Genomic DNA, 134,789 nt, shown 5'->3' with positions numbered 1-134,789 from the left:
TAGTGAAGTCTATGCATTATTTTGAATTGTATAAGATTGTGTCTGGCATTAACCGAACAGTCATGTATATTTTTCAAACCTTCTTCCCATGTTTCATCAGATATCTGCTGCCCCAATTCATCCTCACATGCCCTTCTGATGTTAGTCGTGTCCACCAATATATTGTTGAGAGTCTTATAAAAGTATGACACCGCCCCCGGACTAATCGGATCGAATTTGTTTATTATCTCTAGGGTTTTGTGTTTGGTAAGATTTCCAAAATTTTATATGTTTTTACTAACATAGTCCCTGATCTGTAGAAAACAAAAGAAACTTGACCGAGGAACATCATATACCGAGCACAGCTGAGCAAAAGATGCAAAAATACCATCAATATATAGATCCCCTATCACACGGATACCTTTCATTCTCCACATCTGGAAAACGGCGTCGCTGAGACCCGGAACAAAGGAATGGTTTTCATAAATGGGGGCATCAAAGTAGACTTTCGGTTTTTATATAATTCTGTATCTGCTTCCAGATTCTTATAGTATTGCCAATCTAATGTAATTTTGATGCATACACTCTACAAATTTAATCTAATAAATAATTCCTGTCAAATATGAAATCATAACTCTGATTCTTTATCAAAAATATATTTCTTACTTTTGGCATATCTTGAACTGTCAGCTAGCTTAATGGCACCAGGGAAAACTTTCAATCTAATAAATCACCAATGATCCTGTATGTAAAACTAATTCTTCAAATTAGTTTAAACTATTTCATTAACCTTTTAATAGTAAAACACATAATGCTACATCCTTTATCATTATACAAAAAAAAAACCCAACATGTTTTTAAGGCAACAATCACTACAAGCCTTTTATTGTCTCATAAATAATGTTAAAACTCAGGAAGGGAAGTGCTGAGCGTTTCCATGACAGCAAAGGCATGAACCAACCTGGTAGGTGGGCGGAGTCAGGCAGAACTAACCTCTGATGGGCAGCCTATGGGCAGGACCCACAGTTTCTTCATTCCAACCCATCTTAGTGAACCTTAAACTGCAAAACTGTTAACATGCACCTACCTCAGAAACAAGCTGCATCTTAACTCTCCTGAAAACTCAAAGTTTTAATCAATCTGGGATTTAGAAACATTATTCTAAACACGGATTATTGTTTCATGCAACATATAAACAAACATTCATTCCAATAAAACAAAGACAAAACATCAAAGACAGACAAATGGCCAAATTTGAAGCTTCAAGAATTCAAAGACATTTTTAACAATCTCTTTTCAAAATATGTTTTCTCAGCCATATATTTTATTGCTGTAATTTATCAATTTTGTTATGACAATCTTCAGGATCCTTTTTAAGATGAGTGCACAAACTATTTAGAAGCACAGCAACGGTTTCCTCTTAAATGAATCCAAATTTACTGATGCTGAAACCTTTTGCCAATTCTTTGTACTGTAACTCTGTAATAATAATAACTACAACCCTGAGAGTTATTGTTATAATTCTCTTTTTGTTTTGCTCAATTTGATCGCTGCTGCATTCAAGAATTTCTCTGCTCAGGTTAAATGCAAAGAAGTATTTTAAGCTGGCGTTGACATTTTATGGTATACCCAAACAAAACAAAAACTGCAGTGTTTGACTTAATCAGAAATTAAGATAAGAAGCTCGACTCCAAACTGGACTTTTTCCCACATAGTGTTTCAAAGGGAGAACACATATAATTTTCCTTAATTTGGCTATTTAAATTTTGAGAGTTGGGGAGAAAATTATTACTAGAACCCCTCTTTAATAATCCAAATGCTGATAAATGTTCCAATATTTTATAATTTAGTAATCTGAAATTACCTTGTGTACCTTTGTACTCCCATGTGTTCTTTTAATCTTTAAACCCTAAGAAATCAAACAAGGAGACTGGAGTTTGAGCCGACCATCCTTTATTTATTTTCTTGTCCCAAAATTAAGGATTTTCTTATCTTTATTCTGTTATAAAAATCCTAACCTTGGTTCCAAAACAAAACTCTTCAACCCCAATCTGTGTTCCCCAGAATAGAAATCTTGAGTATTATTGCATTTCAAAACCACCAAATGACTGGAACCCCTCATTGGCTTAGATCTATTTTAATAGGTAATCGGTCTACCTTTAATTAAGTATTATAATTTTATGGACCCAAAATCTATGGCTTGCGGGCTTCAGGAGTCCAGGAACCACAGGTTGAGTACTGCTGCATTGAACAATGATGTTGGCTCTCTTGGAGGATTGGCTAAATATCCCCAGACCTATTAGTGTATTATTTCTGCTTGGACAATAATCAGATTTAAAAATCACTAGTTCACAGCTCCTAATTTACCTCAGATCATATTTGCTCCTAACCCAGTTCATAAGAAGCTTCAGACAAACATTATGCTAAAAAAACCAAGAACAAAACAAAAACATAGATCTGTTTTAAAATAAAGAAAAAGCATGCTTAAAAACTTGGTACTGTGGTGGAAAATAACTCCCCGGTTCTGAAGGCCTTTTCATGCAGAGTCTTTTAAGGAACATGAGATTAGTTAAATTTTTGTGTGTTACCACTGTCCAATCAGATTCTTTCTTACCTTCAAAAATAACCCAATTTTTCCCATTCTCATTTTAAAGGTTTGTTTCACCAAGGAAAATGTGTTTAACAAAACCAATTACTCTCAAAAGTCTTAAGAGTTTTAGCCAGTGATATCTTAGAAAACAACAAGTGTTTTAATAGTTCTGTGCAGCACAGATCTGATTAGGTTTATCTTTCCTTCTCCAAAGGGAGAAAAAAGAAAATGCAGAACCAAGCCTTTCATAGTTTTTGTCAGGACCTGATATAAGGTACAGTGTAAATAAACACGCTGCATGAATCAGAAGAGGGAAGAAAAAAGAACCTAATTTAACCTCTTCCCAGCAGCTGCTGTGAAAAACAATGAATTTGTACTTTCCATAAGAGTAAGTTAGCACTTGCGGACAAAACTGCACCCCAATGTAAGTACTGTGTCAGAGACTGTATGAAGACCATCTGCAGTAAAACTAAGCCTGTTTTAATGAGGTCTCTACCCATTAGATTTATGGGATACAAATTCTGACAACAGAAAATAATACCTGAAAGAGACCCATCAGGTGTTACGCATGCGCTGGGTTTTATAAAAATGCTCCTTCATGAGATCTGTCCTGAGAATGACATAGAAACACATGGTTACTGCTGAGTTTTGGAGATGTTGTAACTTCCTCTGCTTTTTAATAACTTTTAATAACTAGAATAATTGACCCTGAATATTCCACGACAAAAGAGAACTTGCTTCTCTAAAATAATTAACTGGAAAGTATCAAATGAGCTAAATTATCACCATTTTGAAGATACTTTTCTAACCCTAAAATAATATTTTAACCTGCTATATCTGTCAATGTCAGGCCAGCGTGTCACATGAGCAGCGGTTAATAAGCGTTCTTCGTTGCAGAAAATAGGGAAAAATTTATGCAATTGTGTGTGTGTTTGTACGTTACCCCCCTCAGTTTCTTAATCGCTCCAGAGTCAGACCGTCATGGCACACAGTCCTCTATCAGTCCAAAAACAACCTAAGCCTTTCAGGTCTGTCGGTGGAACATTCACTCCTTCCTTGTCCACTTTAACTTCTCCAGGAGGGAGAAAGAACTTTGCTCCGGCCTGTTTCTCTTCTGCCCGCATAAGATCTGCTTTCAATATAAATCCAGTGTATCGCTCTTCTGGCTCTGGCAAACAGCATGGATCGTTGTCCATCTCGGTGGGTTTGGGCCAGACTTCTTCTGAGTTTCGTTCTGGTAGAAACTCACACTGTGATTTGCAGCAGCAGGCAGGCAGGCAGACTCCCTCTCTTTCAGGCCATGCTGGAGAAGCATCTCTGGCGGAGTAGCCATGAGAACGGCAAGTTTCTAAAGTCCAGACTCAAAAACGCAGATGTTGCACTCAAATCCCATATATGTGTGTATGTGTGTGTGAGAGAGGCAGAAGACAAAGTTTAGTATAGGTTCAGATTTTGCACACAGAAATATTATCATTCATTCAGTCAGTTGTCCACCATAACATGCACTATACTCCTTTCTTTTGCAACTGATCGCAATATTTAAGACAAACGAAACTTCCTGCAGGAAAGTTTAACTCTTTAAAACCTTAATTGATGCACTCTGTGCTTTTTAATCTTTTTCTTATGTTTTTTCATTTTTTTCATCTCCGTCCATCAACTGTTTTACTTGAAACTATTTAACTTATTTACACTCAAACTTCCACTCTGTGAAAAACCAAACTTATCTTCCCAAGTTAAAGCACATTTAACACAATCATCCCCACATTTTCCTTTCATTTTTAAAGAGATGATGATTAATGTGTAATAAAAAAAATAATAATAATAATAATACAGAGCAACTTCTCACCCAGATATATTTGTAGAGTATGAATGTCCCAGATAAAAGGTATTTTTAATATGGGCAAAAGAAAACAGGACCAATAGAATCTTGCTAAGATTCTTCCAAAAATGTTTAGTCATCCAAACACACAACAGCATTCACACAGTTAGTATTTTAACATATTTATGTCCCTTCAGCAATATGTATGGTCGACCTAGCTTAGTTTATGAGCTCCCTTATTATTCAACATTTAATTTCATTTCCTTATGGCGAAATGTTACCAACCAAATTATCCAGTTCACTTTACTGTGACATGTAAGGAGGAAAAAGCACTTAGAGCAGACATGAGTGATAAATAATACAAAAGTTTTCAAACCCCTAACACCGTGGAACACTGGACCAGCTCTATACCCTCTTCAGGGTACTCGAGGGTTCATGGGAGTTTGCCCAACCAGTCCACATGCCCTGTGGGGGGATGCTCCAGGTGTATTGAATTGGGGTCCCTTTATTAGAGGCCATCCGATCTCTGTACAAGCGGAGCAGGAGTTTGGTCCACATTGCCGGCACTAAGTCGGACCTGTTCCTGGTGCATGTTGGACTCCGGCAGGGCTGCCCTTTGTCACCGGTCCTGTTCATAACGTTTATGGACAGGATTTCTAGGCACAGCCAAGGGCCAGAGTTCAAGTATTTCGGGGTCTTGTTCACCCGTGAGGGAAGAATGGAGTGGGAGATTGACAGACGGTTTGGTGCGGCTGCTGCACTATGCTGGTCCGTTGTGGTGAAGAGAGAGGTGAGCCGAAAAGCGAGGCTCTCGATTTACCGGTCTATGTCTCTCAGCTGGCCTGGGAACGCCTTGGGCTCCCCCCAGAGGAGCTGGAGGAGGTGTATGGGGAGAATGATGTCTGGGTGTCTCTGCTAAGTGTGCTGCCCCCGCGCCCCAATCCTGGATAAAGCGGAAGACGACGAGTACAAGTACAAGTACTTCAGAGTGATATTTTGATTTTTCTCTTTCTAAAGGAGTCTCTCCAGACTCTGCCTAAAGAGCATTGATGGGGGTGGCCTTAGTTGCTCCACTGCATTCTCGTAATGCCCTTCACTGTAATTTATCTGCTAATTGTAATGTTGTTTTTTCTGCTGCTAGATATACTATAGTACGCTGCTCAAAAAAATAAAGGGAACACTCAAATAACACATCCTAGATCTGAATGAATGAAATATTCTCATTGAATACTTTGTTCTGTACAAGGTTGAATGTGCTGACAACAAAATCACACAAAAATCATCAATGGAAATCAAATTTATTAACCAATGGAGGCCTGGATCCGGAGTCACACACAAAATTAAAGTGGAAAAACACAATACAAGCTGATCCAACTTCGATGTTATGTCCTTAAAACAAGTCAAAATGAGGCTCAGTATTGTGTGAGGCCTCCACATGCCTGTATGACCTCCCTACAACGCATGGGCGGGGGGGTTACAGGTCCTGATCTTCAAAAAGCCTGCATGGACAAAAACAGAAGTAAACTGGATTGTGTGCGCAAAGCTGAACTACACATCACGTTGTGAGCGGAAACCCACAAATGCCAACCTTAAGCTGAGTTGATCTGGTCTGCAACAATTTTTTTTTTCTTCATGTATCTGTCAGGACAGGTTTTCTACATCTGCCAGAAGTGTTTTGTCGTACAAAGGACACATCCTGATCTTATCATAATTGTGCAATTGACCTTATTAATTTTCGACTTCATCTGGCATCAAAGACCAGCCACATCAATGAAATAGGAAGCTAGTTGTATTTGCAGCCATTTTGATGATGTGTATGGGAGTGTGAATGTGAGTGGGGGAGTAGGTATTTGGGTGGGCCTTTATCTATAGAATAAGTAAATGTGTGTGTGAGCAGTACAAATGTGTTCTAATGTGTTACTTGGAGGTGAGGGGTTGTTAGAATGGTGAGAAGAGTAAAAACCGCAGATCACTTAGCACCACCAGCCGCAAAAGGCTATGGCCTTATTACCCCCTTAAGGCATAGCAGGCGGAGGTGCCAGTCCCAGGAGCAAAATAGGGCCACAAAACCCCCTCTACCACCCTAATCTCCCCCATCCCTTTTTTTTACTTGGCTACAACTAAAACGTAAGTAAAAGATATAAATAGTGAATTATAGGTTTCAGAATACTTGATTCTATGTTTTAAAAAAAAGTTGCAGGTAAAATACAGGTTTGTTCCATATTGTAATTTTTGGAACTGACACTTTACCACTGGAAAATAAGAAAGCTTAACACTCTTTCTTTCCACCCAAGCCATTTTTAAACACACCTCCAAAGACCCATTACCCCCAACAAAAAATAAACAGACAAGAAACTGGTTTGGACTAGATTTGGTTTTGCTTGGTCTTTGTTTCATAAATCACTGTCTATTGCTTTAACTGTTATTTAACATTTGAACTGTGTGAGCTTCTCCAGATGTGGCTGCTCACAGTTTTGACTTTTTTAGGATTTCTTTTTTGTTCTGGTAGATCGACGTATAGAGGTTTAAGATTAAGTTTAATTTAGGTGTTATTTATATATGTAGTACATACAGTAAAACTCAGCTGCAGTCAAAGAATCCTAAAGATAAACTGGTTCTGAGAAATGACATCTCCCATGTTGTTTGATACAAACAATTGTTATATAATTGTTATATTATTGTATATAATTGTTGCAAATGTTATGTTTTAGGTGACATAGTTGTATTATGTCACCTAAAATTCTTCTTGTTGGACTCACTTGCTCGGCCACTCCTCCTTTTCCCTTTTCTCTCTGGCTTCTATCTGGTAGTCTAACCCCAAACATCCTGTTTTATTTGGGGAAGGGCATGGTTGGAGCATGGGAACACTTGGTTCAACAAAGAGGAGCACACATAAAGTGCTAACATATTGTACTTCTAACTCATAAATGTGTTGTTTACAAAGAGTCATTCTTTGTTGTACTATTTTATAGTGGCCCTGATTATTAGTTCTTTAGGTTAGATTTTTTTAGAACTAAATATTAACATCTCTAAGAAAAGCAAAATCAGAAAAAAGGTGTGAAATGTTAACAAACTCTGTTTTTTTAACCACATATAAAGTTTTAGATTACATTTCAAATTGGTTATGCCAAGTTGCATTTTTTGCCTAGATGAAACACTGTCCCGGCCCCTGAATTTGTGAGCCAATTTATGTTTGAATGTGTTGTATGTAAAGTACTGGACTGGCAACAAGACTCAAAGCAGCTAACATCCAAAAAAAAAAAAAAAAATATTCCGAGAATGATTCCCAAAGTAATATCTTTTTCACAATACTACAACAATATATTTTTTCTATTTTGAAGACTTGGCATGGATGTGGTGTGATTGATCTTGATTACAGCTTGCACACTGATAAATCTAATTAAATTTATTTTATTTATATATGCATGGGCTGCATGCTGTCCAGAATCAGAATTTTCAGCCTCAACGTTACTAAGGAGATCTTGTTCAAAGAGACCATATCCTTACTTTTCAGGTCTTCTGGTAAATACTTGTAGGAATTAGGCACATTGTATTTTATAGCTTTTCTTCTGTATTCCATATAGACAGACGGTACTCATCCTGGAACCGAAAACTGTAACCACCTGAGTTTTTATGATTGAAATGATGAAATTAGGTATTAAGATATGAAGCAAGACGGCCCAAAGAATTGAAGATCAAAATACAGCAGTGCCTCAGTCTGTGAGTCTATAAGTCAGGCCATCCAGCACAAGCAAGCATGTGAGTCTTTTAAATTTTGTAATAAATCAAGGAGCACTGTGATAAATGGCAATGGTAGCATGTAGGCTTTCAGAAGAAGCCTGAATGCTCCTCAAGAGATCATTTAAGAATCTGTATTGAAACACAAATTATGGGTTGAAAACAGTGAGGATTTAGATAACACCACATCTCTGTTAATGCTGTTTTCGAAAAAATCCAAGTTACATTTTTTTCATTCATTTTCTAAAATGGAGTTTTGATGAAAATTCAAGCTGAAAGAATCACCTCCACCCCCGACCGTCCTATGACTGTGCATCTCTCCTCCATCCAATCAGTGTCAGATCCTCATGTGTCTTCAATCAATCATCCTCTGAGGCTTCGCTTTTAAGGACTTCCAGTCATGGATTCCCCGCTCTTCAGCTGAGCTTCGACCCTCCTCCGCCCCACTTCCACCATCTCCGTTCCGCATTCCTCCCGGCTCCCTTACCTTCTTAGGCCTTCACTCCACCACCAGTATCGGATCCCAAGGGGACTCATCTAATTCTAAGCCTAAGACATTCATTCAAGCTCCTGTCATTCTCAGCATTCATGTCTTCCTTTGATGATGTGTATGGGAGTGATGTCACGGAGGTAATTAAGGTGCAAGCATGGCTTGAGTTTTCTTTCTGAGGTCTACAGAAGCAAACTGTGTTCCAGAGAATTCCCAGCAGAAACACTGTCTCTACAATTTCGAGTGGAGCAGTTTTCCCAGTCTGAAGGAAGTACAAAGGTACTGCAACACAGCACACCGCTCTGCGTGCAGTTCAGCCCAGGCAACCAGAACTAGCCACCCACCCCACAGCTACGGAGGTCAGCTGCAAGTTAACCCTTTGTTCACCATGGATGCTTTCCTCAACTTCGTCGCCCCGGGCAACTTCTCCTCAGCACGGTTCACGTAAGAGGTAGTGTTTGGGCAGAGAAGATTAGTTTAAGCTATATAATGTTCGTTTAATGATGTTTGTTTTTGTTTGTGTTGAGAAACCCAGCTTCAGTAAGTGCTAGCAGACTAGCACTCAGCTAAGGATGTGCTCTGTGTTGTATTTTTAAAGTTAAGACAAACTTTATTTAAAGAGTGGTCTTTAAACACAGAAGATTGGCCATAACGCGCCGTCCACCATTTCGCATTTTAACCCTTTTGTTAGTGGTAATTTAAAAGTATATTTTTGATTCCGGTAACCAACGATAAGTTTCTTTTGTTAGCTCCAACCTCTAATAGCTAAGAACATGTGCTCTCCCATTTTATGAGTCAGCTGAAAATCATTTACCCAGAAAGGTTGTTAGTTTCCAATTTAGGAAAATATATTTCCCTAAATATTATTTTACTAAACTTGATAACTAGTTAAAACCATTAATATCCATTTATCTAAAAGGTTTGGTGGTTATTCAAAATAATATTTCCTTAAATATTATATTAATAAATAAAGCCAGCTAATTAACCACCGTTAACAATTAGTCATCTAGAAGCAAATCATTCTTTAAAATGTTCTTTTATCTGATCTTGCATTGTGAATGGTTGTTTGAAGGTATAAGAGTTATTGCCTAAGTTGGTTCCAAGACTAATTTAACTTAACTTTCAGATTCTTCAGGATAATCCTTGGTTCTAAAACATAAATATTGTCTGGTAATATTGCATCACTGTTTCAGTCATGGTTTTCAACCATTTTGATTCACTTGATTATATTGTACATAGCCCATTGGTCTTCCTTATTCTTTCATTTTGCTTGGTAGTTTAGTTGTGTTGTGTTAGCATAGCAAAGAGTTTGTTGATTGAAATATGTTTAACTTTGAGTTGACTTATTTTTGTTAATACATTCTTGTATTTTAAGAAATTGTGAATTAATTCTCTGTGTGTACAGAGTTTTGCATTTTGTCCTAATAACACCGTCTTATTAGGCTGGTATTCACAGGACAACCCGTCATTGTCGTTGTCTTCTGCTTTATCTGGTCGCGGGGACAGCAGACTCAGCAGAGACACCCAGAGGTCCCTGTCCCCGGACACCTCCTCCAGCTCCTCCGGGGGGAGCCCAAGGTGTTCCCAGGCCAGCCGAGAAACATGGTCCCCCCAGCGTGTCCTGGGCTGTCCCCTGGGCCTCCTCCCAGTGGGATGTGCCTGGAACACCTCCAGAAGAAGGGGTGCAGGAGACATCTGGTATAGATGTCTGTGCCACCACAACTGGCTCCTCTCAATGTGGAGGAGCAGCGGCTCTACTCCGAGTCCCTCCCAGATGGCCGAGCTCCTCACCCTATCTCTAAGGGAGTGCCCAATCACCCAACGGAGGAAGCTCATTTCAGCCGCTTGTATCCGGTATCTCGTTCTTTCGGTCATGACCCAAAGTTCATGGCCATAGGTGAGGGTAGGACCGTAGACTTTTTAAAGGCTCATTATATAATGTTATTTTTCCATTATTAATCTTTCTTTTATTTGTGAATATCATGTAGCAGGATTTACTGACCATTTTTCTAATTTATTAACTGCTCTCTTTATGTTTCCTACTACATGTGAGTCATTCCTTCCCCTCATCCATTTGGCCCCATCATCTGCATAAAATGCTGATTTAATCCATTCATCTAGATTTGTACTTTCTGTCGTCCTGAAACCTCACATTATTTAGCGGAAGTGAAGGCTTGGTGCTTCGCTGACATAAAACATTGTTTGTATTCTAGAATTAATGTTTCTTAAATGTACAAAACATATTCACCTAACTTTACAATAGAGGCTAGCATAATTATGTATGAATTTAACAACTCACCTGTCTTTGGACAGGATTGTATAAGTCAGAGCTCTCAAGTTTAATGAAAAGTTCAGAGTGAAATTATGTCTGCTGGTGTTGAAGGAACTATAAATCATAGACGTTAGAAGTTACGCTAACGCAGACAACACATTATCAGCCAGACATGCTAATGGCTAATGTTTTTGCAGCTGTAGTCTCTTACTTCACGTAACAAGTAGAACTGACATCACTGAAAAAAATTTGAAAATGTGGCTCAAAAGAAGAAAAGACTGAAGAGACAGGGAATGACATCATTGACAAGAAGGGTCTGAGCAGTTTAGTTGTGTGGCTATTTTGGCTATTTAAAGTCGGACAAAAAAAACAAAGTACGTGCACTGCAAATTACGTCAAGTGCATGTTCCGACTTTGGGTATATCACCAATCTGTTTTACCGCCTGAACGAGTGCCACACTGGAGTGTAAAACATTACAATCCCAGACAGGAGTGACAGCTAAGACCCCTTCTCCTTTCCTCTCCATCTCTCCGAAAACAATGCCTGTACACTGGCAACAACTGATCAGAGTCAGCTTTCTCATGCCTTATTGTAAAAAATTGAAGCGACGGAGAAATTTTAAATTCAATTCAATTCAGTTTTATTTCTATAGCGCCAATTCACAACACGTTGTCTATAGACACTTCACAAACTCAATTAATCCTAACCATTGAACATTGCAATTTGTTTACTTTGTTATTTTTTTTAAATAGAGACATAGGAATACACAAGACACAGGTTTAGAAAAAGTCAGGATGCCAGGAAGATAAGAGTTTTAATAAACCAGTGTTATGGCATTTCAAACTTTCAAAACCGTCAAATTGACGGCCCTGGGAGTTCTAGTGTTAAAGGCACCTCACTAATTTAGATCAGTTAACCCCCTAGGCATTGGGTAGTGGACCACCTGCAACCCATTTAGAAAAGTACAGTCAGATTCAATTATTTATTCAAATTGGATAAAAGGTTTTTCTATCTAAGGAAACCCAGCAGATTGCATCAAGTCAGAAACTTGTAGCAGTCACTCCTCCTGGATGAGTGTGTAGCGACAGTGGACACTTACTGCCATTGACTTTGCAGCAATCACTCATACTGAGCATGCATGTTGTGACAGTGGAAAGGTAAACTCGATTTAAACAGGAAGAAACCTCCAGCAGAACCAGGCTCAGTGTGAGCGGCCATCTGCCGCGACCAACTGGGGCTTTGAGAGAACAGAGCAGAAACACAAAAAGAACACAGAAGCACTGATCCAGGAGTACTTTCTATGGGAAGGAAAAGTTAATGTTAATGGATGTAGCTCCTTTAGTCATTTCACCAAGAAAGAATGAACAGATAAACTCTGAGCCAGTTTTCAAGGTTAGAGTATGAAAGAGAGCACATATAATTAGTCAGGCAGAAACTTGGACAATGCCCCACAGGTAGACACAGAGACAGGCCAGGTGTAGTTCCTAGGAAGAGAAAAGAGAGAGAACATAATGTTAAAAGCTGAAATAACAACAAATAATGCAAAATTGGAGAGTAGTATAAGAATGTAGCAAAGAGAGTCAAAGTGGTCATTATGTCCTCCAACAGCCTAAGCCTATAGCAGCATAACTACAGAGATAACTCAGGATAACCTAAGCCACTCTAACAATAAGTTTCATCAAAAAGGAATGTTTTAAGCCTAGCCTTAAAAGGAGACAGGGTGTCTGCCTCACAGACTAAAACTGGGAGCTGGTTCCACAGGAGAGGAGCCTGAGCATTTTGTGGACATCCTGATATTAAAGAATTACAGTAGTCCAGCCTTGAAGTAACAAATGCATGGACTAGTTTTTCAGCGTCACTCCTGGATAGGATATTTCTAATTTTGGCAATGTTCCAGAGGTGAAAGAAGGAAATCCTAGAAACCTACTTAATATGGGATTTAAATGACATGTCCTGGTCAAAAATAACACCAAGGTTTTCTACTTTATTACCGGAGGTCAATTTAATGCCATCCAAGTCAAGTGATTGACTAAACAGTTTCTTTTTCAAAGACTCCGGTCCAAAGACGACAACTTCTGTCTTGTCTGAATTTAGAAGCAGAAAATTTAAAGTCATCCAAGTTTTTATGCCTTTAAGACATGCTTGTAGTTTATCTAACTGGTTGGGCTCATCAGTATTCACGGATAAGTAAAGCTGAGTATCATCAGCGTAACAGTGAAAATTTAGTAAAGAGAATTGGCCCAAGTACTGCACCCTGTGGTACTCCATAATTAACCCTGGAGTTTAAAGATGATTTATCATTTACATGAACAAACTGGAAACTGTCAGACGGATAAGATTTAAGCCAGCCAAGCGCTGTTCCCCTGATCCCTACAGCATGTTCCAGCCTTTCTAAGAGAATATTGTGATCCACTGTTTCAAATGCAGCACTGAGATCTAACAGGACAAGTACAGACACAAGTCCATTATCTGAGGCCATAAGAATATCATTAGTGACTTTCAGTAGAGCTGTTTCAGTGCTATGATGAGCTCTGAAGCCTGACTGAAACTCTTCAAACAGGTCATTGCTGTGTAAATGCTCACACATTTGATTAGCAACTATTTTCTCAAGAATTTTAGATAAGAATAGAAGATTGGATATAAGTCTGTAGTTTTTCAAGTCATCTCGATCAAGCAAAGGTTTCTTATGTAAAGGTTTAATTAGAGCTACCTTAAAAGCCTGTGGTACATATACATTTACTAAAGATAGATTAATCATATCTAAAATGGGGCTGGTAATCAGAGGGAACACTACCTTAAATAATTTGGTTGGGATTGGGTCTAACATACAAGTTGAAGGTTTAGATGAAGCTAATATTTCTGATAACTCAGGAAGCCCCACAGGATCAAAGCAGTCCAAACACAGATCAGGTTCTACAGTTACTTCCAATGTTGTGTCACTTGCTGAGGATGAAGTAATCATCTTCGGGAGTATGTCAAAGATTTTATTTTTAATAGAATCAATTTTATTTAAGAAGAATCCCATAAAGTCATGACTGCTGAGAGCTAAGGGAATGGATGGCTCAACAGAGCTATCTATAACTCTGTGTGAGTTTAGCAACTGTACTAAAGAGAAATTTAGGATTATTCCTGTTCTCTTCTATTAATGATGAGAAATAAGCTGTTCTAGCTTGGTGAAGTGTATTTTTATACAACAGTAGGCTATTTTTCCAGATTAAGTAGGAATCCTCTAGGTGTGTAGAGTGCCATTTTCTCTCCAATTTTCTAACATTGTGCTTTAAAGTACGCAGCTCTGAATTAAACCATGGAGCTAGCCTCCTATGAATAATTACCTTCTTTTTCAAGGGGGCTGCAATGATGAAGTAACACTATGAACAAGAGAATCAATTTGTGAAGGGGCAGAAAGAAAATTATTGCCCTCCACTGTGCTTTTCTGTGATAATGAGGAAATCAAAAGTGGAACAGATTCTTTAAAGGTTGTTACAGTATTGTCTGATAATGATCTATTATAATGAAATTTTCCTTCAGGTGTGGAGTACTTGGTTAAATTAAACTCGAAGGTTATTAAAAAATGGTTTGTGGTGCTGTAAATGGTGCTGTAATTGTTGGGGATAAAAGAACAACAAACCTCTCCACAAACATCACACAACCCTTTTTCTTTTTTTTTTTTATTTGTAAGGATCATATCTAAAGCTATTCTAATTTGACTAGAAATAATTTCAACATCCTGTTTACATAGCCTTCAGCTGTCTCTCCTGTTTTGCCATGGTGTCATTTAAAAGATTAGAATCGGTTCTAACAGGAAGCAGTTTGTATTCTAGCAGACATATACAATTCAAAAACACATTTTCTGAAAGGTTCCCCCTGACAAAGTGGGCCAATTGGTGCCAGGCCATCCTGGATGGAGAGGGTAACCAGGGTACATCTTTCCTGTCCAGTCAATAGATAGTCACCCCCAAAGCAATTATTCCCCAAAAATCAGTTCTGTTCAGCAGCAAGTAAAAGTTCAAGGCCTTGTATCACGTTAATTTACAATCTAAGTTGCAAACAACATCATCTATAAATAACTCAGAAGCACATGGGAAGTTATAACTTCAATTCATGAAGTTATTCGAATTGATTAAATAGTTGAACACTCCTTTAACCCTTCATGCAAATTATTCCACAATTTCCCACATTCACAGAAGTAAACATTTGTTTGTTGAGTATTCACAGTTTTACTTTAGAAATCCTTCTCCCCTCTGTGATTTTTGATTTTGTGACCTTATTTCAAATTTACCAGGACAAACTCTTTCAAGCTTTAACCCAACAAATATAATTTTTATTGTTTAATTCTTTATCACGTTCCCTCTGTTGAAGTAACCCAGCCCACTCAAAATTTCTGAAACAGGTTCCACATAATTGTATTTTGTTAGTTGAAAGCAAAAAGTTAACTTGAGTTAATCTTACCTTATGGCGTTATGGTTACAGGAATAAATTAATTTAGTTTCACAAGTACATATTTGATGTGTTAGCTGGAAATGACATGTTAAGTCAAAAGATATCCTATCGAACCTTTTCGTATGTACTCCCTCAGGTGCTTTCTGATTTCTGTGAGGTTTCCTTCAGAGGATTCCTCTCCCTTCCTGCTATATGATCTGCTTATCTTAGTTTTGCGCTCATCCAGAGTTCCATTTGTTTCTCCTGTTGGTTCTTTGGTTAGAGCCTCCTGTGTGTTATGAGACAAAAACTTTACAGCAGATAAAAATCTTTGAACATGTCAGTTGCTCTCTCTGTGAATCCAGACTGGGTTCACACCCGACTGAAGAGAGGAGGTGAAAGGTCAGGGCATGGTTCTTCCTGTCAGCAGCTCATGGGGAGTTAAACCCATGAGCTCAGTGGGTGGTGATCTTATGTAAAACATTACCAAGGGCAGTGCATCCAGCCTCTTCATTTTTGTATCAGCACAAACTTTAGCCAATCGTTTTTTGATTGTGTGATTAGCTCTCTCAGCCGACCTGGTGAAAGTGTCAAGCACATCTCTACATCCTTTCACTCTGTTGTCAGTACCCATAAAATCAATAACAATTTCCTTTAGGGCTTGTTGGGAACAGGAAATGCTCCAATATCTGTTTTCATGAGAATCTTATATGTAGATAATATAACAGTCATCTTCTCACCTTTAACCCAAAAATCGTATTTATTTTATAACCCAGCTAATTGCTAATTTATTGTCCGTTAATTAGTGGCCAAAGTTAGATATGTTCAAATCATTATTTTCCATAATAATTTTTTTAATCATCCCCAGAACAAAGTATTCGCATCATTTACCATGAAGGTGTCCAATGTTTTGGAAAACCTATTTTTCAAGCACGTTGATATCTTGATTATATCTACCTAGATTAGACCTTTAGGGTCCTTCCATATAACCTCTACCCCCAATTCTAGATAAAAGTAATTTGCATATTCTGTACAACCTTAATCATACCATTATTTAGTTATTTATTCCTGTTAAACATTTGATCACTGTAAACAGTAATTTTCCCCAATATATCCATTTCCATTTTTCCATCCTATGATTATTGTTGGGAGTATGATTATTGATTGATTAATCTTGATCAATAATTATAATTACAAATCATAATCTGACAAAATCAATTTCTTAACCATAAATCCTCATTTACGAATCTAGACCAGAGATGTTTCTAGTGTTGTAATTGTGGCTCAACGCCTCTGACAATTACAACCGTTAAATACTCCGTAATAGTTCATAACTATTGCCGGGGATGTCACTGTTTAATCGACCGTTTCTACCGAAACGTGTGGAACTTGAACCTTATTTTGACTGACACATCACTTTTTGCACACAATGAAACACCAAACGCTCTCTCTTTATCTATGTGAATATTTATTAATTTCCACCTACTCAACATGCAAAATTCTACAAACACAGGGGTAACACATCTAAATAAGCAAAATCAACAAACGGTAGTGGGTATTATTGAGTCAACCAGCAGTTTATGGCACAACAGACGAAGGGAGAGGATATGAAAGGGGGTGTGGTGATGACTGGTGGGGGGTTGGAGTGCAGCTTAGAGTGTCTTTTATGATCTTCTGATCATAAAACTTTCCCCCTAACTCCTGATCACAAAGGATTGATAACTTTTGGCGGCAAGCTAGCACAGTGAGATTGAAGACAAAGGTAAAATGGAGAATTTTACCATGAGGTCGTTTTAACAGTCCAGTCTTGCAACGCACCCGCGTTCAGATAGTAAACACAAACAGCTCTGGGGGACACGGCGGATCCCGATATCAACATAACACATCAAAGTTTCAACAAGCAAGGTTACATGCACATATTATTCAGAACACATGAGATCCTAACCAGCGATTCTGATCGCTTCTACAACCTCTGACCCTGCCCAGGCCTTCTAATAAAGAAATAAAAAAAAGAAATGGGTTTTACTTGTGTCGTCTTCTTCCGAGTGAGGGAATTCGAGCGAGAAAACGTGGGGTTAAGTTAATTGTGCGTCCACAATTAACTTCAGGGGAACGGTCAGTCTTTGTCCTTTGGTCTTCTTGACAAAAAGGAAAAATATGATCTGACCATCAAAGTCGACTTGAAAATGAAACACGGTAGCAGTTTGTCTCTCCGAAGCTCCGTGTCTCCAGTTACGTGTTAACTCACGTCTTCGATCGGCAAAAGTGAAACCTCTGGCCTTCTTAGTCCACAGACTTCAGTTATGAATAGTTCGTTGTCCAACGAGAGAGAATGAATGAAACTCTTCACAGAGTTTCTCTCTTAAAGTGGTGCGCTTCAATCCCCAGATCTGGTTTCCAGCAGAAGGCGTCTTTTCAAACATGAGCGCCTCCTATATAGCATCCTGTGACGTCAGACTGGGGACGCCCAGTCATATCAGTCGCAATGCTCGATGGGATATGTAGGAGCGGGCTGTCCTGGGTACAAAATGGCCGATGCCATTGGAGGGGCACAGTGACGTCCAACAACGTGCAGATAATCCAATACTCAGCAAACAAGTGGTTCAACATTATTATTATTTCTTTTTGTTTTCTCTGAAGTCTAAAGGTTAGTCAGACAAACATTTGAGACAAACATTGAAACAGAAATTTAGACAAACACTTAAGACACACAACACATGCCAGCGTAAGCCTCCCCTTTTAAAGAAGTTTGGGCGGCCAAATCTTTTACCATCAAATTATTCAACCAGAACCCTATGGCAGAATGACAGGTTCTATTTGGTTCTGTTCCCATCCCAAAGAGAATTTAGATCCAATTTCACCTCAAGAAAATTCATAAGAAATTCAAGTTTTCACCCTCTGAAACTAAAACCCAGAAAATTGTTTCAACTTGCGAGCATCTGAACACATACAGGTCCTTCTCAAAATATTAGCATATTGTGATAAAGTTCATTATTTTCCATAATGTCATGATGAAAATTTAACATTCATTAGATTCATTGCACACTAACTGAAATATTTCAGGTCTTTTATTGTCTTAATACGGATGATTTTGGCACAGCTCATGAAAACCCAAAATTCCTATCTCACAAAATTTGCATATTTCATCCGACCAATAAAAGAAAAGTTTTTTTAATACAAAAAATGTCAACATTAAAATAATCATGTACAGTTATGCACTCAATACTTGGTCGGGAATCCTTTTGCAGAAATGACTGCTTCAATGCGGCGTGGCATGGAGGCAATCAGCCTGTGGCACTGCTGAGGTCTTATGGAGGCCCAGGATGCTTCGATAGCGGCCTTTAGCTCATCCAGAGTGTTGGGTCTTGAGTCTCTCAACGTTCTCTTCACAATATCCCACAGATTCTCTATGGGGTTCAGGTCAGGAGAGTTGGCAGGCCAATTGAGCACAGTGATACCATGGTCAGTAAACCATTTACCAGTGGTTTTGGCACTGTGAGCAGGTGCCAGGTTGTGCTGAAAAATGAAATCTTCATCTCCATAAAGCTGTTCAGCAGATGGAAGCATGAAGTGCTCCAAAATCTCCTGATAGCTAGCTGCATTGACCCTGCCCTTGATAAAACACAGTGGACCAACACCAGCAGCTGACACGGCACCCCAGACCATCACTGACTGTGGGTACTTGACACTGGACTTCTGGAATTTTGGCATTTCCTTCTCCCCAGTCTTCCTCCAGACTCTGGCACCTTGATTTCCGAATAACATGCAGAATTTGCTTTCATCCAAAAAAAGTACTTTGGACCACTGAGCAACAGTCCAGTGCTACTTCTCTGTAGCCCAGGTCAGGCGCTTCTGCCGCTGTTTCTGGTTCAAAAGTGGCTTGACCTGGGGAATGCGGCACCTGTAGCCCATTTCCTGCACACGCCCGTGCACGGTGGCTCTGGATGTTTCTACTCCAGACTCAGTCCACTGCTTCCGCAGGTCACCCAAGGTCTGGAATCGGCCCTTCTCCACAATCTTCCTCAGGGTCCGGTCACCTCTTCTCATTGTGCAGCGTTTTCTGCCACACTTTTTCCTTCCCACAGACTTCCCACTGAGGTGCCTTGATACAGCACTCTGAGAACAGCCTATTCGTTCAGAAATGTCTTTCTGTGTCTTACCCTCTTGCTTGAGGGTGTCAATAGTGGCCTTCTGGACAGCAGTCAGGTCGGCAGTCTTACCCATGATTGGGGTTTTGAGTGATGAACCAGGCTGGGAGTTTTAAAGGCCTCAGGAATCTTTTGCAGGTGTTTAGAGTTAACTTGTTGATTCAGATGATTAGGTTCATAGCTCGTTTAGAGACCCTTTTAATGATATGCTAATTTTGTGAGATAGGAATTTTGGGTTTTCATGAGCTGTATGCCAAAATCTTCCGTATTAAAACAATACCTGAAACAGACCTGAAATATTTCAGTTAGTGTGCAATGAATCTAAAATATATGAATGTTAAATTTTCATCATGACATTATGGAAAATAATGAACTTTATCACAATATGTTAATATTTTGAGAAGGACCTGTATAGGGAACACCGACATTAGAGAAAAAACTAATGAAAAACAAAACCTCGTGCACTAGTTGTCTGAACACAACTATGAATCTAAACCCAAAACAAAAAATGAGCTCACAGAAACTAAAACATACCATTCGATTCATGAACCTTTCACTCATCTGGCCCACATCATTCATCATTCATACCTTGGGCCTTCATTCATTCCTGTCACACTCTTCTCAACCACACGTTTTCAACCCTCAAACACAATCTTTCGATTCCTATTTTTCCTGAACTCCAGAGATCTTATGTCCTAAGTAATAATGTGTCAATGGACCCATTTGTCAGGCTGATCCCAGCCACCCTTTCAGGCCTTCTTCACCTAGAAGACAAATATATGTTTAGGGTTATCGCTCACATCATCAGGCAATATAGTGGAACGACTCTTTATCAACCTTCCAGAGAAATCATGAGTATTGTGACCATTTATTTTCTTATGTATCATTCTATTCTTACCTCTGTTGTTTGATTTTCCGTTCCACTGCAATGCTCCTCCTTATGTACATTGCCCCGAGGGCCTTGTTGCTGAAAAGCGCTATATAAATAAACTTGACTTGACTTAACATAAATCGGTATGTAAAATCCGCCAGGGATTTTATTGTTTGTAATTAAATTAACTATCATTTAATGCAACTATCACCTTTGGTGAAAACCAAGTTTTAAATATATGACATTCATTTTAATCTTGTCAGAAGGCAATGGTAGACTTATTCGTTTCAAATTATAGAGAGTGAACAGCATTTTTCCTCCTGCTGTAAGTCTTAAATGAGTGAAAGTTTTTCCAAGTTTAATCACTGCAATTATTTGTTGTAAAGTTTTCAAAAATCATCTTTTGGAGTCGGATAAAATCTAACTGGTCGAGCTAAAGTCCTAAATTTAATATTGTTTGAAAGCCTGTTGCCTTAAAATTGTCACATTATTGTTCTGACAATGTTTTTTCCTTCCAGCTCGTTAAAGAGTTTTCCACAACTGGTGCTGCCAATCCTAGAACACGCAGATGTTATTTATGGTCATGCCACAGAAACTAATCTTCATCCCCTCAAACTTTGAAATACTCTGTATTTAGAAATACTTAATCCAATTTAACAATGGTCTAAGAAATACTGATCAGATATCTTTTTGTGTTTTACACCAAGAATTAGGAAAATTAGATGTTTTACATTTCAGTTTAAAGGTTCATTTATTCTGGACTTAATCCTCACAGAGATTTGCGCCTGAACTCTGCATCTGTATGTGTTGTCTTATTTTGTGTCATGATGTTAAGTGTGTTCCATGCAGTTGTTATACTGGTGGTTGTGAGAGTGTGTGTGACTATGTGGTTGTGAGAGTGTGTGTTTGTGTGTCCTTGAGAATGTTGTGGGTATTTCTGTGTGATTTTTTCACATTTGTTTGATTCATATTACTGTTGTTTATCTTCTGTTCTGCAACGACCCTCTCAACAATGAGATGGTACATCTCAAGGGGTTACCCGTGAAATAATCAGTTGTCAGTGCACCCAGTTATACCTTTGATTGCTTTCCATACATAATATGTGCCATGATAGGATTAAATAAAGCCAAAATGAGGTCGAAGGACATTGGATCTTCCCTACGTTTCTGTTTGGCCATGATAAAGCTGCTCTCTTGTAATCATCTGGTTCCATAACAATTTTTATGGTATTCATCAGCAAGATTATAACGGCTCTGAATGTTATATTCTAATCTGGCTTTATTTAGATCTATCTATATTTTTAATGCAGTAAGTCCTTATTATATTTAAGAATGGGGTCACTACTTTTTATTAGTTGCTATTATTTTAATAATGCGAAGTGCTAATTTCATTAGTTCTAGTGCTTGTTTTACTGTCTTTCCATACCTCGATTGGTCTCTTCTTATGTGTAGTGTAAGCATCAAAAAGGGTCAAGAGTATTGCGTTAATTTAATTGTGAATGTAAGTATTAAATCTGAACCTTAGATACCATTTTTAAAATCTGGTTCAATTACATTTAACTGTAACTGAGTCTTGTGGAAAAACTTATCTGTTTAGAAGGCTAAATGAAATTGATGAACACAAAAATAAAGGGCATGTTGTGTCTTATACTCTTAGTTTGTCTTACCCAGTTTTATAAACACACTGTAGAGTTTCAGTCAGCTATAAATTACACTTTGTATTTATTTCAAGAAACTAAAGTTTGTTTCAGTTAACTCAAGTTTTCTACATTTCAGTCCAGTCCAGTAATTCTGTTAAGGTTCATTTCATCTTGTGTTAAATTTGAGTCTAATTTGATCATTTTAAACCTGACTGGAGTCAAACCATCTATTAAAATCATGTTTTGAGGGGAGAGATCGTCCCTTTCTGGCACTTCCTTTTGTGTTATCATAAAGAACTGACCTAATATTATTATGGTACTGTTGAGGATCAGACCTGCTCTTGTAGTCTCTAATTATTATTGTGATACCTTATTTAATAAATAACACTGACCGTCAGACAGTTTAAAATGTTTTTACCTTTCAAGCAGGCGGTCTACGGCCAGGACTGGTTCCGTAGACCTAAAAACTCAAAATTCCAATTAGTTTCATATCAGAAAACAATTTAAACTAGAAACCTGCAAGCAGCTTTGAAGGCCCTCGCACCCCTCAGCGCAACTCGGGCTGTTGAGCGACCGCAGGAGCCTGGCATCGCCTCCTACACGCCACATACGATGACACCGCGTCACTTCAACATGTCGCCAGTAGGTGGCGCTTTGAGCAACATGTCATATGATCTTCGGTCATGCAGAGTTTCAGTCTGGCAAAAAGCATTCAAAATTTCGAGTAAATCTGACCTTCCAGATGGAAGCTACACTCACTTGTTTGTTTGTGGGTGGGGCTAAAACGACATCATCAATTGACTGTGTCAAAATGTCCATCATTAACTCATGATCATGTATACTACATTTCAAGTGGATCCGATGATGTATGAGGGAGATATAGCCCTTGAAGTGTCCTAGGGGGCGCTATTGATCCAAATTTAAATGTAATCCTGGGGGCTGACAAAGATCAAGCATATTTAGTTTGGAGTGAATGGGACCATGCATGTGTAATTTAGAGGCAAACGTATGTCCGTGGCGTGACATCAGAATTCGCCACACCATCATAGCCACACTCTCCAGTTAAAGCAGTCAGTCCTGGCGACTGTCTAAGACCATCATGTTATCTGTTACTTGGGACATTTTCACATTGATTAGGTGAAGAACATCAAAAATTGACTCTCTAAAAGAAAACATGGCACTTCCTGTTCTCAGGGGGCGGGTCTTCGATGATGTCACCATCTGATCAGTGAATATTGTTCAGGCCTAGAGGCAGATCAATCCCAGAAGGTTTAATTTGTCTGTGACTTTCCTTTTAGGAGCTATATCAATTTAGTGTTTTATGGTGAGAAGTCATATTTTGTGGCGTGGCCACGCCCACACGCTTTCATGTATCAAAAAGGTTTTGATAACTTTTGATCCCCAATGTCTTAAGAGTATACTGAGTGATTTTGAAATCTCTAAGTCAAAAGCTGTAGGAGGAGTTCGCTCAGATATGCGGGCTAAAAACGCCCAAAAGATGGTCAAAATGGCAACTTCAATCCAAAATGGGCGACTTCCTTTGGGGTTTAGACCAATGCTCCAAGAGACATTTTTGTAGGTCCAAAGAAGATACATAAGTGTACCAAATTTCAGATTCCTTGGTCAAAGCATGGCTTGGGGCTTTTTTTTTTAAATTGTCTAGGGGGCGCTGTGGACGAATTAGGCCACGCCCACCAAATATGTCATCAGATCTCTGTTGGGGACTGGACAAGGATCAATCACATTGAATTTGGTGCAGATCAGATGATCTATGTGGAAATTAGAGCCAAACGTATGGCCATGGCGTGACGTCTGACTTCGCCGCGCCACCACGGCCATGCCCTTTTCTGAAAAGTTACTGTGCTTCAAACGAAGTTAGACCCACTAGTTGTCTGTCTTCTGACACACTTTCAAGTTGATTGGGTCAAGAGGGTCAGAGAGGCACCTTTCCAAGTGAAAAAAGTGACTTCCGGTTTTCAGGGGGCGTGGCTTTGATTATGTCAGAATATGACCCCATAGGATCATCGGGAACCCAAAGGTCCTCCTTCATGCCAACTTTGGTTTGATTTGTCGTTTCTTTGGGAAAGTTATTGCATCTTTTCACTTTGATCCACCATGCCTTAACTGCATATTGACCAAATATGAAGCCGATAGGTCAAAATCCCTAGGAGGAGTTCGTTAAAGTTCGAGGTGAGTAAAAGTAAAAAATGGGCAAAAATCGGCCTTTGACCCAAAATGGCCGACTTCCTGTGCATTTTAGGGCATACCCCCAAGATACTTTTTTTCTTGGTTTGAGGAGTTCTAGCATTGTGCCAAATTTCAGATCTGTACGACTTACGGTTTGGCCTATCTCACGTTTGGGGGCGTGGCTAAGTGGTTTGGCCACGCCCACTGACGACGACATTAAAGAACAAAAATTTAACGCGGGGGACAATTTTGGGTAAAATTTGGTGAGTTTTGGGATATGGCAAAGTCCCCATATCGCCCCGCCAAAAGTCCCTGGAATAATAATAATAAGAATTCGAGCGATTACAATAGGCCCTTGCAGTTTTCCTGCTCGGGCCTAATTAAATGTATCCTGCCACATATACCCTCATTTTTACATAACATGAAACAGACATTCATTTCACAAAAACAGACAGACAAAATGGACAAACATTGGCCACATGAAAGTTCGATTACCCTGTAAATACAGCATTTTAGAGTGAAACCACGTTGTGTCACTTAATGGTTAAAAATGATTCCTTACCTATTTTTGGTGACACGACAATTATTTCCGGGACCAAACAAGCTCCATCAAACTGTTGTTTTAACTTGTTAAAGCATCTTTGTGGGTGAAACTTGCTAATATGTTTCTCCTCCCTGTCTCCAAGCCTGCTCCTACAGAACAAGCAGGGAGCTCATTTTCTAGTGATGTCTGTCATTCTCTCACTTCACACACACATTCACACACTCTGGCCAACCAGGCGGTACAGCCCCGTTTTCTGGTCCAAATGAGAGCTTATTCCATTATCTCTCAGACACCAAAGCTTATTCACAATAGTTTATTCAGTGAGCTTGGGTCTGTTAACTTAGCATGTAGCAGTCAAAGTCCGTCAGTCTAATGTGTCCCCCGTCACTTCCATCAGCTCTCTGTTATCGACTCTCGCACATCCACACTGGCCAGTTGATGTTACACTTTTATCTTTATACCGCTCTTTACTCAAAAATAATAAATAGGAGAGGGTGGCTTTTAAACCTTTTTCTTTAACAAGGTTAGAGAGGCCTTTTAAACTCGTATCACAGCCCCCAGGAGTATCTTTTGACACTTCTTATGGAATGGTCGGGACCCGTCAAACCCCTAACCCGGGTATGCACATCTATATCCCTGTATGTTTACTTTCAAAGAAGTGGGCGGCTTTGAGATCTTTTAAGAAGATCAGGGAGGCCATTTAAACCCATACAGTTCCCCTCGGTAATATATTTTGACCCTTCTTATGGAACGGTGGGACCCTACAAACCCTAATCAAGTTTTAGCGTGCCTCATTCATGGAGGTGGCTTTTATATTGTGTGCAAGGGAAACCGATCTTCCCTTGCATACAATAAAGAAACTTGAAACCTACACCCCTAGAGCCTAGTTTCTTTTAGAAGACTGTGTCTTTCTTCCCGGACTGCCACCATTAGAGTTGCACCGCTTATCTACACGCCTTGCGGTTTAATGCGTTTGCAACAATTATTCTGAACCATTTCTCTGCCTACAAGAATTACAAAAACAGCTCACTCAAAACTAACAACACAGCCAGAGTGTTTTTACAGGTAAAACACTGGAGATTTTTTAATAGGAATCGCCCTACCTTTTAGTTTTGCAGACGCTGCTGTGAAGTGTTGTCCTTCCGTGGCAACCCTATCAAAAAGTGGTTTTCGTTCTGGGGCGCAGGCGGGAACACCAATTTGTCCTAGCTACCGCACCCTGTTGGTGGTCAGACGTCTCGGAGCCCCTCCGGTCCTTGGTCCCCAGAAGCAATCACACACTTTATCTAACACTGACTCTTAAACGACTCTCAACCAGTTTCTAACTTTTACCTCTTTTAACCCTCCTGTTGTCCTCATTTTCTGTATACACCCTGTGTCCTCTTGGTCAAAATGACCCATCTTCACTAAACCCCCAATATAAGCAGCTTAATTGAATTTTAAACACCAAATTTCATCTTGCATATTGTCATTGAGCTCAAAATGTGTGAATACTTGAGTTTTCCCTCTTCACTTGAATTTCTATAGCTCAAGAAAAGAAAGAAAAATGTGCAAAAAGGAGTTTTGAATACATTTTTATTCATCCCAATGACTGAGTTTCATTTTTTTCTCCAGTGAACAATTTAAGACAATGTACAATACAAAAATATGAAAAATAACATAACCCATTCAACTAATTAGCACATGTAGGGCAGTATACAAGTGTACAGCCCTTGCAGATATATTTCTTACACCTGTAGCACACAGTATGTGTTTTACAGTCCTTCTTTTGAGGGCAAAACTGACATCTCTTCCTCTTACTTGCCCTAGCTCGGGAGGTGGCTGTGGTAGATGGATCCTCAGGTTGATCAGGAGCTCTTGCACTCTGAATAACTTTCACAACTGCTGCTGAGGGTTCTGTGCAGGGGACATGCTTCCTTCTTTCAATGAGTGGAGTTACAAGTGCCTTTCCTAGCTGCTCCAGGAACAACCTCCTCTTGTTCTGCTTATGAGACATCCAGGTTGGGTTGATCTCTCTGCAAATCACAAAGGCATTGTAGGAGGAACCATCAATGATGTTGTGGAAGATGACCAGCGGGCAGTCATTCTTCTGGAGCTGTATGTTCCAATCACCTTATCCAGGTTGTCCACACCTCCTTTGTTGCGTGCGGTTGTAGTCTAGGATGATGATTGGCTTCCTGTCCTCACGATCGCTAATGTCACCGTCTGTGTGCAGTGTGCTCAGAAGAACTACATTCTTGTTTTTCTTTGGGAGGTAGGAAACTAGAGTGGTGTTGGGTGTGAAGGCAAACTTTGAGGAGAAGACCTCTCTCTCCTTTTACGCAAGCAGTGCAGGTGGGAGCTCAGGCTTATTCTTTCAAACTCTATCAACCATGGTGATCTTCCGCTTTAGGAGCTGTTGTCCGAGTTCATAAGAGATGAAGAAATTGTCACATGTCACATTGTGACCCCTTAGTCCCTCTGTCACATCAAGCACAACTCGCATCCCCTGGTTCTTCTCTGAGCATCCACTGGTCGGTTTCCCAGTATAGACTTGCATTTCCAAGCATAATTTGATTGGCATCGCGAGCCATCCATGACTTGATCCCATATTTTGCTGGCTTGCTGGGCATATACTGCCGGAAAGGACAACGACCTTTGGACAAAAGACATTAGCATCAGTGATTAGTATCAGTGTCACAGAAAACAGTCTAAGAAATCAATAGTGAAAATCACTTTTATTACAAAAATGAAAACAGATTACCTCTAAATGGAACCAGTTGCTCATCCACTGTTACATCAGGCCCTGGATTGTAGAGGTAGGGCAGCCGCACCACCCACTTGTCCCACACCTCTCTTATGGCTGCAAGTTTGTCTGTCACAAGTCTTGCTGGTCTTGACTCACGATCATCAAATCGTAGCAGTCTTGAGTAGGTGTGAAAGACTTTGAGTGGCATTGTGGCTTGGAAAATTGGCCTTCCACTCTCAGCCTCCCATAGACTAGCTGCAGCCTCACCTCGAGACCTGTATACACTTGCTAAGATTAGCAGCCCCAAGTAGGCCTGCAGGTCAATCTCATCCATCTTTTTTCAGCTGTCTCCATATTTGCGAAAACCCTCCAGATGTCTCATCCCCAGGATTATTTTTTCTATTGCTGGTGTGATAAACAGGTAGAATGTAGAGACAATATCATGGGCATGAGAAACGGCATACCTTGTGGGTCCTGGGGTCATCTTTATGATGTTTTGTTCTGCATGCCTGCCGTGTTGGTCATATGCTGCTGAGGACCATGTTATTTTGCCATTTTTTGAAAGGAAAGTCTCTCTTTCAGCTTCAGGGTTTTCTTCTTCTTCTGAAGATGATTCATCATGCTCTGGGTTGTATTCGTCCCCATCTTCTTCGGATACATCCTCCACTTCCTCTTCTGAATCAGAGTTGTCTTGCTGGACATCTGAGAAAATCAGCTCTACAGCGTCTTCAGCAGTATAATGCACACTTATGGCTTCAGTACAGACAGAATTCGGGGTCGTGTTATCTGCAGCACCTTTATAACCTCTGGAAATAAACAGGTGGTCTTCTGAAGCTTGCGAGAACACCACCTGATTTGCCTTGTTTACCACAGCTACTGATTGATCTGAGACACAACTAAAACATTGTAACATTCTGTGGTTTGTAAATAACTCTGTGACCTTGATTTCAACTCTATTTGTCTCACGGGTCATTTTGACCCAAAGACCACTTTTGTACCTCTTTTTGTACAGCTTATATGGAAATGTGAATAAAAGCAACATTTCACTTTTTCTATTGTTGGGGCCAATCTAGGAAAAGTAAAATAAAATTTCAAGTTAAAAAAATGGCATTTAGTGGATTTTTTTGGGGGGTTTTAACACAGTGGTGGGTCATTTTGACCCAAGGACAACAGGAGGGTTAATCTAAATTAAGGCAGAGGAATTATTACAGAGATAATCACTGAGGCTCCCGTCTCGGACCGTCGCCGTCTGTTAGAGGATGACGAAGAGCCTCAATAGAAGGTCACATGTAGTTTTATATCTGGCACTCCAATGCAATGGATGTTCCCTCCCTCAGTGATTATCAGTAGACTATGTGTCATCATTGTGGTGTCTATCTGTTAGATTGTGTAGTAGCGGGTGTCCATCCTTAATCTAAGTGTGCTGTGGCTTTCTAATCAAACCATTTATACTGGGTGCTCCACTATCAAACCCAGTGCCCCAGCCTCAGTTCATTCATGACAAATCTTAGGCCATTTATCCTTGTAATGTGTGTCGATAAGCATTCTTGTCCTATTCTAACAAAAGGGAAACATTAGAACTTATATTTTATATCACTATGGTATAAATGGGAAAAACAGCTATGAGTAATATGAGTAAACTGCAAGCATTGTTGTTCCAGTGTCATCACTGAGATACATTTAGGGACAAGTAAATTTTTAGGCTAAAACATGACTGATAAATTACATTTTACTGACTTAACGGTTTTAACCCAGCCCCCCCCCCCCCCCCCCTTTTTTTTTCAAAGGATTTTTTGAATAAGATTTGTTGTTTCTTTGAAAAATATGGAACAAAACATATTTTCAATATTGTAATAAAGCTTATGACTTGGAAGTTGACTGGCTACTTCAAGTTATTTTCTTATTGTTATTCAGCATCTGTGACAACAGGCAATTTCAGAATCAGAATGGGTCTTTACTGCCAAGTAAGTTTTCACACACAATGAATTTGTGTTCAGGTGTGTAAAAACATTTAATAATTGAAGATAAATTAACATAAAAACACAACAAAAAGAACAGATAGAACATAATTGGGAAAAGACAGGGCATAATCCCCACCAGTCCCATGCTGGGACAGTGTCTTTCAAACCGTCAGCAAAACTTTTTCAGTTTGTAGCATCACAGGTTCATTAATAATCTTCCAGAAGTTAGAACGTAAAGTGACTGATGATGATCTTCTATAAATGCTAAAGTTTGAAGCCTTTGGTTGCTCAATGACTTTGGAAATGTGCAAGCTGGATCTCCTCACACACAGACAAAAACACTTCCAGCATCCAGTACAGAGCCCTCTAGTGGCTGATAAAAAGTACTAGCACAGAACACATTGCATTTAGGAAAAGAAGACATTTAAACAGGGGTGGGTAGTAAATTAGTTACATTTACTCAGTTACATGTACTTGAGTAACACTATTGTTAAATGGTTTAAACAAAATGCTTAATGTGAGACTTATGTTAAAGTGAGACTGTTGGGTCCTTGATATTTAAATTCCTGAAAATGATTAAATGTATTTCTGAGCAGGACGGAAGTTGTTTGTAGGATTTATTGAAAAAAGGTTAATGTATATATTGAATACTAGGATCTATCACAGATGGGTATCCAAAAAACATGCTAAACTAGGATCTGTAATCGATGTGTATGCAGAAGGTCCACTTTACCAGATCTCTTATAAATGTGTTAGTGGAAGAGGTCCAGTACTAGGATCTATCACAGATGTGTATCCAGAGAATATCCTAAAATAGAATCTGTAATAGATGTGTATGCAGAAGATCCCCTATACCAGATCTGCCATAGATGTGTATGTGGAGGAGATCCAATAATAGGTTCTATCACAGATTTGTTTACGCCGAATATCCTACTAGGATTTGCTAGGGATGAGTATACGGAGGGTTTCCTATGCTAAGATCTGTTACAGATTTGATCATTCCCTATACCACTGGAAACATGTTTGATATGTGGCAGATACGTAAACTTGCCTATTGTGGGATCTCTCCGGATAGTCGGAATTTTTGTCCAGTGTGAATGGACGCCAATGTAAAGTCCTTGTAAAAATAGAAAGAAAAAAATATGTGTGTGTGTGTGTGTTTGTGTAAGTGGGTGAAAGAGAGAGAGAGAGAAAGATAGGGGTCACTTTCTAACTTTCCACACAAATATGTATGTGGGCCCTTATAAGGATTCAATGTTCTAACAAAGTCAGACACATCAGCCCACGTATTAAGCAGTTAAAAGTCAAAATATGGTCACAAGTACAATTTAATTCAATTCAATTAAAAATGTTATTAAGCAGGAAAGAAGACTGAATGCTGTAACTCATTATTCAAGTTTCTTTAAATAGTCATTATAGATTGAGATGTTTGCAATCAGGAATAATCTCCTGTAGCTGTCTGTCTCACAGCAGATCTGAAGAAACCATTGACTGAGGAACATATAGTTGTTCAACAGTGTCATGAAGAGGATGATCAGGGTTGTCCATTATATAAAACATCCTTCTTTGCACAGTCATCTGTAGAGGCTCCAGAGCAGTCCCCAGAACAAAGCCAACCTTCTTTATGAGCTTGTTGAGTTTTTTAAAGTCACTGGCTCTGATACTGCTACCCTAACCCAATGGTAGACAAGATTGCAAACTTCACAACAGACTTATGTATGATGCAACATCTTGATGCAAACACTGAAGGACCCAACCTTCCCCAAGAAGTATAGTCTGCTCAGTCTCTTATTTATAGCTTCATTGTAGTGTCTTTATTGGGGCCTGCCATAGAAATGCAAGGAGGCATGCATTCCATGCCCTATGCATTGCATGGAGGCACCTATTACTCTTCACCTCTAAACTGGACTCTTTATTTATTTATTCTTTATTATGGCCTGCCATAGCAACACGCTAATGTTAGCATTTAAGCTAACATTAGCATTTAGGCACATTTTCACTTGTAGGTCTAAATGAACACATTGAATGGAGCAAATGAATTCTAGTCAGCATGGTAGTGTTAGCCAACATGCTAACAGTAGTATTTAAGGTAACATTAGCATTTGGGCCTATTTTCACTTATAGGCCTAAGTCAACATATTAAATTGAGCAAGTTAATGGTCTTGTACCAATACTCACACTACAGCCTACGCCCCTCTAAGAAGTGTGCACTTTATAAAAGTGCACGTAAGGGTTGGAATGTGCAGGGTACAAGCGTGCAAATTTGCAGAAATGGGACACTACGAGTTACGTCATCAACCTCTGCGTGGTAACTGCGATATAAAAAATGGCTGGAGCCGTCACAGTTTATGCATTTTTGCTGCTAAAAATGATTTTAAAACTACAACAAGCAATTATTTTGAGGAGAAGAAAGCGCAGGAACCGAAGGAGGTTTATACAGCAGACTCTTGCCGTGGCGCCAGTGTTTGAAAGGTAATTTCAATGTTATGGGCTATATCAAAATATCTCTCTCTCTCTCTCTGTATAAGGTGAGATCTTTCCATGTAATCCATGCAACATTTAGTAACTGCTCATAGTTAACTCCATAAAAGTTACAATAAATATCCTTATATCCTTATGTGTAATCCATCCAATAATGATTAAAATACACAGTTGAAGCAGTAGAGAGTGAAACAAGCATGGTTTTGTAACTGTGTTTTAAAGTAAATGCAGAAAGCTGAGAATGGAATGTGTAAGACTGTGTAAAGTTTAACACTGAGCAGATTAGGGAGAGAACTGTAGGATGACTAGGAGTGATGAGAGCCAGCTGCATGCTGACAGCGAATCCTTTGAAGGCCAGCGCAAAGAAGGGAGGATGAGTCTACAGCCAGCTGTGTGGCTATTACCGGCATCTCCAAGGCCGAAAAAACAAGAACCAGAAAGTCACAATGACCATGACTAAATATTGAGCAATAACTAAGAAGCTGAGCAGAGTAGGTTGCGCAATAACTGAGAAGCCTAACAAGGGGCTGAATAGTGAGAGCATCAGCACTATAAAAACAATGCTGAAGGAGGGAACTGCGGTTGTTTCCTTGCAGAAGACCAGCGAACAAGTTCGGACGGAGAAAAGAAGCTCAGATGGAAAAGGGACAGAGACACAGCCCAGCTGATCGACTGCATTAGAAAAGAGGATCAACCCATTTGCCTTAGAAGGACTGTGCCTCAAGATTAAGAATCTGATTTTATCTAAAGCCTTTTTATCCAGACAACAGAAGTGAACTTGATCGGTGAACAGCTGATTTCTCTAAGTTTCAGGCTTCTGGAAGTCCTGAATCAACCTCATTTATGTCTCCGGGTTTCCTTCAACTCTTCAGCCTCTGGAAACTACTGTCTTCGGAGACATATGACAACAAAGTTTCTGTTTAACCATCGAAGCCTGGAGCATCAATGCCTGCCACTTAAAGGAAGAAAACTGAAGATTAAGTCCCTTCAAGAAACCACTCGTTGTTACCAGAAGAAACATCTCCATCAGGTGCATGGATGAGCCTCCGTCTTCAAAGCCTCTCCAAACTCACTAGTTTCAGCATCAGGGAAAGGCAGGTTGAGTTGATTGATTCAGTTCTATTATTGAAATTATTATGTGTTGCCAAATTTAAGCTGTTACTGACCCCTGCAAAAGCGTTACTAATTAAAGAAAGCATATCAAATTCTAGTTAAATCATGGACATTCAATTATTTGAGTCACCGTATTTTTGGTTTTTCATTGGTGGTAAAAAGTCTTGTTGCCTGGTTCTAAGATATTTTAGGAGGTTTTTATAAGTTGCCTTAGCCAAGATTGTTAAAACAGCACACTTGGGGCTCGTGCCCAGCCACTAAAATTAACCTAGCCCATGTACCAAGAGCCAGTTGTAAAATTAGGGAATGAGCAGCTGTGAAAAAAAGTGACTGTTGAAAGTGTGAATGACTGCGATGGGCTACTCAGTCGTCCAGATCTCCAGTTCAAGAAGAGCGAGACTTTTGTATGAAGGCTGTCAGAGGCTAGGCGAGTCATTTCCCGACACCAGCTTAAACAGAACTTTCAGTATACTTGCTTAGTAAGATCTTTCAGGTTTAGGGAAGAACGGACCCATTGGATGGAGAGCTGGATTGAGCAATCCCTTTAGACATAGGGAAGTAGGAGGGAGGGGTTAGCTCATCGGACAACGAAAGGTGGTGCCCGAACTGGGAGCCTGACTGAGCACCCCGGACCAACAGCCTGAAAGGGAGTAAGGTTGTCTGTGACTGATAAGGCTGCCGGTCACAACCCTCGCAGTAACTGCATAGAGTGCAGGTGAGGATAGGACTTTATTGAGGGTAGACTGACCAGACCCAGACAGTAAAGCTAGTAGCCAAATAGTCTTAATCCATCCCTACTCGAAGGATCCTCGAGAGGCTTTGGAGACGGACAACTCGAGACGACAAAGACATAGCGATAGACGAAGAGATTGAAACACAGGAATGGACGGAGCGGGGAGCTGAAGGACCACTCCCGTCAACAGAACAACCGACATCAACACAGTTAGAGCTACACCGCTTACCTACCGAGTTGCTGTTAGGTGGAGATGGATATTCAACATGGGCTTCATCGGTAAAGAAAATGTTCTTCAGTTTCAACCAAGAGCAATCGAAAGAAGCACTAGAGAGTCAGCTAACAAACCCCCTCCAAAGAGATAAAGCATACTGTTCTTCAGAGATAAAACATGGATCTAGACTAGTCGTGGTACCATGTCCAAGGCAGTCCAGAGGAAGGAAGACATTAGTCGATGGTTACGGTGGTGGACAGGGTTCCTTGAACTTTGGGGACTGGGGAAACTGGTGTCACTGTACAGTCCATCCAAAAAATATGACCGGATCGTAAAGATGGTTTCCAGTGAGTCTGGACTGAACGGGTACCTCACAAACCCCACCATCAGAGCCACGGCAAGGTTGAAAGAGTATGAAATAGAGACCAGAAAGATGACCCAGTTCAAAGAAAAGCTCCGAGGCATCCAAGATGACGACAAAGTGTCTTGGGTCGGACCAAAGTGCAGACAAGAGCTCTGTAGCATCATAGTTTATTCCTCAAAGGCAAAAACGTAACAAAAACACTGCAGATATGAATCAGAGTCCAAAATACAAAACTTACAAAACTCTGCAGGTACTAATGGCAAAACGTAGCATAAGATCAAAGCGAAGCATAAACAAAGCATAGATGTGGTAGGGAACGGGGTAGGAACAGAAGGAACCAGCGAGGAACTAAGCAAACAGAACAACTAATATACACAGAGCACAGAGAGGGGAACAAAAGGCAGGTAATCAAAGAAACAGGGAACAGGTGTGACAAGGAACAGGTGAAACAAATACAAAGGCTGAGGATGGGTGAAAGGACTAAACAAACAACAGAAAACACAAACTAAGCAAGAGAATAAATCAGAGGAGGAAATAAAGAACTAGAATAACTATGAACTAAAGTAAACAGAGAAACTAGAGGGGAACATAGAAACAATAACCTAAGAAATAAACAAAGAGCCATAAGGAGAATCTAAATTACAAAATAAACCATACAAGAACCCACAAAGTCCAAAATGTCACTCCATGACACAAAGAGAGTTTGCTTGAGTAGTGTAGTGAGTATGGCAGACCGGATCAAAGAAAAGACCACAGAGCTGACCCAGAGATACCAACTTACGATTTAACGAAAGAAACAGAGAGTGAAGAAGAGGGCAACGAGTCAGAACAAGAGCAAGACCAAAGAAAAGCTGAACCCAGCCAAGGACCAACTATTACCCCATACATCACAAGGCCGATGGGTGACATCCTTCAATGGATTGCTCAGGCCAGACAGGAACTGCGAGAGACTGCCAGGCAGGGAGCCCTCTTATCAGCAGCCCTCGAGCGCCATAAGGGAAACCTCCAACATATGGCCAACACCTCAAGCCACAAGGAGCATGACCCCACACAAAGTAAAGTAAGAGACCTTACTTTCCAATTTGAACAAGAAGCCAAAGAAAACAGTGCCAGTAACAACTCAGAATGACAGGAAAGACTGACGTCGAAGGAAAAGAGCCAAGAAAAATTTGTCAGAAGTCAGACAGAGTCATGATGAGGAAAGTCCTAGACCTGATGCCCACAGATACAAGAAGAATTTCCCTTCAAAACGGGACTCAACTCTACCAAGTTATCGGAGACCACTGGGCCATAAAGGGAGACAGACTGTTACTTTTCACAAATGACAACTTCAAGATCCACAATACCAAATTCAGGAAAAGGTTAAGAGCTCAGGCAGGAGAAGATTACAAAAAAGAGGTTCGAGAGCTGAGAAGACAAGTGAGCCAGAACAAAGCAAGCAAAGTGCATCTGACTAGTGGGGCTGACCTCACTTATTATGTCATCCACTCTCGCATTGCCGCTTACAAAAAGGGAGAAGATTCGAAAGAGTATAGCGAGAAAATGTGGGTAGCCCTGGAAGAAGGACTGAATGCTGCCATCAACCATGGCCTGAGAAGGGTAACAATATGCCTAGAAGGACTGCGATCACATGACCTGCCATGGGAGTCGGCAGAAAAAGTAGCCATTGCAACAGCACACCATGTAGTCAAGAATCTGCTGACAGATGCCTCACTGACCGAAATAGTAATCGTCACTTCCCTTAGCAAGCATGAAAGTCCGAGGAAGCGAGAGCTGGCGTTAGTAGAAAGGATGGATGAGAAGAAGCCGAAAGATCCCCCTCACTTAGAGATACAAAGAATCCAACAAGGGAACAAAATCAAACCACACCCTGATGAAAAATGCTAACTGCACAAGAGTGAGACCAATCAAGTGTCCCGCATGTAGAAAAGACCAAAATCAGCAAAGAAAGACGCAGCTGCCCCTTCAACCTCCGTGCAGGCTGTGGAACGTAGCCTAGCTAATTGCAAACTGGAAGATCTTGATAAAACAGAACTGGTTCCAACAAAAGATTTAAAAGCAAAGAAGAAGATAAAACAAAGTCCAGCCCAAGAGGAGCTCCTGAGTCCATTTAAAATGGAGCCCTTGAACCCAGAAAGAGAAGACAGTGAAGTCAGTGGCTCGGAAGAAGAAGAACCATCAGAACATGAGACCTCTGGGGAAGAGAGTGATGACAGTGAAAGCCTGTTTTCAATCCCAGTGCAGCCGGCAACACCTCACAAGCCACTCAAAGCAGGACAGAGAAAAGGAGAAAAGAAAGCAGTGGAAGTGTTTGACATCTACCAGGTCTCAGAAAGAATGGCCAGAGACCTGACTTGGGGGCCGGTTCAACGAATGATGGGCATCGAGTGTACATACCAGAAGCTGGACACAGAGACTATCAGATCCCAGCTGTATAGGCTAACCGTCTGGAAGACAAAGTCGAACTCAGGGTAAAAGCAACAGTTGGGGAATGGGCCAACATCCTAATGATGCCATCCTACCACACCCTAGCAACTTATCAGCCCCTGACCAGCAAGTTCAGATCTGCTTACGTTGGAGTTGTGCATGATGTGATGTTAAGAAGACTGAAGTAAGCAGCATACAAGTATGCACAAGAGATCGAGCGACAGGTTGATGAGCTGTCAGCCGAGGAAGAAGAGGAAGAACCTCCACTGCTGTCAGCACCACGCTCCACGAGCAAGCCCTTTGGGAAAATGTCTGTACAACACACGGCATCCAGCCCTGAGGCTGGTGTTTTTTGTGAGTACAAAAAGATCAAGACCTTAGTTAGAGAGAAAATATCAGAAGAAAGTAGTGAAGATTACATCAAAGATGTGTGGCCGATGATTACCAATGCTACTGAAAGTGACGAAGCTAAAAAATTGTGGCTGAGCCATGTAACAGCACATCCCTTAGACAAACAAGGAAACGCTCAAAGCCATTATGAGAGGTTGGTGTTGGAAGACATGGATGATGAAGAATCCCAGATCAGAAGAGAAAGACTGCGCATGGATGGAGGTCAGCGCCTTGCACAGGTGTGGCATGTGCTTAAGCAAACAATCTCACCAGCTAGATATGTGAAGACCCTCTGAGAAGTAACTAAAGGGAGGAGAGGAGAGATCGTTTTGCCAAAATGGCGATGCAGGGTACAACAGTTCCACAGATGGATCAAGCAGTAATTTCTTATGATCTGGAGCAGCAGTTTTATGAAGAAAGAAAGAGACCGGACAAGGGGCCAAACCACCAACTAAGGCCAGTGTGAAAGCTCCAGCCAACCCCCCTAACAGACCGCCACTTCAAAGAAGAGAAGAACCGCAAAGAAGATTTTACGGACCACCAGCATCGCAAGGCCCACAAAAGAAAAGCATCTTTCTCCCTATGGAGGAGTACGACAAACTGTCCTCTGAAGAAAAGAAGGCCCTCCAAGTAATGATGACACGGCCGCGAGTCACCCTGGAAAATGCCTACTGTAGGGGGGACGAAATCTACATGAAGGTGTAAGGAGAACCCTATCTAGTGGACACCGGCGCTGATGTATCCATGACTCGCAGAGGCCTAAAGGTGACAGGATACCTTACAATCCAATTTGCCAACGGGACTGTAGAAGAGATGCCATATGGAACTTGGCAAGGAATCATTTGGGTGAAGGGTCCATACAACCTCATCACCGTCACAGACAAACCATGGGAAGAGTGCCGCTCTCTATCTCAAAGGTTGAGCCAGCTAAGGTCAAGGTTAGTAAAAGTAGGATCAACTCAGAGTGGAACCGGGGCTCAAGAGTGGTACAAAGCAGTAGATGTGCCAGACGTAACTGAACAGAAGCTGAAAGAAAGCGACTTCTCCCCGGCTGGGAAAGAGAGGTTATGGAAGATCATCACCTCAGCTAATGTGGCCCGGTTCAGGAACAACTGTGGAGACCTGGGACCGAAGTATGTGCACCTCATAGAAGGGGGAGTGCATCCACCTGTTCGACAGTACTCCCTGAACCCGGGTGCCGTTGAAGAAATTGATAAAATAGTAAAATAATTAAGCGCTCTAGGAATCATCAGAGAAGAGCTAAATCCAATCACTAACAGTCCCATTCAAGCGGTAAGGAAACCAGAGCCAGCGGGAGGAGGTTGGAGGCCAGTAATCAACTTTAAGGCCCTTAATCGAAGAACCATAGCAAACCGAGCCAGCCTAATCAATCCCCAAGGAGCACTGAAGACACTAAGAGTCAAGAAATATAAATCCTGCATTGACTTAGCAAATGAATTTTTCTCCCTCAGACTTGCAAAGCAATCACAAGGCAAGACAGCATTTACACAGAAAGGCAAGAGTTATGTGTGGCAAAGGTTACCTCAGAGGTACAAGAACTCCCCTAATGTGTTCCAGTCAGCTGTAATGGAAGTTTTGGGTGACCTAGGAGCAACAGTGTACATAGATGATGTGTTCATTGCAGACGACACCGAAGAGGAGCACCTAGAGAGACTGCAAACAGTGGTGGTGAGAATCACAGCAGCAGGTTTGAAGCTGAATCTCAGGAAATGCCAGTTTGGACAATTTCAGGTGAACTACCTAGGATTCCAAGTGACAACAGATTTGGGACTCTCAGAAGGGTATCAAGAGAAGCTGGCACAAATCCAGCCACCTGAATCTGAAAATGATCTACAAAAGATTTTGGGACTCTGCAACTATGTGAGAGATCATGTTCCTAATTATCAAAGATATGCTAAGCCATTATATGCCTGCCTAAAGAAGCGAGAAGGAGAAGAAAAAATTACAAAGAAAAAAATGGACATGGACTGCATCAAACCAGAACAACCTGGATAAGCTCAAAAGAGCAATCCAAGAAGCTGTGAGGTTGGAGCCGAGGAGCTTGACTGAAAAGTTGGTGGCCGAGATCAGCTGTGAAGATGAGGACTCCATGCTGAAAGTGTGAATGCGATGGGCTACTCAGTCGTCCAGACCTCCAGTTGAAGAAGGGCAAGACTTTTGTATGAAGGCTGTCAGAGGCTAGGTGAGTCATTTCCCGACACCAACTTAAACAGAACTTTCAGTAAACTTGCTTAGTAAGATCTTTCAGGTTTAGGGAAGTCCGGACCCGTTGGATGGAGCAATCCCTTTAGACATAGTTAAGTAGGAGGGAGGGGTTAATATATACAGGGGTTGGACAATGAAACTGAAACACCTAGTTTTAGACCACAATAATTTATTAGTATGGTGTAGGGCCTCCTTTTGCGGCCAATACAGTGTCAATTCGTCTTGGGAATGACATATACAAGTCCTGCACAGTGGTCAAAGGGATTTTAAGCCATTCTTCTTGCAGGATAGTGGCCAGGTCACTACGTGATACTGGTGGAGGAAAACGTTTCCTGACTCTCTCCTCCAAAACTCCCCAAAGTGGCTCAATAATATTTAGATCTGGTGACTGTGCAGGCCATCGGAGATGTTCAACTTCACTTTCATGTTCATCAAACCAATCTTTCACCAGTCTTGCTGTGTGTATTGGTGCATTGTCATTCTGATACACTGAACCGCCTTCAGGATACAATGTTTGAACCATTAGATGCACATGGTCCTCAAGAATGGTTCGGTAGTCCTTGGTAGTGACGCGCCCATCTAGCACAAGTATTGGGCCAAGGGAATGCCATGATATGGTAGCCCAAACCATCACTGATCCACCCCCATGCTTCACTCTGGGCATGCAACAATCTGGGTGGTACGCTTCTTTGGGGCTTCTCCACACCGTAACTCTCCCGGATGTGGGGAAAACAGTAAACGTGGACTCATCAGAGAACAATACATGTTTCACATTGTCCACAGCCCAATATTTGCGCTCCTTGCACCATTGAAACCGACGTTTGGCATTGGCATGAGTGACCAAAGGCTTGGCTATAGCAGCCCGGCCGTGTATATTGATCCTGTGGAGCTCCCGACGGACAGTTCTGGTGGAAACAGGAGAGTTGAGGTGCACATTTAATTCTGCCGTGATTTGGGCAGCTGTGATTTTATGTTTTTTGGATACAATCCGGGTTAGCACCTGAACATCCCTTTCAGACAGCTTCCTCTTGCGTACACAGTTAATCCTGTTGGATGTGGTTCGTCCTTCTTGGTGGTATGCTAACATTACCTTGGATACCTTGGCTCTTCATACATCACAAAGACTTGCTGTCTTGGTCACAGATGTGCCAGCAAGACGTGCACCAACAATTTGTCCTCTTTTGAACTCTGGTATGTCACCCATAATGTTGTGTGCATTTCAATATTTTGAGCAAAACTGTGCTCTTACCCTGCCAATTGAACCTTCACACTCTGCTCTTACTGGTGCAATGTGCAATCAATGAAGACTGGCTACCAGGCTGGTCCAATTTAGCCATGAAACCTCCCACAATAAAATGACAGGTGTATATACATGGTCTATATACATATATATATATATATATATATAGGTTCTTCAAAGTAGCCACCTTTTGCTTTGATTACTGCTACGTACACTCTTGGCATTCTGTCGATGAGCTTCAAGAGGTAGTCACCTGAAATGGTTTTCACTTCACAGGTGTGCCCTGTCAGGTTTAATAAGTAGGATTTCAAGCCTTATAAATGGGGTTGGGACCATCAGTTGTGTTGTGCAGGAGGTGGATACAATACACAGTGTGAAGCTACAATATTCATAGTCATGAAAATAAAGACAACTCTTTCAATGAGAAGGTGTGTCCAAACCTTTGGTCTGTACTAGATAGATAGATAGATAGATAGATAGATAGATAGATAGATAGATAGATAGATAGATAGATAGATAGATAGATAGATAGATAGATAGATAGATAGATAGATAGATAGATAGATAGATAGATAGATAGATAGATAGATAGATAGATAGATAGATAGATAGATAGATAGATAGATAGATAGATAGATAGATAGATAGATAGATAGATAGATAGATAGATAGATAGATAGATAGATAGATAGATAGATAGATAGATAGATAGATAGATAGATAGATAGATAGATAGATAGATAGATAGATAGATCTTGTCGGCTTGTGGTCGAAAGTATAGGCAGTTCTTATTCTGATTTGATGGTTTATTGTGGATAAATACTCCCAACTAACTTATTTAAGCCATATTTTTTTAATTACAGGTATTGATTTAATATTTTATTCTCATATATTTCAGACTAAAGGACTGCTGAGGTACACCAGACTGAACTTCACCATGCCAGTTCTGCAGGTGTATTTGGAAGTTGATCAAGATCTCAGACCAGACTTCTGCCTTACAAGGGATTCAATGAATGGTTTGATGATGGTTCTGAAGATAGATCAGGATCATGGCTGGGGGTATCCACTAGAGATTTTGATCTTTGTGTATTGGCTTGCACATGGAATATCATACAGAGTTTCAGCCCAAGCATTCTCTGTGCCAAAGTCAACAGTCTGCCGGGTTGTGCACCAAATTGCACAAGCAATAAAGGAAAATGCACACAAAGTCATCTGTTATCCATAACAGGAGGAGTTAGAGGACGTTGGGATGGGATTTGCACGTTTAACCCACCACAAAGCTCTTCACAAAGCTGTTGGTGCAGTGGACAGCTGTCTTATTCGAATTAAGCCCCCAAATCAAAACAAAGACGACTACTTTAGTTATAAGCAGTTCTACTCCATTGACATGCAAGCTATTTGTGACTCCAGTGGACAATTTCCGAACATTTTCATTGGGTTTCCTGGCTCTGTTCATGACACTCGTGTTTTTAAAAACACACCTGTCTATGTGAATGCTGAATACCCATCACCTGGCTACTTTATTGAGGGTGATGGCGGATATCCCTGCATTCAGTGGCCCATAGCAATCATCAGCCCTTACAAACAGCCACTTCAGAGCCGGGTTGAAGAAAGATTCAACCACTGCTATGCACGTGCCCGTTCCGTTATAGAACGAGCTTTTGGCATGATGAAAACTCGCTGGCACACAACCATGTTTAAAGCGTTAGAAGTAAAAATAGCATTTTGGACTGAAGTAGTCACTGCATGTGCTTTCTTACACAATGTCTGCCTGACCCATGGTGATGTCCTCGAGCCAGAAGAAGTTGATGAGCAACACCCACCACCACTACCTCCAGGAGATGCAGGACAGGAAGCAAGTGGCAACACGCTGAGAGCAAGACTCTCTGCCCAGATTTCTGCACCACTTGCTTTAGAGGCACATCTTTGTGAACATGATTACATTTAGTCAGTCTCTTGTTCCAATTTTTCTTGTTAACATGTTTATGATTTGAATTGGTTAATGTTGTTTTTGTAAATATTTAAGATGCAATAATAAAAATGCATCATTTTTTTTTACCACAAATTAAAAATGCATGGAAGGTAATGTTAAAGCATATACTTAACTGAAATATTGTATGTCTATGTTTTTACATATATATTGTGTGCCTTTCAACAATGACAGCACCTTGTTGTGACACTGTTTTTTGTTACCGAAAATGCATTTACAGTAGTAAAGACATTTGATATTTTTCATAAATATTTGCTTATTGTATTTTTTACAACTTCATCCACAGTTGCTGTGGAGTAAAACATCAACAGAGCAGACAGGAAGCATAAATGGTTGGTGGCTTTTTCGGAAACAGCCACTTTCAGAGAAAACAAAGAACAAAAACACTTTCACTTGCTGCTTTCTTTTTTACAAGAACATTTTAACTTGCAAGACATTTTAAAATGCAAATATATCGAACACATTCAACAACAGTCTGCTTACTATTTAGACAACACAGTTTTTACTTGGTTAGGTGATAAACAAGTCTTCCAAACTGATTTAGTATTTTATCCATTTGTCCCTGTGAATGGTCCAACCAGGCTCTGTCCTGGTCATCATTCTCTTTTTGCCTCCTCTCCAGGTTCTCACACCATTCCCTAAGGCCCTCTACTGCACTCTCATCACTCTTTCTCTTCCTTTTCCCAGGCCTTTTAGGAGGGGGACTTGCTGAACTTTCTGGTGAGTTGACCTCTGATTTCACTGACCCTACTGCTGACAGAGTGGCTGTGTCTTCCTCCTCCTTATCATCTTCCATCTGACTAGGGCCAACCACTACACTGCTTGGCCCTGAAGAGTATAGGCTGACTGGATTTACTGATAGCTTCATGCATGGCTGCACAAAATATACATGTTGCTGCAGTTACTTTTCCCTTGTCTGTCCCTGACCCAGTTTTTGTAAGTGACAAGTCCTTAACATAGTAATACACGCATATACAACATATATCATTTAATGAACAAACTACACAATAACTACACACTTAAATTATCAAGCAACTTACCTTGTACTTCCCAATTATTTTGCATTGTTGCGGTGTCACTTTTCCCTCTAATGCCATTGTTTTTATTATTTCACTGCAAGAGACATAAGTGTATATATATATATATATATATATATATATATATATATATATATATATATATATATATATACATTTAACACTTATTAATTTATACTTACATATGTTTCTATTGTTTACATCTGTAAACTTACTCATAGCCTTGGGTGGAGGCATTCCTGTGCCCAGTAAACAGATGGTCATTTTCAGATCTAAATTGGATAAAATTAAAAGTCATTTCATCCATCCCTGTAAAACAAAAAGTAAAACAAAAAAAGGACAATTGTTATAAGTAAAAATTACCATATGCATTTTAATAAATGTACATTGGTACATTTATTTAAGGTGGCAGTACACTTTTAAGTGCAGATTTTTTCATATTCAAAACTAATTGCACAATACATTTGGCTGTTAAAATATGTTGTTTCATGACTTGTTGAACACAACAAAATTCAGTTGTATTTACACACATACAGTATAGTAAAACATAAATGATTTTGATACTTACATTTTTAAATGCATTTTTTCGGCACAGACGAAGGAGCTGAATAACTTGACGTCACCATATTCCACCTCTTTGCATAAAACATCACATGCAGCAATGAATTGTGGGTAAGCGCTTCAATGCGCGCTTAGCTGAAGTGTGGATTGAGAGCACAAAGGGGACGGGGCTAATGACCACTCTGGAGACTTGGGACACACTACGCACTCGAGCCCATCAACTGGAACGCGCAATTCAGGGACACAAGGGTAGAAGTGTGAGTATTGGGACAGGGCCAATGTTACCCACCCTGCTAGTGTTCGTCCACATGCTAATGTTAGCATTTAAATTAACATTACCATTTAGCTTAATTTTCACTGGTAGCACAAAGTGAACATATTGGAGTAAGTTAATGTTAGCCCACATGCTAATGTTAGTATTTAAGCTAATGTTAGCATTTAGATAAATTTTCACTTATAGGGCTAATTTTCACTTATATTAACATATTGAATGAAACAAGTTATTTATAGCCAACGTGTTAGTGTTAGACAACATGCTAATGTTAACATTTGAGCTAATGTTAGCATTTAAGCTAATTTACACTTAAAAGGCTAAATTAACATATTTAATACAGTGAGTTAATGCTATCTAGCATGCTAGTGTTAGCCAAAATGCTACTGTTAGTATTTTAGCTAGCATTAGCTTTTTGGCTAATATTTCTTATGCACTGTGGTTATAATACAACAACAAAAATTAGTTTTGAATTAACTTTAGCTTGTGAAGCTGTTTTTAAGCTCTTCATCTTCCTACTTGTAAAGTTCACATGACAGCTTTTCTTGCTGATGTTTCTGTTATTTCTGATAATTGTTCAGATTTCAGCAGATTTTCTGCTGTCAACTTAAGCTTCTTTCAGCTACCTCTTCTGTTATCTGCTAATTAACTGAATTTTAGCCAACATTCGTCTTTCAACATTAGCTTCTTTCTGCCAGGTTTCAGCAGAGGAGTTTAGCAGTTCTGTTTTCTGCCAACCCCTTATATTACTGTAGATTTTCTGCAGTCAGCTTCAGCTTGTTTCTACAAGCTTTTAGCTAAAGAATTCAGCCTTCAGCATTCACAATACATTTTTGCAGGGAATGCAATTTTTCTAGTTAGTATTATTATTAGTGAAAAAGCTGTACGCATTCCTACTTATTGTGTTCATGTTTTTCAATAGTGTGAATGCTGTAGGCACACTGTTTATTTTTATTTTTTATTATTCTGTCTTCTTCTTCTTCTGGTTGCTTCTGTACACTTTTTTATTCGCTTCTCCTTCTGCATACTTTATGCTATTTTAACCGTTCAAATTTAACAATATTCAGAATCAGAATCAGCTTTATTGCCAAGTTTATACATACAAACAAGGAATTTGACTCCAGTACACGTTGCTATTCAGCCCTTTCAGGACATTCCAGCTATGACTTTTGGTATTTATACATTTTATACTTTTTAAAATATTGAGCTTTTTATGTTTTTTTTTGCTCCCATTGAAATGAATGGAAAACGACACAAATTCCACTAAAACTTCACTGTTTTTGCCATTTAACTACTTCTGCATACTTTCATGTTGAAACACCATTCAACTTTTAAAATGCTTTCACAACCTTCTGCTATTACTGTTCAACTTTTTGATATCTTTTACAGTTTTTCTACAATTTTCAGTCAAACATTATTACAATTTTCAGTTTTATAATGTAATCCAATGACGGAATGTTCGTGTTGCTAGAGTGTACACTCTAGGAATTTGAATAACCTGAGAAAGAACAAACAAACTCTCCTCACTCGCTCAATTTTTACTATACTGGCACAAATTATACATCAAAACGTAGGATGCTCTTTTGCAATTCAGAAAATGTCACCCTCATTGACGTGGGACTAACAGTTTTCCGGCAACACGCCCCAAAGCAATGCAAAGTTAACACACCCTGAATTGGAAACCTATAGGAATTTCAGAAAAAATCAGAGCAAAAAATCAATAAACTCACATGTTTTCGAATTGCCGCTGTTCGAAGAAGAGAAATTAGCCTTATGCAGATTTATCTTCAGACCTTGCTGGCGCTCACAGTGAAAGAATCTTTTTGATACCTTTTATCGTTTTGTCATAAAAAAGGTTTGTTTAGGAGTACCAAATTTGTCCTGCCCAAAATCGCTTAAAATTGAAACATTTCAAAATTATCCACTTTTCTACAGTGTCATATCTCCTACAAGGATTTATGTAGACACACGAAAATCTCCAGGATTGTTCACCGATCCCTGCTGATACCTATGGTCCAAACATGTTTTGGATACCTTTTATCGTTTTCTCGTGAAGTAGGTTTGATTGAGAGTGGAAAATTCACCTTCACTCGGGTTAAATATTGTCAAAATTCTCCACTTTTCATAGGGTCACACCTCCCAGACAGACTTTTGTAGAAACTTGAGAAGCTCCATGATTGTTCAGCAAGGCCTGCTGATTCATACGGTGCAGGAATCAAATCGATAGCCCTTATAGTTTCCGAGTTATTAGACGTTGTTAGAGAGCATGTTCAGGCATTTTTCTGTTTTTCTCCATTTGTCCCTTTCTTTTCACCTTGTGTTGTGCCTTTAATATTATATTTTCAGCAAAAACGTGTTAATATTCTCGTTCCCCTTACGGTTTCCGAGTTATGGGTGGTCGTTCGGGAGCATGCACCTCCATGTTAAAAGCCCAGGCCCGGGGGAGACAATAGTGAGGTGATGCATTAGAAATGCTGCAGGTGTCAAGTTACACTGACACTCTTTGCTGATTGGCTGATTCACTCCTCACTGTTCTATTTGTAGCTCTGTGTATCTTGCACTGTATATGTCTGTATGTGACTCTGCCTTTCTTCTCTCCCTGTCTCCTACTCAGACACACACAAGAGTGTTGGTTACTTACTGTAACCCCAGATTCTATGAGTATAGGCGCAGCCCTTTAAGGCTATTGCTAGTGGGTTTATCCCTTCGCGCGCAGCGCAGCACTGAAAACTTTAGTCCACGCCCACCTGCTGTGTGGGCCCCACTCCGGTCCATATAAATTACGGTGAGACCAGACAAACGGCTCCCAAATAGCTTTTTCTTCAGCCATTCAGGGACCAGTGAGGCCCAGAACTTAATGGGCTGCGCCTATACTCATAGAATCTGGGGTTACAGTACGTAACCAACGTTCTATTTCGTATAGGCTTCGCCCTTTAAGGCTATCGCTAGTGGGTTAAAGGCGAAGCAGGATGTAGTCTATGCCTCACTGGGTCCATCCAGACCACAACTGAACATCTGCTCGCCTAATGACACCAAAAATCAGCCTTCTGAATGCGTCATGACACACTCTAAGCGTCTTGCGCATCACAATGAACAGAGAAAATATCTGGTCAGGGAAAGGCTGAGATAACAGACCTGCTGCTGTAATTGGAAAATGAAGGTTACGAACTGTAACAGTGTAACGATGAGCAGAGCAGGTCAAAAATCTCCATGAGGGAACGTGGAGACAGATCAGCAGCTGGATCATGCGTAATGATGCGGCAGAACAACCTCGTGTGCCACAGACAACACAGCAGAGGAGAATAACCTCTGTTCACACAGAGGCTTAATGAATACAGCCGCAGTGACAATAACATCATAAGTCACGAACAGTGGCTGATAATAATATTACGGCACCCTGCGTCTGCATGCAGGAAGGGTGACGAAATAACAGTCATTCTGTCAGAACCCTGAGAACAGAATGAGTCATGGAGAAACCTGACACGTCTCGCAGGTAGAAACGAATAAATGAGCATGGAGAAGACCATGAGGCTGCTGTGCAGATGTCCTCCACTGTCATTCCTCCATGCAGAGCCGTGGAGTATGAAATCCCCCTGATCGAATTAGCTCTGAGATTCTCTGGAGGATCCAATCCAGAGGAAATATAAGCCTGTGAAATAGCTTCACACAGCCAATGTGAGAGGCGCTGGACAGATAGAGGACGTCCTGCAGAGTTTTCTCTGTAATGCACGAACAGACGCTGGGAGCGGCGCAGTGCAGCCGTGCGCGCGCTTTCAGGTTACGTAGCGCAGTGCAGCCGTGCGCGCTACGTAACCTGAAAGCGCGTGCACGGGACAGGACAGAGGAGATGAGAGGTGGCCTCCTCTTCAGAGTTATGAGGAGGAGGATAAAAACCATCCAGAGTTATCACTCTCGATCTGAACAAACTCATGATGCTTTTAGGGTTAGGACGCAGCACAGCTGAGCTGCCGTCGGCTCGTATTCTGAGACATGAAGGAGCGACAGAGAGCGCAGATAAATCGCTCACTCTCTTCGCAGATGTCAGAGCTAACAGCAGGGCTGTTTTAAAAGACAGAAATTTTAGTGGAGCCTGATCTAAGGGCTCAAATGGGGCTTTAACCAGTGCGCGCAGGACGAACGCTAAATCCCACTGAGGGACTAAGGGGCGTGACACGGGTCTGTGTCTACGTACACCCCACAGAAAACGCTTCATCCGCGGGTGGTTAAAAACCGTTCTGTCACCAAAACCCTCATGACAGGAAGAAATAGCTGCAGCATAAGTTTTAATGGTGCTGAAAGCTAAATTCCTGTTCATCAGCTGCTGGAGGAATGACAGCACACAGCCTAATGGACATGAAAAAGGCTCCACGCCTTTCTCTGCGCCCCAGCGCTGAAAAGCTGCCCACTTTGATGTGTATGACGCTGTGGTAGAGGGGGATCTTGCGCCCTGAATCGTGCGCACCACATTGTGCGGGAGACCCAGCCTTTCTAAGTGCTCCCGTTCAGCGGCCAGACCCAGAGATGCTGACCTAACTCTGGGACGCTCCTGATTGCCCCTCCCGCCTGGAGGCAGCTGCCACGGGCGACCTGACACCAGCTGCTGCAGGCTCGGAAACCATGGCGCGCTTTTGCGCTCGGGGGCTACGAGAATCACTGAGAGCTGTTCCTCTCGGATTCGATCCAGGAGCCGCGGGATCAGCGGAACTGGTGGAAAGGCATAAAGGAGCGTTTTCGGCCACGGGCTGTGAGCAAAGGCGTCCAGTCCTAATGGTGGATCCTCCCGTGGGCTCAGTGAGAACCACAACTGGCATTGTGCGTTCTCCCGTGTGGCGAAAAGATCCACTGCTGCTTTCCCAAACCTGCTCCAGATCTGAACAATCAGCTAGGGGTGGAGACTCCAGTCCCCGGGACGAGGACCACCTCTGGACATGATGTCCGCTCCTCTGTTCAGGACGCCGGGGATGTACACTGCTCTGATGGAGAGCAGGTTCATGCGCGGCCAGCACAGCAGCCGCCTGGAAATGTTTAGCAGCTGAGCGGAGCGCACACCTCCCTGGCGATTTATGTACGCTGCTGCCACTCTGTTGTCTGTGTGGATCAGAACATGCTGATCCCGCAGCAGAGGAGCAAAATGCTGTGTCACCTTCCACACTGTGAGAAGCTCCAGCACGTTTATGTGGAGAGACATGTGGTCTGGCCACTGTGCTCCCACCGCCTGAGACTGACACGTTCCTCCCCATCCCGACAGGGATGCGTCTGTGAACACTGAGACGTGTGACGCCGGTCTGCTGAGGGGAACTCCCTCTGACAGGATGCGGGGATTTCCAGGTCGGGTCCCACTGAAGGAGGGACTGAGATCATCCGCCTCTTCTGACGTACAGGATCTATGCGCAGGCGGATGAACCATCTCTGAAGACGTCTCATATGAAGCAGACCCAGCGGAACAACCACGTGAGCCGCTGACATCATTCCTAGTAATCGCATAAGTGACAGAGCTGTCACTACGCTGTGGGGTTTGACATGGATGAGAAGCGCTGACAGCGCGTCTGTTCTTGGCTGAGAGAGCCGGGCTCTCATTGTGGCTGAGTTTAACTCCACCCCCAGATAAACGATCATCCGGGATGGGAAAACAGAACTTTTTTGCCAGTTTATTGAAAACCCCAGAACTGTCAGATGTGCGGCCAGCTTCTTTGTCTGTACCGCTGCTTCCTCTCTGGACCGAGCCAGCAAAAGCAGGTCGTCCAGATAAAAGAGGATCCTCATCCCTGCCGAGCGCAGCGGCTGCAACGCTGTCTCCACACATCTGGAGAACGTGCGTGGGGCGAGAGAGTAACAGAACGGCAGGCGGTTGTATTGATATGAGATCCCCTGATAAGTGAAACGCAGATATTTGCGGTGTTTCGGGATGATGGGGATGTGAAAATAAGCATCCTTCAGATCTATGGAGGTGAACCAGTCGTTCTGGTGAACGTTCTCCATCACCTGTCTGACTGTCAGCATGTGGAAACGTCTCTCCATGATCGCTTTGTTGAACAGGGACAGATCGAGAATCGGTCTCATACCTCCTGTTTTCTTGGGAACCAGAAAATAACGAGAATAAAACCCTGTGTTTTCCTCTCCGCGAGGAACCCTGGATGACGATTTTATCAGGAGTTCCTGCATTTCTGACATGAGAGCGGAGCTCTGCTCCGGGGAGGACAGGACTGTCTCCAAAATCCCTCTGAACGGTGGGGGCGGAGACAGGAACTGCAGCGTGTAACCTCTGCTGATCAGTCTGTCCATCCACCTGTCCAGGGAACATACGCGCCGCCACTCTGATTAGTGCTCTGAGAGCGGCCGCGCATTTATCTGTGGTGCCATGGTGCTCATGGATACGAGCCAGGCTAGAGCCCCTACCGCCGTTACCCGACTTGGATTCTGATCGGAGGTAACCCATGGGGGGCTCGGATCGAAAGGTCTGTAAACCAGCCTCACCAGGGGGATATTCACCCAGGCTCGCAGCTTGGTGTTGAGCGGGGACATCACTGATGCGCCGCTTCGTAGAGAGCTGCTGTTGTGCATCCTCTGTGATCTCACCCACTGACAGCTGGGGAGGACAGGACGGAGAAGGCAGCGAGCGTGGCTCTACCGGAACAACATAGGATGCTCTTGTGGAGTCATGCTTTGAAACTTTGAGACCGTGGGGCCTCTTAAACGGCCGTTTAAAAGGGGCCGTCTCATTAGGAGTGGAGGATGTGTGTGAAGAAAGCACAGCGAGATTATACGATCTGGCTGAGCCGGAATAAAACGGAAACTTGCTCTTAGAGAAATTTATGTGTTTTATTTCAAAACAATCAGTTTTACACACATCCCCCCCCACCAGTCACTTTTTAAATCTCCGCCATGGCTCCTGTGGAGGGTTGGACCAAGCGCACGCCAACTGTGGCAGTGGGCGGAGGAACTCGGGGAGCTGCGGCAGCGGCCGTGGAGTGTCTGTGCTGCTGCTGCTGATCACGGCGATCCCGCCAGCGGCCGGTGGTATGGGACGACCGGAAGCCAGAACGATAAAGAGACCCATGTCTCTTGACCCGCTCAAGTTTCTCTTGAGAGGTCTGCATTTGGCCCAGCATGGACTGGAAATGAGGACCGAACAGCCCATCTGGACTGATCGGACCCTCCAGTAACTCCCTCTTAAAATCCTCAGGGATGGAGGAGGAGAGCTGAAGCCACATCTGTCGCTGTAGCAAGGTCTGCCAGGCAGCGATGCGGGAGGAGCACACAGCCGACGCCGCACAGAGGTTGAGGATGGTGTCTGCAAGATTGCAGAATTCCTCCACATCCTCCGGAGGCAGCTCCATCCCCCGAGCCTTCTTGGAGATGGCGTAGGCCAGGAAAGCGGTGTTGTTGGTTGCCGCAGCGACCTGAGCGGCACATTGGTGGGAGCGATCAGTCAGTCTGGTTGTGATCTGATCACTGGGGGAGGGGGGCACAGACCGTCGTCCGATGCGCCGGGCCGACCTAACCCCAAAAACTGCCGACAGACTGGGCTCCAGAGCAGGAACTGGGGGAAACCCCTGATCCGTCAGGGACTCCACCCTCGTGATGGGTGTGAAGGTGGAGACCGGTGCCTTTAGCTGAAGCGGCTCTGCCGCTGCTCCCAACAGGTAAGCAGTTACCGCAGGAAAACGGGGCCAAACCGGATCTCGGCGAGTTGAATGAGCAGGGGCGAATTTTCCCGCCAGGTCGTCAGTCGGGAACTGGGCTAAAGGCGCGGGAACAGGGACACCTTTAGCCTCAGCTACTTTAGCGATGATGTCCGGCAGTGCGCTAACAAGTGCGCCCATCATCGGAAAGGGGGTGGTCGCCGACATCGGGAGGCCCTGAGCCTGGACTGATTTTGTATCTGCCTCCGCGTCCTCCGTCCAGAGGAAGGGAGTGGAGATATCAGTCGCTGTCTCTGGGGCGGAATTGTCCGATTCCCGCCCAACACCAAAGATGTCCAATGTCTCATCGAGGGAGCATTGGTCCGCTACGGGAAATTCCCCTTCTAGCGGGGAGAAAATGGTTAGCCGCCGTTGCTTCTCTTCCAGAGGCAGACGCCTGCAGGAAGGGCAGGTGGACTGCGGGGTCAAGGCCAGGCTTGCATGATCAGGACCGAGGCAGCCCTCGCAGATGGCATGCAGGTCATAACTCATGATGTAGCCAGTGTTACAAGCCGGGCAGAGGCGGATAGTGCAGACACTAGCTATGGTTCTTCTTGAATCAGTGCTCTTAAGCTGTCGCTGAAGAAAAATGGGAGCCGCTTGTCCGGTCTCACCGTAATTTATATGGACCGGGGTGGGGCCCACACAGCAGGTGGGCGTGGACTAAAGTTTTCAGTGCTGCGCTGCGCGCGAAGGGATAAACCCACTAGCGATAGCCTTAAAGGGTCCATCAAAAAAGAAGCTGTAGTGGCTGTGGGTGATATGCTACTGGGGAAAGATTCTACTGTTTTTGTCTTTATATTGATGAACCTTTTTTTATCTTAGCATATGTTTTTAGAACTATACGAAATAGAACCATGACACACACACACACACACACACACACATCCCTTTTTTACTGTCTTTTTGAGGAGTTTGGATTGACTTCCATACATGTTCATTCATTTCTATGGCCTAAACCTGACCCGACGCCTTCATAGGAAGCAACTACATGGCGGCCATTTTGTGTTGAGCACTTAAACTGATGTACTGCTGTTCCAACAGTGATTAAATTTAAAAGGCAATTTCATAGAGTGTTGCATATAGGCTGTTAGCACATCAGAACCTGGAACAAGTCTCTATCAGAACCAGACACAAACTCTGTCAGAACCAAGAGGGATATCTCCATCAGAACCAGTTAGGAACCTTCCATCAGAACCAGACCCAAACTCTGTCAGAACCTTGTTTAAAATCCGTCAGAATCAGATGGAAACTCAATCAGAACCAGGAAAAAACGTCCATTAGAACGAGAATTAAATCTCTATCAGAACCTGCTACAAATCTCCATCAGAACCATGTACAAACCTCCATCTCAACCAGGTCCAGGGTCTATCAGAACCAGGTCAAACCTATCAGAACCAGGAAGAAAACTCCACCAGAGCCAGGTCCAAATCTCCTTCAGAATCTGGACGTCCCTTCTATCAGAACCAGGTCCAACATTCATCAGAACCAGACCCAAACTCCATCAGAACCAGGAGGAATTCTTCATCAGAACCAGTTAGGAACCCTCCATCAGAACCAGACCCAAACTCCATCAGAACCAGGAACAAATCTCCATCAAAACCAGACCCAAACTCCATCAGAACCAGGAGGAATTCTCCATCAGCACCAGTTAGACACCCACTATCAGAACCTGGTCCAAACTCAATCAGAACCAGAAAGAAACCTCTATCAGAACCAGTTCAGAAATCCATCAGAAACTGGAGAACATTTCCATCAGAACCAGACCCAAACTCCATCAGAACCAAGAGGAAATCTCCATCAGAACCAGCTAGAAACCTTCCACCAGAACCAGGTCCAAACTCTGTCAGAACCAGGAACAAATATCCATCCAAATATTCCATAAAGCTTCATGAAAATCATAAACAATAATCCATCAGTACCAGCCAAACTCCATCAGAACCAGAAAAAAAACTCTGTAAGAACCAGGTCCAAAATCCATCAGAACCTGGTACAAATCTTCATCAGAACCATGTACAAAACTCCATCTGAACCAGGTCAAAGTCTATCAGAACCATGTCCAACATTAATCAGAACCAGACCCAAACTCAATCAGAACCAGGAGGAATTCTTCATCAGAACCAGTTAGGAACCATCCATCAGAATCACACCCAAACTCCAGCAGAACCAGGAACAAATCTCCATCAGAACCAGACCCAAACTCCATCAGAACCAGGAGGAATTCTCTATCAGGACCAGTTAGTCACCGACTATCAGAACCTGGTCCAAACTCAATCAGAACCAGAAAGAAACCTCTATCAGAACCACTTCAGAAATCCATCAGAACCTGGAGAAAATCACCATCAGAACCAGACCCAAACTCCATCAGAACCAAGAGGAAATCTCCATCAGAACCAGCTAGGAACCTTCCACCAGAACCAGGTCCAAACTCTGTCAGAACCAGGAACAAATATCCATCCAAACATTATATAAAGCTTCATGAAAATCATAAACAATCATCCATCAGTACCAGCCAAACTCCATCAAAACCAGAAAAAAAACTATTAGAATCACACCTGAGCTCAATCAGATCCAAGAGGAAATTTCCATCAGAACCAGTTATGAACCCTCCATCAGAACCAGGTCCAAACTCAATCAGAACCAGGAAGAAACTTTTATCAGAACCAGGCCAAAAATTAATCAGAACCTGGTACAAATCTCCATCAGGACCAGTTATAACCCTCCATCAGAACCTGGAACAAATCTCCATTAGAATCAGACCCAATACAAGCTGTATTTGAAATAGTACATGGCAGACCTTTTCCATTGCCATCAGAAATGGATGACATAGGAAAAGCACAGCAGGAAACATCATTAGCTGAATGGATGAATAAAATGTTACAAAAAAAAGAAGTACAGTTGTCCAGTAGTCTGCCAGTAAATTCTGCTCCGGTTTCACAGAACAACTTGAGGCCTGGAGACCTGGTCCTGATTAAGACACTTCACAGAAAGGACTGGAGCACCCCCTGCTGGAGAGGGCCATACCGTGTTCTCCTGACCACACCGACAGCTCTGAAAATCACAGAGAGACCATCCTGGATCCACAAGAGCCACTGTAAGCTAATATTGCCATTACAGGAGCCAAACCAGCCGACGGGGTAACAGGGGAAAGACCGGGTACAAAGGGGTTGCAAACCCATATGGTCCAACATCTCAAACCGACAAAGAAAACAACTGACCTGTGCCCAATTTAGCATGGCTTTTTGTAACGTGTGGACAGGACTGATAAGCCTGAGCTTAATCCTGGTAGCAGGGCTCTTTCTCTGTTTAAGACAGGATCCACAGGATGTAACATCACACGAGAAGAGATGGACAAGATGGACATTGGACCCAAAAAGCAGATGATTATGATGACATGTTTTAAATGAATATATCTTCAATGCCTGAGTGTATTCATACATGTACTTCATAAAATGACCTAGCAGAAAATCAAAAGAAGTTGCTGTTTAAGTGAAATGAGAAAAAATGCAATGATGATATGAACAAGGCTTGTTTTAATTCTTTTATTTTTTATTATTACATTTTGTTTCTTTGTTTTATTATATTGTTTCACTTTGCCATGATTGGTGGGTGGTTGCCTAGGGGCGGAGGATATATATATATATATATATATATAAATATATATATATAGAGAGAGAGAGAGAGAGAGAGAGAGATAGAGAGAGAGAGAGAGAGAGAGAGAGAGAGAGAGATAGATAGATAGATAGATAGATAGATAGATAGATAGATAGATAGATAGATAGATAGATAGATAGATAGATAGATAGATAGATAGATAGATAGATAGATAGATAGATAGATAGATAGATAGATAGATAGATAGATAGATAGATAGATAGATAGATAGATTTTTGTTGTGGTTGTTGAAAAAAATGAAAAAAAGTGTTACAAGATTTTTGTTGACTTATAACAACAATTTAAGGGTGGAGGTATTTAGTAATAAGTTTGAGATATATACTGTATACAGGTTGTCCAGCGGAGGGTTCTGTGGGTACTGCTTAGAAATGCTAAGTCCCCTTTAGAGTGAGGTCCATGTGCAGACAACACCTTTGATCCAAAGCTGATGACCCTTGCAGCTGAGAAAAACAAAGTCAAGAGAACCTGGTACCCATAACAGAAACCCAAGCTGGTTTAGATAAAGGAAAAGCATATGACCCACTCGGAGTTTCTACCGATTTTGTCATATGATAAAGCTGTATTCTGGCATCAGAACCTGTCAAACCTTGAAGACCTTACTCTGCCAAATTTGTTTTTATAATTTTTCAATATTTCCTTATGTGTGAAATCTTTTGAGTTTAGTTTACAAAGAGGAATAACAATTTGTTAAATTAAAATCTTTATCATTGATCCATCCATTATCTACAACTGCTTTTCCTTGCAGGGGTACAGGGGCCGGTGCCTATCTCCAGCAGTCCTTGGGAGGGAGGAAATCCTGAATGTTCATTCTCGAGCTCTTTTAGAATTCTTTTTAATGAGTTAAATTTTATTTTTATTTGCTTATGTTGTAATCAGGTAATCATTGTATTAGTGTGATAACTAATAGTTCTTTTAGTTACTAGATGTAATATATTTAATTAATTACCAATTTAAATGTAAAAATCTTAATTGGGAGCATAATAAACTAAATATTCCTCTCATTCTTTTCATTGTATACAATTTAGGCTCCCTGACAAAGAGAATACATCTTTCAGTCAGGTATACTTCAATAGGCTACTAGAAAAAAACTATTTCATTGAATGAGACTGATGATCCTTTTGAACATGATTATGCCACCGATGCATTGTGTAAGCTTTAGTGAGACATTATTGCTATCCATTTACTAAAGTATGATGGGGAAATGGGACAAAAATGTGCCTGCTTCTGTGGTCCCTTTCTTCAACGTTTTCCTATTTCTGTTCTTTAAGTTTGCCAGCTCATTTTGAGATTGAATACTGTGTAGGCCTTTCATGATGGCTACTACATGTTTGATTATGGTGACCTCTTCTGGCTGGGGTTGGCGAGCATATTTAGATCATCAGCTCATCAAAAGTTGTAATTCTTTACTATCTGAAGGTTAAAAAACATTTAATAAATAAAACTTTTGTTGATCTGAAATGCTGCACCAAGAGTGCTAATCAAAATAAAAAATAAATCGTATTTCTTCAATTTAAGCCTCTCTTTACTGGTTCCCTGTTAAAGCCAGACTGAAATTTTAAATGATTCCTACATAAAAAGCTTTGAATCACCTTTGTGTTGGATTGGGACTATAAAAAAACTGAACTGCCTGAACTAACAGAACTTTAGCCGCCTAATAAATTAACTTCGGCAAATAAGTGTTTTAAGTAATTTTCTGACTTCTGTTTTTACCTCATTGACTATTTTTCAGAAAACGTATGAATTAAATGAATATCTTGATAGCAGGATTGTCCCTACTTAAAAAGCTGTAAGAGCCTTTCAGAGAGCTACCCACTCAACATTTTTCAAGTGTCATTAACTGGATGGAATAATTTTAGGACGGTGCACACAGAGCTCATCGTCAGCTGAAAACTCATTATGGTAAAAGTCTGATGTTGCATGCTGCCACTCAGTGAAAGTGTGAAATGGACAGATGCTGCAGTGTTTTTATTTTTGTTGCAATAGATTAATCACATCAGTACTGATGATACACAGCAATGTACTAAGAAGCCTTCAGCGCTTACAGTATTAGTGACTGGAACAAACAACCAAGAAGCAGAACATTGATACAAACAGAAAAACAAAAGGGATAAAGTTTATGGCACTTATGTTTAGTTTATACTCACAATAATATTGCTTTTAAAACACATCAATTCTCGATAGTTTAATCTTGTTAGTTATACTGTATTCACATATCAAATATATTCCTTTATTGATTTATTTATGTTATTGCTAACATCAAACATCGCTAACAATATATGTTAAAATTTCCTAGCTGTATAATAGTTTTGTATACAGTACACATTCTACAGCAAATAACAGTCCAAGTTTGGCAAGATAATCTGGGGATAATGGACTTTAGGACATGCATAACAGTTTCATAGATGCACAATGGAAAGTACATAGGCAGAGTTTTCCATTAAATAAGAGTGGAGGACACTGTCACTCATACAGCCTCTGACACATGCATTCCTTGCTTGTAGTAGACACAAGGTACAATTTCTTTTTAAATGTACTTCTTTTTAAAGCCAGCAACACAATTCTGAGACATGAAAGGGAGCTTCACATGCCAACAAAAGTGCTTGTTGAGTCAAAAGTCAATTAGGAGATTGAGAGCAACACACACAGACACACACACACACATACACACACACACACTCAGTTTTAGTGCCACAGAAAAAAAAGATGCAAACTACATTCATAAAGATTATGCAATGCTGCACATGGACTTTCTTCTTTCCAACACATCTCCACCTATCCTTCTTTCCCCCTCTTTTCTGCCCTTGCCTCCTCTCACTTCCCTTTCTCTTCCATTTTGCATCAATTTATCCAGTCATGCTGGCTGGCAGGCCAGAGGCTGAGCTAGCACTCTGTCACATTATCTTTCTGCTGAGTGAATTACTCTGCCTCCATTAGACTAACAAGAAAGGAGGACGGCACAGGGAGATGAAAATGTGGGTGGTGATAAAACTGAGGACCAGGAGAGAAGGATGAATCAGAAAAGTGGCACACTCAGATCAGTCTGAAGAAAAGGATGCATACTGAGGATGCTAAAAAGATGGGAGATGAGAGAGTAGAAAAATATTTCTGACATGGGAGAGACAGTGAATAGTAAGAGGAAGAGATAGGAAAGACAAGATGATTGAGAGGGGGATAAAAGAAACAGAAAAAAGAGAAGAAAAGCAGAATGAGGTGGTGGGCAAAAGGAAAGTAATGGATTGGGAGGAACAAATATAGAAGAAGAGGAGAGGTTAGATAGAATCAAATAGAAAGACTTGTGGGGTAACATGAGAGGAGGATGTAATGCTATGTATGACTTTAATACTCAGGAAATGGTACAAGAAAGCAAAAACATCACAAATGATAAGTGTAGTATCCTTAAAAGCGCTAAAATAAAATACAGGAAACTAAGTCTGCAACAAAAGCAAACCATGTTTGTAACTAGTCTAACAAAATTGTATGCTGCAAAAAAGCGATCCTCATGAAGCAAATATTAACTCAGATGAAATAGTATGATGAGGGAAAAAAGGGTGTAAACCTCCCATAGCGCAGTGTCACAATTTGACCAAGATCTAACCTAAACTGGGGTCTTCCAAGGCATGCAAACACACATACAGATGACAACATGTAGTCTTCAGGATCAGTTTCCTTCATCGTCTTTCCTTTAAAAACACAGATATTCACATTCAGTGAAACAACACTTTAATAAATAGTATAAATAATATAAATAAGGATAGACAGTGTTTTGAGTTTGTGTGTGTTGTGAAACCAAACAAAACAAATTCAGATGTCAGTGAGGGACAATAGAGAAAAATTAAACAGGACATGTATTTTTCACTCTCTCCACAATTTTATCATCTGGCTCTCAGAGGTCAGTGCAACGCTCTTGCTTGCTGTAGTGGTCAAACTGACTCTTCCAGTGCATCATATAGGAGGACCAGCGGTGAAACTCCATCTTCCACTGACGCTCTGCCTCGTCTATGTTGCCTGAGAATAACAGAAGAAGCAGGTGAGGATTAGAGCTTCACAAAAAACTCTGCTTTACTTTGTGTAATGCTGAGAGTAGTAGCATCCAGCAGATGGAAACGTCAGCATCAAAAGTCTATTTTCACATTTCCAATTAGTGGATAATTAGATGTCAGTGGCATGGTGGATTTTTATGAATGTCAAGGAGCACTATATCATTGTGGTACTGCTCTTTTTTATTTGTATTGTCTTTACTTTGCTCTGATGTATGCTTTTTGTTTTGTATATTTTTTTAAAAAGGTAAATAATAAGGCCTTTAGGGGCAACTGTGGCGATGGTGGCAGGGGTACGACTTGTTACCGGTGGGTTGCCGGTTTGAGCCCCAACTTTGTCTGTCTCAGTCGTTGTGTCCTTGGACAAGACACTTCACCTGCCTTGCCTACTGATGGTGATCAGAGGGCTCGGTGGTGCCGATTGTATGGCAGCTTCACTTGATAAGAGATTCCAGCATAACAATCGTGTTTTGACAACTGAGGAGAGGACAGCTACTAACATTTACTTCATGCAATTAAGTGTCAGCAACTGAACTTACAGTCGCAGTTTCCTCATTTAATTTCATTACATCAGTTTGTAGATATACATGTGAATATGTATGGGTATATGTTTTTGCTTTGCGATTATCTTTCCCACGTATATAATATTTTTTATTTTTTATACCCTTTAATGGTAGGAGAAGATTTATGGCTGGAAGGGAGGGGGGATTGTTTAGTTAAGTTCATAACATGTTGACAATGAAACTTTGCATTTCTGTTCGCATATTGGATCTGCATTTGACAAATAATAATAATGATAATAATAAGATAATTTAAAAAAGGAAATAATTAGGACAATGAACATTTTGGGGCTAAATCTGAAATGACATCAGATTTCGGAAAGGCATACTTTTATAGTTTATTATTTTATTTTTTTTCTGATTATCTTTATTTCTTGTTGTTATTTGGACCATATCTGGACCACAGGAAGCAGGCTGCATTTTATTTGGTCTGCATCTCAACAAACAATTTTCACTAAACACAGCCAAACATTTGACAGGCTTTGCAAAACCCAACTTATACACTAAATTTTAGGCTGAAACTGGACTATCTCAAATGGCATAAACAAAGTCAAGCTTTCAACATATTATTCTGGGCTAAAATGTCCATAGATATTCCATCTTTGGAGGGCAGGTAGACTCTGCTACTGCTCATTTTACTCTAAATTTACTATATCAAATGAGTTGTGACATTACCATAGTTGAGTTGTTTATCCCCGTTTACTCTATCACTTCAATTAGACCTTCTGTTCTAGATCAAAAAATGTGTATTATTTTTTTAAACTAAAGGCTCGTTCGTTCGTTCGTTCGTCGTCTTCCGCTTATCCGGGACCGGGTCGCGGGGGCAGCAGACTCAACGGAGACGCCCAGACGTCCCTCTTTCCAGACACCTCCTCCAGTTCCTCCAGTGGGAGCCCAAGGCGTTCCCAGGCCAGCCGAGAGACATAGTCCATCCAGCGTGTCCTGGGCCGTCCCCTGGGCCTCCTCCCGGTGGGACGTGCCTGGAACACCTCCCGAGGAAGGTGTCCAGGAGGCATCCGGTATAGATGCCCGAGCCACCTCGATGTGGAGGAGCAGCGGCTCTACTCCGAGCCCCTCCCGGATGGCCGAGCTCCTCACCCTATCTCTAAGGGAGTGCCCGGCCACCCTACGGAGGAAGCTCATTTCAGCCGCTTGTATCCGGGATCTCGTTCTTTTGGTCATGACCCAAAGTTCATGGCCATAGGTGAGGGTAGGAACGTAGACCGACCGGTAAATTGAGAGCTTTGCTTTTTGGCTCAGCTCTCTCTTCACCACAACGGACCGGCACAGCACCCCCATTACTGTGGCAGCCGCACCGATCCGTCTGTCGATCTCCCGCTCCATTCTTCCCTCACTCGTGAACAAGACCCCGAGATACTTAAACTCCTCCACTTGAGGCAGGAACTCCCCTCCGACCAGAAGAGGACAAGCCACCCTTTTCTGGTCGAGTACTATGGCCTCGGACTTGGAGGAGCTGATCCTCATCCCAGCCGCTTCACACTCGGCTGCGAACCGCCACAGTGCATGCTGTAGGTCTTGGCTAGAGGGGGCCAGCAGGACCACGTCATCTGCAAAAAGAAGAGACGAAATCCACTGGTCCCCAAACCCGACCCCCTCCGGCCCTTGGCTGCGTCTAGAAATCCTGTCTATAAAAGTTATGAACAGGAACGGTGACAAAGGGCAGCCCTTCCGGAGTCCAACATGCACTGGGAACAGGTCCGACTTAGTGCCGGCAATGCAGACCAAACTCCTGCTCCGCTCGTACAGGGACCGGATGGCCCCTAGTAAAGGGCCCCCGATTCCATACTCCTGGAGTACCCCCCACAGTGCATCACGAGGCACACAGTCGAATGCCTTCTCCAGGTCCAGAAAACACATGTGAACCGGTTGGGCAAACTCCCATGAACCCTCGAGCACCCTGTAGAGGGTATAGAGCTGGTCCAGTGTTCCACGGCCGGGACGAAAACCACACTGCTCCTCCTGAAGCCGAGGTTCGACTATTGGTCGGACTCTCCTCTCCAATGCCCTGGCGTAGGCCTTACCAGGGAGGCTGAGGAGTGTGATCCCCCTGTAGTTGGAACACACCCTCCGGTCCCCCTTCTTATGAAGGGGGACCACCACCCCAGTCTGCCAGTCCAGAGGCACTGTCCCCGACCTACACGCAATGTTGAAGAGACGTGTCAACCAGGACAGCCCTACAACATCCAGAGACTTGAGGTACTCAGGGCGGATCTCATCCACCCCCGAAACCTTGCCACCGCGGAGCTTTTTAACCACCTCGGTGACTTCAGCCTGGGTGATGAAAGAGTCCAACCCTGAGTCCCCAGCCTCTGTTTCCACCACGGAATGCGTGATGGCAGGATTGAGGAGATCCTCGAAGTACTCCTTCCACCACCCGATAATGTCCTCAGTCGAGGTCAGCAGTCTCCCGCCCCCACTATAAACAGTGTTGGCGAAGCACTGCTTCACCTTCCTGAGGCGACGGACGGTTTGCCAGAATCGCTTCGAGGCCAACCGGTAGTCCTTCTCCATGGCCTTACCGAACTCCTCCCAGGCCCGAGTTTTTGCCTCTGCCACAGCCTGGGCCGCAGCACGCTTGGCCTCACGGTACCCGTCAGCCGCCTCAGGAGTCCCACAAGCCAACCACAGCCGATAGGACTCCTTCTTCAGCTTAACAGCATCCCTTACTGCCGGTGTCCACCACCGGGTTCCGGGATTGCCGCCGCGACAGGCACCGCAGACCTTACGGCGGCAGCTACAGGCAGCAGCATTGACAATAGATGCGGAGAACATGGTCCACTCGGACTCTATGTCTCCAACATCCCCCGGGATCTGGTCGAAGCTCTCCCGGAAGTGGGAGTTGAATACATCCCTGGCCGAGGGCTCTGCCAGGCGTTCCCAGCAGACCCTCACTATGCGCTTGGACCTGCCAAGTCTGTCCGGCTTTCTCCTCCTCCAGCGGATCCAACTCACCACCAGGTGATGATCAGTGGACAGCTCAGCCCCTCTCTTCACCCGACTGTCCAAAACATGCGGCCGAAGGTCTGATGATACGACAACAAAGTCGATCATCGACCTCCTGCCTAGGGTGTCCTTGTGCCAGGTCCACTGATGGACACCTTTATGTTTGAACATGGTGTTCGTTATGGACAATCCGTGACTAGCACAGAAGTCCAATAACAAAACACCACTCGGATTCAGATCGGGGAGGCCATTCCTCCCGATCACGCCTCTCCAGGTGTCACTGTCGTTTACCCACGTGGGCGTTGAAGTCCCCCAGCAGAATAATGGAGTCCCCGGGAGGGGCACTATCCAGCACCCCCGACAGCGACGCCAAGAAGGCCGGATACTCTGCACTGCCACCCGGCCCGTAGGCTGAAATGATTGTCAGAGACCTCTCCCCAACCCGAAGGCGCAGGGATACGACCCTCTCATCCACTGGGGTAAACCCCAACACGAGACGGCTGAGCTGGGGGGCAACAAGCAAACCCACATCAGCCCGCCGCCTCTCCCCGTGGGCCACTCCAGAGTAGAACAGAGTCCAACCCCTCTCAAGGAGATGGGTTGCAGAGCCCACGGTGTGCGTGGAGGCGAGCCCGACTATTTCTAGTCGATATCTCTTGACCTCCTGCACAAGCTCAGGCTCCTTCCCCCCCAGCGAGGTTCCACGTCCCTAGAGCCAGCCTAAGCATCCGGGGATCAGGCCGCTGAGGTCTCCACTTTTGTCCGCCACCCAATCCTCTTTGCACCGGTCCCTCATGGTTCCCCCTGCAGGTGGTGGGCCCACTGGGGGATGGCCTCGCGTCTCTCGTTCGGGCTTGGCCCGGCCGGGTCCCGCGAGGAGCAACCCGGCCACCAGGCGCTCTCCGACGAGTCCCGACCCCAGGCCTGGCTCCAGGGTGGGACCCCGGCTCCCGTACCGGGCGACATCACGTGCCTCGATATTTTAAACTAAAGGCTGTCTCAGTAAATCCTTATGTGTAATAGTGAAGCATGAAGAACAACGTATACCTGTGATGTTCAGAAGGCGTGGCAGGAAGCGGTTCCAGAAAGCACACATCTGGTTGCGCAAACCTTTGTGGGTTTTTAGTGGTTCAGTGTTGAGTGTGACATGTTTCTGCTCATTCACAGTAAACACAGGCCAGCGTTTTCTACTGTCCAGCAGCCCATCGTTCGGATTTCTAACATGTAGCACAGATTGAAGCAGAAAGGATGTAAAGAAAAACAACAGGAAAACAGTCAGTTTTTTATCTGTCAGACTGGACAGAACAACACAGCTGTCGCTGTCACTACACACAACAACAACATATCCAATCTTGGCCCTGACAGATTATCTATAGGCATTTTTCATCCTTTTTATAGTATTTGTACACTGCCCTCCATTACATTACAAGCTGTAAGACATAATTCAGAATGTTAAAATGTTACTTTACTACAACTCTTCCAAAGTCAGGAAATAGCCTTTTATGAGATTGTATTTTGAGGAACTTTTGTTGTGGTTTTAAATATTAGAGTTGGTGATGCATTCATCTTTCACACAATCTTCCAGCTCTTTTCTAAAGATTAAATAGGGATTACCATGCTGCGTAGATGTTTGTTATGCAGTAAACTCACAACATAACTTCTTGCGTCTTGCTAGCTTAGGCTACTTTCAAACAAAGCAACTTAATGAATTTAAACAGATCAAGCTTCTTTGGTTCACTCTACTCTCAATACTGCCAGTCACAACAGGCTAATCATATTCAGTTTCTGATGTCTTACCCTGTTCGTGCAAAGTTAGCCCAGTACTTCATCATGCGCCGACTAAGATTCTTCTCTTCAATGGTATAATTGAGTCTCTTCTCCAGGGGCAATCCAAATACAAACTCGATTTCGTACCCATGAATTACTCCCATCCACTCTGGCCAGGCTAAATTAGAGGCCCTGTGATCAAAGAGGTAGAGGTATACCCCTCCTTTGGAAGCATGGGAAGAAAGGTTTATAAAGATGAATTTAATTTTGACATTTATTCATACATAGAATTTATTATTTATCTATGAAAAATACTGCTTTGTGAAGTTATCTATAATTTACTTTATTAACTCCCAACATGAGATATCATACAACATAATTGGCCCTTAGGCAGTAAAGGAAACCAATGCTTCCCTGAAGCTGACAGCTTTGTAAGATAAAGCACAGACTGAATGACATATCTTACCTTGTGAGTTTCCTGCACTGTTCATCATGCCTATATTCGCCTTAAGAGTATGGTGTTGAGCATATGAACGAGCAAAATGGGCCAGTGGACAAATGACATTGTGATCGCCCACTATGTCATCCATGGCATCACGGTTTTTCACTCCATTATTTTCGTCCATCCAGTCAGTATATTGCAGCACCACTGCCTCCCACCCAATATCATTTGCATGTGGTACGCTCATTCTTACACCTGGTAAAATAAAATGAAAATATCCCAGATATAAAAAAACATTCGTACTGTCTGAAAATCATTCTTAAATCTCTTTTTATTATTTCCAATGAACCATTCAGTTTCTTGACACTGTAAAAGGTCTTTAGCTATTTTTTACTTTGGGACAATTTTTTAAAAGTTTTCTCTTATTTTTAGTCCAGTGATGCTCCAAACTGACAACGTCAAGAGGAAACCTCAGGAAAACCACTACAATTGCTGATTTGCTGATGGTCACTCAAATGAAATGCTCCCTTCTTGATGGCCTTTAACATGCTTGAACAACTGGCTCCTCCCTATTCCCTGAATGCCATTTGACCATATGTTTGTTGTGATTGATGGACTTTGAAACTTAAAAATCACCCAAAGGACTTTTAATAGGGCTGTTTTCTACTGTAATCTTTCATCTGTGAATCTAAAGCTGCTGTCACATTTACTATCTTGCCATGGATTCGGTAAAAACACTTTGCGTGAGCTACGTGGGTCTAAATGTGAAGAAATCAAGTGCAGTTTGAGGAAAATCAAGTCCTGTCATGTCTTTAAAATATGCAGCTTTCATGATTTCCCCTTTTTTTTTTACCATGTCCTGTCCGGCAGAGAAGCACTCAGAATTGTTGTCTGAGTGTCAGGAAAAAGCCCAACAGATTTACTTTCACAAGTGCAACATGACAGCTAACGCTTTAAAGCTCTGCTTGATATTCATAAAAAGAAACTTTATTAGAAACTGCTTTGGGATTATTTTAGTTGTTACGGACACGGAGACAGAAATGGAAAGGAAAAAAATAAAGAACAAAAGAGAGAAAGGGGGACAAAAAGGAAAAGGGGAGAGAAGGAGAATAGAATGGAGGAAAGAAAGAAGAATGAAGAGAATACAAGATAACACCCTGCTTGCTTCTACACCTGCAGACATGTTTGTATTACCAGCCTTTTTACCAAAAGGTGCTTATGAATGCAAGATGTATTTAGTGGTAAATGCGGCTCAATATAGGACATTTGTGTATCTGTTAACACCTGAATCTAAACACCTGTCGGTCTGAGTGTGAGCGCACTTGTGTATACAAGGTTTCTCCATAAAACTATGCAATAGCGAGTGTGAGGAGCCACAGATCTGCCCCCCTGGACCCAGGACAGATACGGCGGAGATCCAAGGCACAGACATCCAAAGGTCCCCCAGAGCACAGGAACCTCAGGAGAACCACCGCCGGGACTACCGCGACCCCCCCAGAGAGGAGCAGGAGAGAATCCCAGGGGAACAACCCAGCAGCCACAGTGTAGAAGCCCCAGGGAGCTGCAGAGACGAGCCCACAGGCCCCGTCGGCAGCCGTCTATGCCCGAGCAGACCCAGCCATGGACCCAGAGACCCAAGACCCCGGGACATATCACTCCCCAAGCAGAGGCCAGACCGAGCCCAAGGGTCCAGGCCCCGGCAAACAGCCACCAGGAGTGAGACAGCACATACTAAAGATCCCAGCCCCAGATACCGAGAACCACAAGTACACCGGCGGGCAAAGATACCAACCACAGGCAGGTAGTGTGGCGGGGAGGGAATAGGCCCCACATTCAATGGGGGCCTAAACTGATCCAGGAGAAGGAGCAGCCCAAGACACAACCTGACACAAGAAACACGCGCACACTATCACACATTCCCACCCTCATGCTTACACATAAAAACACACACCCACGCACCCAACGTAAAGACAAACAACAATGGTCGTCGTACACTCACTTACACTCCCCATACATACAGGTCCTTCTCAAAATATTAGCATATTGTGATAAAGTTCATTATTTTCCATAATGTCATGATGAAAATTTAACATTCATATATTTTAGATTCATTGCACACTAACTGAAATATTTCAGGTCTTTTATTGTCTTAATACGGATGATTTTGGCATACAGCTCATGAAAACCCAAAATTCCTATCTCACAAAATTAGCATATTTCATCCGACCAATAAAAGAAAAGTGTTTTTAATACAAAAAACGTCAACCTTCAAATAATCATGTACAGTTATGCACTCAATACTTGGTCGGGAATCCTTTGGCAGAAATGACTGCTTCAATGCGGCGTGGCATGGAGGCAATCAGCCTGTGGCACTGCTGAGGTCTTATGGAGGCCCAGGATGCTTCGATAGCGGCCTTTAGCTCATCCAGTGTTGGGTCTTGAGTCTCTCAACGTTCTCTTCACAATATCCCACAGATTCTCTATGGGGTTCAGGTCAGGAGAGTTGGCAGGCCAATTGAGCACAGTGATACCATGGTCTGTAAACCATTTACCAGTGGTTTTGGCACTGTGAGCAGGTGCCAGGTCGTGCTGAAAAATGAAATCTTCATCTCCATAAAGCTTTTCAGCAGATGGAAGCATGAAGTGCTCCAAAATCTCCTGATAGCTAACTGCATTGACCCTGCCCTTGATAAAACACAGTGGACCAACACCAGCAGCTGACACGGCACCCCGGACCATCACTGACTGTGGGTACTTGACACTGGACTTCTGGCATTTTGGCATTTCCTTCTCCCCAGTCTTCCTCCAGACTCTGGCACCTTGATTTCTGAATGACATGCAGAATTTGCTTCCATCCGAAAAAAGTACTTTGGACCACTGAGCAACAGTCCAGTGCTGCTTCTCTGTAGCCCAGGTCTGGGGAATGCGGCACCTGTAGCCCATTTCCTGCACACACCTGTGCACGGTGGCTCTGGATGTTTCTACTCCACACTCAGTCCACTGCTTCCGCAGGTCCCCCAAGGTCTGGAATCGGCCCTTCTCCACAATCTTCCTCAGGGTCCGGTCACCTCTTCTCGTTGTGCAGTGTTTTCTGCCACACTTTTTCCTTCCCACAGACTTCCCACTGAGGTGCCTTGATACAGCACTCTGGGAACAGCCTATTCGTACAGAAATTTCTTTCTGTGTCTTACCCTCTTGCTTGAGGGTGTCAATAGTGGCCTTCTGGACAGCAGTCAGGTCGGCAGTCTTACCCATGATTGGGGTTTTGAGTGATGAACCAGGCTGGGAGTTTTAAAGGCCCCAGGAATCTTTTGAAGGTGTTTAGAGTTAACTCGTTGATTCAGATGATTAGGTTCATAGCTCATTTAGAGACCCTTTTAATGATATGCTAATTTTGTGAGATAGGAATTTTGGGTTTTCATGAGCTGTATGCCAAAATCATCCGTATTAAGACAATAAAAGACCTGAAATATTTCAGTTAGTGTGCAATGAATCTAAAATATATGCATGTTAAATTTTCATCATGACATTATGGAAAATAATGAACTTTATCACAATATGCTAATATTTTGAGAAGGACCTGTACATACTCTATACTCCCAGGTCCAGGTGCCAATACCCCACAGGGACAACCAGCCCCCGGACGCAATGAAGTGGTCCCCTGAAGTGGAGACAGGCAGACCGCCCCAGCACCTGAACCTGGTCTGGGCTAGCCCGGGCTCATGCCTGAACCTAAGCGACCCCGGCCCGGACCCCGACCCGACCCCAGTCTCCAACCACCCCCATCCTCATCCGGGGAGGGGGCCATGTACAAAAGAGGGGTCTACATGGTCCAAACAAGCCCACCAACCAATTGAATTGAATTGAATTGAACTCAATTCAGTTTATTTATATAGCTCCAATTCACAACACATGTTGTCTCAAGGCACTTCACAAACATCAGGTACATACGTACATTCCAATTAATCCTAACCATTGAATAGTGCAGTCAGATTCAGTTATTTATTCAAATTGGATAAAAAGTTTTTCTATCTAATGAAACCCAGCAGATTGCATCCAGTCAGTGATTTGCAGCATTCACTCCTCCTGGATGAGCATGTAGAGACAGTGGACAGTCACTGGCATTGACTTTGCAGCAATCCCTCATACTGAGCATGCATGTAGTGACGGTGAAGAGGAAAAACTCCCTTTTAACAGGAAGAAACCTCCAGCAGAACCAGAACCAGGCTCAGTGTGAGCAGCCATCTGCCATGACTGACTGGGGTTTGAGAGAACAGAGCAGAGACACAAAAAGAACACAGAAGCACTGATCCAGGAGAGCTTTCTATGGGAAGGAAAAGTAAATGTTAATGGAGGTAGCTCCTTTAGTCATTTCATCTAGAAAGAAAGAACAGATAAACTTTGAGCCAGTTTTCAAGGTTAGAGTGTGAAAGAGAGCAGATACAATTAGTTACAGTAAAAGCTCAGTCAATTGCTATATCTACGAGAGAAAAAGGGTTAAACACTGAAAGACAGGGCCATGTGGATCATCAGTAGAGGGTAAGCATTAAGTTGTTGCAAGCAGAGGCTAGGACGATGCCCCTCTCCAGAAAGGTGTCACAGGTACACAGTCAGGCCAGGTGTAGCTTCTATAAAGAGAAAAAAGAGAGAGAACAAAGTTAAAAGCTGAAATAACAGCAAATAATGCCAAATTGGAGAGTAGTGTGAGAATGTAGCGAAGAGGGTGAAAGTGGTCAGTATGTCCTCCAGCAGCCTAAGCCTATGGCAGCATAACTACAGAGATAGCTCAGGATAACCTAAGCCACTCTAACTATAAGCTTTATCAAAAAGGAAAGTTTTAAGCCTAGCCTTAAAAGTAGACAGGGTGTCTGCCTCACGGACTAAAACTGGGACCTGGTTCCACAGGAGAGGAGCCTGATAACTAAAGGATCTGCATCCCATTCTACTTCTAGGGACTCTAGGAACCACCAGTAAACCTGCATGCTGAGAACGAAGTGCTCTGTTACGAACATCTGGAACAATCAGATCTCTGATGTATGATGGAGCTAGATCATTAAGGGCTTTATATGTGAGGAAGAGAATTTTAAATTCTATTCTGGATTTAACAGGGAGCCAATGAAGGGAAGCTAAAATAGGAGAAATATGATCTCTCTTTTTAATTTTCATCAGAACATTTGCTGCAGCATTCTGAATCAGCTGAAGGCTTTTAACTAGATTTTGTGGACCCCCTGATAGTAAAGAATTACAATAGTGCAGCCTTGAAGTAACAAATGCATGGACTAGTTTTTCAGCGTCATCCAAGTTTTTATGTCTTCAAGACATGCTTGTAGTCTATCCAACTGGTTGGGCTCATCAGGATTCATGGATACGTAAAGCTGAGTATTATCAGCGAAACAGTGAAAATGTGTCCTATGCTGCCTGATAATTTGACCTATTGGAAGCATATATATAGTAAAGAGAATTGGCCCAAGTACTGAACCCTGTGGTACTCCACAACTAACCCTGGAGTTTAAAGATGATTTATCATTTACATGAACAAACTGGAATCTGTCAGACAAATAAGATTTAAACCAGCCTAGCGCTGTTCCCCTGATCCCAACAGCATATTCCAGCCTTTCTCAGAGAATATTGTGATTGAATGTATCAAATACAGCACTGAGATTTAACAGGACTAGTACAGACACAAGTCCATTATCTGAGGCCATAAGAATATGACTTTCAGCAAAGCTGTTTGAGTATGATGAGCTCTGAAGCCTGACTGAAACTCTTCGAACAGGTCATTGTTGTGTAAATGCTCACATATTTGATTAGCAACTATTTTCTCAAGAATTTTAGATAAGAATGGAAGATTGGATATAGGTCTGTAATTTTTCAAGTCATCTCGATCAAGCAAAGGTTTCTTGAGTAAAGGTTTAATTACAGCTACCTTAAAAGCTTTTGGTACCTATCCATTTACTAAGGATAGATTAATCATATCTAAAATGGGGCTGGTAATCAGAGAGAACACTTCCTTAAATAATTTGGTTGGGATTTGGTCTAACATACAAGTTGAAGGTTTAGATGAAGCTAATATTTCTGATAACTCAGGAAGCTCCACAGGATCAAAGCAGTCCAAACACAAATCAGGTTTTACAGTTACTTCCAATGTTGCCTCACTTGCTGAGGATGAAGTAATCATCTTCGGGAGTATGTCAAAGATTTTATTTTTAATAGAATCAATTTTATTTAAGAAGAATCCCATAAAGTCATTACTGCTGAGAGCTAAGGGAATGGATGGCTCAACAGAGCTATGACTCTGTGTAAGGTTAGCAACTGTACTAAAGAGAAACCTAGGATTATTCTTATTCTCTTCTATCAATGATGAGAAATAAGCTGTTCTAACTTGGCGAAGTGTCTTTTTATACAACAGTAGGCTATTTTTCCAGATTAAGTAGGAATCCTCTAGGTGTGTAGAGCGCCATTTTCTCTTCAATTTTCTAACATTGTGCTTTAAATTACGCAGCTCTGAATTAAACCAAGGAGCTAGCCTCCTATAAATAATTACCTTCTTTTTCAAGGGGGCTGTATTGTCTAATGCAACACACAATGATGAAGTATCACTATGAACAAGAGAATCAATTTTATTGCCCTCCACTGTATTTTTCTGTGACAATGAGGAAATTGTCACAGAAATAACAGAGCCGCCACAGAATAAAATAGTCCCAACCCCCAATGAGTTCCGATTCCGACCCCATGAGCCTCCCACCCCCAATGAACCCAACATGAATCTCCCCACTGGGCCATCCCCAACCAGGACACAGATATCGAACACATGCCCCGAACCCAAACGCCATGAATCACCACCAACCATATGGGCACACTCCAACGGAGCTTCATCCCCGAAAAGCCGACAAAGCAACACCCACACAGTGCAAGCTCCACACACAGCCCTGCTCCAAGCATCCCCGCCACGTCCCACCTCCACCACACAGCGTGCCGCAACAGCAAGGCAAGGGCCCCACGCAATGCTGTCCCAGCCCCTGCCCACGGGCTCAACAGGGCAGACACCATCGAGCAACGAAGCCCCCGACCCCACACCAAGATGGGACAAACTCACCCAGCAAGAGGTCCCACGCCAGCGGCAAGCACTCGAGGCCGGCATCCCCCACCCCCGTAACCACACAGACACACCACATCAATGCCACTGAAACGATGGCCCAGGTAGAAACATTATCCAGCTCAGCTGTACCATCGCCGCTCTGCCGATCCAGATGCCGGTGACCCCACATCCAAGAAGAGGACACAACCCCCTCACCCCACACGCTGCTGTCCCCCACGCCACCCCCTAGCCTGCCACCCTGATCCCCCCCCCAGACACAACAGTCAGCAGAGCAGCACACAGCCAAGCCCACCCAACCATTAACCCTTTCTCATTCCTAGATATAGCAATTGACTGAGCTTTTACCATAAATAATTATATGCGCTCTCTTTAACACTCTAACCTTGAAAACTGGCTCATAGTTTATCTGTTCTTTCTTTCTAGATGAAACGACTAAAGGAGCTACATCCATTAACATTTACTTTTCCTTCCAATAGAAAGTACTCCTGGATCAGTGCTTCTGTGTTCTTTTTGTGTCTCCGCTCTGTTCTCTCAAACCCCCAGTCAGTTGTGCCAGATGGCCGCTCACACTGAGCCTGGTTCTGCTGGAGGTTTCTTCCTGTTAAAAAGGAGTTTTTCCTCTCCACTGTCGCTACATGCATGCTCAGTATGAGGGATTGCTGCAAAATCAATGCCAGTGACTGCCCACTGTCTCTACATGCTTATCCAAGAGAAGTGACTGCTACAAATCTCTGACTCGATGCGATCTGCTGGGTTTCCTTAGATAGAAAAACTTTTTATCCAATTTGAATAAATAACTGAATCTGACTGCATTGTTCAATGGTTAGGATTAATTGGAAGGTATGTACCCGACTTTTGTGAAGTGCCTTGAGACATGTGTTGTGAATTGCCGCTATATAAATAAAGTGAATTGAATTCGGTCACCGTCATCAGCCCTAACACATCAGTCCGTTAGAGGGAAACATGCACCAGCCGGGTAACCGGGCCGGGTAGGCCAACCGCTCCAGGCCGAGCACATCTCATCAGCCGCCCCCCAACCGACAGACCAGGCACCGAAGCCAGGGGCCGAGATCCAAGGCAATCTAAACAATCCCAAGAGGGCCAAAGAGCCAGCCCTAGCACCAGACAACCCCAAAGACCCAAACCTCAACCCCAACCCAGATCCCGACCAGAAGGCCCGCTCTCCCTCCCAGTCTCTGACCCCAGAAGGCAAACAGCAAACGAGGGTGGGAAAACACCCCAAGCCTACCTCCACCTGCTAAAATGTGGTGTTGATGCGTGTTGTTGTAGTGTGCATTTAAAAAGAAAAATGAAGAGGGTCTGCCACGCCCCCCCCCCTCCCAGGGCCCTAAATGTCTACATGCCACTTAACCCTTAGAGGTGAGCGCAGGCACCAGAGGTTAGGGTAATAAAATACCCTCCCTCTTAGTGCCATTGAGCGCACTCACACCCAAGTCCCTACATATGAATGCCATGAAAATGTTATAAATGAGAGTCTAAGTTATACAATAAAATTGGGGCACAGGCTGCCATGGGACCGCAATGATGGAAATCCCTTGCAGCACCCCAATGACGCACCTGCACCCCAAGGCCCTACATGAGTGGTAGTGTGATGGAGTGGGCGGAGGGAGGTGTCCGGTGATAAGGAGGGCAAAATGCTCTCCCAGGGAACCAGTTCCCCGGCTGACCCCAATAGGCACCCCTGTTCGCAGAGTTCCAACAAGGGACGGAGGCATAGGCACATCCATCGGGTGAAAGACGCACAGACAATCGGGCCGAGACCCCCCGGTGCAGCCAGGCAGTCAAGCAGACCCCGTGATGCACCACCCCGCCCACCACCATGCCCAAGGAAAAGACACCAGCCTAACAAGCAGAAGGGTGACAAAGAAAGGCCATAGCACACACAGCAAAGAGGCCACATTCCACCCCGAGATGCAGAACCACCAACATTCATGCCAGCCAAGCAGAAACGATGGAGCCGAGCCAAGCTGCAGTTCCCCCCACAGCAACACCACACATCCTTCCATACATTGGTCAGGGGCACCAACCCCAAGCACACACCACCCACCAGGAACCACCCGGCAGACAAGCAAACCCCACCTCAGCATAAGGCTGAGAGGCCCGATGCAACCGCCAATCCCAGCGACGCCCGCCCTGCCGTACAAAACACGGAGGCCAGAGCCGCCACGCACAGGACCACCACCCCGACACCACAGCACGCCAAACAGCGGAGGACAATACGCAGTCATCAGCACCCAAAGTGGAAGCCATGCACAGAGCCCACACCATGCAAGTGCGTCCCCACCAGCCCTCCAAAAAAAAAAGCCCCCTGCAAAAGTGCACCAACGTGAGAAGAAGACCCATAGCATCCAGGTCCAAGAACATGCCCAACCCCAATGCCCCTACCTGAAGTAGCCCTGCGAGAAAACCCACACTGAAGCCCACAAAAGGCAGAGAGCCCACAGAGTCAAAACCAAAACCCGCCAAGAAGCCGAGAACCAGTCCACCCCGAGATCTGCCCGGGCCAGCCCGCCCGCCAAACCATGCAGACCCCTCCGACCTCCCTCCCCCAGACAGAACCAGGACCGGCGTCAGGAACCGGAATCTAGACAAGGCACCAGAATCCGAACCGGAACCACCCAGGTCCAAACGATGCCCATCCCCACCTAAGGCTAACCACCCACCTCCATCTCGTAAGAAAACCTACACCCACGCCAACATTCGAACAACTCCCAGAACACAGAAATTAATAAGAAATTATACACCCAGGTTGACTCCGCCCCACCCCCTCCTACAGATCCTCCGCCCCGCCAGCAGAGTGCACTCCTTGAAGGAGAGAGCACCTGCAATGAGATGGTACCGGAGAGATTGATCTGATGAGGCTGTCCTCTAGACTTATATAATCCAACAGAAGGTTTCTGTACTGGTTAATATTAAGAAGGTTTTTTATTTTTCCAATTCATGAGGATAGTTTTCTTAGCAATACATAAAGCAGTGAAATCCATGTGAGCTGAATTTGTCTCTATGGTGACATCATCTAAGTTGCCCAACAGGCAAACTGAGGGGGATTTTACAGGATTTTATATTGTATTAATTGTAGACTGGTGTTATTAGTCAAAGACCAAAATGTTTGGTCAAAGTTAACTGATAAGTCCACCTCCACCCCATTTCATAATAATAAAGGGAAATTGATTCGTCCACCGGGTACTCCGGCTTCCTCCCGCAGTCCAAAGACATGCCTGTTAGGTTAATTGGTCACTCTAAATTGCCCTTAGGTGTATGAATGAGTGTGTGCATGGTTGTTTGTGTGTTGCCCTGCAACGGACTGGCGACCTGTCCAGGGTGTACCCCGCCTTTCGCCCAAAGACTGCTGGAGTTAGGCACCAGCTTCCCCGCGACCCACTATGGAATAAGCGGTAGAAAATTACTGACTGACTGACTGACTAACTGATATTAGACAGTGTCCTGTGTATCTTAGACATTAATTTGGGGGGTTGAGTTTTAGGTTACAAATGATGGCATTTGTAACCCAATGTTTTTAAGCCTAAATTTATTTTTTATTATAGATTTACTCGTACTCGTCGTCTTCCGCTTATCCGGGACCGGGTCGCGGGGGCAGCAGACTCAGCAGAGACGCCCAGACGTCCCTCTCTCCAGACACCTCCTCCAGTTCCTCCAGGGGGAGCCCAAGGCGTTCCCAGGCCAGCCGAGAGACATAGTCCATCCAGCGTGTCCTGGGCCGTCCCCTGGGCCTCCTCCCGGTGGGACGTGCCTGGAACACCTCCCGAGGAAGGCGCCCAGGAGGCATCCGGTATAGATGCCCGAGCCACCTCAACTGGCTCCTCTCGATGTGGAGGAGCAGCGGCTCTACTCCGAACCCTTCCCGGATGGCCGAGCTCCTCACCCTATCTCTAAGGGAGTGCCCGGCCACCCTATGAAGGAAGCTCATTTCAGCCACTTGTATCCGGGATCTCGATCTTTGACCCAAAGTTCATGGTCATAGGTGAGGGTAGGAACGTAGACCGACCGGTAAATCGAGAGCTTCGCTTTTTGGCTCAGCTTTTTCTTCATCACAATGGACCAGCACAGTGCCCCCGTTACTGCGGCAGCCACACCGCTCCATCTGTCGATCTCACACTCAATTCTTCCGTCACTCGTGAACAAGACCCAGAGATTCTTTAACTCCTTCACTTGAGGCAGGAACTCCCCTCCAACCTGAAGAGGGCAAGCCACCCTTTTCCGGTCGAGAACCATGGCCTCCGACGTGGAGGAGCTGATCTTCATCCCAGCCACTGCAACCTTGGCTGCAAACCGCCCCAGCACATGCTTTAGGTATTGGCTAGAGGGGCCAGCAGGACCACATCATCTGCAAAAAGAAGAGACGAAATCCACTGGTCCCCAAACCAGACCCCCCCTGGCCCTTGGCTGCGTCTAGAAATCCTGTCCATAAAAGTTATGAACAGGACCGGTGACAAAGGGCAGCCCTGCTGGAGTCCAACATGCACCGGGAACAGGTCCGACTTAGTGCCGGCAATGCGGACCAAACTCCTGCTCCGCTCGTACAGGGACCGGATGGCCCCTAATAAAAGGCCCCCGATTCCATACACCTGGAGCACCCCCCACAGGGCATCACGAGGGACACAGTCGAATGCCTTCTCCAGGTCCAGAAAACACATGTGAACCGGTTGGGCAAACTCCCATGAACCCTCGAGCACCCTGTAGAGGGTATAGAGCTTGTCCAGTGTTCCACGGCCGGGACGAAAACCACACTGCTCCTCCTGAAGCCGAGGTTCGACTATCGGTCTACTCTCCAATACCCTAGCGTAGGCCTTACCAGGGAGGCTGAGGAGTGTGATCCCCCTGTAGTTGGAACACACCCTCCGGTCACCCTTCTTATGTAGGGGGACCACCACCCCAGTCTGCCAGTCCAGAGGCACTGTCCCCGACCGCCACGCAATGTTGAAGAGGCGTGTCAACCATGACAGCCCTACAACATCCAGAGACTTGAAGTACTCAGGGCGGGTCTCATCCACCCCCGAAGCTTTGCCACCGCGGAGCTTTTTAACCATCTCGGTGACTTCAGCCTGGGTGATGAAAGAGTCCAACCCCGAGTCCCCAGCCTCTGTTTCCACCACGGAATGCGTGATGGCAGGATTGGGGGGATCCTCGAAGTACTGCTTCCACCGGCTGATAATGTCCCCAGTCGAGGTCAGCAGCTCCCCACCCCCACTGTAAACAGTGTTGGCGAAGCACTGCTTCCCCCTCCTGAGGCGCCGGACGGTTTGCCAGAATCGCTTTGAGGCCAACCGGTAGTCCTTCTCCATGGCCTTACCGAACTCCTCCCAGGCCCGAGTTTTTGCCTCTGCCACAGCCAGGGCCGCAGCACGCTTGGCCTCACGGTACCCGTCAGCCAGGAGCTAGGAGTCCCACAAGCCAACCACAGCCGATAGGACTCCTTCTTCAGCTTGACAGCATCCCTTACTGCCGGTGTCCACCACCGGGTTCGGGGATTGCCGCCGCGACAGGCACCGCAGACCTTACGGCCGCAGCTACGGGCAGCAGCATCGACAATAGATGCGAAGAACATGGTCCACTCGGACTCTATGTCTCCAACATCCCCAGGGATCTGGTCGAACTCTCCCGGAGGTGGGAGTTGAATACATCCCTGGCCGAGGGCTCCGCCAGGCGTTCCCAGCAGACCCTCACTATGCGCTTGGGCCTGCCAAGTCTGTCTGGCTTTCTCCTCCTCCAGCGGATCCAACTCACCACCAGGTGGTGATCAGTGGACAGCTCAGCCCCTCTCTTCACCCGAGTGTCCAAAACATGCGGCCGAAGGTCTGATGATAGGACAACAAAGTCGATCATCGACCTCCTGCCTAGGGTGTCCTGGTGCCAAGTGCACTGATGGACATCCTTATGTTTGAACATGGTGTTCGTTATGGACAATCCGTGACTAGCACAGAAGTCCAATAAGAAAACACCACTCGGATTCAGATCGGGGAGGCCATTCCTCCCGATCACGCCTCTCCAGGTGTCACTGTCGTTCCCCGCATGGGCGTTGAAGTCCCCCAGCAGAATAATGGAGTCCCCGGGAGGGGCACTATCCAGCGCCCCCGACAGGGACGCCAAGAAGGCCGGATACTCTGCACTGCCACCCCGCCCGTAGGCTGAAATGATAGTCAGAGACCTCTCCCCAACCCGAATGCGCAGGGATACGACCCTCTCATCCACTGGGGTAAACCCCAACACGAGACGGCTGAGCTGGGGGGCAACAAGCAAACCCACACCAGCCCGCCGCCTCTCCCCGTGGGCCACTCCAGAGTAGAAGAGAGTCCAACCCCTCTCAAGGAGATGGGTTGCAGAGCCCACGCTGTGCGTGGAGGCGAGCCCGACTATTTCTAGTCGATATCTCTCGACCTCCCACACAAGCTCAGACTCCTTCCCCCCCAGCCAGGTGACATTCCACGTCCCTAGAGCCAGCCTAAGCATCCGGGGATCGGGCCGCTGAGGTCTCCACCTTTGTCCGCCACCCAATTCTCTTTGCACCGGTCCCTCACGGTTCCCCCTGCAGGTGGTGGGCCCACTGGGGGATGGCCTCGCGTCTCTCGTTCGGGCTTGGCCCGGCTGGGTCCCGCGAGGAGCAACCAAGCCACCAGGCGCTCTCCGACGAGTTCCGACCCCAGGCCTGGCTCCAGGGTGGGACCCCGGCTCCGCCGTATCGGGCGACGTCACGTGCCTCGATATTTTGTTCTTCATGAGGGATTCTTGAACCACTCTTTGTCTGACCCATCACCTAGAGCCTGTTTGCCATGGGAGACCCTACCAGGGGCATTTAAGCCCCAGACAACATAGCCTCTAGGATCATTTGAGCACTCAAACCCCTCCACTACGTTAAGGTGGCGGTTCAAGGAGGGGCCTTATAGATTTAATGTGTTGATAGTCTAAAAATGTATTCTTGTCCATCCCATATTGTATAATTGATCTTTTAAATAGGATGAACTGAATTCCTTCAAATATATGTTCCAGGTATTTAATTCCTTTACTCCTCCAATCTGGAAAGTTTATCAATTTCTTTTTTTTGTAAGATGTCAGGGTTGTTCCAGATGGGTGTGCGTCTGCATGGGATTAGTGAAGACCCAGTCATTTTTAGATATTCGCACCATGCTGTCAGAGAGGTGATGATATTGAGGCTTTTAAAGCATACAAGTGGTTTCATATTTGAGCTAATAAATGGTAGATCTGAAATCTTACTATTATTGCATAGTGTCTGTTGTACGTCTAGCCAGGGTTCATCTAGAGGACTGTGTTTAAACCATTTCATATATATCTCCCCTTCTGAATACTGCATAATTACTGGGATTAACAGGGTACAATTCACAGGTTTCTGCTGTGTCATGACTGGGTATATTTTCTTTTCCACGACGTCAACATTTCATCTTATTTCATTCTTTTCACATCAACTGACCGTCTAGGATCGAAGGTTTATTGCTCTATTGGTGTCCCATGTGGTCAGATAATATTAGCTGAATTAATCAGACAGTAAACAATGACATTAAGTGACCTCCAGAGGTAAGTTGATTGCTGCAATCTCTGAGTCATAGTTGCACTGATTAGAATTAAGGGTTGAGAGCTGTAATGCTCATGTGGCAGAACTCCTCAACCAGTTAAAAAAATCCCTGGCAGTCTGGCTTATCTGCTGATCAAAATAGGTATGCTATGATCTTAAATGTGTAAAAAGAAGATCGAGGAGCATTATTGTTTTATGTTATTATGTGTTCAAGTGCAATTGAACCAGAAGGCTGGTACGCAAAAGTCTGACAGGAGTATATGATTTAGAGGTTTTTGGCTTGTGCTTCTGGTTCTCTCCCTGGATCTCCTTTGTTTTTAGTCTCTGTGGAGGTGAGGATGTCAAATTATGAAGCAAGGCTTTCCCTTCAGCCATTCCACAGCCACCGAGTGTAGTAGCTCTTAACAGTCCTTTGGAAGACTTGGGTGAGTTCAGACATACCAGAAAGTAACATACTTTATCCTTGCTGTTCAGCTTAAATGATTTTGGATGGTTTCCTTGACTCTTTTTCTACAATCTGCATCTTTTGTCTGATTAATCTGTGGTTTAATTTCCTCTTTTATCAAATCTTGGGGGTTGGCTACAGACCCATTAACCCATGACACATGAACATTGGTAATTATGGTCATGCTTCTTGACGATATTCTTTTTAATAGGAATCTATATACTTTTCTTTCTGAGCTCCATTGTTCAATAGGGTGTACACAATACAACAACACTACTCATTAGCACATTTACTTTGTCCCTGTATAATGCAGAAACACAGTCAATATTAAGGATGCACCAAAATGAAAATCTGTGCTGATATCGATGTCCAATATTAATGGTGCTTTTGTGGCCGATGACCTGTATTAACTGATATTATATATCTTTCTCTACCCTTTCAACACCATCAAAAAACGACTTTGTCGCTGACATTGCTTCTCTGCTTCAGTTAAACACCCCCCAATCATGTGGAGCATCACTGTTACTGTCGGATGCCCAAACAAATACCACATGGCCACCCCCCTCCCCTCCCGAAACACATACACAAATGCAAAGAGGTGGAAACACACTTCGGTTGTTAATATCGGTCTAGATGCGGGACTTGTTAAAATTTGTTAAAAAGTAACTAACATCAACCAATACCAATGGTAATGGCAATATATTGTGCATCCCTATTCCATGTATTTGCTGTTTCACCTCAATAACTTAGCACATAGCTGAAACAATTTCAGCGGGTTCTTTTTTTCTTTTCTTTTGAACAGGTAAGTGACAAACCAAACATTTGTACTGTATGTATGGTCTCCCCAGCAGCTTCTGGGTCTGCCACTGGGGTCTTCTCCCAGTGAGATGAGCTCCCAAAAACCTCCAAAGGAAGGCATCCAGGAGGCATCCTTAACAGATGCCTGAACTAGTGGCTCTACTTCAAGCTCATTGCACATGATTACTCACCCGTCTAAGGCTGAGTCTGGTCATCCTAGGGAGGAAGCTCATTTCAGCCTTTTATATCTACAATCTTGATTTGTCACTCGTGACTATAGGTGAGGGTCAGATTGTAGACAGACCTGTAAATCGAGGTTTCCTTTTTGGCTGAGCTCTTTCTTCACAATGACAGACTTGAGCAGTGGCCACCTAAGGAAGAGAATGACCCCCAACCTAGAGTAAGCAATTCACCTTTTTCCAGTTGACGATCATGGTCTAAGACTTAAAGCCAAATCACACCATTCCGTGTCCGTTAAAGCAAACCCCTTGGACTGTGCCTACATTTGTGTTATTTTTTATTGTATTTTTAACTCAATTGAACCACATAGGTTCGCACAGAGACCTTTAGTTTTTACTACCACCACGTAGAGAGGTTATAATGCAGTAGTTTGTATTTTTTTTCAGAAGAGAAAATAACTGAAAAGATGGTCAAAGTAAGTTTTCACCAGGAACCAATGTAGATTTTGTCTCCTTGTGGTTTCTCAAAATAAATGGTGAAGATGGGGAAAATAGCCGACTCTCTCAAAATCAATGGTCCTTTTCCTTTTTCTCACCATCTAATACAATTGTTTCTTTATCTGCTCTGAGAGGAGTGAAGAGTCCTAGTGGGCCCTATTGGGCATGTATAGATAAGAAAAAATGTACGTCCCACAGGCTTTGCAGCCGAACATACAGCAGTGCAGACAGGAAATCTTCGTAGAGCTGACCCTGATTCGGGCCACTACAACTGCTTCAGTGCTTGGTGATAGTCAAAGCTTGAGAACAGCAACAGAACCACAAAATCTGCTAAATCCAAAAATAAGACCTTAAAGTTCCCATTCAGACTCTGTTCTCATTTACTATACCATGTGATCCTGTCCATGAACACCACAAATAGGATTGGTGACAAAGTTACATACATAGTTACATACATAACAGAAGTATGCCACAACTAGCAAATACAAGGTGATTTCAAAATAACTATTAGAAAAGTCATCTTACAAGAAAATGTTCTTGCTGTGTCTGAACACATTTTTCAGACTGTCATTTCTTTTTCTCTAAAAATGCTGACAAGGCCGCTTACATGGAATGAACAAAACAGTAGCAGAAGTCAAGGTAAAATCCATGGAAGGTCTTCAAAAAGAAAACTTTTGAAATATTTTTTTAAAGTTTGGCTCCTTTGAAGCAAATGATATATATGCAAACACATTTATTTTAAATGTAGTCATGGCTACAGTCCTTTTGCTGAATTAATTTTTTTTTTTTCTGATTAGCAAATAGGACTGATATTTCAGAAACTATTCCTTTGATTTCTGTTTTGTTATAAATGAGTTGTGACTATGCAAGTGCTTTAAAAAAATCAATAGTGATGTGTTACATTTGGCTTTCAAGATTGGTCATTTGTTAACACAATAAACAGTACATTTTACATTTGTTGTACTTTACTTGAAGATTTTTTTTAAAGATTTTTATACATCTATTTTTCTATTTTTTTAGCTGGGTAAACCTTACCTTCCAGGAAGTCCTCTTTGGAAATTAGACTCTCATTATCCTTGCTGAATCCCGGTGCTCCATATAGCAGAAAGTAAGAGCCCTCGTCTTGGTTGACACCAAGAAGAATCTGAGTGTCTTTAAAATTTCCAGAGCTAAGCATTGATTCTGGAGTGTCAGGCAGAAAATCCCCATCCACAACTGGTACAAATGAAAACCGGAAGAGAGCTGACCACGGTAGAACCTGCTCAGGACAACATAAAACATAAACCACAGGGGAAAAAAATTGGTTGGAAGAAACATAAAACTACATGCAAACACCAACATGCTACATGTTTGAAATCTGTGCAACTAAATGATCCCACAGAGTCAAGCGTACTTGAGGCGGACTCAAAGAGGACGTCCCCTGGACACGTCTGCACAAAGCTCAATTTTTGCTTATGTGGTGTCACATAATGAATTGCGTGGTTGGAAAAAAGTCTGCACATTGAACTGTTTTATACGTACCACACTACTTGAGCAACCAGTCGCTAGGATGCACAGTTTGTGCTATAGATATCTGATATGAGTTTACCTGATTTTTATAATATTAAAAGAAAAATAAGTGTGTTAATCAATGTTTAGTGTATCCTGGGGCTTTCAGTGGAAAAGGGGCTTATGAGTAAATTGGGTTTGACTTTGGCTCTTGCAGTTTATAACCTAGCAAAATATAATTTCTATGAAAAGTAAACTGGGGCCTGTAAGGATTATAGCAAGTAATTGTCTAGGACCTATGTACATTTGTACAAAATGAATAAAAGCCCAAAATGGACATCGTATTTATGGATATGTACATGTACAAGCTTGAATGATTCTGTATGTCTAACCTAGATGTGTACCAGGGAAATGTGTACAGTACTTAGGCTGGAATCAGCCATAAAGAATGATCTATTTAAGTTTAACAAGTAAATAGGGAATCAGACACCATCTAGTCCTGACTCAAACTGAAATGGAAAACCGTATATGAACAAATAGCCTGCGGCTAAATTGGACAATCTCATATGGAGTCTGCTTTCTCAACTTCTTTACTTCGTATATAGGTCTCATACAAATATTAAAAATCTAAGAGATTCTGCATGAAGGTTAATTACTTCATGTCTTGGTGGCCTTGTTAACACAGTTGTCTGTGTACGGCAGGTCATTCAACAGTACATGAGAAATCTAATTTTGTTTTCAGAAATTTCTTGAGAGCCATAACATGGATGAGATTTCTATTTCCCATTTTCATGAGACATAGCTATCCATTTTATATGGTTATTGCCATGACAGTTTCCTGTATACTAATAGGCAACAATAATTTTGACATTTTATTATATTTACAAATCAGTTTTCTGATAGTGTTTGATTACAAAGCCAAAAAGAAGGACTTATCAATGATTATTTGTGTATTTTCTTTACATCCTCACAATGGCATTGGGTGAAAATAAGGTGAAAAATGTCAGTTCAGACTAAGTCTGCATTACCAGCCATTCTCGATCGATAAGTTCCTGTGGACTTTTATTACGCAGACAGTCCACCAGCTCAGTGTCATTGCCTCCATTGCAGCCAACAAGCTTTCCCAGAAGTGTGGCACGTCTTCTGGCCTCAGCAGGGCTAACAGAGGCCCAAGGACAGTTGGGGACCCCACTTTGAAGGATGGCTCTTGTGAAAAAAGGTCTGCTGTCTGGAGACAATAGGTGGAATCCAACTGAAGCACCACCAGCACTCTCACCAAAGATAGTCACCTGTTTTACAAAAAAAGAGAACAAAGGATAATTATTCAACATACTTTTAATACCAATATAGAAGAAAGACAGTAACACTACCTGTTTGGCGTTCCCACCAAAGGAATGGATATTTTCTTGCACCCACTGTAGTGCCAACCTCTGGTCCAGCAGACCAACATTTCCAGGAGCCTCTGAAGAGCCATGAAGAGCAAGGAATCCAAAGGCACCAATACGATAATTCATGGAGACCACAATGACTGTCTCAGTGTGAGCAAGGTAACGACCGTCATACACATCCAGTGAAGAAGAGCCACTATAGAATCCTGGAAAATCGTCATCATTGCAAGTTAGTATTAGCATGTGCTTTTGTTTTGAATGGATGTTTCTAAAAGTTGCAAAATCATAATAGATGTTAATAGATTCTAACGCTCATTGTGAACATGTCATCAAAGGGAAATAAAGTTTCTTCATAGAGTTGTTGTTGATGGCGATGCTGTGGGCAGGAAGGAACCCCTGTAGGTATCTGTATTACAGCATATCTGAAAAAGCCTCTCACTGAAGAGACTGTTGTTTTATGTAGGTTTCATGAAGAGGAAGCTCAGGGCTATCTGAAACAATGTTTGTAATTTTATGAAATAATTTCCCCGTGCACGCATGGGTTTTCTCTGGGTGCTTCGTCTTTCTCCCACAGTTCCAAAACGTGATTGTAATGTAAGTTGGTCTTCTAAAGGACCTCCTAGGTATGAGTGCGTGCTTGCATGGTTGTTTGCTACTATGCTGCCCTATGACTGGCTGGGGACCTGTCCAGGGTGTATCCCATCACTCGCCCAATGACCGCTGGAGGTAGACACGAGTCGTTTCCTGTGACCCTGCAAAGATTAGCAGGTATTGACAATAGGTGGATGGATGCCAACATTCCCAGGTCCAACTGTCCTAGCAATTTCTCCCTGAAAAAAGACTGTACGATGCTAAAAGAAGTCTCCAAAAGAAACAGTGAATCCGGTGTCAATTAAGTCAATTTTGGGAGGTGTGCAAGGGAGAAATCTTTGCTCTCAAAGAAAACATGAGGGCCAGAAAAAAGTCTCCCAGAAAGTATGCAGACAAAGACCATTACTTTTGACCTGGCTCTGTGTTTAGCTGCGGCACCTTCCTGGAGGGGAACATCGACTGAGCTGCTGCTGCCAAAAACTTATTGCTCACTTTATACAGATAATACACTTTGCTCTGTCTTTCAGTGTTTAACCCTGTCTCTCCTAGACATAGCTACTGCTGAACGTCTACTGTGACTAACTGTATGTGCTCTCTTTCCAACTCTAGACTTGAAAACTGGCTCAGAGTTAATCTCCTAGGTGAAGCTACTAAAGGAGCTATAACCATTAATATTACACTTATCTTTTTTATAGAAAGTCCTTCTGGATCAGTGCTTCTGTGTTCTTTTTTGTCTCTGCTCTGTTCTCTCAAACCCCCAGTCGGTCGTGGCAGATGACTGTGCACACTGAGCCTGGTTCTGGTTCTGCTGGAGGTTTCTTCCTGTTAAAATGGAGTTTTCCTCTCCACTGTCGCTACATGCATGCTCAGTCTGAGGGATTTCTGCAAAGTCAATGCAAGCAACTCTCCACTGTCTCTACATGCTCATCCAGGAGGAGTGAAAGCTGCAAATCACTGACTCAATGCAATCTGCTGGATTTCCTTAGATAGAAAAACTTTTAACCAATTTGAATAATAAACTGAATCTGACTGCACTGTTTGATAGTTGAGGCTGAGTGTACAACTGAATTATTTGGACACCAAAGCTCAAAACATCCGTCCCTTTATCCATCCATCTAGTATCTGTTCCCACTTATCTGTGCAGGGTCATGGGGGCTGGTGTCAATCTTTAGTGGTTTTTAGGACAGAAGCGGGGTACATCATGAACAGGTCACCAGTTCATCACAGAGCAACACAGAGAAACACAGGACAAACAACCATGCACCCACATACTTATTCCAAAGGACAATTTAAAAAGACTCATCAACCTAAAATGCAGGTTTTTGGACTGTGGGAGAAAGTCAAAGTACACAGATAGAATCCATGCATGTATGGAAATAACATGCAAACTCCTCACAGAAAGACCCCAAGCAGGGATCCGAACCAAATACTTTCTTGCTGCAAGGCAACAGTGCTAACAATTGTGCCACCATGCAGCCAAACATAGGACTTGTTTGGTATAAATTAAATACAGCATTCTAGGAAAAGAACCTCAAACCAAATAGAAATAATAACTTGGTTATGATTTGGGGGTTACTGTGCTACAGCAGGGTCTGGCCAGCTAACCATAATAGAATCCACTGTGAATTCTACAATGGGTGTTTTAAGTAAAACATAAGACCATCCGCAAAAAATGTAAAGCTAAAGCACAACTGGACCTTACAACATGACATTGACATGAACCATACTAGTAAATACATCAAATACTGGCAAACAATTAAGAAATCTTAGGCTGGGTCAAAGCTCAGATCTTTATCCTTTAGCGACACTCTGTGGTGACTTGAAATAGGCTGTACATGAAGAAACCCTTTCAACATCTCACAACTGAAAGTCCCTGCGATGGACTGGTGACCTGTCTAGGGTGTACCCCGCCTCCCGCCCATAGACTGCTGGAGATAGGCACCAGCTTCCCCGCGACCCACTATGGAAGAAGCTGTATAGAAAATTACTGACTGACAACTGAAAGTAAGGAGTGGGGGAAACTTTTTTGAAATCCATGTCAGAGACTGCTAGAAGCTACAAGAAGCTATTTTAGCTTAAGGACGTACAACTAATTATTAGCTGGCAAGGTGTCCTAACTTTTTCCTCAGCTGGGAAAAATATTTTTTTCTTTTGTCTCATGAGTAAAACAGGGTTAATTTTGTTTAATTCATGTTTTTTAAGGGAACTGTTTATTATGTGAACAGTTCTTACAAAATATATACATATATATATATTAATGGGGTGGCCTAATTGTCTTTATGCACACATACCTGCATTCTGGGCCTTTGCTTCAATAAACCATCAATTCAAATTGAAATAAATCATTAAAAGCAAACAACTAGCACCACGTTCTTGTCTATGATCAGTGTATGTATATATCTTACTGGAAACTAGATATTGGAGGTGTTTATAATAACATGACACACATATAATTACACGTAGTTTACTCTTTGGTAAAACTCTGTGACCACAAACCTCCACCATAGATCCACACCATAACTGAGAGATTGTGGGGTCTGGGTGAGGCAGGTACCCAGATGTTAAGGTACAAGCAGTCCTCACTCATCTCTCTGTTAGGATTCCACATCTCACTGCCTTGGAAGCCTGGGAACGATGTGTCCACATACTGGTAACAGGCGTTGGGGTAGGCGTTAGCCTCAAAAATCCCAGTCCATCTTTGCTTTGGCTCAGGAGGACGGAAGCGACGTTTACCTACTGGCGGCTCAGCAAAAGGGATGCCAAGGAAAGCAGTAACATAACTCCCATCCGGCACTGGAAAGCGCATACCTTGAACTATACCATTATGTGTATTAACAAGGTCTCCATTATTTTGGGTCAAGCAGTTAGAGATGAGAGAGACAAGCAAGACTGATAAGCAGCAGACATAGGTCAAGAACTGCATGATGGTGGCAAATACTGTGTGCCTGGAACTGCAGACGTGATCCCCTCTCTTTGGCACGGAGAGCAGTGTATGCTCTACTTCACCTCAGATCTACAGACGACAGAAAGAGAGAAAGAGAGGACGGTGAACAAAACAGAGAGAGTAATGTAATTACAATAAAGAAGGATAATGTACATGAGACGGGTAAGATTAAATCACAGGTGAAACAGATGGAGAACACAAAGAAAAGGATGTGTCAGCAGTGAAGTTTTGATGTTATGATATGGCAGATACAGAATTCAGCTGTTTTAAAAAGAAATAAGTTGCTCAAATAGCTGAATAGCTTACATATACTAAAATTATTTAATTTAGAATTCATATAATATACCTGTATAACTGTATACCTTGTCTGGTTGGTCATTCAGAAGTGTACATCCTCAATAGCTACTTAGTCATTAATCAGAAATGCAGAGCAGTGAGATATTTGTTAGTCCTGTCTGCCCATGTAGTTGTACCTTACAGCCTAAAATTTGTGAAGTTTATACCTTTAAAGACAAAAATCTTAAGACATTTTCTTTCATTCTTAGAGTAAAATGCAATCACTCCGGGATCAAAATATTCCTTGTTTGATCTGGACATGTCCAATAACAGTATTAGTGCTGTACCGATGTCTACCGCAAACCTAAAACATATTAACCAAATCAAATCCATTTACTGTCATTTGACTTAATAACCCATAGCATACAATAGAACGAGGCCGCATTTCTCTAAAAACCTTATTAGATTACTGTAAAAAATTGTAAATAGATAAATCTAAAAGATTACACAGAATAGATCAATACGTAAAACAATTGTAAAATTAGAAGTGCATAATCTTAACAGCACTTCAACATTTTAACAATTTATAGCTGAATGCTGTGTAGCCATCTGGAGGCCCTGGTTTTGATATCCTGGTACCTTTTGCTTTTCTTGATTGTAGCTTTTGATTTTGGATGTTAGATCTGATTTATGATTTTTCAGAGGTGTTCGTTGACCTGGTGAGATGAGCTGTACTCAAAATAATTTAATGCTATCAATTCTCTCTGCAAGGTAATGATCATCACCTTTCATCTTAAACATCTTGTTCTGTATTGAATAGAATAAAGGGTGCCTGGATTCAGTGATCTTTGGATTTCAATCCTGACATCAAGGGGTCCTAATATACACTTAGATAAACAACTCCCAGCACCTGTTGCCTGTGTACTGTCTGTAATTGTGTCAACTGTACCAACATGCTGCCATCTTTTCTGCTGCCAATTTATTATTATATTCTGTTCACATTATGTTGTAACTCAAAAATCAATCAACAGGAAGAAGACAAGTTAATTGAAAACTGTACCTGTATGTGAGTGAAACTTTATCACATGAAAGTGTACACTTGTAAGTGTGGCGAGAGAGTAGAAGGCCTGTAATCCAGGGCACCCAATAGCCGCAAAGAGCAGGTAGACCCGGCTACAACCCACCCCCACCCACCCCCCACCCCCACCACCCCCCCCCCCCCCCCACCACCCCCACACGCACTTATTTCTATACATATGTATATACACCCCCACCTACACACACACACATACATACACACACCAATGCACCAACACACGATTACTCAAAATGGTTGAATATCATACAAACACAGGTTACTATAACATCAATGTGGTCTGCCTACTTTTATGCTGAATTCAATCTGACATTAATAAAGAAAACTGTGCCTGTATGTGTTGAGCTTTGAATACATTTAGAAAAAAAATTATAAAGCTTTGGGCATTTTAGGAGATGCATTGTCAGAACATTGTATTAGCTTACTTAACCAAGATAACCCTGCTAGAGCAGCATGTTGGGGATCTTTAAGTGCTTTCAAGTCTATGTAAGTGCTTTTAAGTCTATGTAAAAAAAAGTTTTATTTCGCTATACTTAGGTTTATTGCTTATCTTAAATAATAGTAAAAACCCATTCATTTAATCTAAATATATAATGTGAGTAGTTAGGACAGAAAAAGGCTGGCAAGTGATGCCCTTCCCCCACCCTTTTGAACATGCTTATCACATGAACAGCTGTTTCCTATCCCTCACCTCTGAGTTGGTCTTGTTACTCCAACAACCATACATTGCAGAACATAAACAGCAGTTGAACAGGTGGAAGACAACTGTTCCCAGACATTCTTGCCAATTTATTGCTGCAATTCAGATAACAGTGACAAGGACATTCTTTTAAAAATGCCTTTTTAAAGACAGTTCTTACTTGGCTACTTATTTTAGAAAAATATATTTGCTAGTGAAGCATACATTTCAGCCTCTTAGTCATGAGCTGATACCTCATGACTACATATATTTTGTTTCAACATTGTGACTCCTGTGCAAGTGGCATATTTAAATGGACTAGACAGAGATCCCACATCTATGTACGTAAATGTGCCAAAATTCCCAATACTAGTAGTGATCAAAACTAGCCATGGAATTCAAGGATCTTTATTTAGTCCTGTGTGAACAAACCATGGCCTATAACCACCAAACCTACTGCTTTAAGTGAAGAAAAGACAGACCTTATCTGCAATCAAAATTGTTTTCTTCCAAACCAAGTCTTTAGGAAATGTGCAGGGCTGAAAATGGATAACAATAAATATGGCCCTTGAAACAAAACAATAAACAAAGCACTAAAAGAAAGGCTAAGAAAACATCTCTTTCCAATGCATTGGGCAATATTCAGAAATGTTGACCAGCAATGTAAAAACAACAAACTAGAAAAGTTAAAGGAAAACAGTCCATTTCCTTCAGCTTCAGATCCATGTTTACATTCAGTTCTTAACTTTCCCCCACATGGATTATGCAGATGCTAGCTGCTACAATGACTCCTTTTTTAACATGGCATTCAGAAAGTTTTAGTTGGTCTGATTGATTTAAACACATAACCAACCTTGTATTTATTCGTGTATGTGAATGCACTTTAATAATTTATCTATTTTACTTTGCTTTCATATTTGTATTCATTTACTTAAAAGGGGACCTATTAAGCAAAATTCACTTCCGTTTGGGTTTTTAATGCTTCTACAAACAGTCCAAACACACACAAAAAAAAAACATTCTGCCATTTTTTTTTCTATGAATGAATATTTTATTTTTTCTTGAAAATGCGGGGTTTCAAAATCTGTGTATTTGTGACGTCACAATTACAATTACCTAGCAACGTTACCTGAGTCCGGTCCCTGACTAGTAACTGAAGAGGAGCTCCATCCACTTGGTTTACAGTAAAGGATCACGTCTTGCCAAGTGGTTTTACATTATAGCACTTTACAATGGCTACCCTCAAAGGCAGATGTTCTGCTGTTGGCTGCAAAGACCCACAAGTCCAAGCACATTCTCCCGCTGTAGCATAACAGAGATTTGATGCTTCATTTTATTTTTGAGGGCAATGTTCCAGTCTCATTGCCAAGGACAGTACTAGTTTGCACGAATCACTTTACCACGGACTGCTTTGAGAACTCACATCTGTACACAGCAGGATTTGCAGAAAGACTAAGCTTGAAGAAAAATTCAGTCCCTACTGTTCATGGCAAATATGCAGATGACAGAAATGGAAGTACTTATTGTTGTCCTCTAAGTTTCAGTTTCATTTTCACGTGAATATAAATTGTTGAAGTGGTGGGCGTGGCCAGACACAGCTACTTTGCATTAAAGTGACAGAGCCCTAAAACCATATTCTGGAAGGAGCTCAAACTGGGGGAAACTGAGGAGGTAAAATCTCAAAAACTATAATTAACATGTTTTGTATAGGCCATAGCCATATCCCAAATGTTTAAAAAGAAGCATTATAATGTTTATAATGAAAATTTGCACTTTTCTTTTACTTTGAGATTATAAAATTATTTTTAAGTATTTTCTTCTGTTCTATTAACTTTTCCAATGGAAAATTGTTGCTCACACATCCACAGTGACATTTCTTGCTCTAAACGTTTTTTGTTTCCATGTGCTTCAATTCAGGTATTTTTTTATTGTTTTGGATCGAGATAGATAAAGTAGATATTCATTATATCCAATAAAATGTTTGAAAGATAAAAGATGGCTTGTTATGGAAGAGAAGATGCTAAACCAACTGCTAAGGGGGCAGTCATTTGATCAAGCTGTGATGTGTGCTAGGAGGCAAGCTGGGCAGCAGAGATGTTAGCTCGGCATAGAGCTCAGTTAGTGCATGAAACAACTGTACTACTTCTCTGTCCAGCTAAAGCTCATCCTTTGAAAAACAAGATGGATTATTTACTACTTTAAATAAACATGTAGCATGTACACCCAAAACAGAATTTTGCGTTTATATTTTTGACTGGCATAGCAACATCTAATCCACATGGCTCGACATGTGGTGCTTAAAAGTAACCATCCAGACAACAAAAGAATGTAGACATGGGGAGAGCTATTTCCTATGCTCAGAACTATTTCCTGTAATAAGTTAAAACGTTAAGCCAAACTGGATGTACCCGTTACAACTGCCGCCTCAAAGGTAGTGTAGGAGCCATTTTGTGATTATATATTTCATGGTTATCACTCATATTTCACTCCGGGTGATGGTGGTTGCACACATCAGGCAGCATATAGGTGTATTAGTGATGCAGAGGGTCTTCTTATCCTTGGCTCGTGGGGTGAGCACACAGTTTTGTTGCCGCTTCCCAAACATGATTGTATGATTTTGCCTTTGATTGTGTTTTTGGACATTAATTAATGCAGGATTTTGTATAAACAATTAATCTAACCTGTAACCACAGCTATTAATAAATGAGAATCCCTTCCAAATAAGAAGATGGAAAGAAGTTGGGCAATCTGTTGAAGCATGTCAAAACGACACCTTCACCCAGCTAAGTGACTAAAATATAGAAGTCACTACAGCCATTACAGCAATGCGCTGTTATTTTTGTTCATCCACCTTTAATCCACATACTCAAATTAAGATCTGGTATACATGGGTCAAGGTTCTGGATTAGCTAAGAGTTAGTGCTAACCTTTCACCTGTTTTCTTAGCTGAACATCTTTGCTTTAATTGTCAAATCATTATCAAAGAGACAAGTTACTAGCACCAAATTCTGAACCAGGTCTAAAACAACTTGGTCATTTGCAAAGTGGAGTTATCAGTTGCGATTTACAATTTAGGGACTAGAAATATTTTTTAAAAGTGATAAATATAGTATTGTTGTTATAGAGTCACAACTCTGTGGAGGTACCTAACGTAAGCACCCATTCAGATTAATAGCTTACACGTTTTGAGATGTGTTCTTATGGTGTGAGTGTACTCTAAAGCATGTGTATTATTTCACTTGTGGCTAAGAAATTAATAAAAAGTTGATCACAAAAAAAAGTGATAAATATAGAAAACCTTACCCACCACAGTGTCACCCCCACCCACCATATATGTTCCATTCAAGCCTTTATTGACCATTGCGGTTCCCTATCTGTAGGAGTCCTGTGACCTGTTCTGTGCACTGGGCTCAAATATCCCTTGACAGCTGTCCCTGTGAAGATCTGTGCAGAGTACAGCTGACACATTAGCCATTAAATTTAATGGCAGTGAATGCAAAACACTAAGTTTATGAAGCAAACCTGCTTTTCTATAGGTTTTGTGCACACAATAATCTAGAAACACAATGAAATATGTTACATTGGAGGCATTGCCCAGATACGGGTCTCTCATACTAAGATTTAAAAAAGTTATGGTTTTTAAAAACAATAAAATCTTTATCCCTTTTATAGCAATCCTATAGTTTAGTAGGAGCCGTTTAAAATGTTAGGGAAAGTTCCAGAGTTACCGGAATATGGAGCAGAGCTCCTCTGCACTCGCCCCTCCCTTACCGCACAACTACACAATTACTCGTGTTTCTCTTGTGTACAAGAAAGACCGCCCACTCCTTGGATAGTCATTGCATGCATACTGATTATTAGTTTCATTACGGTAGTGCTTATTTGAAAATAACGATGATATGCTAAGTGTAGAGCAGTGTGTTTATTAAGCTGAGTGCAGGGTGGCTAAATGATCCAAAAGACCAGAGCACATTATCTAGCTAATATTAGTTTTCAGTGCTACTTCTATAAATAGTACAACAGCATGAAGCTATGATACTCTGTACAATAAGTAGGTTTGTTTAAACACTTCTATGAAATTCAGTGGGTTAGTATTGTGTTTCCTTCAGTCTTCAACCACTGTATACACGACTAAAAAGAAAACCTTTTAAAATGATCTTCCGTCTAGCTGACACTGACTTTAAATTTTTCTTGCTGTCTGTTCTCAGATATGTTCCCAATAACAACAAATAAACATCAGACATGTTTCCTCCTGTAGTAATCAATATATATCACAAAATTAAAATCATTTTATTTTCCATTTTTTGTTTCTGCTCCAAGTAAAAAAATGTTAGCAGGAGTAAGATGTCAGTTTAAGGAAGACTGAAGCTGTATTTGTCAAATAAGATACATCTTGACGAATTATAAAGTTATATATGTTTGAGGTGACTTGTTATCAGAACTGTGTGAACAGTAATCCTAACCGTAAAGCGGTGGTAAAAAGAACAAATTTAAATAGTGCTTTTCTACAATAAACAGACCACTCAAATGTCTTTTACAGGAGTCACATTTCCCCATCCACACTCACAACTTCATACATCGATACGCAGTATTTGTAGGATACGTCCAGGTTCAGTATCTTGTTAAGAGTTAAGAAAAGCTAAAATCAAATGCAGACTGCATTCCAATTGCCAAATGACTACTCATCCCACTGAACCATAGCCTCCAAGCAGCTTTCCTAACCTAATTACCCCTGTGTTCACACAGCATATTAAGACTGGGTTTTGAAGAGTTTGTGGAGATTTTTTTTTTTTTTTGATTTTACTGTAGTATAGGAGAAAACTAGGTAACAGAAATGGCTACTCTTGAATAACTTGAATGGTTATCCTATCAAGTCTTGATAGTCATCCCATCCCATACAGATAAATTGGGGATTAGTAAAAGAAAGATGTACCAGATGTGACATGTAATGTTTAACACTGACACAAAAGAGTGCAGTAGAACAATGATAATGTCAAGAATGTGCTAACAGATCATTTCATCCAACAATATGCTGATCCACTTAACAGTACAGTCAAATTACAAAAACAGAAACAATGCATGTGTAATGGTGGTGTGGCTCCAGTGATTTCATGTCACAGTGAAGTTGTGACAAGAAATGGCTGGAAGAAGTGTTAAAGAGCACTTCAATTTAAACAAAAAAGCACATTGAATCTCTGTGTGGCATATGCACCATATTCATTTATGTGCCTGTGTATCATGAGAAAAACAAAAATTTCAAAGGTGATGGTACAGCCATGAGAAAGTCTAAATACAGGAATTCAGCAAAAGCCACAAAGGTCTGTGTGGAGAGGAAGTTAAGGAAGACTAAAACAACATATACAAGGGTATGGAGCTGATGTCTTCTCCCTTTGCGGGAGAACCTGAAGCGGGAGTCCGTTATAGGAGAGACTTGGCTTCTTTCCACAGTGCCTTACTTTTTAAAGTTTATATATTTTTCAAAAAGCTATTGTGTTTATTCATTTTATGTTTAGAGACTGTTTCACTAATGTCTGTTTTTCTGAGATCAACTTGTTTTTTTGATTTTTTTCATTTTCCCTCAGAGCCTCAGGTAATGTTCCCCTCAACTGTTTCTGATTACCTTAATCCAGGGGTGTCCAAAGTTGGTCGTCTGCGGCCAGTGTCCTGCCTGTTCTAGATGTTTCCCTTCTTCAGCACACCCAGTTCCCATTGATGGCTGATTAGCTGCCTTTTACTGAACTGCAATATCCTGAATCAGGTGCGTTAAAGCAGGGAAACATCTAAAACATCCAGGACACCAACCCTCGAGGACCAACATTGGACACCCCTGCCTTAATCAGACTCAACTGTTCATTGTTTTTCATCGTTTGTTCACTTTATTTATCAGTCTCTTTTTACCCACTTCATGTCTTTATTGTTAGTTTCTTGTTGTTTTTCCCTTCTTTTTCAATCTGCAGTTCCGTAAGTCTGTTGTCTTCAAAAAAGGCGGGGAAAATTGAATAACAAATAAATGAGTAATGAGTATACTCTTAAAACATCTAACAAAATTATAATTCTCTTCTTATCCTAAATGCAAAAAGGAAGTGTTAGTTTTCAGTAGCACATATAGCCCCTTTCATAAAACATTTTGATGCAGGATCAAGGTGCATTTTAGCCTTCTCTGTGTGCTTTGTAAAGGGTGGCTTTCGCACAGGAGTAAAGCCCGTGACCCATGTACGGAGGTCTTTGTCCTCGATGCGGCTGTCACGGGTTTGAGTCCTAGCCTGTTGACGTTTGCTGCATATCTTCCTCCGCTTTCCTGTCAGCTCACTTAAACAAAATTAGAAAAATAAAGTGCCACTAGTGCCTTAAATATATATATAAAAAAACAAATGTTGGGACAAGCTTCCAATGCAGGTAAAGGGAGGCAGTAATCCTATATGCAATGTTCAACTAGTCAGCAGCAGGATTTAAAAGCATAAACTAGACTCCTATTTATTTTGGAGTGAATCGGACCATGCATGTGAAATTTAGAGCCACAGGTATGGTCGTGGCGTGACATCAGAATTCGCCACGCCGCCACAGCCACACCCTCCAGCCAAGCCAGTCAGTACTGAAGACTGTCTTAGACCATCATGTTATCTGTCATTTGGGACAGTTTCACATTGATTTGGTTGAAGGACATCAAAAATTGACTATCTAAAGGAAAACATAACATTTCCTGTTCCCAGGGGGTGGGGCTTTGATGATGTCAGCATCTGATCAGTGAATATTGTTCAGGCCCAGAGGCAGATTACTCTCATGTTTTATGTCTTTGTGACTTTCCTTGTAGGACCTATAACAATTTCGTCTTTCATGGTGAGAAGTCATATTTTGAGGCTTGGCCACGCCCACACGCTTTCATGTATCAAAAAGCTCTTGATAACTTTTGATCCCCAGTGCCGTAAGAGTATACTGAGTGATTTTCAAGTCTCTAAGTCAAAAGCTGTAGGAGTTCGCTCAGATATGCTGGCTAGAAACGGCCAAACCGGGGTCAAAATTGAAACTTCAATCCAACATGGCCGACTTCCTGTTGGGTTTGGACCAACTTTCCAAGAGACGTTTTTGTAGGTCCTGAGAAGTTACATATGTGTACTAAATTTCACAATACTCTGTCAAAGCATGGCTTGGGGCTGATTTTCTTTAATATTCTAGGGAGCGCTGTGGAAGAATTAGGCCATGCCCACCAAATATGTCATCAGATCTCAGTTGGGGACTGGACTAGGATCAATCATATTGAATTTGGTGCAGATCAGATGATCTATGTGGAAATTAGAGCCAAACGTATGGCCATGGCGTGACGTCAAAATTCGGCGCGCCACCACGGCCAGGCCCTTTTATGAAACGTCACTGTGCTTCAAATGACGTTAGACCCACTAGTTATCAGTCATCTGACACAGTTTGAAGCGGATTGAGCATAGACAGCCAGATAGCGACCTTTCCCAGTAAAAAAAAAGTGACTTCTCAGGGGGGGCGAGGTTTTGATGATGTCAGCATATGACCTCATAGGATCGTCGGGAATCCCAAGGTCCTCCTTCATGCCAACTTTGGTGTGATTTGGCATTTCTTTGGGAAAGTTATTGCATTTTTTTCACTTTGGGCGCGAACATCATTTTTGTTCCCTTGCCACGCCCCCTAAACATAGCCAAAAACTCACGATTTTGATAACTTTTAATCCTCCATGCCTTAACAGCATATTGACCAAAATCCCTAGGAGGAGTTTGTTAAAGTTCGAGGTGAGTAAAAGTGAAAAGCCGCCAAAAATTTGCCTTTGACCCAAAATGGCCGACTTCTTGTGCATTTTAGGGCATACTTCCAAGAGACTTTTTTTCTTTGTTTGAGGAGCTCTACCTGTGTGTCTAATTTCAGATCTCTACGACTTACGGTGTGGCCTATCTCATGTTTGGGGGCGTGGCTAAGAGGTTTGGCCATGTCCACTGACGACAACATTAAAGAACAAACATTTCACGCGGGGGACAATTTTGGGTAAAATCGTGTGCATCTAGGGGCTTGGCAAAGTCCCAAAATTGCCCTGCAAAGAGGCAACAGCATTATAATAAGAAATCCTACGATTACAATAGGCCCTTGCAGCCTTACTGCTCGGGCCTAATAATAAGAAAAACTACAATTACAATAGGCCTTTGCAGGCTTCCTGCTCGGGCCTAATAAGAAATCCTACGATTACAATAGGCCCTTGCAGCCTTACTGCTCGGGCCTAATAAAAAGAAAAACTACGATTACAATAGGCCCTTGCAGGCTTCCTTGCTTGGGTCTAAAAAAATTGTTTTCGCATGCAGAAAAGTGGGAAAAGATGATTTCAACTGGTGATATGTGGGAGAATCATAGAAAGGGGAACACTATGTAGAGCAGTCTAGGATTGAAAGGGGATAAAGTGTGTCAGTTCTCAAATAAGGCTGGGGAATTTATGTTCACAGGAAGATCAGTTGCACATGAGGGGTGGGGAGGAGGTCATTTGTCTCTTGAAATGAAACTTTGGGAGGACAGATGAGTGACTATGGATTAGTAAGGAAAAACAAAACATTTAGATCAAGTATAATTTCTTTAATAAAAAAACAAATAGAAAGTGCAAGTGGTATAATAATGTCTAAATATAAACACAATGTTCAAGTTACCAAAAAAAAGATAAAAATAAATGGGCTTCGGTGAAGAAACTAAGTCTCTCGTGGCATAGAACCACAGTGAGCAACTACTGGAAGTTTAAAATGGCAAGTACATCCATTACGAAGTATTTTATCAATGAGGCAGAAGTAAAGGAAAAGCAAAAGGTTCCTGATAGGCATCTTCAGCTACAGAGCAGTGGCAGCAGAGCTGCAGAGCACTACAACCCTGGCCAAGTATCTTTAAGACAGACATTCTCGTGTTTAAAATAGATTTTTCAAAGTCAGTAATGTTCCCGTACCTGCAACAGTTTATTAGTAAACATGTAGCATGACATAAGCTAAAATTATCTGTTTAAATATTAGCAACTTACTGGTAGCCTGAGCTCCCCGTTTAAGGTGTGTTTGTCCATCAACTCCATCCTACTGGGGGTATTAAGTGACCCAGAGAAGAATTCAGAGGCAGACGAGTCCATTGGGTATGAAATATTGACAGGGCAAAATGATCCATCCACTCCATTACTTCTCTGTTCAGTTGTTAAGGAATTAGCGTCTAACGTGGCTAATAATGTGTACGAGTGAGAGTCCTTATAGCATCTTGGATCCCCCTTTGGGGTTTCCTTCTGTTTTTGAACTGAGTACAGTTCTGAGAAACACTGGCGGCAGGGGCACCTGTTTTTGACGGCTCTCTTCTTTTCTGTTGACATTTTTATGTCAGATTTTATTTCACGAAGAATTTATCAAGGAAAGCCTGGAATTTCTCTTCCTGTCATGGCGTTGGTCTGGAATGGGCATTTAGGAATCCTCTGTTGTTTTCCCAGTAGAGATTCTCTAGCCGTCGGATCCTTGGCCAGGGAACCAGAAGAGGTCGTGCCAAGAGCAAGGAAACGTGGAGGTGTGTGGCAGCAGGTCAGGAGGTTGGGACATCAGAGGATTCCCCTTCCAACCGTCACACTGGCTAATGTCCACTCCCTCCGAAATAAACTGGATGACCTCCAGGGACATGTGAAGTACGTGGCAGAATACAGAAGTACATCGCTTCTAGCACCCACTGAAACTTGGTAGCAGAATGATCTGGACTTGGATTTTGGAATTGATGGCTTTGGAACTCCGTACCACCTGGACAAAGACCCAACAGTGACCGGCAAGTCACTGGGAGAAGGTTTGTGTCTTTATGTGAATCATGACTGGTGTAACATGTAGTTGTTGGAGAACAACTTTGCACATAAAATATTGAACTTCTTTCAGTGTGTCTTTGCCCGTTTTATCTACCCGGGGAATTTCCCCAAATATTTGTGTGCCTTCTTTACATTCACCCCAAAGCTAGTACTGATATGGCAACCCAGCCCTGGCCAAGTTGGTAAAACAGCTACAGAGGATTGCACTGGATGTTCCGGTATTGGTAATCGGTGATTTTAATCAATGTAAGCGGGCCAAGTCTCTTGGCAATGTTTATCAATATGTCACTTGCCAACTCGTCAAATAAAGTTTTGGGTCCATTAAGGGGGCATATACATTTCTCCACAGAGCACCTCTGGGTACATCAGACCACAGTTGTTTACTTCATTCGAACATACAAATCGGTCCTGAAGAAATGAAAGCCGGATCGAAGATTGGTACCTATCTGATCAGAGAAGTCTATTAGGCAACTTCAAGACTGCTTTTTTTTTCCACAGACTGGGATGTTTTTAGGAACTCCTGTGTGGATGCAGATGAACTGACGGAAACAGTGTCTGCCTGTGTCTCCTTTTGTGAGGAAATAATTATTCCTAAAAAATACTTTATTACTTATCCAGATACTAAGCCTCGGATATCAGAAATTCAATGAGGTCATTATACACAGGAGTGTCAGTTTTAATCATGGATAAAATATAGGGAACTCAACAGGTGAGTTGAGTTCTCTATATTTCCCGAGAACTTGACAGGTGAAGAAGGAAATTAAATTGGCCAAGAGGGCAAATAAAGATGAAGTGGAGGTCTTGCTGGGAACTGGTAGCTCATGCCCTGCATGGAAGGAAGTTAAAAACATGATGGGGATGCAGAACAAAAAATGTAACTGAATGTATTTTATAATTGTTTTAATATTAATGATTTTATAGTGAGGAGGTGTCTGGTTTTAGAGATTCTGTTCTTCACAAAACTACTTTAGCTATGACAGAGTCAGTCTTAAATCTATTTTGTGGTGTCAAAGAGAATAGAGGTTCTGGACCTGTTGGTATCCGAGGACGTGTTCTTAAAAACGGTCCTTTTCCCTCTACTTACCTAATGTGGCCTCTTTTCTCATCTAGCAAGGGCAGCGCCTGTGAGTGGGCAGCAAAGCCTCGGTGACCCGTCCCCCCATTGTCTTGTGTCATGATGTATGTTTGGATGGGTTGTACTGGAATTCTAATTTCCCCTCGGGGATCAATAAAGTATCTTTGAATTGAATTTAATTGAATTGAATTTTCAACTTGCAGATATTTTCAATAATTCAATTCAGTTTATTTATATAGCACCAAAGTTGTATGTTGCATGCAATGCTTTACTGAAGTTATATGAAACTGTCTAATTGCTGTTTAACAGTGTTGAATCCAGAAGTGTCTACTTCTACTTTTAATTATAAGCCTTTATCCTTGCTGATATTAGCCTGGTCAAATCCAGGTCCACATTGTAAGGACTAATATTTTTTGTGTGCGTGTATGTTTTGTATATTTTCACTGCTGTCTGCACTACAAATTGCCCCCTGTGGATAATAAAATTTACTTGACTTGACTTGAACAAATAAGCTTTAAAAAATGGTGGACCCAGACAAAAATAAAGAATTAGAGCAGAAATTAGTCTGACCCAGTGGTAACCTTCTCTGTTTGTACATTTGACGACCATAAACCGTCTGAAACTACTGCTAGCTGTCTTAAAGCTATGTAAATGAGCTTTAGCAGAAAAAACAATCTGAGCCAAAGATTCCCCAAAAAGAGAATGTATCAGGGTCTGGGTTAAGAGTGTGTTTTGCTCGCACTTTGTTTTCAGTTTCCAGATGGTCCTGGAGTTCTCAGGTGTGCTGGGTGACAGGTGCTACTGATCTGCTGATTGCATGGAGGAGTATTTAAGCAGGAGGCTGCCAGCACTTTGACGCCAGAGTGTTTTGCCTTCAGTGGTAACAAGCTCAGCCACTTCTAGTCTAAAGCTTCGTTTTTTTGCTCCAAGTAACTTTGTTTATGCTTCTTCGCAGGCTGAATCCTGAATCTTGGATTTTCCTTGGTGAACACAGACTTCGTTCTCAGAGGTTCTGGTCGATCAAGATTTTCTACGTTTTTGAGGACTTCGTTTCCTAACTCCTGACTTCATCTGGACTCGGATCAAGCTGGCAGCTTCCTGCTTCCTCTGTCTTCTGGATCAAGGCATAAGCATACACTGTCCACCCTCCAACGCAAGTAACTGCACACTGGATTTACTCCTGATCACACCAAGCTCAAACAGCACCAGGGAAATCATCTGAACGAAACTGTGCTCCGTAAACCTTGACCCCCGAATCCCTCTACCCCTGGCGATCTGAGTGTACCTACTTAGTAAGCCATTCTCCTGATTATTAGTTATCTTTCGTTAGTTCTGTTTTATAATAGTTATTTGTCTCACCAGTTCTCTTCCCCTTCTTTCCATACAGTTGGCGATTCATCCGTTCTCGTTCCTGATTATTTGTTGCAAAATAAACATCATTTTCTTGATTCAGTTCTTCAGAGTGGACTTCTGTATGTGGGTCAGATCTATTCCGAAAACAATGACAGGATGTGTTTCTAATCACGTTGACGATGCGCCTTTCCCCCTCCCTACCTCAAAGAAGACAACGGCAGCATCGCATGCCATGTTTGTAATTTATCACTGCCTGTTATGGCTCGTTAACAAGTGGTAAGAATCAGTTGATCAAACGGTTATTGATTTCTAACTAGACAAATTATTCTTAAAATATATATTTTTTAAATTTATTTACCCTTCTGATTTACAATGTGAACTGGTTTTTAAAATTGTTTTAAATAGTTTCAAAACTAATTTGGCCTCACTCCAAATTCCTCAAGACAAACCTTTTATTCTTAAACATATTCACACTGAATCAGTTTTCCAGTCCAAATCACTGTGCATTACTATTTTTTTTTCATTTTCTCTTGTAATTTACTTTTTCTTCCTGTCCATATAAGGGAGTGACGTCTGGTCTATGCGAAAATTCAGTCACGTTATAAGCACCTGTGATACCATCCCGCAACTGAAATGTAAATAATGGAGGGAGGAGAGATATATGCAATTTGTAGCCGGAAATGCAGGAACTATTTTGAGTTTCTGTCAGCGAAGGATGACAATATCAAGGTTTGTTGTACCCTCTGTGCTGGCGAGAAAGTGCTGTCTATCCTCAAAAACACCACATCAAATCTGAAGAAACATTTGGAGACACATCATGGGACAGTCAGACTGACGGATCAAGTCCTGCCAGGTGCTTCGAAGCAGAGCCCTGTAACAGGTCCCCCACCAACCAAACAATAAAAGCTGGAATTCGGTGCAAAACCAGCAAGTGGGGAAGAGTTAAAGAATTTGGTCGGACAGTATGTAGTAGAAGAAATGCTGCCCTTGAACACGACTGACTCGTGTCAATGGATCCATAGATCCACATTAGAGAGCAACACGGCTGCATGGGCATGTAGGAGAATTCGCGGTGGACACACATGATGTTATTGGTCCAGAAATCAAAAACATTTAGTCTTCATATGGACTACTCAACAAAGTAGTTGCAACAGTAACTGATAATGGATCCAACTTTGAAGGTGTTTAAAGTTTTCCAGCCAGTCACAGAGTCCGATGATGAGACAGAGGAGGAAGAGTCCACCTGCACAGATGATGATGACACCTTTTTGGATATGCCAGAAATCCTCTCAGCTGAGAATGAAGGTGATGGACAACTGTATCTACCCCCACACCACAGGTGTGCCCCACACACCATCAACATCATTTCCACAAGTGATGTGGAGAAATATTTAACTTCCCATGCAGAGATCAAGGCCGGTTATAGGAGCAGCACAACAAAATGCACAACGCTATGGACCAAATCCAGCAGATCTACACTTGCATCAGAAGCAGTGGAGGAAGTCAGCAAAAGAACGCTCCTGGTACCAACATCCACAAGGTGGAATTCATTTTTTGATGCTGTAAAGAGAATTGCAGAAATCCCCATTAGTGAGCTAAATACTCTATGCACCAAGCTGGGAGTTAAGTGCTTCATAGACCGGGAGTACCAGTTCCTGCATGGGTACTGCACCGTTATGAAGCCCCTCACTGCAGCTCTGGACATTTTACAAGGTGACTGTTCTTATGGGACTTTCCTACCCACACTTGAAGTTCTGATGCAGAAGACCCTGGCTGTGAAAGATTTGCTCTGCAGGATGACTGCAGGCCTTCCAGATGCTATAGTGCAGGTATGTTCCACCTGTAAGCTAGTTAAAAATTCTTACATCACACATATTTTGTACTTTGAACAGAATATTCAGTATCATTGCAAAAAAAGATTAAAACAAATAGAAATGTCAATAAGAATCCAAAAAAATAAAATAAAATCCATAATATTGATTCCACATTAGTCATGGTTTGGAAGTATTTCAATTACATAATAAATAGTAGACCTTGTAGACATCAAAATATAATATATAATATAAAAAATAATATTTTTCAGGCCAGCAAGACTTGTGTGATGGACTTTTTCACTTTTGAGGCAGAGCCAGAGGAGACCTACTCTGCAAAAACATGAAGTCATAGACTACCTGATGTCAGGCCTATGACCGTCAAATTCTGCATCGATTTTCTAAGTGCTCACATTTGGAAGAAATACAGGTCCTTCTCAAAATATTAGCATATTGTGATAAAGTTAATTATTTTCCATAATGTAATGATGAAAATTTTACATTAATCTATTTTAGATTCATTGCACACTAACTGAAATATTTCAGGTCTTTTATTGTCTTAATACAGATGATTGTGACATACAGCTAATGAAAACCCAAAATTCCTATCTCACAAAATTAGCATATCATTAAAAGGGTCTCTAAACGAGCTATGAACCTAATCATCTGAATCAACGAGTTAACTCTAAACACCTGCAAAAGATTCCTGAGGCCTTTAAAACTCCCAGCCTGGTTCATCACTCAAAACCCCAATCATGGGTAAGACTGCTGACCTGACTGCTGTCCAGAAGGCCACTATTGACACCATCAAGCAAGAGGGTAAGACACAGAAAGAAATTTCTGAATGAATAGGCTGTTCCCAGAGTGCTGTATCAAGGCACCTCAGTGGGAAGTCTGTGGGAAGGAAAAAGTGTGGCAGAAAACGCTGCACAACGAGAAGAGGTGACCGGACCCTGAGGAAGATTGTGGAGAAGGGCCAATTCCAGACCTTGGGGGACCTGTGGAAGCAGTGGACTGAGTCTGGAGTAGAAACATCCAGAGCCACCGTGCACAGGCGTGTGCAGGAAATGGGCTACAGGTGCTGCATTCCCCAGGTCAAGCCACTTTTGAACCAGAAACAGCGGCAGAAGCGCCTGACCTGGGCTACAGAGAAGCAGCACTGGACTGTTGCTCAGTGGTCCAAAGTACGTTTTTCGGATGAAAGCAAATTCTGCATGTCATTCGGAAATCAAGGTGCCAGAATCTGGAGAAAGACTGGGAAGAAGGAAATGCCAAAATGCCAGAAGTCCAGTGTCAAGTACCCACAGTCAGTGATGGTCTGGGGTGCCGTGTCAGCTGCTGGTGTTGGTCCACTGTGTTTTATCAAGGGCAGGGTCAATGCAGCTAGCTATCAGGAGATTTTGGAGCACTTCATGCTTCCATCTGCTGAAAAGCTTTATGGAGATGAAGATTTAATTTTTCAGCACGAACTGGCACCTGCTCACAGTGCCAAAACCACTGGTAAATGGTTTACTGACCATGGTATCACTGTGCTCAATTGGCCTGCCAATTCTCCTGACCTGAACCCCATAGAGAATCTGTGGGATATTGTGAAGAGAACGTTGAGAGACTCAAGACCCAACACTCTGGATGAGCTAAAGGCCGCTATCGAAGCATCCTGGGCCTCCATAAGACCTCAGCAGTGCCACAGGCTGATTGCCTCCATGCCACACCGCATTGAAGCAGTCATTTCTGCTAAAGTATTCCCGACCAAGTATTGAGTGCATAACTGTACATGATTATTTGAAGGTTGACGTTTTTTGTATTAAAAACACTTTTCTTTTATTGGTCGGATGAAATATGCAAATTTTGTGAGATAGGAATTTTGGGTTTTCATGAGCTGTATGCCAAAATCATCCGTATTAAGACAATAAAAGACCTGACATATTTCAGTTAGTGTGCAATGAATCTAAAATATATGAATGTTAAATTTTCATCATTACATTATGGAAAATAATGAACTTTATCACAATATGCTAATATTTTGAGAAGGACCTGTAGACTTTGTGACCGGAGGTTTGAAAAGCTTCTGTTAATGAGGTACAACCACTGGTTTACTCGTCCCACTCCACTGTTTCATTCAGAAAATCGGATTACAAAATAAGATTAAGCCAAAGTAACAAAAGTAGACATGTCAGCCTATATGTGGTATTATACACTAAACTGTTCTGTTAAACCCACTGTTTGCTTCTCCAATGCTGTGAACAGGTTCCATGTTCAGTTTTGTCATTACAGTGTTAATATTTAAACATGTTTGGTCGTGAAAGACTGTCTTTATCATATATATATATATATATATATTTTAAAGTATTTATGTTCCACAAAGTGAAGAAAGACTATTTTATTTTTTGTTAAAATAAATATTTGTTTAGTGAAGTCAAGAAAGACCACATTGTTTTTATATAAAGCAAGTTCTTTATGATACTGAAGTCAAGAAATACTAGTATTTCTGTTTAATGAAGTCAGACTTTCATTTTGTTTTATAAAAACATGTATTTATGTTTAGTGCAGTCAAGAAAGATTTATTTTTCATAAAAACATGTATTTTTGTTTAATGAAGTCAAGAAAGACTTTTTTTTATTTTTAAACATGTATTTTTTCGTAAAATGTTTTTAAGTTCAGCTTTATATACCAGGAGATACATTGTTGATGTTAACATTAAAATGCACTTCAATAAAGTAAGTATTGGCAAAGCTGTTGAGGTGGCGGGGGACTGTTGTAACTAATAAAGTAACTTGTAATCTAACTTAGTTACTTTCTGGTAAATACTTTCTGATAAATACTTTTTTAACCTGCTGCTGTGAATAGAGACAAGGAAGGTTAACAAACATGCTCACTTATTGCACGTGCAATTTATTGTTTGTGAAAGCAATTTATCGCCCCCTATTTGGGATTTTAGTCTTAAATTTCTGAAGATCCAGCTAAAGAAGTGGATTCAATAGACAGTAACAATTTCAACTGCCATAGTCTATAGGTGTTTGTGTTTTCTTTTGTGTTTGTCTCATGATATTTCTAAGTTTTATTATTACTGCTAAGCTGCATATACCCTTGTTAATATAGGCGTAGGAACCGGGGGGGATGGTGGGTTGTGTGGGTTGTACCCCCCAATATTGGAAACGGGCGCCTTTGCCCCCCCAAATAAATTTTATACTGCAGGGAGAAAAATACTTGGTTTTGAAATCTTTACCTCACATGCTTTTATTGTGAAAGCGCATCGTAGCGTGATGTCACTGACTTTCCCCTCCCTTAGTTGCTCTGAGTGTTTGAGAAGTGGGGCGCAGAGGCAGGAGAGCTGTCAGCTACAGTCTGGTCAGAGAGGTCTGAATGAGGTGAGCATAATGCCACCATCAAAGAAATGGCTTTAACAACCGCAGGACTTCATTTTCTTAAAAAGAGCAACGTCAGTGTGAGTAACGGTTACACCTCGTGAGGTCCTAATAATATTCGGCTGTTTAACATGTCTCACATTATATTAGACATTATTTGCAATAATGTCTAATCAAGAGAATGATTCTACAGAAGTAGTGAGGCAGTTGAAGCAATAAAAGGTGGAGAGACGGAGGAAACTGGAGTGAGGTCTTAAATTATTAAAGACCAAAATATTATGAGAGCCAGGGGCAGCTTCAGGGTGGGGGATAAGGTAAAAATCACATTATTGATAGAATAGATCCGGAAAGGAGAACAGGTGAGGACTGGTTGATTTTTTTTAAGATAATCTTTTCATTATTTCTTTATTTTCCCCATTTATTTTTAAAATATGCCACCTTTATGCTCAGGAACAGTACCTTAGACATGCATCTCTGAAGCTATTTTGTATGTTTAGGAGCAGCAATGCAGCAGCACAAACAGAAAAAGTAGAGGATGGTTCAGGGCTGGAGGTGAGGTCTTAAAATTAATCAGTTAATACTTTTAATTTCAGGGTTAGGTTATGCTATTAACAGATTTGACTGTATGAGCCTAAACACATCTGCAAATCAGTTAAAAATCTCAGTTAAAAAAGCCTCAACAGATGCTGCTATTTTATCTTTTGCAAGTCAGATCCTGATATTGTATATTACCATATATAATATTGTAATGCCATGCAGGGACATCAAGGGTTTAAGGCATTTCTGACCAATAAAACATGTTAAACTATTTATGGGTCTTTAAGGTTTCCAATAGGTGTCCCCCCCAATGTTAAACTCACTCGTACACCCTTGCTTGTCAATGTCAGCAGCGGCCCAAATGTTGTCAACTGCAGCTGCTACAACCCGTCACAGCATTCACGAAACCACCTCAACACCAGGTTCATGCTTGACTCTGTAGACAAGCATCAACGCCTTCGCTTGAAAGCGCCAGCACAGCCCCCACAGGCTCACTCTGTGCCGCACGCTTCCAAAACTCCCTCCATGCAACCTTCGGCATTGTCATCATCACCTCCTGCTCAAACTGAGGCGTCTTCTTCGTTGCCATCATAATCACCTTCTTTGCCTGTCCAGCGCAACGCAGATGCCACTATCACCACCTCCACCTACACTGCCTTTAGGGGGCCGATTGATGACGCCACTCAGCCCGTGCCTCGTCTCGGGTCTCCTCGTCACTTCAGAACACCAGAGCCTGATCCCAAGTTTCCCAATGGGGTCTAGGACGATCCATCTCATGTTCTTGTTTGAGTCTCTGACAAGAGGGTTCAGGTGGGTTCCCTTCGCTCTTAGGTATAATCCTCAAAAACCACAGCCTGGCTACTTCTCAAGCTCCAGCATACTGGCCATAGACTCAGTGTCGGCCGCTGAAGCCTTCTGGCCTGCCTCTTGCAATATCTCGTGCGTTCTCCCAGCCACCAGGCAGGCTTTTTTGAAGGTTCCTGTTACCTGAAAGCCACCCTCCAGGACTCTTGTGCTGCAACCCTCCAGTGCTTCCCTGCCATGACCCTGCAGGAATTCTCTGCCACCAGTCTCCAGTTTGCCTGCCTGAAACCTGTGCAGCTGCGGGTTAACCTACAGGTTGCCTGCCTGATGTCTGGCATTTGTATTTTTTCATTGGTTTGAGACCTATTTCCAGGGCCACCTCCACCTGCTAAATTCTGGGTCGTTTTTAAGACTGTTTTCTAATCATTTCTGAGTTGCTTATTATTGTTAAAGTCTTTCCATGTAGTTCATTTCTCTGTTTAGATTCCGACTTATTTCTTGTATTCTTTCCTATGTGCATTTTGGTTTGTTTTCTTAGGCTTGTGTTAGGTTTTTTCCTTTTTTAACTTGTCAATCCTTTTGTGACTAGTTTAGCTCCCCCTATATTATCTGTCTTTTAGTCTCCTTTCGTCAGTTCCTCTGCTTAGTACGCTCATCCAGGAGTTCAACATTCTACTGATTAGACCCAGCTGGTTCCTATGTCACTGATCACATAACCTCTGTGTTTAAGCTCTTCGGTTTCCTTTGTTCGGTGCTTTTTCCGTTACGCTACCTTTAATCCATGTTGTGCTCTCCTTGTGTTCCCCTTCTAAGTTTGTTCAGTTCTTTTGTGGCCCCAGAACCCCTCAACTACAAGTTGGTACTGCTTCAACCTCACTCCTAATTCCACATCTTTCATTAATCATTTCTATAGTATTGATGGTTATGTGCCCGTTATAATGGATAACTCAGAATCTTCTAAACACAGTAATTCAACAATTACGTCAGAAGCCTCTTTGAAAAACCAGTCCTGTAATGAGGTGGCAAAGACAAGCTCCTCTCTAAACTGCCTCTGTTCATAATGAATCATATTGACAATGTACGAACCAAAGGAAGCATAAAAGTTGTGCAAGGTCAATTTAGAGATGTACACAAAAATGTGTCAGAAAACTTATTATATTAGACACAATGTAAAATGAACATTTCAGTTTTGTTAAATTTCCAAGCATAACTACTAGTGAAAACATATTCTTAGCTAAAGTCCAGTGATTTATAATGTAGGTCAACCTGACTTATCCAGTGTGTTTTTGGCAAAGAATGATGTAAGTCAAAATATGTAAGGGCTGAAAGAAAAACCAAAACTCTTGATTTACCACTCTGTACATTCCAATCCTCACCTCTGATCACGAGATATGGATCATGACTGAAAGAATAGCATTCAGAATACAAGCATCTGTTTACACTGATAAATGTAAACATGTCAAATGTAAAGGTAAATGAGTTACCAAATTACTAAATTATGTCAGAGGTCACTCTGTTGGACATAAATGGGTACATGTAATTCGAAGAACAATATCAATATTACAGTCAAATCAAAAATAAACACTTCACAATAAACAAGCAGTTCTCAAACAATACATGGTTTGTTGAGTTTGTTTGTGTTGTTAAGTTAGTTTATTAGGTAGTTTATTAGTAATGTTTACAATTGTTTGTAAGTTAAATCAGTGCTAGTCAGGTTCAAGTGTTTCTACCAATGTAATTGCAGTGGGTAGAACTAGTGTAAGAGTTATAATTATTGATTCATTAATATGTATCAAGAATTATAATTTAAAATCATAATTTAGAAAAAAAAAAATTTGATTTCATTACTTACGAATCAAAATCAGAGAAGTCCTTTGGTGTTGTGATTATGGCTCAAGGCCCTTGATAATTACAATTATTAAATTCTCTGTAATAATTGATAGCTATTACTAGATGTCACTGTTTAATCAACTGCTTCACTGAAGGTGGGGAACTTTGACCTTATTTTGACAGACAAATCACTCTTGCTCAAAATAAACACAAACGCTTTCTCTTTATCTACGTGAATATTTATGAAATCAACAGCCCTGATACACCTCGCTATTCTGATTCAATAATCTTCATCTAATCAAGCATGCAAAAATTCTACACAACAGGGGTAAAATAACTAACCAAACAAGATAAAACAACATTGAGTTTCTATGAAAGTCAAACCAGCAGTTATGGCAAAAACAAGAGAAAGTATGGACGAAGCTTTGGGGCAGACTCCACCAGGCTGCAGTCATAAAACCCCCAAAGTTGGAGCTCAGTGAAACACAAAGGGTCGTAAAACGTTTAAGCGGCAACCAGTGGAAAAACACTAAGAGTGAAGACAATGGAACAGTGAGTGTTCCACCATTAGGTTCTAACAGTCCAACTTTTAAGTTCACCTGAGTGCGCTCAGGTGTTCAAACACAGTGAGACACACACAGCTTCACGGCTTTCAGAGTCGAACAGCAATCAAAGTTTCAATAAGACATTGCATGCACATACAACTTAGAACACACTGGAATATAAGTAGCGATTCTAAATCGCCCTAAAATCCTACTCTATCCTGCCGTTTTGTTTTATTTCTAATATAAATAAAACAAAATGGGATTACTTGGTGTCGTCTTCTCTGGGGAGCAGGGGAGAGAGGGGGAAGTATGTTACGCGTCCGTAACAAACTCACAGACGGTTGACTTCCCTCCTTTGGCAAAAGGGGAAAAAATATGATGGACCGTCAACAGTCGACTGGAGTAAAAACAAAGAGGAATATTTTGTCTCCTTGGAAAACCTCAGTAGGTTTTTTTTGGGTTGCGTGTTAAATCTATGCCTTCGATCGGTAAAGTAAAACTTGCTGGTCTTCCTATTCCTGCAAGTCTTTAGCTCGTTGAGCTTCTCATGAGTTTGGCCAGTGAGGAGGATAAATGAAACCCCACGTGTGAGTAATGCGCGCCTCTGTTGCGTGGTAACTGCGTCTTGGTTTCCAGTGGGAGAAAAAGCAATGGTAGAGCGTCTCAAGTGTTCTTATGTAGCCCACTGTGACATCAGAGCTGCGATGCCCCCATCCTGTTAGCTGCAATTCCTGCTGGGAGTTGTAGTAGCAGACAACACTGGGAGGTATAGTAGCGAACAAATGGTCCAACACAAGTATTTGATACACTGCAAATTTTGCAGGTTTTCCGGCTTGCAAAGCATGTAAAAGTCTTTCATTTTTATCATTGGTATTCTTCAATTGTGAGTGACAGAATCTAAATCAAAAATCCAGAAAATCACATTGTGGGATTTTTTGGTAATTAGCATTTTATAGCATGACATCAGTAATTGATGCATCAGGAAAACAAAACTTAATATTTGGTACAGAAACCTTTGTTTGCAATAACTGATATCTGATGTTTCCTGTAGTTCTCGACGAGATTTGTACACACTGCAGCAGGGATTTTAGACCAATCCTCCATACAGATCTTCTCTAGATCCTTCAGGTTGTGGGGCTATGGCTGCGCAATACGGACTTTCAGCTCCCTCCAATAATATTTGATTGGGCTCGGGTCTGGAGACCGGCTAGGCCACTCCAGGACCTTGAGATGCTTCTTACGGAGCCCCTCCTTAGCCCTGGCTGTGTGCTTCAGGTCGTTGTCATGCTGAAAGACCCTGCCACAACCCATCTTAGCTAAAATCTCCCGATACATAGCCCCATCGTGGCAAACCTTCACGGCAAAATAACAGCTGCCACCTTTTTTTTTTAAATACATGCACACGTATATACATATATATATATATATATAAATATATATATATATATATATGTATATATGTATATATATATATATATATATATATATGTATATGTATATCTATATATCTAGATATACACATATATATATATATACACACACACACGTGTGTGTGTATATATATGTATATCTACATATACATTTATACATATATTTACACACTTATACTAACACAATGAGAGTTTGAAATTTAAATATCAGGAAACTTTAAAATTTACTTTATTTTGTAAAACCGACACCGCCTGTGAACCTGCTACAGTTGTTCGTAGAGGGAGGCAAAAGGATTCCACATCCTCCATTCCTGCTCTGTTCCTGTCCGACCGACGGAGCAATGAGAACGATTCCAAATTCTCCATGACTACTCCGAAAGTCACCGTCGACGGACCCACTCGCCGTCACCCCCTCGGCAGCCTACTATGATTTTAAAAAATCCTAGAGGAAACCCTGCATCCTTCTCTCAATACGGTGCAGTCATTCTGTCCCCTTTGCACAAAAGCATCCCCGAAGAATGATGGTTCCACCTCCATGCTTCACGGTAGGGATGGTGTTCTTGGGGTAATACTCATCCTTCTTCTCCCTCCAAACAAGGCGGGTGAAGTTTAGACCAAAAATTCCCGTTTTTGACTCATCAGACCACATGACCTTCTCCTATTCCTCCTCTGGATCATCCAGATGGTCACTGGCAAACTTCAAACTTGGCCGGGACATGTGCTGGTTTGAGCAGGGGGACCTTGCGTATGCTGCAGAATTTTAATCCATGGCAGCGTAGTGTGTTACTAATGATCTTCTTTAAGACTGTGGTCCCAGCTCTCTTCAGGTCATTGACTGGGCCCTACCGTGTAGTTCTGGGAAAATCAATCACATTCCACATGATAATTGATGCCCCACAAGTGAGATCTCGCATGGAGCCTCAGACCGAGGGAGACTGACCGTCATTTTTATCCCTGATGTTCTTACACACCTCTCTAATCTTGGCCATTGTGGAGAGGTTGAAGTTTGTTTGATTAAGTGTGAGGACAGGTGTCTTTTATACAGATAACGAGTTCAAACAGGTGCAGTTAATACAGGTAATGATTGGAGAACAGGAGGGCTTCTTAAAGACGAACTAAGAGGCCTGTGACTGGAAGCAAATCGTTACCATATTTCAAATGAAAAAGCATTTTCAGAAATGCTTTTTCATTTTAAGAATGTGGCTGCATTGTTTGACTCATAAATGAAATTAGTTATCAATAATCCTATTTGCATTTTAATTTTTTTCTTCAAGACTGCTCATTCTTTCACTTAATTAAAATGAAAAAGACATTTGAGATTTATTTTTCAAAATGTACCCCAGCAAATAAATACCAAAATTCTATTTGAAATGTAAAATTTGGAAATGAAAAAGCATTTCCAGAAATGTAATGCAATGCAGACGTGCACAGCGCCCTCTACCGGGTAGCTCGTCAGTAGGGACCTGAGGAAGAGCGGCTGCTGACGTCACTCTGCTGCGCCCGCCGCTTGGAATGCTTTTTTGTTTTCGAGTTCTGGGCAGTACTTTGCGGGCAGAGCACAAAAACGAAAAAGCAATGTCCGCTTTGTTTTCTTTTTGATTATGGCATAAAATGTGCAGTCATGAAGAATAAAATGCAAATGCAAATAGGATTATTGATTAATAATTTAATTTATGAGTCAAACAATGCAGCCACATTCTTAAAATGAAAAAGCATTTCTGAAAATGCTTTTTCATTTGAAATATGGTAACGATTTGCTTCCATATGTGACAGCTGGAAGACTTACTGGTTGTTAGGTGATCGAATACTTATGTCATGCAATAAAATGCAAATTAATTACTTACAAATAACACAATGCGATGTTCAGGATTTTTGGTTTGATTCCATCACTCACAGTTGAAGAGTACCTGTGATAAAAATGAAAGACTTCCACATGCTTAGCAAGTGGGAAAACCTCCAAAATCAACAGTGTATCAAATACTTGTTATCCCCACTGTATATATGTCAAAATTAGAGGAAACGTAGTAACTATATTCTAAATTTGTTAAACAAGCAAAGCAAGGCAACACAACAGATTACATTGTAGGACAGGAAGTAAAATATCACTACTCGCAAATATACTGATGTGCATAAAAAATTAGACATATAGTTGACTCCATTTAATCAAGTTCAATCCAATAAAATCTGAAACATCAATCACTTTTTGCTTATTATTGCACTTAGCTAATTTGGAAGTACTGTGGAGTGCAAGGTGCCAAAAGTGAATTAACAGTACAACCTGTGTACAGTACAACAACCTGTGATCACACAAAAGGAAGGAAATTTGTGTTTTCTGCTTTGTCATACAAACACACAGAATACAGAAACCATCTATTTCTGAGTCTAATTAGGTCACCAAAGCAGCCGTCCATGAGAGCTAGGTGCAATTTGCAGTATATACTGCAATGCTATAATTATTGTAGGAGATGGAATCTGATCTGCCAGCATATACAGATTATAGTTTGCAAGCTGAGAGAACACAGCTTCAGTAATAACATGACCCAGCTACTATAGACTGACATAACCCTTGTGCGATATTAACATTCTGTTTACTCCCCTTGTACCACCGGTCAAAATAGACCCGCCCTACCAAAGCCCCAAAACAAAGCAGCTTAATTGAATTTTGAATCCAAAATTTATTATGTTATTTATCAATTCAACTCATTTTAATTAATTTTTTAATCATGCATTTTTTGTTACACAATACAAAAAGACGATCACCAGTGAACAGTATTACACTTTTTCTTTTACCACAAACCAACAGTCATAAGTTTTCTTTTACACAGTTAAGGTTTATAATTGCTATTATACAAATGTGAATTACTTCTTAATTAATTATATTGAAAGGAAAAAAAAATTTCAATAATTTGGAACGTTTTGTCAACAGTTTATTCTTTTATATTTTTTAGTTAGTGTATTATAAAAATACTTCTTTCATAACACAACAAAACAACAAAATGTTGCTTGATTTTGTGAACCGTTTTTAACATCAACTCTATTTAGCACATGTAGGACAGTCTGTGCGAACACGAGAATGGGCTTTGCAGATGTATTTCTCACAGGTGCAGTACACAGCTTTTGTCTTGCGGTCCTTCTTCCAGGCGCAGAACTGGCACCGTTTTCTTTTGACTGACCCAGCTGCAACCTCCGGTGGATCAGGACAATATTCAGCTCCCTGAACAGCTTCCACAATGGCTTCTGTGTGGGGCAGGCGCTCCGTTCTCTCAATGCATGGGGTGACTAGAGCCTTTCCCAACTGCTCAAGGAACATCCTTCTCTTGCTTTTCTTCCCTGACATCCAGGTCGAGTTGATCTCCTGCCACATCACAAAGGCAATATATGAGGACACATCAATGATAGGGCTGCATTGTGGCACAGTTGGTAGCACTGTTGCCTTCCAGCAAGACTCCCAGACGGGGGTCTTTCTGCATGGAGTTTGCATGTTCTCCCTGTGCATGTGTGGGTTCTCACAGGGTACTCCGGCTTCCTCCCACAGTCCAAAGACATGCCTGTTAGGTTAATTGGTCACTCTAAATTGCCCTTAGGTGTGTGAATGAGTGTGTGCATGGTGATTGTTTGGGTGTTGCCCTGCGATGGACTGGCGACCTGTCCAGGGTGTACCCCGCCTCTCGCCCGTAGACTGCTGGAGATAGGCACCAGCTTCCCCGCGACCCACTATGGAAGAAGGGCTATGGAAAATGACTGACTGACATCAACGATGTTATGAAAGATGACCAGGGGCCAGTGTGCAGTCATCCTTCTACAGCTGTACGGTTCAGTAACCTTGTCGAGGTTGTCCACGCCTCCTTTATTGCAGCTATAGTCGAGGATGTTAGCTGGCTTCCTGTCTTCACGATCACTGATTTCTTCTGAAGTGTGCTCAGCAGGGCCATGTTCTTGTTCCTTTTTGGAAGATAAGAAACAAGAGTGGTGGTGGGAGTGAAGGCAAACTTTGCGAGGAGTGTAGGGGGGAGTTCAGGCTTATTCTTCTGAGAAGTGCCAACCATGGTCATCTTCCTTTTCAGGAGCTCATAGGAGGTGAAACAATTGTCGCATGTGAAATTGTGCCCCCTCAGTCCAACTGTCAATTCAAGCATAACCCGCATCCCCTGGTTCTTCTCTGGTGCTCCACTCGGCAGCTTCCCTGTGTACACTTGCATATTCCATGCATAGCTGGATTTTGCATCACAGGCCATCCATATTTTTTTGATGCCATATTTTGCTGGCTTGCTTGGCATGTACTGCTGGAAAGGACAGCGACTGGTTGAATAAAAAAAAAAGGAGATTACAATTACTCAGTAAGAGTGTCACAGAAAAGTGCATGAATCAAGGATGTTACATCACAGTAAAATAAAAAATATTTCAGGTTTCATTGCATATATCAAAATAAAAATTTACCTTTGAATGGAACCAACTGCTCTTCTACTGTGACTTCAGGCCCAGGGTTGTAGAAGTATGGCAGATGCTCAACCCACTTGTCCCAGACCTCTCTGATGGCTGCCAGTTTGTCTGTCACACGCCTTGCTGGTCTTGACTCATGGTTGTCAAATCTCAGCATTTGTGAGAAAGTGTTAAAATTTTTCAGCTACATTGTGGCACGAAAAATTGTCCTTCCACTTTCTGCATACCAGAGACTATATAAAGTCTCGCCACGAGACCTATATACACCTGCTAATATCAAAAGCCCTATGTAGACACGCAGGTCAATCTCATCCATATTTTTCCAGTTTTGTCCATATTTTCAGAAACCCTCCAAATTTGTATTCTCCAGGATGATTTTTTCGATGGCTGGTGTGATCAACAGGAGAAAGGTGGATGAAACGTCCTGGACATGGGCAGTCAAATACCTTGTTGGCCCTGGAGTCATCCTTATGATGTTTGGTGCTGCTGTTCTTCCCTGGTTGCTGTCTGAATATGATGAAGACCATGCAATTTTGCCGTTCTTTGACAAAAATGTTTAAAAGCTTGAGGGATTTTCAATCTCTGGGTTGCATTTCTCCCCATCTTCCTCTTCAGATACATCTTCATCCTCTTGTTCTTCCTGAGCTCCTGAAAATATCTCATCCAGGACCTGTTGGACAGTGAAACATCTACTCATGGCTTCAGCAAGGAACCAACTAGGGGCACTTTGATTCAGGGTACCTTTTTATCCTCTATACTGAATTTTCTTTTTTATTATGCCTGAAATTGTATTTTGTTTTGTTTGGGTGTGACAGCCAAGCTGCAGATCAAGAGTGCAGGTACAGGTCAAATCCAAGTTCAATTCGTACATCAATCCAGTTTTTTTGATGTGTGTGTGTGTGTGTGTGTGTGTGTGTATCTATGTTTTAGAGAGAGTTTGTGTGTGGCCTTTGAACGTTTTCTGGTGTTTAAATACTTTTATAATTCGCGAGTCAGAAATTACCCATAAGACAATCTTTGTACCCTAGTGATGTACAGCCCACATGAAACAAACAAAAAAAGTATTACTTTTTTCTAATGACTTTAGAAAAAGTCTTAAAATTTCAAGTTGGAAAAAGATAGTTTAAGGGATTTGTTTTACAGGTAAACATGGTAGTGGGTCACTTTTGACCCGCAAGACAACACAAGGGTTAAACCTTGTTCGAAATAGCAATTTGTTTAAGCAATAACCATTGTATCAAGTCAGATTAGTTGAAAAATCAAAGCCATTTAGAAATAATGTAGAATACATCTCCACCGGGAGGAGGCCCAGGACACGGCACAGGACACGCTGGAATTATGCCTCTCGGCTGGCCTGGGAATGCCTTGGGCTCCCCCCAGAGGAGCTGGAGTAGGAGTCTGGAGAGAGGTAGAGTCTGGGCGTCTCTACTGAGTCTGCTGCTCCCTGTGACCCGGTCCCAGATTAATGTGGAGAAGAATACGAGTACGAGTACACTGAAACACACCTTGAGCATTAAAGTGCCTGTGACACGCTTTTCCCACAAATGCAAAAATTGAAAGAATTTGAACAAGCCAAGTTGCGTACAAACAGTGTTAATATGGCAAAAAGTTGCATTGCTGGTGGTTGCAGCAACACTGAGACAACAGCCGTTAGTCTGCACTACTTTCCTGAAACGAAGAGGATAAGTGCTCCCTGGATCAGAGCTGGAAAACTGACTAGGGACAGATGGGCTGGTCCCACCAAGCACAGCCAGTTGTGATCGGAGTACCTTTCAGCACAAGAAACCTCTGAATTTGTAAAACAAATTATGTCAGAGGTCGGGATATCTGACAGATGGAGAATGTTGAAAGCAGATGCTATAGCCACGCTGTTCAGTGCATCTGATGTAAACAAAATCGCCAAAGAAAAGGTTGTCACTGCTGTTGCTAAACGCATCAAGGCTCAGCAGGTAAGAATACTTCCTTGTCGGAAAAGTACATTTAGATATCAGCAGTTATTCTTAATAATTAAAAATAAAAAAATATTATTAATAATAATAATTAGAAATTATTATTATGAATGGAAGATGAATTACACACGCATATATTTAAATACATGTTTCTCTAAAGATTCTAATGACACACCAGGTAGTGTCTTTAAATCTTCAAACATACTTTTTGTCTGCTGCTACTGGCACTGCTCCATGCTGCTCAGTCGGCTCTTCTAACGGCTCCAACATATAAGGAGATGTGCCCAAAACTTGTGCTCTGCTATCTGATGACAGAATTCTTTCTTCTGACTCTGCTTCGTCTTTCTCTGATACTGACTGACATTTATCTAAAGAAACATCAGATTCATCGCCACAGCCTGTGCTGTTAGCCACTGCAGCTGTGGTCAGTTTACAAGCCGCAGTTTCCCTTTAATGTCATAAAATAGCGCAACAAAATCACAAAGTAGTGGTCTGGAAGTGCCATATTGGTGAAATTTATGACCATATATTTCAACAACCGTTAATTTCAGAGGCATGAATTTACTTTTAAAACATTATAGCAATGTTAGCAAAGATAAAACCACATTACGTTGGTCTATTCAATATGATAATGTTCATTTTTGCATTTTTATGTGTATTTGCACATTAAATATTGAATTCAATTGAAATTTTCAGTTTAAATATCAAAATCTTTAAGAAAATGCTTGGAAACTTCACTTTGCATCTGTACATGCTTTGTATTAACCTGTGAATTATTTTGAGTGTATAGACAACCTTGTTTATATACATATCTATAACAATATTATATTCCCCCATTTATTGCACAACTTTCTAAACTTTCTATTAGATTCTCTGAGCTGCATTTTTGATAAGGATATATTTCTAATGAAAACACCATTTCTATCATTTCTGGCTGCAAGAAGCTCCTGTACTCAAATCTTGGCCAAGACCTTTTTGTGATGAGTTTGCATGTTCTCCCCCTTCACGTGTGGGCTCTCTCCATGAACTACAGCTTCTTCCCACAGTCCAAAAAAATCCATGTTACATTAATTGACACCTCTAATTGCTCTTAGATGCATGTGTGCATGTGTGACTGCCCTGTGTGTCTCTGTGTTGCTCTGTGATAGACTGACACCTGTTCAGGGTGTATCCGCCTCTCACCCAATAACCACCCGAGGCAACACCAGACCTCTGTGACCCTGCAAGATTTAGGCAAGCATGAAAAATAAATGTAGATGTATATAGATGTATATCATAAAAACTATTTAAAATTTTATGTTTGAAGTCAAATTACTATTCTCATTCTATGCTTTTATTTTTGATGCTGTACATACATCTTTGTTTTACTTTTTCTCTATTGTTTGCACTGTTCGTTTGCTGTAAGATGCTGTAAAGTAATTACCCCCAATGTATTAAAAAACTATCTCTCCTTCAAGAAATGTGACTTAAGGTAAACCTGAATCAACCTGATCTCTGGAAAGATTTGTAATTTGTATCCCAAGTGGAAAAAGCACAATCTGATTACAGTGGAAAGCCGTTTTGGAGATAATATGAATGCTTTCACGCAAACATGAGGACGTTTTAATTTGGTTGTATGTACATATTTAAAACTCAAGATGAACGTAAAAACAATACTATGGAACGTTTTAAAGCACCCCAAATGTCTTTTTCCCCTCGGAGTAAGCCATATACTTTGAAATACTTGAGAAAGCATTGAGAACTTAAAGAACTTAGCCCAAACTGACTTTCCATAACGCATCGATTTTCCTGCCTCCTCCAGCTACCAAGCTTCCATCAACCCCCCGGACAGTAGAAGGACATGTCGCGTCATTACTATACGGCAGTTTAGTCAACCGTCAAAGTGTGCAGCCTACTGCTGTAGGCTGTGTTACTGTTGGCTGTACACAGTAAATGAATCGTCACCGTTGTCTATGTTTCAGCTGAATTTTATTACAATCCGTCAGAAATCCCTGGCAGCATATGTCAAAATGCGACACTACACTTTGCGGTTTGGAGATGAAATCGAACCACCTATTCAGGGGGCGTTCGGGTTCTGCTCATGAGCAGCCACATTATTAAACCGTTAGAAAACATAGGCAATATATACCTGGTCTAACATAGTACTGATTTGGTGGAGTCGGTCTGTATTAACTAATGACGTGAGCGATAGATGTTATGTTAAATGTGTCAGTCGCTTAAATTGGAATAAATGCCCATTCCCTGGCGCACGTCAAGGAAGGATAAAAGCACTCACACTAATTGCGGCAATCCGTGTCCTGTAGAAATGTTCTCCAATGATTGTGTCGATTTGGCACAAATTATCAACATATTAGAAAACCCTAGGCAGTTGAAAAAATAACGCTTAGTACCAAAGACTTAGTCTTACCCGACTACTTATGCAGGGAAAACCCAAACGGAGGGGTTGCTGGAAAATTCTTGTTCTCCTCCCTTTGCCTATCCGAGTCCCTTTGCTGTTGCTTATGAACAAATATTTTTTTTCGGAAAGAGAGATTGTTTCTGATGTGCTGTCAAAGACGAAATGTCGAAAACGCCTCCTTAAAGCAGCAATACGTTTACCAACTGAGCTGAACTGTAGTGGGAGACTGCTGCTAATAAATACTGCATGCAAACATCATAGTGATAGCTTCTATCGCGAGAGCACCTGTTATTCTCGGTGCCAAATGTTCTCCCCCCAATGGGTTAAAAGCCAGACACACAAACAGTTGCAGGAAGTGAACAGCATCAGACTGTCTATATATAGTAATGAAGATAATTAGATACTTAAAGTATAATGAATTGCAACATCATCAAAAAGGCAATTTATTTTAGTAATTAAATCTAAAAGCACCACAATTCATATAACCGTATTACTCATTTCAAACGTTTAATTTATGATATTTTTGGATGGTTTTGGCTTCCAGATAATCAAAACTCAAAATTATTTTTCTCAGAAAATTAAACAATTACATTATACCAATGAAAAGGCTTGTTGATATAGATAATAAATTAATAAAGATAATAAATGTGGGCTCAAGGAAAGCATATAATGTAATGTACTTTACAGTAAATGCTCCTAATCAGTGGATCTGCGGTAGAGTCTTAAGATCTGCGGCGGAACCCTAAAGGCTCTAAAGACGGAGGCAGTTCGTCTTCGAACCCCTCCATGACATGAACAAGAACAGGAAGTGGTTCATCTTTGAACCTCTCAGAAATACGACGCTGTTCATCCTTGAACCCCTCCAGAACACGAACATGCTCCTAATCATTGGTCCGGGATCCTTTCGCAAAAATTCCTTTTGCATAAATTTGTGGGGCATGGAAGCAAGCTGCCTGTGCCTTTGCTGAAATGTTAAGGAAGCCCAGGTTGCTCCGATAGTGACCTTAATCTCATCTGTATTTTTTGGGCTGTCATCTTCCTCTAGACTATAGGCCAGAAATTCTCTACAGTATTTTGATCAGGCCAATTTATGTTAAATAAAGCAACTTGGATTCAGTGTCATACAGTTGGAGTATAGGACCAAATTGCAGACAAAGGTGGAAAGGTGAGGAATGACTGTTAGTTTAATGAATAAACTCAGGTTTACAGGGTAGATCCTGGGCTGGAAGCACAGATTGGGTAACATCAGGGTAGCAAACAGTAGGAAGCAGTGGCAAACAAAAGTAAACCAGAGAGCTTAAATACTGAGGGAAGTTAAGTGTGAACCAATAAACCAGAAGAGGAGCTAATCAGGTGAATGTGACACAGCAAGAAATCTAAACAATACACACAGAGAATGACTAATTAATACAAATGAGCACGGAGTACAGGGAGGTAATCAAAACACATCTAAATGAACTGAAGATGGAAATGATACACGAAGTAACAAAAAACTAAACAGAAGGAATATAAATAAACCTGAATGAACAGAAAAGCACCTGGCTGAGCAGAAAATAAACAAACACAAAAACCTAACAGACAGATCCTGACATTTAGTGCCTTTCCTCTATTTCTCCAGACACCGAGATCTGGATTTCCAAATGAAATGCAAAATAAGCTTTCATTTGAGGACAGGTCTTTGGAACAACATTCAATAACCCAGTCCTTCTTTAGCCCAGAACTATAAGGCTGTCTCTGGTTCAGGAGTGGCTTAATGCAAGGTATGTGACAGTAGTAGTCCATGTCCTGGATATGTTTGGGTGTGATGGATCTTGGAGCTCTAAGTCCAGCTGCAGTTCATGCCTCCTCTCAAGTCTTGTACAGAGCTTTTCTTTACAACCCTCTCAATTAAAAAAAATACTTTTTTCATACCAAAGGGATATTAAATGTTGTTGTAGCTCATTTTATACCTTCTATAATATAATTAGAAGGTTAGATTTATTCCTGTTGCCTGTATACGTTTGAACCACACTTTTTTCTGTCCACTCAATTTTCCATCCCTATCCTTTTATACAACACTGTGTGAAAAGCCAGGTTCCCTAACAATGGGCTTTGGTGGCTTGTCTGTTAGTGATGATGTGATGTCACTGAGAGTCTGATGGATCACTGTCAGCAGTCTTCCATATTGTGGTATGAGCCTTCCTTTTTTTCTTTCTTTCTTTCTTTCTTTTTATGTGATGCTTTGTGATTATAATTTCTACCATGTCTTTTTGATATATTTTGTGTTCTTTATGTCCTCTTGTTTTTCCTGAAATTTCTTTGCCATACCCTGTGCTTGAATGGTTCTTTGCATATGTTAGGTATTATTTGGTCAACTCAGAGGTAAGAACGATACAGAGTCAGTTTTACTTGTGTCAAGGGTAGCCCACTTTGCAGTGCAACTACAAAGTTTTTGACACCCTATCTCTTTATTTATATGCACAGTTCAACAGACAGTTCAGACAGTTCAGTATGTGTGTGAGAAAGAAAGGAGGCTGGTTCTCACGAAGATAACAATGATCTCACACACACAGGGAGGAAGGCATAGTGCAGGTGCCTTGCAACACAAAGTTTTTACATGAGTGATAACAAGTTTTTGCACCCATCCAACAGTCCCTCCTTTTATCACAAGTAAAAACATTTAATATAAAAACGAGTAAGAAAAATACTCTGTATGAGCGAAAACCCACGGATGGTAAACAGATTATATTTTGTGGGAAATACTCATACGGCCCCGCCGCCCTCGGCGACCATTAAAAGTTAAATGTTGATTAATACTTGAAATCATAAAAATAAAAGAATTAAAAAATCTGCCTTGTTTATGTCATCATTTCACTTAAGCAACAACTTCTTTCGATTTTCTGCTGTAAGGTCATTTTATTAAATACAATGTATGAGTACACTCAGGCTTTTGATGTGATTTATTTACAACATGTCATCATAATCGTCCCCTTCATTTTCGTGCATTTCTACCTAGTTCAGTGTTGCATATGCCACCATGAACAATACCAGAAATTCTGTAGGAATGGATGTGTCAGTGGTCTGAGATGCATTCCATCAGATGTCCATCTCTTCTGGTGCGGTATCACCTCCTGTGGATCCTGCTTTAGACAGAGAAAGAGTCCTGCTACCAGAATTAAGCTCAGGCTTATCAGTACTGTCCTCATGTTACAGAGAGCCATTTTATAATTGGGCGCAGATCAGCTGTTTTCTTCACCGGTTTGAGACGCTGGGCCCTATGGGTCCTCCAACTCCTTTGAACCCGGACTTCCTTCTGCTACCCCGTTGGTTGATCTGGCTCCTGTAACGGCAAAACTGGCTTACAGTGGCTTTTATGAATCCAGGAAGGCCTCTCTGCTATTTTCAGAGCTGTGGGCATTGTCAGGAGTATTTGAAACGGCCCTTTCCACCGAGGAGTGCTCCAATCCTTCCGATGGAGTGTCTTAATCAGGACCAGGTCTCCAGGCCTCAGGTCGTTCTGTGGGATAGGAGCAGAGATTATCGGCAGACCACTGGACATTTGTTTTTCTTTTGTCTGCAACATTTTATTCATCCACTCAGTTAATGAAGTTTCCTGTTGTGCTTTCTCTATTTCATTCATGTCAGAGGGCAGAGAAAACAGTCTGCCATGTACTATTTCTTTGAGAATACAACTTTACATCAGCAACTTGGTGTCACGTGATCTCAGACTCAGAATATAGTGGGTGGAGTTATACAATGATGTACAGTAGGTGGCAAATGGAGTAAGACCAGTTTGATTTGGAGTTATTCTCATCCATAATTTAACCAGGGATAGGCATTCGGGCCGTGGCCTCCCTGTTTCTTCCATTGTTTTCCTTAATCTTTAACTGAAACCCTAATGTTTTAGAACTTAGTTCTATTAGTTTATTTACAAAATGAGTTCCATTATCTGACCTTATAATCTGTGGGATACCATATGTGGGGAAGAAATGTGTCACTAGGTTCATCTATTACAACTAGGCAATATTTCTTCCCCCGTGTTTGCAACAAATTATGCATGATCTGCAAAAATTAAATTGATGCTTTACCAGATGTGACATATTCCCCCCTTGACACGTGGGTCTTCCCAATGTGTCACTGTAGCCGCTGTGTTGTATACATTTTTTGGGAGGATTGGTTTATCTTCTATCTGATAGATGTCATCTTTTTTCTGTGCTCCTCTCTTTAGCCAGGCCTTTATTTCTGTCTTGGTTGCCGACTGTTGGGCGTCTTTCAGCACGTCTGTGTCTATAAATAGCAGATCTGACATTTTCTCTTTAATAGGTTGAAATGAGTTAGTTCTGTCCCTGATGATGTTTTAAAACCTCTATTTTGCCAAATCTTAGCATGGTGATGTACTGATCCGAACACGTATTGGCTGTCCGTGTATATAGTAAGTATTTGTCCCTCATGTAATTCACATGATCTTACTACAGCATATAATTCTGCTGTTTGGGCTGAGCATGTATTGGGTAGAGATTTAGCTTCTATTATCCTATCGATGGTTGTTACTGCATAACCAACTCTATTCTTTCCATATTCATATTTAGATGCTGAGCCATCTACAAACACAACACATGAATCTGGTATAAGGGTTTGAGAAATGTCTTGTCTGTGTTTTGTGTCTTCTTCAACTTTTGCTTTATAAGAATGTGGTTTTCCATCTTCTGCAGTAGGTAGAGTACTTGGATTTAAAGGGCACATCTTTTTAGAGTTATGTTTGACTGTGATAATAATAGCAATGTCAGTGTGATATGCCTTGCATGTAGCGTCAGGTGCTTCTCTTAATATTCCGGACTTCAACATATCTTGTATTACTGGCTTAGTACCTTCTTCAGCTTCTGGCTTTAAGGGGTATTGACGGACTAATGGCCTTTTTTCAGATATTAATTTAACCTTGTATGGTGGAAACCCCTTTATAAGCCCTACATCAGTTGATGATTGGGACCACAGTTCAGGTGGGACAGCAGCTAGGGCAGGATGCATGTTGCTCTCTTTGCTCTCAGCTAAGCCCTGTATTTGTCCCTCTGCCTCATCTAAATGTGTCCTTGGATGGACTTTGACTGTCTACTCTAGAGTGAGCTTCCATATTTCTGTATGAGGATCTACTTTTGACAGTGTCAGTGCTGTTCCTGCAGAGGTTTAAAGCCTCTGTTTTTCCAAATTCTTATTATTCTTTTTTATCATATTTTATATGTCCTTATTACATTTAAAAATGAGATCACTATTTTTGGTAGTTGCTATTATTCTAAATAATGCTTGGTTTAGTTCTTATTAAAAATTAAAAATAAAAACTCACTCACTGATGAACACAAAAATGAAGGGCATATTATATCTTATAATCTTAATTTATCTTACCCAGTTTTATAGATACAACATACAGTTTCAGTCAGCTTTGTATTTAGTTCAAGTAACTAAAGTTTGTTTCAATTAACTCAAGTTTTCTCTATTTCAGTCCAGTCCAGTAATTCTGTTAAGGTTCGTTTCATCTTATGTTAAGTTTGAGTGTAATTCGATCATTTTGAACCTGACTGGAAAAAGTCTAAACGTCTGTTAAAATCTTTTGGTTTACTATAGAGAACTGACCTAATATTATTATGGTACTGTTGAGGACTCTAATTTTTACATAACATGAAACAGACATTTATTTCACAAAAACAGAAAGTCAAACACAGACATTTGGCCACATGAAAGTTTAAATACCCTCTTTGTAAAAGAATTGTGAAAAATTGAAGACGGATCTATGAACTTTCTTATGGTTATCAGTATTTTCAATACAGGTAGAACCTTTGCTATCTTTATATGATTTTTCGAAAAAGATTCTGGAAACCTTATTAAGATATAAGTTTGGCAATGATCATCAGAACATCAGACCTTTATTAGCGCTTTTAAGGTCCCTCAAAGATGCATTACAATGAAATCAGTCATTCCCATTCCCACACATTCACACACTACTTACTTATTTCTCTGTCAGAGTCATTTTATTTGCAAAAATTTGAACATCATTTGACTTCTATTATTCTTAAAATGCACATCGTTTCCTCATAACCCCTTTTGTTTCCACTAGGTCTGTTTTGAACGCTTCAATTTTTTTTTTTTTATTCACCAAAAATCAATAAGGTGGTCTTAGTGGGGTCCACCTTAAAGGTGTTATTTGTTGGGTGTCATGTTATCATTGTCAGGTCAGTAAGGTTCATAAGTCAGTCAAAACCTTGGTCATTTGGTCTGTGCTCATAATGTGTCATAGATCCAGCCTATGATTAGTCAGCAAAACTTCCACCTATAGGAGAAAAATTGATTGTTAATGAATGAGCTGCATTTCCTAGGAACACTGTCTTCCTACTGGATGAGCATCACCTGTTGAAAAACTTTCATCATTGTTTGTTTCACATATTCAATCAGATCTTTATATTATACCAGTAGGTGAAGTTGTTAGTATCTCATGTAGACTGACATATACTGTTGCATTTGGAGAGGATCTCAGATTAAATAAACATAGTTAGAGCTTCAATCCAAGTTCATTTTGTGTCTGCAGACTTTAGCCAATTTTTCTTTTTTTTTTATACATAAAGAGCAAGATTCAAAACATTTTCAAAAGGCAGATTGTGGCAGGATGTAAACAAAACTGCTTATTGATTGACAAAATAACATTCAAGCACACAATCACCATATTAAAAGGCTCTACTTCTAGAGAATCACTAAACTTCTGCGGTCCGGTTTTGGCCCGCGGACCTTGAGTTTGACACATGCAGGGTAGAGTTACAATTTTTTTTTTCAGACCTTTCAGCAGAGACAGGCTTCTGCTGTTTGCAGAAGTTTTATCTTTGTTTTCAGGCAGCTGCATCTCTTTGTCAAGGTCGCCTCACAGAGCTGAAATTTAACTTCTCTCAAAGAGGAAAAATCAAGAATGCACACAATATGAGCCAAATATGGAATTATTTCCCTGTAAAATGAATCTTTTGCCTCTTAGTCTTTATAATTTGGGGCTACCTTGGTATTCTAAACTGGGATGGGTGGCGGTCCGCCCTCCTTTATTTGTTTTCAGTTAAGCTGAAAGTTGTTTTTTTTCCTGTGCTTTTCTTAAGGCATCAGTATTATGGCTATGTCAGTTAAAGGCTGCTCTTGTTGTTTTTTTTTTTTTTATTCATCTTTTTGTTTTAATCTGTTTATCAACTGTGTGCACTCAGGGACTGAAAATTCCTCTTTGAAATTATAATCTGGCAAGGTTTTTTATTGTCTCTTGAATCTTTTGAATGCATAATCTCCAGTTTAAGATCCCTGTCTAGTTTTAGGATTTCAGTGATAATTAAGTTACCTGAAAATCTGTATTTTTATGCCATCGTGTACATATTTCTGTTAAATCAGAGCTTTTTCTCTGTCCCTTCCCCATTGTTCTTTGTTATTTTTCTCTTTTTAGTTTTCATTATTTCTAATTTTAGATCCCCTTGTAAGTTTAAGACATCCTTTGTATCTAATTTGCACAAAAACCCATGTTTTTTATTTTTTATTCCATCTATGACAGATCATACCTGCTCCTTTTACATAGTTCTCCATAAACTTTACCTCCCCTTCTAAGTCAATTAGTTTACTTTGTTTCTTCCCCATTATGTTTTATGTTAGTTTAATTGTAGTATGAATGTCCCAGATAAAAGGTCACTGGCATGAGACTTTAAGGAGAGGACATTAACACGGCCTTCTACTGCAACTAGTTCGCAGCGGTGTTAATTTTCTGGAATGAAATCCGACCTGAATCTCCAAAGTCACCAGTACGTAGTTTTAATCTGGGCAAAAGAAAACACAGGACTAGCAGAATCCTGCTGATTCTATTAAAATGTTTAGTCCTCCATACACACAACACAGTCACACAGTTAGTTTCAGGTACCTTGTAATTTTTCTAAGTTAACTTGGTGTTATTTTATGAGCTCAATTTACTCCGTTCTTTTTACTTTTATAGCGCGTATTCTATTCCCTCGCAGGGGAATAACCCTTAGTCGTTTTATTTGGCCCCCTTCTTGGCGGGGCCCTACCTTAATTTGTCATTATTCCTTTCACGGTGGAATGAAACCATACCAATGCAGCGTCCTTACCGGCGACGCACTACCAACGACTTTTAAGTACTTTTCTTCTTTTATTTATATAGCGCTTACTCTATTCCCTTGCAGGGGAATAATCCTCAGTCGTTTTCTTTAATCCCCTTCACAGCGGGATTGTGCCAAATTTGTCACTATTCCTTTCACGGTGGAATAAAACCATCCGAATGCAGCGTCCTTACCGGCGACGCACTACCAACGACTGTTAAGTACTTTTCTTATGAACTGTATTTTAAAACTGTCTCACCTCGGAGTTGACTTCTTGGTGACTCTCTGGACCCTGTGAGGGTCACCCCGCGCCGAGGAAGGCGATAACCCATTGGCCAGGTGTGAATTCACACACACCGGGACTTTCAGCCATTCCGGCTAATGGAGGCTGTGCAGCGGTGCTTCGCTCGACGTCAGGCTTCCCCCACGGATCCCAGAGTCACTGTTAAAGCAAAGAGAAATAAGGTTATTGAATTAATCCGGCTACGAAGGACCAATAATGTTAGGTATTATTTAGTCAACTCAGAGGTAAGAACGATACAGTCATAGTTACTTGCAGCAAGGGTAGCCCACTTTGCAGTGCAACTACAAAGTTTTTGACACCCTATCTCTTTATTTATATGCACAGTTCAACAGACAGTTCAGACAGGGTGTATGTGTGTGAGACAGAAAGGAGGCTGGTTCTCGCGAAGATAACAATGATCTCACACACACAGGGAGGAAGGCATAGTGCAGGTGCCTTGCAACACAAAGTTTTTACATGAGTGATAACAAGTTTTCGCACCCATCCAACAGCATATAAATTTGTCTTTCATTAATTCTTCATAGTCATTAGTACAGATGAGGTGCAGCTGCTTTTTTACTGACACCTGTGATGGAAATTCTTGCAGTAAGCATTCCACAGTGTATGACCTTTGGGTTACCTTACTCCTATGAACATCGGTGTTATTGGAGGAAGCTGTATAAGCCATTATAAGAAGTTTAATGGTTAAGGCCCATTTGTTAGGGTGATGCCTCGGGGAGAGTAGATGGTTGTTCCTAGGTAACCTTGTCACCTCTGAACCCGAGAAGGGTCTAGGGTCGTAAAACACAGACTCTTTGTAGCTGAGATAACACTGTCATGTTCTGGTATAAATACTGTGTGTAAATGGCGTTCGGAGCTCTGCTTAACTGACTTGCTCGGTGACAGAGTCATTCAAACGCTGAATGCCTTTGAATAAAACTTATAAAGACAAAGTCCGGATTTTCTCTTCTCGTGAGTCAACTTCTACCCACTTTGATAAGAAAATTCCAAAACAATTTTAGCGTCACGAACAGGATCTAACGTGCCAGAGGAGACCGCAGGACGGGGACACGGACGCCTGGCCAGCCTGGAGACGTTGTTCTCAGTCCACCTCCATATTATGGGAGGGGAGTTCTGGTGCCCGCCTGCGGCGTCTGGCCGATTGGATCCAAACTATTTGTCTTCAAATATATCTGGGTGAGAAGTTGCTCTGTATGATATAATGTATATTATTATTTTTATTACACATTAACCATCATCTCCTAACTAATTAATTAGGTTCCAGAGTTGCGAGAGGGAGGACATCAGCTGAGGGCCCGGTTACCCTGCAAAGGAATTGCAGGGAGGTTCTCCTTGGTAACAATGGGATAAAGCAGAACACAGGGTTTTGCGGGTGGTTTTTAGCAATTTTCTACACCTCATAAAGGAGAAAAGCCAGACGGCAGACGTGCCGCTGAACGGGTAAAAAAAAAAAATGGTTCCGGAACCTTGAGGCATCAGGGGTGTCTCCTTCTTCATACTCTGATTTATAAAATAATGAAAGGAAAAAGTGGGGATGATTGTGTTAAATGTGCTTTAATTTGGAAGATAACATAGGTTTTTCACAGTGTGGAAGTTTAAGTGTAAACGAGTAAAAAAAAAAAAAAAAAGTTAAAACTTTCCTGAAGGAAGTTTCGTTTGTCTTAAATATTGTGATCAGTCGGAAAAGAAGGTAAAAGTGAAAAGGGAAATTAGAAAATAAAGTTGTTTTAGAAAGGAGTATAGTGCATGTTGTGAAAGGAAGTGACAGGCAGGTGGACAATGGACTGACTGACTGATAATTTTTCTTTGTGCAAAATCTGAACCTATACTAAACTTTTTCTTCTGCCTCTCTCACACACAAATACACACATATATGGGATTTGAGTTCAACATCTGCGTTTTTGAGTCTGGATTTTAGAAACCTGCCCTTCCCTACTCCATCAGAGACGCTTCTCCAGCATAGCCTGAAAGAGAGAGATCTGCCTTCCTGCCTGCCTGCTTGTTGCAAATCACAGTGTGAGTTTCCACCAAAACGAAACTCAGAAGAAGTCTGGACCCACTGAGATGGACAAAGATCCATGCTGCTGCAGAGCCAGAAGAGTGAATGCACTGGATTTATATTGACAGCACATCTTATGCAGGCAGAAGAGAAACCGGAGCAAAGTTTCTTCTTTCTCCCTCCTGGAGAAGTTAAGTGGACAAAGAATGATGGAATGTCCCACCAACAGACCGGGGAAGGGCCTGGTTGTTTTTTGGACTGATAGAGTGTGTGACAGTCTGACTCTGGAGCGATTAAGAAACTGATGGGGGTAAGGTACAAACACACACACATTTGCATAAATCTTTTCCTATTTTCTGCAATGAAGAACGCTTATTAACCGCTGCTCATGTGACGCTTGCTTGACGTTGACAGATATAGCGGGTCAAAATATTATTTTAGGGTTAGAAAAGTATCTTTAAAAGGGTGATAACTTAGTTCATTTGATACTTTCCGGTTAATTCTTTCAGGGAAGCAAGTTCTCTTTTGTCGTGGAATATTCGGGGTCAATTATTCTAGTTATTAAACGTTATGAAAATGCAGAGGAAGTTACAACATCTCCAAAACTCAGCAGTAACCATGTGTTTCTATGTTATTCTCAGGACAGATCTCATGAAGGAACATTTTTTAAAAACCCAGCGCATGCGTAAAACCTGATGGGTTTCTCCTTCAGGCATTATTTTCTGTTGTCAGAGTTTGTATCCCATAAATCTAATGGGTAGAGACCTCATTAAAACAGGCTTAGTTTTACTGCAGATGGTCTTCATACAGTCACTGACACAGTATTTACAGTTTGGTGCAGTTTTTGTCCGCAAGTGCTAACTGACGCTTATGGAAGGTACAAATTCATTGTTTTTCACAGCAGCTGCTGGGAAGAGGTTATATTAGGTTTTTTCTTCCCTCTTCTGATTCATGCAGCATGTTGATTTACACTGTACCTTATATCAGGTCCTGACAAAAACTATGAAAGGCTTGGTTCTGCAGTTTCCTTTTTTCTCCCTTTGGAGAAGGAAAGAGAAACCTAATCAGTTCTGTGTTGCATAGGAGTCTTAAAACACTTGTTGTTTTCTAAGATATCACTGGCTAAAACTTTTAAAACTTTGAGAGTAATTGGTTTTGTTAAACACATTTCCCTTGGTAAAACAAACCTTTAAAATGAGAATGAAAAATGGGGTTATTTAGAAAGAATCTGATTGGACAGCGGTTCCACACAAAAATTAAACTAATCTCATGTTTCCTAAAAGACTCTGCATGAAAAGGCCTTCAGAACCGTGGAGTTATTTTCCACCACAGTACCAAGTTTTTTAAGCATGCTTTTTCTTTATTTTAAAACAGATCTGGTTTTTGTTTTGTTTTGTTTTTGGCTTTTTAGCATAATGTTATCTGAAGCTTCTCATGAACTGGGATAGGAGCAAATATGATCTGATGTAAATTAGGAGCTGTGAACTAATAATTTTAAATCTGATTGTTGTCCAAGCAGAAATAACATATTTAGCCAATCCTTCAATCTCTGCAGAAAGTTAACACCATTGTTCAATGCAGTAGTACTCAACTTGTGGTTCCTGGACTCCTGAAGCCCGTAAGCCATAGATTTTGGGTCCATAAAATTATAATATTTAATTAAAAGTAGACCGATTACCTATTAAAATAGATCTAAGCCAATGATGAGTTCCAGTCATTTGGTGGCTTTGAAATGCAATAATGCTCAAACTTTCTACTCTGGGGACACAGATTGGGGTTGAAGAGTTTAGTTTTGGAACCAAGGTTAGGATTTTTATAACAGAATCAAGACAAGTAAAACCCTTCATTTTAGGAAAAGAAAAGAAATAAAGGCCCTCTTAACAGTAAGAGGATGGACGGCTCAAACTCCAGTCTCCTTGTTTGATGTCTTAGGGTTTAAAGATTAACAGAATACATAGGAGTAGACAGGTACACAAGGTGATTTCAGATTACTAAGAGATAAAATATTGGAACATTTATCAGCATTTGGATTGTAAAAGAGGGGTTCTAGTAATAAGTTCTCCCCAACTCTCAAAATTTAAATAGCCCAAATTAAAGAAAATGATGTTTGTTCTTTTTGAAACACTATGTGGAAAAAGTCCAGTTTGGAGACAAGCTTCTTATATTAATTTCTGATTAAGTCAAACACTGCAGTTTTGTTTAGTTTGGGTATACCATAACAATGTCAATGCCGACTTTTCTAATTTCCCCTCGGGATCAATAAAGTATCTTTGAATTTGAATTGAATTGAATTAAAATACTTCTTTGCATTTAACCTGAAATTCTGCAATACAGCTGCGATCAAATTGAGCCAAACAAAAAGAGAATTATAACAATAACTCTCAGGATTGTAGTTATTATTACAGAGTTACAGTACAAAGAATTAGCAAAA

The 134,789-nt window shown here is 41.6% G+C and overlaps 1 protein-coding gene, 1 long non-coding RNA gene and 1 pseudogene across 4 annotated transcripts; all 3 read right to left on the bottom strand.

The window, feature by feature from the left end:
- Window positions 1-5,668: 5,668 nt before the first annotated feature.
- Window positions 5,669-9,070, bottom strand: LOC124881126. The gene is made up of 2 exons (XR_007041541.1): window positions 8,412-9,070; window positions 5,669-5,887 (listed from the first exon to the last, which is right to left on the bottom strand). It is a non-coding gene; the product is annotated as an uncharacterized LOC124881126 (long non-coding RNA).
- A 48,670-nt stretch (window positions 9,071-57,740) lies between these two features.
- ache (acetylcholinesterase) lies at window positions 57,741-122,242 on the bottom strand. Of its 3 annotated transcripts, none has more exons than XM_047386111.1 (9): window positions 121,969-122,233; window positions 88,110-88,626; window positions 85,005-85,228; window positions 84,663-84,923; window positions 83,182-83,404; window positions 65,585-65,815; window positions 65,149-65,341; window positions 64,399-64,568; window positions 57,741-59,795 (listed from the first exon to the last, which is right to left on the bottom strand). In XM_047386111.1, exons 2-9 carry the CDS (start codon window positions 88,534-88,536, stop codon window positions 59,674-59,676), a joined length of 1,851 nt encoding a protein of 616 aa, XP_047242067.1. In that variant the 5' UTR covers window positions 88,537-88,626; window positions 121,969-122,233; the 3' UTR covers window positions 57,741-59,673. The 3 variants fall into 3 exon arrangements, with proteins under 3 accessions (XP_047242067.1, XP_047242068.1, XP_047242069.1); XM_047386112.1 differs by lacking the exon at window positions 121,969-122,233 and adding an exon at window positions 121,837-121,936; XM_047386113.1 differs by lacking the exon at window positions 64,399-64,568 and having other exon boundaries at window positions 121,969-122,242.
- Window positions 116,823-118,162, bottom strand: LOC124880360 (annotated as a pseudogene).
- Window positions 122,243-134,789: the final 12,547 nt, after the last annotated feature.

This window comes from Girardinichthys multiradiatus, chromosome 14, assembly GCF_021462225.1.
Source record: "Girardinichthys multiradiatus isolate DD_20200921_A chromosome 14, DD_fGirMul_XY1, whole genome shotgun sequence".
Lineage (NCBI taxonomy): Eukaryota > Metazoa > Chordata > Actinopteri > Cyprinodontiformes > Goodeidae > Girardinichthys > Girardinichthys multiradiatus.
This window is presented reverse-complemented; position numbering and strand designations above follow the sequence as displayed.

What these genes read in the sequence shown, in the direction of transcription:
- ache (XM_047386111.1), bottom strand. Translation starts at nt 88,536, where the DNA reads ATGCAGTTCTTGACCTATGTCTGCTGCTTATCAGTCTTGCTTGTCTCT. An exon ending in TTGGTGGGAACGCCAAACAG is followed by an intron (nt 84,924 to 85,004) that starts GTAGTGTTACTG and finishes TTTGTAAAACAG; the next exon opens with GTGACTATCTTTGGTGAGAG. An exon ending in GCTAACTTTGCACGAACAGG is followed by an intron (nt 64,569 to 65,148) that starts GTAAGACATCAG and finishes GCTACATGTTAG; the next exon opens with AAATCCGAACGATGGGCTGC.